This window comes from Lytechinus pictus, chromosome 12, assembly GCF_037042905.1.
Source record: "Lytechinus pictus isolate F3 Inbred chromosome 12, Lp3.0, whole genome shotgun sequence".
In the NCBI taxonomy this organism is placed as follows: Eukaryota; Metazoa; Echinodermata; class Echinoidea; order Temnopleuroida; family Toxopneustidae; genus Lytechinus; species Lytechinus pictus.
This window is the reverse complement of record NC_087256.1, coordinates 28,344,851-28,454,678: the sequence shown is the minus strand read 5'-3', so window position 1 is coordinate 28,454,678 and position 109,828 is coordinate 28,344,851. Positions and strand designations below refer to the sequence as shown.

The window sequence follows — 109,828 nt, the reverse complement described above, 5'->3', positions numbered from 1 at the left end:
TTCAACAGTGAGGGGCGGCACCAGGCTATTTTGAATCGATGGGGGGGGGGGGCAAAACCACTTTATTTATCTCCTTTTTTACCCTTCTTCACCTCTCTTTCCTTTCCTCTTTTCTGCCGGCTTTTCTGCCCCTTTTATTCCGATAGCAAGGACGGTCCCCCCGAAGGTTTACAGAATATTGTTGGCCAATCTATTATCTTCTCCTGTCAAAAGGGGTATACACCGTCTTGAGCATTTAACCTTGATCCTTGTATAGTTCAAGTGACAAGTGCCCTTGGCATTGGACACAAACATAGTTGACATAATTATGGTTAAGACAATGTTAGAAGGTCGGCCGCACACTTCGCCTCTTCGAAGAGGGTATGTAAGATCTAGGTATTTGCTGGCATTAAAGTGCGTCTCACAAAAAAGGGGAACGGTCCCGTTTTCAGAGACAGATTTCACAATTATTGAATTGTGTTTGCTCTAAATTCCACATTTATGGTAAAAGCGAATCTCATCTTTAAAATGAGGCCAATATCTTAGCGAATTGTTCGCGCATGACAGATTATAAACAATAAATATTGAGGCATGTCAGAAATGATTTGCGCAGAAACTCACGTGTGAACCTGAATCCACTCTCAGGGATCAGCGAGTGAAACTTGACAAAGAATACAAAAGAAATGCTTATGAGCCAATTGTAGAATAAGCACGGTCATCGTATTACGAACCAATCTTGTTCAACTTTTCTGCGCAACCTGATTTGGACATTATAATTTAAAACTCGTCTTGCGTGAAGTGTTCGTCTTATATTAGTCATTAAGTTATCAAAATATAGAGGAATAATAAAATTGAATTGTTAATTTACTGGGAGCTACAACTCCCAAGTTCTTATGAACTTTTCAGTTGTTTCTGTTTTTCTCTTATACATGTAATTTTCATTCTTGTACATATTGTACACTGTTTTTTATATTGGTGAGAAAATAAAATAACTTGAACTAGGGGTCCGTTGCAGAAAGAGTTGCGTTTAAACGCAAGTCAAAATATCAATCTCAAGTCCCAAATGCGCGCTGTAGATTGGTTGAAAATCAAGTTGCGCATGATTTTTGGAGTTGCGATTGATTGCAACTCTTTCTGCAACGGGCCCTAGATGATGTTAATGAAATATCATAATTCATTTTCCTTTGAAGAAAAAAGACAAGGAAATTCCGGTTTCCTGTATGGGACCCACTGTATATATTACACTTGTGTAGCACTTGATTATGATGTCATTGTCAATGGCTTTCCGATGACACCATGTTCTCCGAGACTCGTCAACTTGACATTCCTTAAACATCTTCAAGCACATACACACAAGGTTCGTAATGGCGTCACCGATGGACGCATGCAGGTGGAAAGGGGGAGGGGGTGTCTGCGCACCAAACACATCTCCATATCGTAAAAATGACCTTTTTTACATATAAGCTTGTACATAAACGACTAGTTGAATAAGACCATCTGACTTGACTACCCGATCTATCAAGCCTATGACTTCGTATCGATTTTGGAAAAATATTTTTTTTTAGAGAATCTTACACAGGTTTCTATTTTTTTTAATCACCGGAATCTCGTTATATAATCTGGTGCCCATTTTATATACCGGTGTGTTGGCTCAGTTGGTAGAGCGTCCGTCTCACAACCGGGAGGTCTGGGGTTCAAACCCCGGCCGCGTCAGACCAAAAGACGTTAAAAGATGGGAGTTGCTGCTACCCTGTTTGGCGTTCAACGATTAAAGGGATATAGCCTCGTCGATCTGGCGCTGCACAGCGGCTGCCGGGCCCACGATCAATTGGGCAAAGCAAATTTTCGGAGTAATTTCATATCATGTCTATTTCAAACAATAAAATATGGATTTTCATTTTCATATTTAAATGTTATTAAAGGTACTGAAATCCTTTCATCTGATTGTAAATTTATTAAAGAAATTGTGCATTTATTATTACAAATCCGGTATGAAATCAATGGGACCCTGCATTGTTATGTATTTCTTACATGAAATAATGTCCACTTTGACTTCCTCAAATATTAAAATGAGACCTAATCGATGTCCTGTGATCGTTGGGGTTTATACTTGTTAATCTCAACGAAATTCCTTGATGTTCTGTTACATATTATACAGGTTATTTTTTTAAATAAACGATATAAAGACTGATTAAAGTTGGAGTTGTGATAGGATGGGGACGTGCGTGGTTGTTGACATCCCATGTAACTAGTCTGTAACTTTCACTCATCGTTTTGAAAAAAAATATCATCATTGTTTTTTGCAACTTGAGTTGTAATGACTTTTTTAGAACATTTTTTCGTGGGTAAAGATTGGTCAACAGCGCTCTTCCTCAAACTCCACTTATCCTGGCGACTCTCAAGTCGATAGGAACACTCTAAAAATGAAAGGATGGAAAGGGTTAAATCAGTCTTTAAAAAGTAGTCTGCAGGCACAGACCCTTGTTTTTCGCAATTTGCATAGTGCATAATGCAGAGTCTGAAGTAGTGAGACTAGATTCACAATGTACCAATGTACTGTGACCGGCTCTTAATTGACAAAGACAGCGTCTAGTCGTAACTCGTAGACCTGTTTAATGGTTATAGTGTCAAATTATGAGTCTCTGTTTGCAGACTACTTTAAACGGGCTGAGAAGTGAGAGCATTTTGAATTCATAAGAGTGGAGAACGCTGCCACTCCTTGGCCTTTTTCCATTTAGAGTAAAAACATTGTAGTTGCACTGATGGCTTCTTGCCAAGAAAGTATGGTGAATTGAATTGGGAGGACAAGATCACCCAATCTAGGTCAAAGTCGTTCGAGTGTCGAATCGGACGTTTCGTCATGGAAACCACTGTCTGTTATCTGCTTCTAAAATTCACTTTTTGATTATAAATAAAACGGAAGTTCAGGAAGAACGAAATACCGAGGATGCCATGAAATATATCATCATCCAAAAAAAAGAGAAAAAAGAAGAAATCCTGAGAAAAGCGTGACGGACATAAATCTTTTAGCAAAAAATGATATTTTTTGCTAATTTTATGATTGAAACAAACTGTGTATAATATAGGCCTATATTTAGTCGGAATATCATGAGCTCGGGACACAGACGGAAATGTAAAGAAGGACATGAAGACCTTATAAAGAAATAATAAATAATACATCTATAAATATATTATAGGCCTATATGCTCCGAGAAATCATGGACTGAAAAAATGGCAAGATCGCTCTGAACAAAAGAGCATGAATACCAATTACATTTCGGCTGTCACACATGGGCAGTAGATAATTTTCAAACATAATCATTTGGGACATAGGTACTGAAGGACAGTGACAGAGAGAGAGAGAGAGAGAGAGAGGACTGGGGGGGGGGGGGTGGTGGAGTTACTGTCATAAGGGTGTAGGAAAGAGGCAGAAGTTGTATTACGCGTGAAGTAGTGTTCATTGCGTCATCATAACATCTTCTTCGCACATCTAGTGACGTAACGAACAGAAGGGCAACTTCACATGAACATGATGAAGCCGGTCCCAGATTCTCAATTTAATTTTCCCACAAATCAAGTACATGATACACAGACACCCTCACCCACACACACCCTCCCCCAGACACACCCGCGCACACACACACATGTATATATATATTACTCTACATGAAATTTTCAAATCACCATTTGCCTTTTCTCACTTTTTTGGAAAAAATTCTTTCGACTCATATCCTTGTTTCCCACAACATGTATCCTGAAAGAATTTTCCACGAAAGAAACGAAGATGAAGAAAAGGGAAAAACTCTTGTATACAAAGCTTGTTTTGAACGGAAGAAAATGGAAGTGTATTTCAAATTCATCCAAACATTTCCGACCTATATCCGGACAATGGTTGCAAAAGCTTTATGCAGTATCTTTTCTTAATACTCATGTGTGCGTGTAACACAAGCTTATAACAATCTATTTCTATTCTAGTTGGTTTAGAAAAGATAGCATTTTCTTAATTATAAAATAAGTAGAAAAGCATATTTTCCCTGAAATATTGACATCGTCTCCGATATGGATTTGAAAAAACAATAAATATAAATTATTTATTTTCATCAATCTTAAAACGGAAAATTGCGAAAATATGATACTAATCGCAATGTCGTACTCATATTACATTCTCGTGAATCTATAAAGCCTTGATTTGTAAATCCTCCAAAAGATGGATGGCATCGTTCCAAAATATTTACGTATATGGCATGAAATATAAACGTGTTTCAGCGGGTGTATGTTACATTATTTCTTTTAAATCCGGATTCCGACTAATAATAAAAACAACTGCGTTTTTAGAAATGATTTATATGAAATATCTATAAACAATTTTCAAACAAGGAATGGACTGACAATTTCAGGATACTCTTTGTATATTTCATTACAATTAGTGAGGTATGTTTTTACACACATGATTATGAACATAATAATTATGATTTCACGTAATAAAATAAGGAAAGGGAAAGTGGGGGCATGATATCATTAGTCCACCTATTGCATATTATTGATGGAGGCATTCATTAAACTGATTTAACAAATTGTCGACCTTAAATATGCAATAATTTTTGTCATTGTTTTGATGTTTTCTGCCTTTTGCCGCTTTACATTTTAATCCATTTATTTAGATATTATTGGTTTCAACCTGAGGTACCCCTTTAATATGATGACTCGATGGCAAATGACGTAAAGACACGAGACATGCCATTATATTGACCGAATTTTAACTGATTGATTATACAAAATTAATGAGAGTAATTTCACTTTGTCAAAATCAAGACGATTCTTTTTCCCATGCACTTTTTGTCATTCACGTTAGGTCGTGATTTATTACCTGGCAGACCACAACGACGTAATGATTTACCCCCTCTATACCGCTTTACTTGGTGAGTTTGTGATAGGTCCATGGTTTGAGCAACCCTCTTGGAACTCTCAAAAAAGGTTTTATCAACCTAAAAGTTGGTTAAAATATGGGTGAATTGCCGATTGGTTTGCATCGGCTTCGTCTTTTGTCCGTTGGTCTCAGCCCTCATGGTCTAATCCTCGTGGTTTTTTTAATTTTCAATTGGTCTGATGCCAATTCGTCCAATTACCAACTCCTCTACTATCATTAATTTTTGATCTACCATCAGTTTGTCCTATATCCACATGGTCTAATTGCCATTTCGTCCACTCACCATTTCGTCTAATAACCAGTTGTTGGTCCAATGGCCAGTTAGTCCATATACAATGTGGTCTAATTGGACTAAGAGTTAATTGGACAAAATTAATGAAAATAAACTGGGAATTAGACCAACAGGTTAAGACGAAATTGTCAAAGACGAATTGGTGATTAGATGAAGTAAAGATTGGACGAAATGATGGGGGCCGTTTCATAAAGCTGTTCGTAAGTTAAGAGCGACTTTAAGAATGACTGGTGATCCTATATCTTATCCTTAACCATCGCCCATGAATATATCATTTACCACAAGAAAGGATCACCAGTCGTTCTTAAAGTCGCTCTTAACTTACGAACAGCTTTATGAAACACCCACCTGGAGTTGTTAGACGACATATTGATGGACGGAATGGCATTAGACTAAATGAAGAACCATGTGAGTGGACGAGTTGACAATAGGCGAATTGGCAATTTACCATCCTCGATCGTCTAGTTAATCTATACACTTCTCGTCGACTATCCACCTGTCCCGACAATTAGATGAACCTCTTTAAACCAAATTTTCATTTGCAAAGTATAGTGATCAAACGGCAATCAAACCAAATTGTTAATAGTCTAAAATCAACACTAACACCACCAAAAGCACTTTCGTCAAAAACAGCATTAACATTACCATCAATAACACAAAGAACATCAACACTACTATCAACACCATCAACATCAATTAACGCTCCCAATAATAACACCAATGAACATAACACCAACATCAAATGAACACCAAAATCAACACCATCTTCAACAAAACACCAACATCAACACCATCATCAGCACAATCACCAATGTTGTCAGCATCACCATCAAAATACACAGATAACATCAACATTAACACCACTACCATTAAAACCAAATTCATCAACAATAACACCCAAGGTCATCAATATCGTTACTACAACTATCCATAACACCAAGATCATCAACACCACAACCAACAAAACCAATAAACACCACCACAAATATCATCACTATCAATTAACACTACCCTCATATCACCACCACCAATATTTTAGTGCCTTTGATTTTTGGGAGAGAAAAAAAAAGTTCACTATAGAATTAATTTCCCTTTTCTGTAATAGAAAAAAAAAGGTCGAAAATTTATAGGGTCAATATAAACATGATAAACAAATCAAACATGTCAAAATATTATCCTCTCATTATTTTCGTTTACGCCATAATGACGAAGGATCATTTATGTATCGCGATATTCCAATAACCTCCAGAATATCTTACGTAAATGTATATTTTTCTTCATTAACGTGAAATCTTGACGCCATAAGGCATGAGGTTGAAGGAAATGAAGAAAATATTCGATAACAAAACTGCGTCTAACATTAAAGACCTTATATGATTTAGCTACAAAACAATCTATAAAAGCCTGTTATTTTAAACAAAATATTATTCAACGCAGAAATAAATGGATGTCTTTGAGACGTGTAAGATTTGATGTCTAAATGTATTTTCCATATTTTCATGTAAGATTTGATTATTTTGAGAGCGGTGGATACGTGAAGATGGCGAAGTGTATGAGAATATTGAAGGCGCCATGACAGGAGGACATATAACTCTAAAGGCATTTTATGGAGAGAAAATACAAATAAGAAAGGGATTGAGAAAGAGCTAAAGAGAGAGGGTGGGGAAGGGAGGGGAGAGCTATCAGAGAAAATGTCGAGAGAGCGAGAGTGTAGATGGAGACCTTAATGTAAAGACAGAAAGAGACAAAGGCAGCATGCAGAAGCAGGAGAAAGATGTAGAAATGAAAGGAAGATAAACAGGAGAAAGATGTAGAAATGAAAGGAAGATAAATAGAAGATATAGGCCTATAGATGGAGAGAGATAGATAGAGAGAGGGCGAGATAAAAAGGAAAGAGATCAACATGCAGAGACGATACTCCACTGAAAATTTACAAAATAAAATGTGACATAAGGCTCATAATTCATACACCTCTTCTCCCCCAAATAAAGCAACTAGTTTCCGACCGAATTATTGTTCTGAAAACATTTTTGGGAAAGGGGGTATAGGGGGGGGGGGGGGGTCGCATAAATTTGTCACCAAATACTAGTAAGACCATGGACCTACTAGAGAGGTCCATGGTAAGACAAACTCGGGACAGCTTTGAATTTTGGATTGCTAACACCAGCAGCCATTTTTCTCCACACGCATCCCAGTCCCCGTTGCTTCCTAATCCATCTCTTGGTTCTCGAACTTATACACACTATTCAACAAATTTCTGCTCATCTCTATCGTTATCTCATAACATTTTGATCTTGGAGGTAGAAAGCATATACTCTCCAATCTTCCCAAATCTCTCTCATTTCTCAAACTTACCGGGAAACTTACCAACTATTCCACAAACTTCTTCTCACCTCTCTCCTCATCTCACTATTTTCTCTCCTTTACTGAACTCTTTATTTTCCCTTTCCATTCATTTTCAGCGGCCTTAAAATGCAACACCCACAAACATGACCATACTTTAATAGATGACAGAAAAACAATCTATATATTTTTTTCAAGTTTAATGAAAGTGATTAAATATTCATCACCAGTTTTCAATAAATAGTACAAAGTTGTCGGCAATATCATCAGCTAGTACAATAATCATTTCAGTATAAACAATCATGGCGGTTAATAGATGTGATTTTAATAGTGGGTTGACTTTGAAATATAGATATCGATGAGTGTTTATTTTTTAATATCTATCAGATGCGTTTTAAGTATAGTTCTGCCAAAAATTGATGTCAGGTAGGCCTATATTGAAAATGCTTTTTAGGAACACACATACAAAATATATTACACAAAGTTGCTTAAGTATCAACTCAACAATCCTTGAAAAATTAGCAGCACAATAATTATTAACGAAATGAAATCAAACCGTTGTGATCTAATGATTCATAGACATGATACGTGTCAGTGATTCATGGTTAATCATTGCACAAATTCTTTTCATTCCATGCATGACAAATTACAATTTTGCCCTCTGAATTTGATCAGAAAAATGCGGTTAGACTCAACCCCAAACTGAGAAAGGGTAACACTACTCTTTTTTTTTTCAGCCATGGACCAAGAACCTTCATATCGTTGGACAATCATATTTAAGGTCCATTCAAAGTTCAACTTCAATATACGTAAATCATAATGCAAACAGTGTTTGTGCGAACAGCAGATCTGGCAATGAATATACGCCTACATGGTAAACTACTTGCACTTCTTCTATCAAAGTGAAATAACATTCCAACAATATAGTGTCATCGATCGGGAAGTAAATTGTGCCCAAAATCGTTACGCATGAGAAGCTTCAATGACATTCAATCAGTCAAAAAGATTAGGACATGCACATACCGTATTCCTCGTTATGAGTCATGGAATTTAAAGTCTAAACTCTAAAGGCTTATCTGCATGCCATCAACGCCATATCTCTGTTTGACGTAGTACTGTTCCATTAGTGTGCAATCTAATTTCAAACATGATAGGAACATACAATTTTAGCATGATGTATTCATATAATTTATCTAAACTAAAACGATCACATTACGCTTGCTCAGCGATGATACGACTTCAGTCATCTCCGCTGTGCACAAGGTAATTTGAAAGGTTTAGAAAAAAAAATGCAAGATTCATTTTGTAATGCTGTGCTTCAGTTCCTCTGACGTCATCATCACACTAAAGAATAGATGGACGGGTGATCATAAATTGCTCGCAGGCACTTTGGCTTGGATCCCTTCCATCCATTCAGTAAATTAATAATGAATTTGATATTAGAAAAGGTCATAAATTAGAAGGGGAGTTATGGTGAAGTATTCCTTAAGGAAATCAGTCCATGACATTCACTCCGCCCCGGGTCATTTCTCATGAGACCGCGTGACGTCATACTTAACGTCGGCTTGCATTATGGCTGTAAGCATAATCAACTTACGAGAAGTGGTACAATTCGGTTAGCAAAATAGGGGCAATATACAACGAATTGACATCGTATAAAATAATTGAACGGTTGTATGAGTGTCGTGGTAAAATAAATGTTTATAAAATTACAGATCGATTGAGCTATTCACATTCAGCTCATATGAAACCCGCCTGATAAAATGTATGCCTGTTAATATTATTTGTCGATTAATGCATAAACATAATCATCAATCATCGATATAGATAGTACAATAATAAATTCAGAATAAACAATGAAATTAATTACTTGTGCCTGATGTGATAACGACGTAAAAAATGATGCGTGGAAAATGTAGTACAAAAGTTCAATTGTTCGTTCATAATGACCCTCTGGATATCACTCAGAAGGTGAATTCATGCTGGTGGTCGTCCTCCTGATGCTCGTTGTGGAGCGATGCTTCTCGGGCAGCTCGGATGCGACCAAGGTGTATCTCATCGACGACGGCAAGCACATCGGGCACGGCGTTGCGGCGGTGTTTGAGGGTAGGGCTCTGCAGAGGGGATGATGACGGGTGATCTCCAGCCTGGAAAGCCATCGCGGACAGTCCACTCGCCTCGCTGCTCGCTTCTCCTTGCATCGTGGGCGAACCCGTGGTTGAAAGGCATGTCGGCCGGGCCGTCGTCAGGCAGGCTGGGGCTTGCTCTTTGATCTGGTTGATGTCGTCAGCCGAGATGCCGGCATAGACGTTGGGCATGGCGTTACGCCGCTGGTTGAGGCGGCTGGCTTCCTGGCTGGCTGGTGCGGATGCAGCAGTTGGAGACATGACTGTGTACTGGCAAACTATGCTCATATCACGAATAATCAAAATGGGAAGAGTTTTTCTTCTTCACTTGCCGTTAAAATGTTCAGGACTATTGTCATGCACTGAAATAGCAGTGAATTCTTCTTCCTTGGACGATAGCTACTCAGAAAAAAATCAGATGTCTGAGATGATTTGCAAAGTTCTCACAATGATGATAAAATCATTTAAAAAAGTTCGGCACTCGGTGCAAAATTGTAAATCGATGATGAATTCTTCCAGTTCCAAAATCAAAGATTTCTCTCTAAATATTCAAGTAAGCTTGAGCTCGAGAGTTCCTGGTTTGAAATCAGCAAAGCAGAATGACACGACAAGCAACCGACCGGCCTATTTATGAGAAACCCGCGTCAAGTGTCGACTGCATCGCATGCAGTGCATTGTCTGTGAACCCATACAAAATGTGTTATCATGCATGGGAGTGAGTGAGTAATCGTGAATGAGCTAAAAATCCCTGGCGGTGACGTAGCTCGCCACAATCTCGACACGCCCACTGAGCATGCGTACTAGAAACAATCTGTTTGCTGTCTAGTGCAGATTGCAGACGACTCAGACAACAATAGGCAATGAAGGGAAATTTTCCCGGGAAATCTCCCCCTGTCCAAGTCAACGAAATAGCTCCCAGCCGAAAACAACGGTTAGATCCCGGGGTAGATGCAATGTGAACTTGAAAACGAAAGAATGTCGATTGGCAAATGACAAACAAGTTTAGCCCAATGTTCGACCAAAGAGAATGAAAAGATGAAGAAAAAGAAAACAATCATTGGGCCTACATCACAAAATAATGGGCAATTCCCTAAAATATGTACGCTATAGCAGGAGTTTACAGTTTAAGACCTTAACATACGTCCGACCCCATTATGTGCCGTAACAGACCTTCATGAAATTTTCTGTCTCTGATTTCTTGTTCTTTTGACAGTCTGTAATGTTCTCAAAGGACCATGAATTATTGGTCAATTTACGAAGTGAAGAAAGACTTGAGAAAAATGGGGGTCGGACGTACAAACGGTTGATCATTTTTATGGAATTGCCCAAATGAAAATCTAGACGTTCTTATAACCACAAAGTTCAATACGGTGTTTAGATACGATTGGGTGTGATTACATTATACACAGATGATATAGGTATGGATATGTTGCTCTGCTAAAGAGCATCGAGCACTTTGCACAAATCTACACTACTGAAAAACTTGAAGGTGATAATAAAAAAGTAAATAACAAAAACACAATCCTAACACTATAGGGCAAAAAGGACATGCAGAAGTCGGGCAAAATACAAAAAATACTGCTGCATACCCTTAACAGAAAAAGTTTTCTTTTTTTTTCTTTACATGGAATATCATAGGTTAAGAGCCTTGTGTGATGTTTATGTGTTGGAATATACATATTTCATAAACAATTTGTCCTCCGTGCGCAATATTTAGCGGGCAATGTCAATTTTCACTTTTTTTCACCCCCCGATAAAATCCCACACAAAGTTATTTCATATCAAATTACTTATTTTCGTTCTTAACGATGGGATATAACTACCAGTGGCTATGAAATAAATCCAACTCTCTTAACATTTTGAAGCCCTTTAAGGGCAAGAATTATTTTTTTATACGGTTTCTTTCATAAAAATTATATATATATATATATATATATATATATATATAATTTATAATATATATATAATATATGTCCATGAACAGACGTGTTTTCTCTTTTTTTTTTGTGACATCATGGGCACTTACAAAGAGTATGACTTTCCCTTTCATTTTTGAGAGCTACGCTCCTTTAAAAATCGACGATTTTATTTTTACGGCATTTACTAAACCATTTGTGATTATATTATATTATATATATACATATATATATACATGTATATATATATATACACTGTATATGTGTGTGTGTATATATGTGAGAAATTACATGTAGAAAATCTTGACACATCTTATTTAAATATGTTGTGAAAGAAATGGGGATTATATAGGAAGAGAGAGAGAGAGAGAGAGATAGAGGGGGGGGGGGGGGTGACTCGATTAAGAAAAAAAAATGTAATCAGTAACAATGCAATGTTCGCTTTGGCATGTTTGGGGAATGTAAAATGAAAACGCAAAAAAGGGAGAGAAAACACACACACATAAAAAAAAACCTCGCCCACAACAAGAATTTGATTTGGTACTAGATAGATAAAGGGAAGGAGACAGAAAAACGGAGGGAGAGAGAGAGAGAGAGAGAGAGAGAGAGGGGGGGGGGGTGATTCATCCAGCCAGGCACCTGAAATTGACTGACCTGATAGAATCCTTGTATGTTGTGCAATATACATTGAACGTCACTTTACTGTAAACACAAAGTGACGTCATATCTCAAAATGGGAACACACAGCACGATTAGGGATTTCCCCTTCAAAGAATTGACCTAAAGAACTGTACATTTCGTTATGGCATTCGTGTTAATTCTTTAATTTTGTATGACAATACGATTATTTGATTCAATCGTTTATATTGACAGCATTATCGATATTTTCCTTAACAAAAAATACTCTATGTACATCATTTCGCTCGGCAATGAATCTTATTTTGCGTTCATAAAGAAAATGAGCTTGAATCAATCTAAAACAAAACCCTGTAAATTCAATTAAATTATTCATTATTGACAGTATAATTCACCATGCACCAGCATTAACAAAACAGCCCCTAGGACAGTGTTATACACTCTTAAAAATGTTGGGCAACATACTGTCCACACAACAATTGGTTAAAACTTTATCCAATTCTGGTTCGTTTTAAACCAATAATGTGTGCTTTGGGTGAAAACTACACTGTATTGGTTGAAAAATACCCAGAGTTTGATATTTTTAAAACCAATTGTTGTGTGGACAGTATGATGCCCAACACTTTAAGAGTGTAGCTACAGTGGACGACAGTGGTCGGGCCCAACCGGCACAGAAGATTTCTGAACTCCACTCATCATGAAAAACACTGTTTCCGTCCACCACTTATTTCAAATGATAAGTGTTTCAATTCTTATTGCGTTCATTTCCATCTTTAATCTTGTTTTGTTTGTATAATTTAGATCAAACATTCTTATATTCGATATCAGTTTATTTTCAAAGATCTGCTAATGTCAGAACATTGATGTTCCTTCACTTTTGGCTTTAAGATCACTTACTCTGCATGAAAACAAACTTTGTAATGCCGTGAAATATAGCGACCACCACTAAAATGGGTCTAGCTAGAACACTGTCTTAGGATATTTATCATTTTGTAGGCGTTTGTATAATCAACCACAGTCGGTTCCATCGAGTCAGAACGGTAAATATATTGATCAATGCATGTATATATGTATATTCTAAAATAATGCTTATCACCACAAAAAAATTGCCCGCATCAAGAACCGCAGTCGCAATACGTTGAAATGGTTTAATACCACGAATGATCTTCTTTTGAGAAGCTTAATATCAGTTTACAGAAAAAAACAGACTACCAAGGCTACCAGTATCCCGCCATCGTCATGGGTACATCATCATGATCATCATTCACATAATGTATCGATGACAGTCTCTGTAAAAATATATGCCGGATTTACTCCTTATACAAAAACAAGGTATAGCGTAGTATTTATGTTTTTTTGTTTTTGTTTTGACGCCCTTTCTATAATCTTAAAGTATGCATGGTCACATCCGCAAGCTGATGATGGTGATTATTACTACTTTTATCATTATTATTATCATCATCATCGTCATTGTCATTATCATCATCATCATCATCATCATCACAAGTATACTGCGCTTTCGCATCTTAAGGAACTAAACGCTTACGATGGATCAAATCAAAGAATAATTCATCATGCAATTTTCCATTTCCGACTTCAATGTATCATGACTTGCATAATATATAGTAGAATGATTATCAATAATGGGGGGGGGGGGGGGTGGGCTTCCAAATAAGAAGAAAAGTTAAAAAGCTTGTCCAATGAGTTATGCAATGAACACTCTGCTTTCGTAGATGTTACTGCATATGCATAAATTATCGTGTTTAAGAATTATGAAACACCAGTTAGAGATTATCATGAAAACAACACCCGAACCAAACTGGAAAAAAGTTTAGATTTAAATTAGGTCTTTAAAACATAAATACAAGGCCTTATGAATGGCATGGATTCTATCGACTTCTCTGATTTATATCATGCATATCTTCAAATTGTATTTGTGGTCATGAATTATTGTGTCTACTGTATTTGTGTGATTGTCGTGATTGTCATCAACCACAACTGAATTATCTCGCCACAGCTTCCCACATACAAACCAATATTGTGAATTCTTTCTATAACAATGTATTGTATTTGCGATGAACAAACCCAGTTAAGATTCGGGGCTTCCCCTACAAGCCCCCTCTGAAATAAGCGAATTAATTCATGACATAATAAATCGTATTGCTCATACCAAAAGCGCGATGGTGCATGCATGATCATGCAAACTTGCGATGAACCCATTACCTGATTACCATATTTATTTTTTTACCTCCATGCTTACGACTTGTATAAATTCGTTTGGTCTTTCTTGTTGAGTTGAACTTCTCTTACAACCCCGCTTACAACCCATCCACCACCTCCTTCCCATCCCGGCAAAATTACTCATTATTCATATTCATATAGTATCAGTGAATTCGACACAATTGCCTAAAATTAGGAAACGCCTTATTTTGGTAGCAGAGGGTAGTGTACAAATTTGGTTACACGTATTCAAACTAGTGAGTGGCCTTTTGCACATGTTTTGGAAGACATTCAATAATAGGCCATTAGACCTTATAGTTGTTGGTTTAAAACAGCAACATATTAAATGCAGAAATTACAGTATATAGAAAAAAAAACTATATAGCAGCAGCTGGTAGCAGTAGCAACAACTGTAGCTATAGAGTATAGCAACAGTAGAAGCAACAGCATCATCATCGTAGTATTAGAAGAAGAAGTAGTAGTATAGCGGCATCAGGTAGCGTTAGAAGTAGGAATCGTGGCATATCTATCTCATCTACCCCATAAAAAATGCATGTTGATTAGAATCAATAGAGAAAGATCAGACGAGCATAAAGCTAGAAATTTCATCAAAATCGGATGTAAAATAAGAAAGTTATGACATATTAAAGCTCCGCTTATTTGAAACAGTTATATTTATGCAAATGTTAGAATTGATGATGTCCATCACTCAGTATTTTCTTTTGTATTTTATTGTTTGAATTATGCAATTTTCAATATTTTTTATTGATTTGACGATTAGGACCAATTAAAAAATGGTAATATGACATGTTCAGGGCATGCCAGGATCCGATGACCGGGGTAATTATCTGTATAGCGCTTTGGGACGAGGCCTCGTTCCGATGCATAAAAGCGAATTATTATTATTATAATCATTAAATAAAGCTCACTTTTTGAAATATACATACTTATTAAAGTACACCATAAGAAATTTGACGAGAGAAAAGGCCCATAATTCTTTTTTAAATTACTTTGTCACCAAATCGGTGGCGGGATATTATTAGATATAAAAAAAACCGGACCAAACGATGCCTAAGTCTCTAATCAACTTGAAGCAAATATGTTACATTTACTAACGACGCAGTACGTACGTTTGGAAATAATATATTTCAATGATTTTGTAACACCTCTTTCCCACTGTCGTACGATCCTTTACGAGCTCCAAGATTGGCCTGTCGTAACTGATCACGAAATTTTTCTAACCATTCAAAATATTTATACGATCAATACGATTGCCACGACAGATCTGATATACGATCACTACGATCGTGGCACAAACCGTGACAGTGGAAACCCATTCTGCCCTGAACACACGTCACAGACACCGTTCTCACTACGTTCCTAAAACTAGTTTACTGGAAACTAGTTTAACGCGTAGTGAGAACGGTCGAAGCGGTCTTGGAAGCGATCTTCCCAACCAGTTCGGAAAAACCAGCTCGCGATGTAGTTTTCACAGTCATGTTCTATACGCACATTAAAGGTGTAAACATGGTTCTGTTCTGCTTTGATTGCAACGCTCTTGATTGCTTGAACCCTAACTATTCTATTACATTATTTCGTCTACTGCCAACTCGTCTACTCACCACATGGTCTACTTTCATTTAGTCTAATACCATTCCGTCCATCGACATTTCGTCTAACAACCATTTGGTCCAGTCATCACTTCGTCTAATCACAAATTCGTCTTTGACCATTTCGTCTCATAACCAGTTGGTCTAATATCCATTTCATTTCCATTCATTTCGCACAATTCAACACTTAGTCCAAGACCAAATGGTATAAGGACAAAATGGCTATTAGACCAACTGGTTATTAGACGGAATGGCATTCGACTAAATGAGAGTAGACCAAGTGGTGAGTGGACGAACTGATGGTAGACCAAAATAGATAGTAGACGAGTTGGCAATTGGACGAATTGGCATTAGACGAATTGGAAATAAACCCCAGTGAAGACCTTGTCTAATTAACAACTCTCAAATCACGTCACACTTTTAACATGTTTAAGTCCTTGAAAGGATAAGTGAAAGCAGTATCATCGACGTACTGGAAACTGTTGCAAAAACAGCTCAAACGATAAAAAAAAACACATTTAACTCAGCGCTTACATTGGCCTGAATGTCAATGAAAAATATAGTTAACTAAATCAAAACCTTTTACAAAAATACATTTAAAAAACCCAAAAACTATTACCAAAAGAGGGCAAAGTCTTGAAATCCTGAAATTAAATATTCACGTTTTTTTTTTAACGAAGAATCAAAGTCTTAAAAAAAAACCCACCTATGACTATACACATGTAAGATTGGATGATGCTCCACTATACTTATTATGAACTTTTAACAAAGATTTAAAACAAAATTTTATAAATCATTAACAAATTGAATAAATCTTAAATACGTAACCAGATGAAGAAAAAGAGAAAGAAATTATGAAAGCGTCATCAGAAAACAAAATAAAACAAAATCATGGCTGACAACCTCTGAAAAACACATCTCTGTCATTTGTACATTTCTGTCGATACGGCAAGATTTCACTTTCCCCCGAAATACTTGAAAATCTTGGCTACAAGCGATCAATGCCTTTCTTTGAGAGATGGACACAATGAACTTTTCATTAAGGCTGTCGATGCCTTGCAGTTACCTTTTACAGACGTCATTAGACTCTTTTATGATAGATACGCTTTACATCACGTCAACAATTAAGGTAAATTATGAAGTAATATTTTGAGTTTCAATGTTTGGAAAAAAAAGGTTGTATGGGTCTTCCTTGATGAAAATTTTCAGAGCGTAAATAATTTGATTTTACATCTGCCATATTTTGTGCTTTCTCCTATTTTTTTTAATCGCTTGCACTGACGTTTTTTCTGACCGCATGATATAGTATATACCGTCTTCAAACGCGAGATAAAATTCGATGCCAACCATTTTGGAGCGTTGTGGCCCAGTGGATTAGTCTTCGGAATTTGAAACAGAGGGTCGTGGGTTCGAATCCCAGCCATGGCGTAATTTCCTTCGGCAAGAAATTTATCCACATTGTGCTGCACTCGACCCAGGTGAGGTGAATGGGTACCCGGTAGGATTTATTCCTTGAATGCTTTAGCGCCTATATATGGCCGCTCAGCTACAGCCGGGGTAATAATAATATACCAAGTATATTTCAGCGCCTTGAGCACATAATCAATGTGGATTTGGCGCTTTATAAATACTCTATATTATTATTATTATTATTTTGCGTATATTAGTTTGGGATATAAACGGGTCCCACAAAATAACATTACTGCCCGTTCATATTTGAAATTCATCGCGAACATTGTGATAATGAGGCTTGAGCATCGTCACTGATTCGCTACACAGGGCCTTTGGAACGATTTATTATTTTATTTACAGGGGGTGCTGATGTAAATCTGACATGCAAAAAAAAAAAAAAGGGGGGGGGGGTTCACTACAAAAAGGAAATGACATTGCACACCTACCAGAATTCCAGGGGGTGCTGCCTATGGAAAATATCATACTCAGCACCCCAAGAAAAATCTTGGGGGTGCTTCAGTGCCCCCAATTTCCAGGGCCATGCCGCCAAATGGACGTTTATTTATCGCAAGAACGAAAACAGGAAAATGGACGGACGGAACGGTGACCCGGAAACTCGGGGGCGGACCCAAATAAATTCAACTTTCGCTCGCAAACCATTCCACCCTCTTACATCAGCAGTACTTACTAATGCGTATAATGTATAGGTTTGTCTAGACCATGAAGAGGGTTTATATTGCTCCGTGATTGTAAAAAAATATGAAATACGGTAATAATTATTGATAATTGTTGCAACATCACTACGAGTATCCCAAGGCTTTCTCCCCAATCAATAATTGAAACAATAAAGAGGTGTGACCACGACTATACACAAAACAAAAGAACGGAAGGCGGGGACGGAACCTCCTGCCGATATAAGTATAACGATCTGCTGTTAATACGTCACGCCCATTGATAAAAACTTGAAATAAACAATTTCTAAGTGATGCAAAATTATGAATATTGCCTGAAAATCTGATGCAATAAAGATTTTTAAAAAATACAGTGGATGAAACAGGTGCACCGGAAGTTATATGGGGCTAAACTTTACTTTATTTTATTGATTTTTTTTTTTTTTTTTGGGGGGGGGCACGCATTTTACAATTTGTCATGGAATTGTTCCTGGGGGGAAGTGGAGACAAGGGATATATCCAAAGAGTCATGAAGCTATGGAACAAGGGAACAAAGAGATTGAGCTTGTCATATGTTTTTTTGCATTTCAGTAGTGAAATGGAACTATTTGGTGCATAATTTCGTTGAATTTTAATATATTTCTTAGTTTAAAAGTGTAAGCCTCGAGTCTTTCTTTCACTCTCAATACACCATAAATTTATTGTCACTGTTGAATTTTGACGACGCTTGTAATGTCACGACTGCTCCACAAGGCGGGACAAAAATTAAATACCAAAATTAAATTACAGGAATATTATCTCTACTGAAGTACGGGATAGCCATTAAAAGCCTTTGTAGGTTAACAACAGCAAGATCACATCTCGACAAATAAAATAGGGAAAACATGACAATAACATACATTTTGTGATGAGGTAGCCATAAAGTTAAACAAAAATGATAACCGGAAAACCCCGTCCATTACATTTGAATAAAGTCGGTGAAAGTATCGTAAAATCGGTAATGAATTCGTTTTCCATTTCGAGCCTCGAGGGGGAAGTTATATAAACTTGACAGACATTCAAGACCACAGGAAATATTTTCCAGACATTAAATAATTGTTGTTGTAGCTCTGTACTTTCATTTTCAACAATTGAACAATCATAACTATCATAATAATGCAGTCCTCTGTGTATGAATCGATTTTCTCGACAGCAGCATCGATCAAAACTAATAATGAAACATTCAAGTACGAATATCAAATTGTTACATGAATTAGTAAAAACATCATTGATTTTCGTAGTGTAGTGTCGTCACAATAGGGCTCATCCGACGAACATACTTTGCAAAATTCGAAAGTTCGATGGCTTTGATGAAACTTCCGCTAAAATTTAGGAAGCGTTATATACAAATACTGTTATCAAAAACTTGGTTGTTGAAAACTTAATCGTTTTTGTAGAGTAGTGCAAAACATTATTACTGATTCCTTTCATATTATCAATAATTGTTATTGATTATTCATTAATAAATATCTTTTGAGAAATAAAGCACATTACCTTTTCCACATATAAAAAATGTTTTATCTTTACAAGCTCACTGGCGTTATGCAACTGGATGTTTTATAATCGTCAATGACCCAATGACCATGATGACAGAATACATAAGTTACTAATTAGTTAGGCGTGTATGACTTCCGTTTGGACAATTGGTTATTATCAAGGATGTATTCGCCTAGGTCTCTACCAGAATCCGGTCGGATATCCGGAAGTATACAGATTAACCGCACATACTTCCCAATATATTCCCTTAAAGTGATTTCGTTTTGTTTTATTTAATTTTATCATACACATTTTTTTGTCATGTTTCCATTCACACAGAATTGTAATCCTTTTCTTCGAGTTCTGTATAGGTAATTAGATTTTGTATTTTGTATTATTGAAATAAGATAAGACATGATGCCATAAATATTATGTTTCATGTTACGTTATTCTGTACTTTGAATGGAAAATAAAAAACCCCAACAATTTAAACTAATTAAGAAATAACAAAGGATATGATTGACGAGACAGAGATCGGTCGAACCCACACTTTAATTTAAATTTACCCGAAATGATATGGTTCGATGAGACCGAAGGGTGAGCTGAGTCTATCAGGGTCTTTAATTTGGGCATTTCGTTTGACCCTGAATGGAAAAAAGTGTAGCCCCAATGTGCTTTCTGTTAAGTCAATCTTTGAAGATCCCAATCCCAAATAATTTGCTTACTAAAAAAGCACCAACTCCGAGTAACAACCATTTGGTACAATAATCAAACATAACTTTTCTCAAAATAACTATTTTGGAGCAATTTTCCTATTTTCACAAGTACTGACAAATTGGTGATTAATTTCACGGAATGGACATGACACAAGGTCTCATGTTCATAATGTCACGCAATAAGTACATTTTCTCAACAATTGCAAGAATAACATTTTGTAAGTTCATTTTGTAACTGAAGGTATGTGATAAACCCATGCAGCATGAACTCTTTTAAAAAGCATGATGCTTTTGAAAGAATGCAAAGCTATTATAAAGCAGGAATTTGCCATAATTATGCTAAACTTCAGGATATATTTACAAAAACAAAAAAGAGAAAAAGAAATCGTCCAACATAAAAAACACATTGAACTCTTTTGTTTCTTCAGAACCTTCTATTTGACCTTGGGGGGGGGGGGGGGGTGGTCTTCTATCTAGTATGTATAAAACGAATTTTCACTATATACATGATAGATCGCTGCAAAATAATGCAAAATAAAGGTCTCATGTTCATAATGTCACGCAATTAGTACATTTTCTCAACAATTGCAAGAATAACATTTTGTAAGTTTATTTTGTAACTGAAGGTATGCGATAAACCCAGCATGAACTCTTTTAAAAAGCATGGTGCTTTTGAAAGAATGCAAAGCTATTAAAGCAAGGATTTGCCATAATTATGCTGATCTTGAGGACACATTTCCAACTAAAAATAAGAAAAAAAGAAATCGTCCTACATAAACAAAAAACCATATCGAACTCTTCGGAACCTTCTATTTGACCGGGAGGGGGGGGGGGTGGTCTGGACAACATGCACATAAGAACTGCAAATCTGCAATTTTATATCCACTTCTATCTAGTATGTATAATAACGAATTTTCACTATATACATGATAGATCGCTGCAAAATAATGTAAAAAATGTGTTGGTTAGAAAATTATCTATCCAGATGTCATAATGTTCCACACAAATAAAATCAGTGTCGGGGTTTCCTCATTTCTTGGTAAATGGAATATGCACATATTGAAAGCAAATCAACTTGCTTGTATATGTTCCGGATTTATTGTCAAAATAGCCCTGTGTTTGAAATTGAATAATCTATACTATGAACATCTTGAATAATATGTTTGCTAATGTAGTATGTGAATTATTGAGTTTGGATTGCGTATTACAGGAAAACAAGACAATATTTTGGATAAGGAGAATCCAAAGTATGTGAATTATTGAGAGTTTGGATTGCGTATTACAGGAAAACAAGACAATATTTTGGATTCGGAGAATCTAGTATCGAATACTTGCAAAGGAGAATAATCGTGACAATAGTGCTATCCAATATCTCAAATTTTCGCAACAGTGCATAAATGCAAACAGTCGCTCTCAGTTTCCTGATTTGAATTCATTTTGGGGAAAGAAAATAGACTAAAGACTGTGCTATGAATGAATAAAGTCACAGAAAACGAGCTCTTTCCAGAAAAAATGTGTAATATGCAAGCAAATTCGGGCCAGAGAATGTCCTTCGTAAAATGAATTTAAACTAAGAGAAACTAAAAGCAAGGCAACACGGAAATTGAAATGCAAGAAGAAAAAAAGAAGAAGAAGCAGTTCCTCATATATATTGGTTTGAGTAATAATTTTGTTTAGGTTGTGTGACGATTATGATTCGAGAAATTGGCGATTGTGTATAATATTTCAATTTGGAGAATTCAATATCAAATATAATTCACAAAAGGAAATAATGGTATTACATGTACCTCAAGTTTTCGCAACAGTGAATACATACAGTCACTGACGATTTCCTGATTTGACTTCATGGACCATAACACATAGACAAAGAAATTTATAGCAATGAACCCTTTCCACAAAAAAGGTATTTATATTGATGCAGATAAAATAAAAACATGAATTTTATTACAGCACTACATCAAAATAAGAACTTTGGCCAAAAATTGCCTCTTTAGAAAAATAAATTATAATAAAATAAAATAATTATGAGGAATGAAAGAGCAAAGTAACAAAATAATGAAGAATGTAAAAAGCTGAAGACAAGCAATTCGTCATCACTTTTGATGCTTTTTCGACGCATGTTTTTCCTAAGTATCTGTCAGCCCCCATTTTTTTTGTGTCATGATAAAATTACCAATAGATATACAATACATCAAAATGACCACACTCAAAAGTGTCATCAGAGAATGTGTAGAATTACGTCTGAAAACCGTGAAACTTTCCCGAAAAGAAAATATTTTCCCGCTCTATTTCGCCCGGCCAGAACCCAAGCCCACCACGACTTCATTCCGAAATTGACGTGATGACGAATGAGCCTTAATTAGTGATTTGGGGGCATTCAATTTAGAGGATTACCAGAACCTAATCAAGCTTTGCGTAATCATTCTGCAATGGTTTCATGACGTCATATCGAGGCATCCTTATCCACTTCTGACCGGGGGGCCATTTCATGAGGAGATTTGTCAGTGAGTTTTCAATGACAATTGTTATAAGCTATACAGAATCCTCTCAACTGATTGGCTATACGAGTGAATTAATCACTAAATATCGCTGACAAGGCTCTTCATGAAACGCTCTCTGGTTTTGCACCACCAAGAGATCGCTGAATTAATGACAATCGGTTTCCTGTTATTGTTTCAATTGAGATGACTGTTGAAATGCCACGAATGTCAAGCCAACGTTGAGGGGAGGGGGGGATTCCCGACTAATTATATTCACTATTGAATAAAAAAAAATAGCCCAAAAACTGGAAAAATAATAAAAATGGAAAAAGTAGAGAATGGGAAATGAAATAAAATCAATTTCGACGTGCTTACTCACATTATTACAGTGCTTATAAACTAGTCTTCAAAGAGTGATTATTGCTATGCCAGGCAAATATCTCACAAGGTTTTTTAAAATGCAAAAACGCCTTTTGATTAAATAGATGGTATATTCACTGTTGGCTCTAAAAGCTAGAAATTTGAGAAAAAAAACTCACCATCGGCATTAATAACAATTTGTCACATGAATCTCAGATTTCTTTCCTTTATTTTTTGTGCATTTACTTGGTATTTTACTGTATTCTTTTCTACTTAAATGTTGAATCTATGCAATGTCAATTATGAGGTTTTTATATTATTTTCTTTCTTTTGACAGGAATTCGCACTTGTTAAGATGAAATATTGAAAGATTGATCATGAAACATTTCGTTGAATACTTTATTCGTTCCACTAGGTCATAATCCGCGACGCTCGAATGATTATCGAGATATGATCCCTCACACCGAATTGCTATAAACGGAACATTCCAATAAAAAAGGAGTTCCCCATCGTGTAGCTGTTTGTTCAGTTCGTGTGCTTTGGCTATCGGAAGGCTTAAAGTGCTCTCTGATTTTATCTTCCAATGTCGACTTCATAGCCTTTAATCATGGCAAGATATTTTACTATGCCAAATCGACTTTTAACAAGTACATGTCGTCATAGCGAGTTACGTTATCGTCACTGCCACGACGACAAAGAAATCAGTCGACTTGGCAACATCAAACATAATTTAAGTCGACTTCAACAACCATTCCACAGAAAGCAAGACCTCTGAAAGACTGCTGTAGGACCATGAAACTTGCTTGATCTTTAATGGGTCTTTCAACGAACTTTCAAAGATTTCCGAGGTCTTTCACGATTCCCGATGGATCTTTCATGGTCTTCGTGGTCTCCATGATCTCCAAAACTTTTTGAAACGGTTCAAAACAGTCTTTCAGCGGTCTACTGGAAAATGGTCTTTCGATGAACTTTCAAAGTTCTTATTAGTCTTTGCATGATCTTTCGACATGTTTGCGGAGATCACTGTAAGACTTATGAGAGATCATTGAAAGACCAGGCAAAGTCCATGGAAAGAATTCTGAAAGATCACTTGTTGCATAAAAGATCTCTGAAAGACCATTGAAAGATCTCTGTAGGACTAGTCTAAGACCAGTAGGACAAGAAATATCCATCAGTCTTTCAGAGTTCTTTGAGGGGTCTTTCTGAGCCATTCCACAGAGATGACGAATTTCAGTTATCTTGGAGACTGCTGTAAGACCTAGCAAATTTTTGGTCTTTCAAAGGCCTTCCAAAGGTCTCCCCTCTGTGTCGTTTCGACACAATAGTTAGTTTCCGCAACCATGACGCAGAACGCTTTCGGGAGCATAGTATTGCCAAATGCCCTTCATCATGTTTATGACAATAGTCTTTGTCGATGTTTGTGAATCGAAACACCCCTTTCGTCCTGGACTCTGGATAATCAACCATTTGCAATTTTTCGTCAGCTCCGAAACGAAGGACGAAACTGCATGCTGTTCCGATCCACCAATTATTGACCTCCCGGCTTTACATTGTGAATTCACTTGTATTTTCAATGCATAAGCCGTGTATTAAAATTCGTTCTGCGCCGCGGTGCGAAAACTCCTAATATCTCTACAGTATATATTAGTATAAAAATACAAAAAAGCAAAACGGATGGATAGCCCATTTTCAGTTTAGTCGACATGACTATACTGTTCTTCCATGGGGTCCATATACAATACAAAGTAAAAAGTAAACACATATGAAAGAAGTATAACATATACGGTAAATCAAACAAAATAACAAAAATTACATGATATATGTTGTTACTAATAAGAAAAGATCATAAAATTAAATAGTTTGGCAAGAATTTACACTAAATATTTTTAAAATGAAAGAATTGAATGAATTAGGCTGCTATCACGTTATTGAAAAAGGTTTTCACAAGGAGCAAGGAATAATAAAATGAATAATATGAATATACATTGTATAAAAATGAATATGTAATCATTGTGAACTGATTCTGGTTCACGCATACAATTTTAAGAGGGCAACAGTAAGAGCGTAAAAATATTGAATAGAATTCAGGATAAAAGTACAGATTGCATTGAGACAACATCGGAATAAATATATAAAAACATGTATATGCACTAATTTGATTCATATGACCAGTAAGAAATAAAAGACCGAAAAGGAGAATGCGCTTTGTGGAACTATTTAGTGGAATAAGCTTAAAGTCAGTTAGTAATTTAAAGTTTGTTCAAAGAACAATGGGGAAATGGGAAGAAAAAAAGGAAAAGGGGAAAAGAAAAAAAAAGAAAAATAAAATACAGTATTGACTTTATGACAAGGTAAGCAGGTCACCGAAGTGAGATGATAATTTGGTTTTGAAATTGTTTATGGTAGGAGACAATTTTAAGTCCAAAGGTAGGGCATTATATACCTTGGCACCTCTATATTTAAAGGATTTCTTAAGGAATTCTGTCCGTGGTTTAGGTAAAAGTAGTTTTTCGCCATAACGAGAAGAGTAATATTGAGGTGCGACCGTGGAGTTAGTTCGTGCATTACCTTGTACATAAAAACAATACAATGCTGATTTCTCATTTTGTTAAGAAATTGCCAGCCCAGAGAATTATGCAACTCAGCGACAGATATGTGTGACTCTGGTTTTACTCTTAATATGATACGAGCTGCTCTGTTCTGTACCTTCTGGAGTTGTTTGATATATTTATTACATGCTGAGCTGTATATTACATCGCCATAATCAAAATATGGGAGTATAAGAGACTTATAAATCGAGTTTACAACTGATTCATTCAACGAGCGTCTTAATCGTCCTAGAAAACCAACCATCTTACTTACTTTCTGGACTAGTTTTCGATATTTTTATTCCAGGTCAAAGTTTCATCACAGATCAGTCCTAAGTACTTAAATTCACGCACTTGGTTTATACGGGATTTGTTTAATGTTACATTCAAGACATTGCATTTAGCAAGCATATGTTTACTTCCGATTAGGATGCATTCTGTTTTATTACAATTGACACTCAGTTTATTATTATTCATCCACTTATGAACATTCTCCAGGTCGGAGTTAAGAGCTGACTCTACGTTTTGGATAGATGGGTGAGAAAAGTAAAGAACCGTGTCATCGGCGTACAATTGAACCTGACATGATTTCACACAGTCCATTAAATCATTTATGTACATGATGAAAAATAGTGGTCCTAGCAGTGAACCTTGCGGGACTCCGCAGGTAATGTTAGATTCTGCAGAAAGCTCAGAGTTGACAAGCGTCCTACAAATTCTGTCGGTCAAGTAACTTTCCATCCATAGCAATGGAGTACCCTTTAACCCGATATTAGTAAGCTTCGTTAGAAGAATCCCCCAGTCTACGGTGTCGAAAGCCTTTTTGAGATCGACAAACACCGCACCGGTATACTCTTTCTTATCAATTGCATGGTACCAGTCATCAGTTACTCTAAAAAGTCGACATGGGCAGATAAAATATCTCTTCAAGCAGATGGCACTTTCAAGCTTCCGTATATAATTGGCATCAGTTTTATGAGTGTAATGGTATGTGTGTGCTGTAGTTAACAACGTATCGGACTATCGGCCATGCATGAAAGATCAATGAGAGATTTCAAAAGGTTCATATAAATATCCAGCTTTTTGTTTGTTACACTACAAATAAGATTGATTGAAGCGCATTCACTGAAAAGTTCATGGTGGGAAAAGGGAACCACTGGTTGGAGGGAATCCCCCCTTAAAAAAAATGCATTTATAGCGTGTCTTTATCTTCCACTTTTCGACTACAATGTTTGCGTTTTAAAAGTCATTTAAAGGTGGCAAAGTGATTAATTATAGGTCACTTTTTAACCTTTTGTGAGTAAAACGGCTTTAAAAATCAAACAAAAGTGAGTCATAAGCATGCAGGGGATTTCGTGAGATTTTTGTTCCCTGTAGAGTGTGGGAGGCGATTCTCTACAAAGTTGACATTAGGTGTTGTGACAATATTGAGCTTTTGCACCGCGACGCAGAACAAATAAAAAAAAAACAGTAAATCTATTGAAAATGCCCGTCCAATCACAATGAACAGCTGGGAGGTCTTTGTCGAAAATTGGTGAACCGGAACAGCTGTTTTCTCCTAAGTTTCTGAGCAGACGAAAAATTGCAAATATGTCGTTAGCCCAGCGTCTAGGACGAAACTGCTGTTTTGATTCACTAATTTTCGACAAAGACTTCTTGGCTGCTCTTTGTCATGAATGGCTTGAAAGTGTTCTGTACCGCGGTGCGAAAAAAAAACTGCCTAATACCACCCCATTCGAAAGACCAAAACGCGAAGACATGTCTTTGTCGCACTATGAGACAAATTTTTACCGAATTATTCTTTGATAAAAACACGTAGAGACACAACTCTTTCAGAATAACGTTTCAGCTAATCCAAAACTCCGGATTTGGTCTCTCTTGTTAGTTCTTTTAAATTCCTATTGTTGTTTTACAAAAGTCATTGTTAGCCAATGAGAGTTCTGGTCGGCCGAATTCATGAATGTAAAGGTGCTCACTGAACATGAAATCTATAGGGGTGGGATGGTATAATACCTATTTGGTTTGACTGGCTAACCCATCTGGGACCTGGTACTATTTTATAGGTGGCCTCAAGTACTACTAGAGCTTCTGTGAATGATGTGCCGACCAGGCCTGTCCCTTAAATTGTTGGTGAACGGAGCATCAAGCAAAAGGCCGCCAGTCCTCGCCTGACGCAGCTGAGAATGCAAATAGGTGATTCAACTTAATGTACACAAATTATTTCATATATTTTTTTTGTTACTCAAGATTTATATTGATATGTCTGACAATAGTAAGCGCTGTGATACTTTTGTGTATAGCGCATATATAACAATTGTTATACTTATCATCCATTGACATCAAAACCGGAAAAGGGATCTGTGTCTGACCGATTTCTCCCACGCAGATGATCCAAATAACCATTTCATAATACTGGAGGTTTATGCAACACAATTTCAGTTCATACGGAAAACCCCCTCTTTATAAAGGATTTTATAAGAAAATTTGCATGTATAACGATCGATTCGTTTTGGCAATCGCCACTATTTAAGGTGATAAAACCCCTCGTTATGGTAATAAAGAAATTTAATGTCTGACGAAATTCTTAATCATCCCATAAAAGGCACACGGAATGCATGGTGATAAAGTTTCTTCCAGTAATTTGCACTATAAATTCTAGAAATAGATAAATAAGATATCTAGAAGAAGAACAATTCATCATATTTTCACGGCTATATTTTTAGAGTAAGAACAAAACGAAAAGCAGTGGAAGCCTTGTAATATTCACAGTAAATAATATACTACGAGGGGGGGGGGGGGCGGGGGTCCTTTATCATTATCAAGTAATCTCTTTCTGAGGTTTGGGATAAAATTAGATTTTTAACACCTACATCATAAACAAGAACATGGAGTGTTTTTAAGTGTCGTGGCAAGGGTATTTGGCATGAACAGACTATACACTTCTTATTAAAAATTATTTATGGTTTCACTGATACACGCACGAGGTCATTATATCTGTTTATGCTCTGTGAAAACTTTCATTGGCTGTAAACCAAGGCTTAGAAATCCTTGCATTACGGTTGTTTGTTTCACGCACAATTTTACATTGAAATAATATATTAAAAAGAACAAAGCAAACATCAATATATACATTCTTCAAGTATAGAATTCAATTCAACAGTTTATGAAGAATTTGTACAGCTCACTTTCTTAGGAGTAATTACTAAAGGTTGGATTTAAAACGAGTCTAAATTTCGGAAGGGCATTTTCAGGGGGACACTCTCTCTCTCTATTAATTTTCAGTATGTTTTTCGATCCAATAATTTCAATTTTTGAAGGTTAACTCGGCTTATGGTTACGGATCATAACGACACCTTTTGCCGCAAATTTTTGCCTGATAACTAATGATAAAACTTACATCGAAACTGTAAATTAAATTTTAAATTTCAATTTTTGAAGGTTTACTCGGCTTCTTATGGTTACAGATCATAACGACACCTTTTGCCGATAATTTTTGCCTGATAACTAAATTTTAAAACTTACATCGAAACTGTACATTAAATTTTTAAACATTGCATCCCTGCATTGACAGTAAGGTGTCATGACCTGGGCCTGTCTTAATCTTTATTATGTTCTGTATTGACTTTTTTCCTTTATTGCGATTTCAATAAAGTGTTATCAAATCAAATTCAGTCCTTGTGTAGAGCCATTTGATTTGCCATGCAGTTGCCACCTATTGTAGTATTCCATTGGAGTTGGACTGAATGGATCAATCTTCAAACCTGTGTAGTTTCACCTTGTGTCCCGCAAGGCAATGCCATCGGTCCAATCCTCTTTCTCACCTATGACTTGCCATATTATCACCCTCAAACTAAAGGGTAAATATTTTTCGGTGACGATTGTATGATATACGCCAACTCCGAGTCAGAGGAAGATGGCATAATTCTATGAACATAGTTCTTCTTTAAAGATAAATAAAACAAAATATTAAAAAACTTCCAAACCGTTTTAATTCCCGGAATACAAGGCCAATGTTTTACTTTACGCGCTATATAGTGAGAAAATGAAATGTAGTTACTATACACTATACACAATACTATACACTTATTCAGTTCCTAATACTCGCATTCCTATACATGCACATGCATTTTTTTTTTTCGGGGAGGCAGTCTGACCACGATGGATGACCCGATAGCTGACTCCTATGTATCATGTTTATGACCAATGAAGATTTAAACACCATTTTCAACAAAACAAAAAACTCTTACCTTGTTATGCACATCTTTGATCTGATGAAACCATGGACCTATGAAGAGATGGACGATTAACGCGAGCATTTCTTTGACCCAATGATAGTCACCGTCACCTGGTTATGCGCATCTTAATGAGAACATACAGGTGTTGTAACAATAGCAATTACCATGACTACCAAGGGTATCTGATCACTCAAAGACGGAACAGTTTCCCGGTCTTGACTTTTGTTGGCTGATCCCCTGTTTCAGTATGTGCCTTTCAGTCAATTTGCTTCATATATGGATCAGCAAACTTGAGAAGCAGACGATTTTTATGATATAAAATATGATATTATTCGATCCGCTAACTACCGCTCACACATAAGGACCTCAATAACATTGAAAGATACACGATCTACACATGTTATGTGCCACGTATATCTGGAATATTATGGAGAAACTTGGGAAAATTGAATTTTAAATGGTAAACATTCAATCACAATATTGCCTCTATATCAAAATATGCAGACATTTCCCCAAATAAAACACATGGAACTAAGATTAACAAAGGTAAACAAAAACTGCACATCGATTATCCATTATTTCATTGATTTTCTATCAACTGCGCATATAATTTGTGAAATATAAATGTCCAATAGCGAACTAATTCAGTCCCTTCTCACGGTGACGATCATAGGACCAAAGAAGACTAGTATGAAGAGAATGTTATTCAGATGACAATTACCGTCACCTGTTAGTGAATTCATTATCTAAGCGATGAATGTCCATCTCTTCATAGGTCCATGATGAAACCTACAAACTTGAGTTTTGCATCCTTCACAAAATATACACAATATGCAATACGTGACATCATTGTAGAAAATTTTTACCTAAATGGTAAAATCATTCCTCGATGAAATCCTGCAAAGGTTTAGTCAACTTCTATCATAACCTAAATTCAAATACTTCTTAATGGCAACCAAAATCAAACAAGAAAACCCTTATTCTCCCTAGCAACCAAACTTGGAGCTTATAAACAAGGATAATGATGCATTCATGTATACTGAAAGATGTTTTCAAACATGTACGTCATAGCTGGAATTCGGCGGCCCTGGTGATATTTGAAAAGCCAAGTATATGAGAAGAAGCAATGTGTGATGTTTCGCTTGACATCTGGGGCATGTACAACACTTTTTACGATTTATTGCATTAACTAAAATGAACAATTAATCATGAAAAGCAAGCGTACGATTAATCGCTAACTTTTGTGTTCCGGGACTCAGGTATTGTTAGGAGCTATCTTTGATTGTATTTTGTAACCTTTCTCGCGATGTGACGTATTCTGTGCATATTTCAGATAAGTAAAAAAAGAAGATCTCATCTTAGACATGTTAGAACTAATCTCAGAACTCATCTTAAAATTCAAATCCACTTTAAATAAACAAGAAAACCCTTATTCTCCCTAGCAACCAAACTTGGAGCTTATAAACAAGGATTATATAGATGTTTTCAAACATGTACGTCATAGCTGGAATTCGGCCCTGGAGATATTTGAAAAGCAAAGTATGAGAAGAAGCAAATATGTGCTCTTTCGCATGACATCTAGGGCACGTGCAACATTAAAAAAAAAAAGATTTATTGCATTGACTATACAATGTATAATAATTCATCGTAAAAAGCAAGCGTACGATTAATCGCTAACTTTTGTCTTACGTGACTCAGGTATTGTTAGGAGCTAAACTTTGATTGTAACCATTCACGTATAATGTGACGTATTCTGTCCAGATTTCAGATAAGCAAAAAAAAAAAAGAACTCATCTCAGAAATCATGTTAGAACTAATCTTAAAATTCAAATCCAATTAAAAAAAGAGAGAAAATCTTATTCTCCCTAGCAACAAAACTTAAAGCTTATAAACAAGGATAATGATGCATTCATGTACACTGATAGATGTTTTCAAACATGTACGTCATAGCTGGAATTCGGCGGCCCTGGTGATATTTGAAAAGCCAACTATGAGAAGAAGCAATGTGTGATGTTTCGCTTGACACCTGGGGCATGTACATTACTCTTTACGATTTATTGCATTAACTAAAATGAACAATTAATCATGAAAAGCAAGCGTACGATTAATCGCTAACTTTTGTGGTACGGGACTCAGGTATTGTTAGGAGCTAAACTTTGATTGTAACCATTCACGTATAATGTGACGTATTCTGTCCAGATTTCAGATAAGCAAAAAAAAAAAAGAACTCATCTCAGAAATCATGTTAGAACTAATCTTAAAATTCAAATCCAATTAAAAAAAGAGAGAAAATCTTATTCTCCCTAGCAACAAAACTTAAAGCTTATAAACAAGGATAATGATGCATTCATGTACACTGATAGATGTTTTCAAACATGTACGTCATAGCTGGAATTCGGCCCTGGTGATATTTGAAAAGCCAAGTATATGAGAAGAAGCAATGTGTGATGTTTCGCTTGACATCTGGGGCATGTACAACACTTTTTACGATTTATTGCATTAACTAAAATGAACAATTAATCATGAACAGCAAGCGTACGATTAATCGCTAACTTTTGTGTTACCGGACTCAGGTATTGTTAGGCTCTATCTTTGATTGTAATCATTCACGTAATGTGACGTATTTTCTGCAGATTTCAGATAAGTAAAAAAATAATAATAACTTATCATATAAATATACGCACCACTGAAAGGCTTTATTGAATTAGATGAGAAAAAATTACAAAAAATATTTTGGTGACTTTCATATCACTCCAAACCTGGTTCAAGCTCGTACAAGCATTTTTTTTTTTTTGGGGGGGGGTGATCTTGTCCAAAATTAGATTCTTGTCAACAAACACGGTCATCATCGAGATGAAATGAGATATTTGCCTCTTCGTTGTTTTTTTAACAAAAAGTACAGGAAAGGGGGTTAGCCCGGTTTTGTACAGCCTTACGTGACATCTATGAAATTGGTGGTCTTGGTAGTCTATTCTGATAAAAGAAGAAGCCACTGGAAAATCAGATCAAACGATTCACTCATTTACCAGCCACTCACTATTAAGAGGACCTTGGTGTTTTATATACAGCCAGCAATAATCAATCTACGACCTAGTTTGATAAATGTACTCTCTAAGAAGACGATTCAGACTGTTCCAGTGGCATTTATAGATGACATTAGTAAGAGCAACAACCGAGATGTTAGCGTTGTCATGGTGATACTCCATAGCAACCATGATGCATTCACTAGGCAACCTTGTGAAAGAAATCTGGTTCAAAAGATTCAAGAAATGGATCACGATTTCTGATGCTATATCTTCAGAATGAAAATGGGTAACAGATACGTAATGAGCAATTAATTTCCACAATTTATGACCTGCCTTCAATTCTAGTACTCTGATTAAGGAAAATATTGAAATGAATTGAGTGTATCTATTTTCCATTAAAAATTATGCGAAATCAAGAATATACAAACATTACAAATTATAGAAATGAGACATGATACAAATGACGTATCATACTTAACGAAATGCAAAATAGTTCGTTTTATATAAAATTATACATATTAGGAAAATTGGATGCCCATGGAAACAGTATGCTTGTAGGATTTGGCCACCCAGGAAATTATATGAATCAGTAAATGATAGAATTATAATACAGTTATATGTAATACTAAACGGATAAACTTCTATCAATGATAAGGATATATATTATACGATACTTAAAAGGGGTAGAGAGAGAGAGAGAGAGAGTGAAGAAAGAGAGAGAGAGAAGGGGAAAGAGAAATGGAGAGAGGGAAGGATAGATTGAGCAGGGAGGAGAGAGGGAAATAGAAAGGGAAGGAGAAAAATAAGTAGAGAGAAAGTATTAAAATGAGAGCAAAGAGTAAGGTAATTGGAGTGGAAGAGAGAGAGGGTGGGATGGGAAAGAGAGAGAAGAGGAGAGGAGGGAGAGTGAGAATAGAGAAAGAGATTGGAGGAGGGATTGTGGGAATAAAGGAAGGGGAGGAGAGAGAGAGAATGAGAAATGAAGAGAGGGTGAGAGATAGAGAGAGAGAAGATAAGGGGGTGAAGAAGGAGATAGGAGTGGGCATATAGAAGGCAGATGCAAACATGGGGGCCGTTTCATAAAGATGTTCATAAGTTAAGAGCGACTCCAAGAACGACTGGTGATCCTTTCTTACGCGCTAAATCATCGCCATTGAATACCATTTACCACAAGAAGGGATCACCAGTCGTTCTTAAAGTCGCTCTTAACTTACGAACAGCTTTATGAAACACCCACCTGCAATCTTAGTAAGATGTGAACTGAGCAACCTCAACGATCCTTGCCAAACACTATCGGGGACAATTTCATGAAACATAATACGGATTTTTCACTGACAACTGTTATTAGCTACTGAAATCTTTACATCTAATTGGCTCAGAATAAAATAGTCAGTGAAAATCACCATTTGCTTAATGTAAACCTCAAAGAGTGTCCCTTATGTCCATATGTAAAAGCGGAAATAATCAATATTGACAACAGTAATAACAGAAGAAGAAAGCTCCTCAAATGGTGGTGTCAGTGGTGATGATGATACTGATAAAAATAATAATAATGACATGAAGAAGAATAATTATAATAACGATATTAATGATCAATTAATAAGAATCAGAAATTAGAAGAAAAAGAAGAAGAGGGATACAGAGGAGAAAAAATAAAATAAAAAAGAAGTAAAATAAGGAGGAAAAGAAATGTAGGTAAGGAGAAGAGGAGGAAGAAGAAGACAAAACAAATCTTAATTAGATCACAATGAATCATCTCCATTTCCACGACTTCAATTTAAAAAATAAATTAAATTCAAGAAGTGTATAGTGCAATTTCCTAAAAAATAAAATTCATTCAACAAGTCGAAGCTCCTGTGCCTTCTTTGCCAACCATGTTTTCCAATAATTCATTCATTAAGGAACATAATAAAGGTGACGAGCCTCAAGCAAGTTAGGTAAGCATGGTTAGGTAGAAGTGGATGCCATTATATTAAACAGCTCGATAATGAAAGCCTTGATAGCTTATAGGCTCGGATGTGTCTGGCTCATAAATTTCCTTTTGTATGTTCTTAATGAAGAGAAGGAAAAAAATATCTCGAGGGAAGGCAAGAAAGGGGAATGTGCTTTGATGAAAAAAAATCTCCTGTTGGGAAGGTGGGGGACTGGGGAGGGGGATGTTCATTCAGCACCCTTCCCCCCAAAAATATGCAAATTCGGTATTATTATGATACTACTACTACTACTTATAATAATAATAACAACAGTATATTTACCCAGTGTAGCCACTTTAGTTTCGAAAAACTGTTCTCCCAGCGGGCCCTGCTATTGTTATTTTTTAGTATTAGTATTTTTGCAGCTGTACATAAAAGGGTTAGGTAACCCTTTAAAACGGCCGAGGAGTGACAGCATTTTCAACAAGGATGGAAAATGCTGCCTTTCCTTGGCCCTTTCCCGCCCTTTTCACCTCTTCTGTCTTTAGATTGTAGAAATTACAATACTAAGAAGCTAACTAAAGCTTTTGACAGGATTTTAACTGCCACCTTTTTTAGTTAAGCTGATCCCATTCCAGCTTATAATAGCTATGTTACTGAAAGTTTTTCTACCTAACCATCTAAAGAGTGCAATTTGAGAACAGAAGAAGAAAAAAAAAAAACCCAAGATACCTGGAGCTGGTAACACCTTTGACTATTTCCCATTGTTCAGCCATCTCCAAAACAACATATCTTTGGACTAAATTTAGAAATTTATATAGCTTTCCATGAAAACTGAAGACAGATCATCTTTAATAAGATTTTCATTGCTTCACAAACACAAATCCCTTCCTCGTAAAGGAATTCCTTCTGGCATCAACAATATCATCCTATCCTGTCAGGTTCATTTCTACTCTGTACACCGTGTTTCTTCGTAAAGGGGGTTATATATAGCTCCGGCAATCTGTGAAAAGCCAATATTCCTCAATCTATGTTTTAAGCTTGAGTGAAACCCGAAAAGGCAACTGCCTATTTATCAGCTGCTCTAGAGGCGGAGGACATCGTCGTTTCCCACTTACAAAAATAGAGACCGGGCAAAGTGTTGGGTCAATTAATGAGCTTGATTCGAGGAAGATGTCAACTGAAGCCTCAAGGGGTGGAAGGTTCTTCAGGCACCTAGCGGGGAATCCATGTGACCCATTAAACCAGCTCTAATCATGAAGCTATTAATAGCTTCATGCTCTAATGCTAGGAAGACTTGATGGGTGATAAGTTGGAGGGGGGGGGGGGTGTATTAGGCTGAAGGTGGGGAGGATTGTACTGGGTCCCATTTCATAAAGAGTAGTTATAATAACAAATGCACAATATATTTAACAAATTTACTCTCAGCCAATCAGATTGAAGGATTTTAGTAGCTTTTAACTGCTATTGCTAACTTGGTATCATAACAAGTTTTATGAAACAGCCTCCTGATACTACATATAGTCACACGGTGTGGTTAGCAACAAGCACTGATCAAATATATAACAGCATGTTGACTAGGCAGGCGTAAATTTGCCCAAGTGTGGGTCAAAACTTACAGTCGTTGACTGTGTAGACCCCGGTGTGGACTCCGAGAAATAGGCCTACACAGATATTCCCTGGAATTCCCCTAATTCCCAAGAAGTCATCGGTGACATATCAGATGATATGAAGTGGGCAACCTGATACTATTGGTTTCAGATCAATCATCCTTGCACCTACACTGTTAATGGGATTCCAACAAGGTTTACAGTTTGAAAAAAAAAACAGTAATGCAGTGTGAAGTCATTGTCACACTGTTGAATGTGAGCATTTTTAAAAGTGTTGACCACATTGCTACATAGTTCACTACGTGTATGTGAACACACGTTGAACATTCATACAAGAGATGTGTCCACTCCACAGTGTGGAAACGTCATCAAATTGTTAGATTTGAGCATTTTAACAGTGTGAACCACATCTTCACACAGTTCACTATTTGGACATACTGTGAAAACTCACACTGGAGAGGTGTCCACTCCACAGTGTGGCATTGTCATCAAAATGTTAGATTTGAGCATTTTAACAGTGTGAACCACATCTTCACATATTTCACTATATGAACACTCTGTGAACATTCACACTGGAGAGGTGTCCACTCCACAGTGTGGCATTGTCATCAAACTGTTAGATTTGAGCATTTTAACAGTGTGAACCACATCTTCACATAGTTCATGATGCCAACACACTGTGAACATTCACACTAGAGATGTGTCCACTCCACAGTGTGGAATCGTCATCAAATTGTTAGATTTGAGCATTATAACAGTGTAAACCACATCTTCACACAGTTCACGATGCAAATACACTGTGAACATTTACACTGGAGAGGTGTCCACCAGTGGCGTAGCTACGGGGGGCCTGGGGGGCACGTGCCCCCCCCCCGAGATTTGGTGTGCCCCCCCCCCCCCCAGGTGCCCCCTTAAAACAATTGGTAGAGCAAAAAAAAAAAAAAGGGAGAAAGAAGAAAAGAAAAAAAAGACAAGAAGGAGAAAGACAAGTAAAAAAGAAAAGGAAAATAAGAGGAAGAGGAGTGAATGAAATAATGTGAGGGGAAGACCCCTGAAAAAGCAAGGACCCCCAGTGCCCCCCAGGAAAAAATCCTAGCTACGCCACTGGTGTCCACTGCACAGTGTGGAATTGTCATCAAACTTTTAAATTTGAGCATTTTAACACATGTTCACACAGTTCATTATGTGAACACACTGTGATCACTCACACTGGAGAGGTGTCCACTCCACAGTGTGGCATTGTCATCAAACTGTTAGATTTGAGCATTTTAACAGTGTGAACCAAATCTTCACATATTTCACTATATGAACACTCTGTGAACATTCACACTAGAGATGTGTCCACTCCACAGTGTGGAATCATCATCAAACTGTTAGATTTGAGCATTTTACAGTGTGAACCACATCTTCACATAGTTCATGATGCAAACACACTGTGAACATTCATACTAGAGATGTGTCCACTCCACAGTGTGGAATCGTCATCAAATTGTTAGATTTGAGCATTTTAACAGTGTGAACCACATCTTCACACAGTTCACGATGCAAACACACTGTTAACATTTACACTGGAGAGGTGTCCACTGCACAGTGTGGAATTGTCATCAAACTTTTAAATTTGAGCATTTTAACACATGTTCACATAGTCCACTATGTGAACACACTATGAACACTCACATCGTAGAGGTGTCCAGTGTGGAATTGTCACCACACTGTTAAATTTGGGCATTCTAACACTGAAAATCCCAGTTTTTTAATAGTCCATTATGAGAACACTCTGAGCACTCACACTGTACAGGTGTCCACAGTGTGTATCATCACACTGTCTGTGAACACACTGTATGACAATGAGTTCATTTCAGGAGGGAAGGTTTACTGTTGGATCGTGAATAGTCAAAGACTAGGCACAGACCCTGATAGAAACTTTGATGAAACTAATGGGTCTTGGTACAAGACTAGCACAAATACAACTTGCTTGTTCAATTCCAAAATGAAAGAGACCTTCTATGTACAAGTCATTGCTTTTAGGCTGCATATTTCAAACCACTTTCCTCGGATGGCGGGTTTGCACAGAAAACTATGGAGGTATCCTTTTTGCAGTAAGTCCAGCTATTGATGTTTCATTTAGATATAACTCTGGCAGTGATTTAGTCGAGATCTGGACGTTTAGTAGTTATTTCTTTAGAAAGTCCTACACTCACTCACACAGTACGTCATCAGTCCTCTCTCTTTTCACCTTCTTCTAGCAGTGATTGAGGTAGAAACCCTTTGGTGTTGAAAGTTTGATACCTGAATCTTTCCCTCTTCTCTCAAAACTGAACTGAATCGATCTTAATGGAAAAGGACAAAGTAGATGAGTTGTTGATTTGATGATGGCTTGTGGTTTTTAAGAAAAAAAAGCCAGGTTTTCTTCTCAGTTCCTGAAACTCTGAACTCTGACGGTTGCAGACGGTTCCGTACCCACATTTGATTGATTCCTTTGATTATCATCGTCAAAAGACAGGGAGAGGCAGTGAGAGATTATAGGGTACCGACAGAGGAGTGAGAGTATGAGGAAGGGAGAGAGAGGAATATATACGATAGATTAGTTTGATTATCATAGTTAAAAAGACAAATGAGAAAGACAGCAAGGCTTATAGGGTATTGACATGGAGAGGAGAGAGAGAGAGAGATGGAAAGAGGGTGAGAGAGAGGCAGGATATAGCTCACTGGCGGATCCAGGGGGGGGGGGCACAGCCAGCCCATGCCCCCCCCCCTTTGAGAGGCACAATTAAACTTTGTAATGTGAAAAGTAACAAGTGGAACGCCTCTGGCAGTCTCGCCTGCATTACGCGATTTAATATAGCAGCAGTGCTAACTTTGAAAACTACTATTAAATAATCATTCACAAAAACACCATTCATATAATGACATAATACCACGTTCATTGACCATAAATGACATTTGAACGGTGGACTTAAGACTTGTCAACTACACCCATGTCCACATTTCATTCACTCTATCCATAAACTTTCAAAGTTATGATGGCAATTCAACAATTACCCCAACATGGCCTAAGTTTATTGACCTTAACTGACCTTTGACCTTGGTTTTGTGACCTGAAACTCACAGGGGATGTTCAGTGATACTTGATTACTCTTATATCCCAAGTTGTATGAACTAGATCCATAAACTTTCAGAGTTAGGATGGTAATTCAACAAATACCCCTAACACGGCCAAAGTTCATTGACCTTTAATGACCTTTGACCATGGTCATGTGACCTGAAACTCATACAGGATGCTCAGTGATACTTGATTACTCTTATGTCCAAGTTTTATGAACTAGATCCATAAACTTTCAGAGTTAGGATGGTAATTTAACAAATATCCCCAACACGGCCAAAGTTCATTGACCTTAAATGACCATTGACCATGGTCATGTGACCTGAAACTCGCACAGGATATTCAGTGGTACTTGATTAACCTAATGTCCAAGTTTCATGAACTAAATCCATAAATTTTCAAAGTTATGATGGTAATTCAACAAATACCCCCAACTTGGCCAAAGTTCATTGACCCTAAATGACCTTTGACCTTGGTCACGTGACCTGAAACTCAGGCAGGATGTTCACTAATACTTGATTAATCTTATGCCCAAGTTTCATGAACTAGGTCCATATACTTTCTAAGTTATGATGTAATTTCAAAAACTTAACCTTCGGTTAAGATTTTGAAAGTAATTCTCCCAACATGGTCTAAGTTCATTGACCCTAAATGACCTTTGACCTTGGTCATGTGACCTGAAACTCAGGTAGGATGTTCAGTAATACTTGATTAAGCTTATGTCCAAGTTTCATGAACTAGGTCCATATACTTTCTAAGTTATGATGTAATTTCAAAAACTTAACCTTAGGTTAAGATTTGATGTTGACGCCGCCGCCGCCGCCGCCGCCGTCGGAAAAGCGGCGCCTATAGTCTCGCTCTGCTATGCAGGCGAGACAAAAATGCTGTTAAAACAGAAGTGTGCCCCCCCCCCCCCTTTTTAGAGTGAAAATTTTCAAGGACGAAATGTCCTCATTTTTAGTTGAAAACCTTTTTTTCTTTTCTTTTTTGGTCAAATTTTTTCTCAGGGAAAATATGCCCCCCTGGAAAATCCTGGATCCGCCCCTGATAAAGCTTCATTTGATTATCGCAGTCAAAAGCACAGAAATGTGAGAGACAATGAGAGAATAAATGGTACTGACATTGAGAGAAGAGAGAAGGATAGACAAAGAGAGAGGGTGAGAGAGACAGGTAGAAGTGCACATGATAGATTAGTTAAATTACCATAGTCTAAAGACATAAATGGGAGAGGCAGTGAGAGATTGTAGGGTACCGACATAGAGGAGAGAGAGAGAGAGAATGGGAGAGAGGGAAACAGGGAGAGAAAAGATGCAGAGAGAGAGAGAGAGGGTGGGGGGGGGGGGGTTCAGAAAGAAAGATAGAAATGAATTTAAATTTGCTTGATTATCATCATTATTATGAAGACAGACTGAGAGGCAGTGAGAGATGAAAATCCAATGATTGTTTGTGTCCTCGATTTGAAAACAAAATCTTGGATACATCCCTGCATGCTGAAACCTTTAAATCTACTATTGATGTGAACATATTCACTCACAGAGCAAACTGGCTTAAACCCTCTAAAAAGATTTATGTGTGTTTTACTTTGTGCAAAAATTTGATCAAACTGAATGTTACATTCATCAATTTCTTTTTTTTTAACAATTTTCTCTCAATGGTTTATTTCATTATAGGCCTTAATTCAATTTCATTTTTATATAAATGTTAGTATTTTTTCAATAGTATTTTCCACAATAAATATGGGATATAAGAATTGACTCAAAATGATTAGTTTCAATTTTACCACCATAAAGACTTAAGTTCTACTAGATTTCTATCCGTCATTTTTCATTCTTGTAAGACACAATTGTCATAGCTTGGGAAGTTGGAAACTCAGTACAAGAAGTTCCACGGTCTAAAGAATTTACCTTTATATCTATAGCAACAATATTTTTAAGGCATCAAAAACATAGAATCAAGTCATACGAGTCATATTTGATTGGAAACGAGATTAATATCATTTTGAGATTGCTTTTAATGAAATCACAAATCTTTGAATAAGAATGTGGTCTTTTCTTTACTCCATTACTGCTAAACTCCTCAGCAAACGGTTCCTCAAAACATTCTATTCTTTCAGGAGATCACAAAAGATGCTAGAAAAATCTGAGTCACTGGACAATACAACTCCACAAATTCTGCAAATTCACAGTACAATTCTTTGAACACACAGGCTGGAAAACACTTGTGGATAAAAAGTGTGATTGATGCTTGTTTTTCGGTAGTTCAGGATTGTGATAGAGACCGTGATTTCCTTTTAAACAGCAACAGATTTCTCGGTAACTATCAGACAAAATCAATGTCCACCAGCCATCAACGATTTCAAAGAACTTGTTATCCTATGCTTACGATACCTGGCCTGGACATAGCCTACACTGTACTAGCCCCCCCCCCTCACTCTCCCCTCTCTCTCTCTCTCCCTCTACACACACACCCTCACACAGAGTTCCACTAGCCATCCTTACCTAACCTGTTTTATCTTTGTCCCTCTTCTTTTTCTCTCTCACACACTCACACACATGCACAGTCCCACTTGTCACCCATTATACCAACCCTTTCTTCTTCTTCTCTCTCTCTTCATCCAATTTTCCCTATCTCTCTGTCCATTCTACCCCACTGTTTTCATCCTTTCTCCATCCCTTACCCTTTCCTCATCATTTCTTTGTCCCTCTCTAAGAACTTTACTCCATTCTCTTCCAACTTCTTTTCTTCCATCTCAAACCTTCTCCTTCTTCCTCCCTCTCCTCCTCCCTCTTTTGTTCTGCCCCTCCCCTTTTTTCCTCCTCTCTCCACCAATCTCCGAATCCTCTCTTTCATCCTTAACCTCTTTTAATTTCACCTCTTTCCCCCTTATTCCTTATCTTTCCACCCCTCCTACCTCCTCCCTCCTTAATCTCTCTTCCTCTCTCAGTCTCTCTTGTGACCTCTGCATTTTTGTTTTACCTCCCCCTCTCTATCTCTCTCACCCCTCCCCATCCCCTTCTCCTGGAAGTCAATTGCCATAGCTTTGAATCCATCAACCCCACCAATCCTTGTCTATCTCCTACTAGCTAGATGGAAGGGCGACCCTCCCCAGAAACCAAGGATGAGGAAACCCTTGTGATTTCATCCACCGAATGATTGAACACAATGAGATGTAATATCAAGGCTTCTGGGTAATTGGCAATCGATAGATGAAAGTCTTTCCAGTAGAACATGCAGTCAGTGCCACACAGGAGCAAGTGACAACTTGAAATATTGACAAAATCTTCTTGCTAAGAAGATTATTCACTCTATTAAATAAAGCCTTGCAAGTAAGTTGTGTTGGAATTTAACACAAATCAACTACAAACTCAGATTCAATCAAAAGACTTGTTGATTTGGAATTGATTCAATGCCCCATATCCATCTTCAAGAATATCATATAAACTTTTCTTAATACTGAGAACATTATACTTCAAAAATTTAATAAAATCAATTGGTAACAATCCACACATTTAAAACTAAAATGATAGTAATCTTCATAAATACTTACTCTCTTAAGAGTTAAAAAAATAGCGATAACAAACTCAATAGAAAACTTCCATTCTTAAAACTTTGATAAAACCCAATCTTAAACAGTCCACCAACTTAAAACTGAAATTTTAACTATATCAAAGAAACCTTGCACACTTAAAGCTTTCATCACACCAATCCTAAGCAATTTTCAAACATAAAGCTAAGGTAATAATTATCTAAAAGAATGCTTGCACTTAATAAAAACCAACCGTAACAATCCACACACTTAAAACTATGTTGAAAGTTACCTTATAGGGTTTAGATTTAATCTAGTTATCAAAGAATGAGAATATACCTAGTTTTCAAAGAATTAGAAATTATCTAGTTTTAAAAAATATCAGAATATGCTGGATATTATGATTAAAGTGAACCATTAGATCCAATGAGCAGGTTTATTCTACCTAGAAGGAACAATGATTTGTCAATTTTTTCCAAATAAAGTAGTCACTTTTTGACCAAATAAGTATATCGACATTTCAAATCGAGTCAATTTAGTTGTAAATTTCAGTGATTTCTATCATTCTGTGTGTGAAAAAAATCCTAAATCTATATTTTCAGAAATTCCATACATACGTCCTTTTGGCATGATGCGCAAATGTCATCCTAAGCTACTTGAGCGGTCCCTGGCTATAGGTATGTTAGCCTAATACCAAGGCTGATTTTTCCCATGCTTTTTCAAACAGTGAAAATAGTTAGAATGAGCGATTAGGAAAGCTAGGGTGCGAAATTGACAAACAAGAAGGATGATAATATGTCTAGCCTTGGAGGCAGGCTAGCAGAGGCGAGAAATGGCCCTCACTGAGTCACGTGATCATAGGATAGATAGTGAAGGGTCAGTACAACAAAAGTGCACTAGGTATTGTTGATAAGTAGTGACCCACTTACCCATCCATATTCTTGTTATCGGTAAAACTAGCAAGAAATTCAGCCAGTCATGGGGGATATGATGTGATTGATAAATTGGTTGCAAGGGTGCGAATTCTGAATAATCTTGGTTTCCTTTTGAAATGCTTTTTCCCCCTGCTTTACCCAGGAATCTTTTCCTAGGGGGGCCAAGAATTCATAAAATATAAAAGATACAAATAAGTCGTAGGTCATTGCAAGAACACCCTTAGCAAAACATATTCGTGCACCGCATCGGTGCAGAAACTCCCTCATTCTCTCTGAATCAAAGTACCACAAAGTCCTGCAAGTTCTGCCACTCCGAATTGGAAAGTGTTATACATTTTGTTGGAGAATGCCCAGCGTTTAGCACACACAGGAAAACACTTCTAAACTTAATAAAAGAAGACGAGGAACTGCAGTATTTTTCTGAGCATTTCAATGATCAAGAACCTCAACAATTTACCGTTTCCGTCCTGTTTCTACCTGACGTCGAATTAACAGATTCCTTCAGAAACGACCTCAACCTACTTGTCTTAAATTTCCTGCATAAGATTCACCTCTCTCGGTCTACCTTACTCTCACGTCAAAATATGTAACGCTAATATTAATGCAGTATTAAACTGAGGATCTCCGATACAGCGGAGGAAGGATACAGAAGAAGAAGAGACGAATGCATATGTGCGCTGCTCAGAGCTTTCTTGCGAGCGCGTGATGTGCCAAAGTGTGGTGTATTCTTGCACCAACACAAAGTTTGATTGCTTTTCTCCCTTGCTTATCACAAGTTGTTGTTTGCACATAATAAGGCTGAAATTTTGTGATTATTTGCTATAGTCTCACTCTGCTATGCAGGTGAGACAAAAAACTACCCTTACATACCTGACACTAACCTCTAATTTTCCAGCTCTGTTTTTTCCACCCCACAAAGACATACAATATGGAAATTTCAATGAATATATGCTTCTACAGTGTGACAGCATATGAAGTGTACATATAGTTCTTTGGAACTTAGCAAGTCCAAAAATTCATGAAAATTCTTCATTCAAAATTGTTAACAAAATGGGAATAAATTCATACCTACAGATCTTTCATAACATCCTATGTCTTTACTTATTTAACCAAACCCTAGTTTCTTTAAAAAAAAATTGCAGTTAAAAATAGAATGATTGGCTATTTTATACTTGAATGATTAAAAACTGAAAAAGAACACAAATTGCAAAAGAACATTTCCAAGCAAGTATGGCTTCATTGATTAAGGTCAGCCACTTATTTTTCTGTTATGTGATCAACTGCCTAAGGACAAATATATTAGACAACCTACCACAACAGGATGTTGCCTGTGATTAAACAACAAACAATTTTATGAAATCTCTGAATGTAAGCACCATCGCACCCCTTGAAGTTTTTAAAGAAATTTAAAAACAGTAACCCCCCCAAAAAAAAAAAGAATAATACCACAACAAACATACAAAAACAACTGAATAACAAGATCATCGTTTAACTCTGATTTAGTCAAGAAGTTAGACTTATGACAGTGTTGAGAAACAGGCCCCCGGTATCCCCTCGTTCTTTTTGTAGTAGTGACAAGTGGTTCATATCAATTATCTTACTGCCTTTTTTTTTCTAATTACTATTTAAAATATATTTGCCTTGCCTTTTTTTCTTATTACCTTATACATTATGTACTTATTTCGAATCATTCCAATCTTGTAAATATGTAATTATGTTGATTTATTTCAATAAAACATACCAAAAAAAAAGGATCATCATTTCAAAAACTTAGTGTTTTTGTAAACATCAGTTTGATGGTGAAACATGGCCTTTGAGTGTAACTTTATATCGCGCCACAATAAATTGTCATGCATGTAACTATCGTTCCCGTTAGTGCTGCAGTATCCATTACACCAATAAAAAAATAATAAATAAATAAAAATGGGCAAAGAGCAATTTACTTCACAGGTGTAAAACATAATCCTTATATAAGAGAATTACCAGTTAGTAGAGGAAGATGATGATAAAGTAGTAGTAGCACTAGTAGTAGTAGTAGTAGTAGAAGTAATAGTAGTAGCAGTAGTAGAAGTAGTAGTAGTAGTAGTAGTACTACTACTAGTAGTAGTAGAAGTAGTAGTAGGAGACTGGGTAACTCGTTAAATAGTCACAAGTTCAATCTGCCGTAAAAGCCATAAATTGGCACAATTATTATCTTTCCCATTGCCATTTGGTCAAGACCCACTTTGTCTAATTTCCCATTTAGTCTCTCATCCCACATGGTCTAATCCTAATTCCATTATAACCAGTTTGTCTACTAACCATTGGTCCAACTGCCATTTAGCCTAGGTACAATTTCATTTAATTTTCAGTAAAGCAATACACCTCTTATCTAACATCCACTTGATCTACACCACTTAGACCCACACTTCTTTGAAATACTAAATACACAAAGTGGAAATTAGACCACCTCAAAATAAGACTAAATACCAGCTAGCTGACCAAGTGATTATTAGACCAACCAATAAAATTTAATAGTAGACCAAGTGGGTTTAGGCAAGATAGAGTGTGTTTTACAATCTGATAATTAGGCCATCTGCTGGTAGACCATGTGTATCTGGACCATTCAATGACCAATTTGTCTGCAAAGATCAGGTGATCCCTATGGTTTATTTTAAGCTTGTAAAAGGGGGACCAAACGGTTTATTTCCGATTTGTCTAATGCCAATTCGTCCAATGGCCAACTCGTCTACTATAATTTGGTCTACCATCAGTTCGTCCAATATCCACATGGTCTAATTGCCATTTTGTCCACTCACCATTTCGTCTAATAACCAGTTGGTCCAATAGCTATTTAGTCCAAATACCATTTGGTCTAATTGGACCAAGTGTTAATTGTGCAACATGAATGAAAGTTAAATGGATATTAGACCAACTGGTTATGAGACGAAATGGTCATAGACGAAATCATGGTAAGACGAAGTGATAATTGGACCAAATGGTTGTTAAACGAAATGTTGATGGACAGAATGGCATTAGACTTAATGAATGTAGACCATGTGGTGAGGGGGCGAGTTGGCAATGGACGATTTGGCAATCTACCCTGTTTGACCTATTAAAAAGTTTGCATTGATGACTGCAACAATGGCAGGAACTGTTCTTTAGATTTCGAATCCTAGGCAAAGTTACTACCCGTCTCACATGTTTTGAAGGACTAACTTCCACATCATTTTCCTGTCCACTTTCCTGTGTGTTTCCTACTTTCCAATATCATGTCCACCTGTGATAACAGCAATAATGGCAACCTAAACAAACCAAACCTTTCACGTTGTTTTACTAAAAGACGGTGAATGCTGGTATGGTAGTACTTGCCGATGTCTTCCAGAGGACTCGGCCCTTACCCTGTCTCACTATCATAGCAACGATTGTGCTAACAAAAACATAACAATATCACTTTACACTTAACATCATTTAAAAATACCATTACCCCCCCCCATTGTTATTCCAAAGGTGGGACCATGATTGTTCTACAACCAAAAATTTGACCAAATTTTGCAGTGTTTCAAGTACATTTTTTCCAGCCATTTCTCCCTCTTTAATAGAATATTGGTTAAAATACAATCAACATCTCATTTTTCAAATGCAACACTCTATTTCATGGTTCCAAATTTCACATTATAGTACCGCTAACCAGACTATTACTTGAAATAGGTTTTATTTATTTAAAAAAAAAAGTTTAAAATCTTTAGGATCCAAATCAAATCCAGAGTTCCGACTGTTCAGTGACCACAGTAGATCTGGATTTATCTCAAATAAAAAGTCTTTAAAGCAGGAATCCCACAATAACTGTACTCAATGTCTTCCACTACACAACATCTTTCCCCATTCCCTTAAACCTAAAAGGACTGGGCTATTTGCGATCTATTGAGGACTGGGGGGCGCCGTTCGCGACGAAATTTGGCATGCACATTCCTTATCACATAAACTACAAAATAGTATATAAAAAAATTCTGAAAATAATTATTTATTTATTATGAATAAAAAATATGCAAATTTATTCATGAAAAACATTTGCATATATCACTTCAAATTTTCTTCTTTTTTGCAGATCTCATCTTTTTAATCTAATTTAAAGGTTTTCACAAAGAAAAATTGCAAAGGCCAATTTTTACCTATGTATTTCTTTGTTTTTAGAATTTCTTATGTATTTCTTTGTTTTTCATTGTTTTTTTTCAATGGAAATTATTACAGACCATTTAACAACTAAATAAAACCCTGAATTAATTAAGCAGACCTATTATAATGAAAAATAATCACCCTTTTATGAATTTCATCTCCTGGTTTGGAAAATCGCTTCCAAGACTGCTTCGACCATTCTCACTACGCGTTAAACTAGTTTCCATTAAACTAGTTTCCAGTAATCTAGTTTTAGGAACATAGTGAGAACGGTGTCAAAGGTATCCATATCCGTTTAACGGATTTGGACAAGCTGCTTTCCTTCCTAATTCTGGGCTTAACCTCTTCCTCTTTCCTGCATTACCTTTTAACACAACCAAAATGAACACTCATACATTATCCTTCCTTAATTCAGAGAAGATGTGTTGTGGCTTCACCAAGAGCAGTTGCAGCTGAGTTGATAAGTCTCTGGACTTCGAACCACAAAGTCCGGGGCCCCGTTGCATAGAAGTTACCATTATGGTAACTCTGCCCTCCTAATGTTAACTTGCATGCAATCCTTGATTCTGATTGGCTGTTGATCATCATTACCATAGTAGTTACCATTGGGTGACAAAATTATAGTAACTTTTATGCAACAGAGCCCAGGTTTTGAATCCTACCACCGCTTAATTAGCAAGGCCTTTATCTACATTTGCCACTCTCCACCCATGTGCAGAACAATTGGTGCTCAGCTCAGCAGGAAGGAATTTCTTGAATGCCCATGCGCCCAATCAGGGTAGCTATGCTAAAGCTGGGTAATAGCATGCATCCAGCATTTTGGAACATTTTATTAAGAATTTCATTAACTACATTGCACAATTTTATTATCATTATGTCAGCTCAGTTGTGTTAATGACTGAACCCCACACCATCATCCCCCCCCCCCAAGTCCTTTTCTACCTCCATGGGCTAAGGTTGCTCCCAATGATACCTCTCAGCATACCATTATTACATCATAGGGTTATGAATGCACAAGAGAGAATATACATAAAAATTAAGTTGCACCTCTTCTCCCGCTGCACTTAGAAGTTACAAACTGATTTAAGATCCTTGGTTCTAGCTGCTCAAGGGATTGAACCACAAACCTCCGTATCAACATCCCCCATGTAGTTTGAATTACAGGAAAATGCCTCAACCCCCAGTTCTACGTAAATGTTATACCCACGATTTATCAATTATATGTGGTCTTTACCATAATACCGTAAATCTAATATGTGGATGAGTTTCTGCATGTTTCAACCGGCTCTCTCATCCCTGGACAGACGTCATCAACTTGACGAACCAACCCTAGTTTACACAGATGTGACGCATTTCTGCCATCCAGATATGCTGCATGACAATGGTGATATCAACAAATTAAACAACAGTACACATTTATCCGCTGACTGAGCAAACAAGGGTTAGATCTTCTGTTACAGTTTTGTTTATCTTTCAAGTTCACAACGTCTGACACACAATTCATATTTTGTTGAAAATGTAATAAATGAAATGAAATATATTTCATAGATTACCATCTAGATTGACATATCTATTAAAGCAACATGCTGAATTTTATTAGTTTGCATAAATTCGCGGCAGACGTGAAGACGGAGTGTAATTGGTTTTATGATGGCCTTATAGCTTTATTTCATAATTTCACCTTCAATATACGAGGTTTGATTGTGCATTTATCACATTAAAAAAAAAGTTTTATACTTGGATTTCATTTGCAACCCAAACTGCTGAGTATTTTCTTTACATTTTTACTTGTAAATAAAATATGTGTAAAAGTAAAAAAACAACTATAGTAAGATTATTTATATTTTTTTTAAATTGTGCAACAGCAGGATCTTTAATGTATTCAATTGCTGTTTAATTGAAACCAACTGGTGATCTGAAGAAAACTTAAATATCGATGCATTATTTAGTAGCTAATCGCAGTTATTGACATATTTGCAACAGTTTCTCAACTTCTCATTAAAATCATTCCTAGTTCATCTTATTTCATTATTGTCGCTATTCCACATTTTGTTATATACATTTAACTACTTTTCAAAATCAATGTTTATATCATATTTATCAATTAACTTTCACTTTAATTCAGTTTCAATTCAATTTCTGCTATTTCACAATTATCCGATTGCAATTATTAATGCTTCAATGATTATAGTTACCTTTGCAATTATCAATGAATTTACATTTTAATTATACTATCTTAACCATATTAGATATTTCTATTCATGTATTCCATTTTTAAGGTATTGATTCACTTTAATTTATATGTAAATGCATCATAATTCGGCTTGGCCGCCATGATGCATGATTTTTATCAATAAACCATCTATCTATCTATCTATCTTTTTAGCTAAGGTGAGAGTCGTCAAATAATGGTGGGGTAGATACATTCACAGCTTTCATTTGACAATGCATTTAACATACATGTAATTGTCGCCAACTATGGATAGCACTTAGTCAACAGGTTAACTTGTAAGTCACTGAATGAATCAGCAAAAAAAACACAGAAATTTTCTTTGATTGTATCTTATGATACATCCATTTTAAACAAAGACTGTACAAGACTGCAATAAGAGTGATCCAGTCCTTTTAGTCCACTGAATTTGAAGATAAATAAAAAGCTAAAGGAGAAAAAAAAAACCTTTAGAAAAAAATGCAAAATACACACAATACAGGAAGACTACGCATACTGTATGTGGCATTCTTCTGCTTTGACCACCAAGTACAACATGATTGAGTAGCTAGTGTAAACCACACAACCTCAATGGATAATACACAAGCTGATCTTTAGACTCGTCGAACGTCAACAACCTTCTGATGTCATTCGTGCCCAGGTCCGTGCTACATTAAAAAAGCAAATTTGTATTTCCTCTGTGGATAAAAAAATTGACTTTCATGTAGTTAAACTGAAATTTGAAAGACAAATTTTTCAAATACTTTATTGATGATCGTGATTGTAGGCATAATCCGAGATTCGATAAAAATTTCACGAATATACATGTACGTCCGACCCCCTATATGTGGGACCTTCATGAAATTGTCTGTCTCTGGCTTTTCTGGTTCTACTGACAGTCTGTAATGCTCTCAAATGATCATGACTTGGTGAGTTTATGAAGTGAAGTAAAACTTGAGAAAAGTGGGGGTCGGATGTACAAAACGGTTGATTATTTTATGGAATTGCCCTACTTTAAACATGATGATGATCGTGTGATGCATCATGTATGTAGGCATAATGCAAGATTCGATAAATTTCACGAATATATTTATTTATTTATTAATTAATTTATTTATATATTTATTGATTGATTTATTCATTTATTCTCCACTCATGGGCTGGATGGCCCTCTTCAGCCACAGGCTGTTCTCCTGAGGGGTTCAGAATATAAGCTTGGAGGCTCGTTGATGGGGCTGTTAATTGTGTCAGACCTGTATACCTGCTTGGCAAAATTCCCTAGTCATTCATATTTTACAAGCCATACAGATGGCTCGATATCTGTCATATGCAGGCCTAATGACAGAACACAGGCATCGATAGCTGCTGTCAAGTTTTGTTTTGATCAAGAATTCTTAAAATTACAAGAAGAAAAAGATAATAAGCAAGGAGGCTCTCTCTTGGGACTGTTAATTGCATCATATACCTGCTTTGAAAGTATATTTTACAAGCTTAATGGTTAGCCATAAAAAAAACCCATGGAATTTAGTTTTTTGTTGACTACTCAAATTAAAGCACAATTAAAGTAAACAGAAGTTATGTTAATTAACTCATTGTGGTCCCTTGTAATAAATGTAGGAGGTATCAAACTCCTGCCCAGGGCAGGTGGGATACCTGGATATAAATAATACAATTTGTGGCAGTCCATGACATTTCTGTTTTGATGCACCAACTACTGAGGTTTTCTACCTCCAGCAAAAACTAACAAACCAACCACGTGACCCGAAGTTATCCTGAATGCGTAACATAAAGTACCTGCCTGCATCTTTCTGACGTACTTCATTACCACGCCAGAAAAGAGATGATTAGTGAATGGCTAATCAGACATAACCCCTTGCCGCATGATATATCATTTACTTCAATAGAGCCTGTAACCCCGGTGATGTCGCCACGAAGTTCGAGCTGCTGCAGTAACAGAGCCCGGAAAGATTGTGGTTTTTGTCCACAGCTTAAAGACAAACTTCCCTTCAGGATGGAAAATTCAATTTTCAGTTAAAGATATTGGGAAAACTGAATCCCCGAAACTTCCAAGTTGCTGCCACGCTGTTGTCAGCAAAATTGACTCTTCTATCTTTTTGTATTACCTGTATATACTACAATTTTTTGATTGCCTGCTTATACATGTATAGCAGAAGCAAGATAGTAAACTCTGGTAAACACAAAAAAACTCTTGATAAAAAGGAAACATTTTGCAACCTTATATTCATTGTACATAAACAAGGTCTAATACTCTATTAATACTACTTGCCAGTTTTTGTAAATCTAAAATAAAAACATGGTAACGCTCTCTCTCTCCCTCTCTATAACCATTTCAAACCCACTCTTTGTCAAACATTGAATGTCCCTTTACCTTTTTATTTCCTCTTTAGCTGCATCTCATTCTCTCATTCTTTCTCTCTCTCTTTCTTTCTTGTTTTCCCTCTGATTTTCATCTCTCTTTCTCATTAACCACCCTTTATTTCTTCATTTCCTCATCCCTTTATCTTCTCCTCTCTTCCTTTCTTTCCCTCTCTACAGTCCCTCAACAACAAAGAAGAAAAGAGTGACCAACCATTTTCATAAGGCTATTGACCAGTTTACTGACTTACCTCTGAGATGAGTGATTAGAACCACTTGATAAAAAAAAACAGGAGCCCTGACAAACATCATAACAACAGCAACAATAGGATGGATGAACAGACAAAGTGAGAACATTAATGCCTCTCTCCCAACAGGCAAAGAGGAATAAAAGTGAAAGGATATGCAACCTTCATAAGGCTAACACCATTATCATCATCTTCTTCTTCATCTCCATCGCAGTAATCATCATCATCGTCATCATCATAATTCTCATCATAATTCTCATCACAATCACAATCATCATCATCATCACCATCATCATCACCACCATCATCATCATCATCATCATCATCACAGTCACAATCATCATCATACTCATCATTGTCTTCATCACAGTTACAGTCACAATCATCATCATCATCATCATCTATTTCAATCAGGATTTTCCCTCTTCTGAAGGGTTACTGACTCTCATTCAAAGATGACACTCCCTCCTTTCTGTATTGACCATCCTCCTCATTCAGACCAATCATCATACAGCTTTCCTTCTTCACCATATCTCTCCACTTCTAGATCCCAAGCTCTTTTCACAAGTTCAGTCTAATACATGTAGGTGGCTAACTCCACAATAAGTGATTACTACTTGATAGAACCAAAAACCTCTGAGAAACACACAAAGTTGACTCACCCGTCTGCCGTAAGACATCTAGGATCTTGGACAGCGCCCCCTTGTGAGATTTCCCATCAGGATGCGTTATGAGGACATCGACATCACCACAAGTCTGTTTTCCTCTCCGGTAGGACCCACAAACCACGGCTAGCATACCTGGAAACAAGGATTCAGCAGTCTCTCGTACCTATATAAACAAAACAAATTGATGCTTTGTTGTTTTCTTTCTGTCATTTGAATTGTTTTTTTTCTATGCATCATAAAAAAAATCCTGTCATTCTTTGGTTGTGCATTTAAATCTAATGTATTGTAATATTTATATGATTCCCCTCTTCCATATTGTATTCTACATATATTTTCATTGTGCAGCCTGGCTCTTTTGTTTACGGGAGAGACTACCCATGGTAAATATCAAATACAAAAATAAAGGTTGCATGAATCATTGTTTTCAATAGGTGGTTTCAGACCGCCTCGAAGTTCGTCAGTTCCAGGTATTCTCTGATCGGGAAATTTACCCCGATCAGAAAATACCAGGTATTTTGGTAATGTGAAAGCAAACTACGCGTAATTTCCCCGAAAGAAAATACCCGCTAAATAGTAGGTACTTGGCGAAATTACGAGAACTTTCGCGGGGATTTTTCCAAGGTCGCAGGTATTTTGGCAATGTGAAAGCAATTTACGGGAACTTTTAGCCCAGCGTGTCGTTGGGCGCCGTGGGTGGCTGCGGGGCTAGTGGTTTTAAATCTTGCGCCTTGCCTGCTTATTAGACCATACTGCGCATGCTCCTAACTTCAGGAATTTATCCCGAAGCGTATGTTTCGTGGCGGTGTAAATGCAGGAATAATTAATGGGTATTTTTTAGCCTAAAAATGTTCTCGTAATTTAACGGGGATTCTTGTGATCGAGGCTGTTTGAAACCACCTAATCTCAAAAGTTGATTGGAAGATATTGTTTTGTTTTATTATCAGTAATGAATGTAAAAAAGGAGCAGCCTAGACAGGCCAATGGCTTTATGTTACTCCCTCACATCCCATTCATTACTCTGTTTTTTCTTGTTATTTGTTTTTGTCTAAATTGTACAACTGTCATTGTTGTTTTTACTCTATTGCATTAACTATGTATTGCACCCTGTTTTTCTAAGAGATGTGAAATAAATGAATTTGAATTAGTACACATTAACTCCCTTCTTGTAAATTGTGGTTTTTCCATTTATCATAATAAGATATTACTAATTTAAAATAAGTCTATAAAATCCACTCAGGAATGCAATTTGAATCACACTGAATATGAATCACTTTTAAGAAAAATTATCAAATCTCACATTATGTCTAATTTGATTATTCTCGCTTTTTCCATTCAATAATTACATACATTTGAAGTATTTTGATTTTCCAACTTATGTAAGCAGCTAGTACGTTTGTCAATGTATATGACACTTTATTACTTTATGTTTTTCATTTATGATTGAAATATCATGAATTATGTTATGCTCTCATAGTTATGCCATTCAATACATTCTGTAAAGCATGGCCTGGTCCCACTGGCTGACGGATACAAAGCGTATTCATGAAGGACACAGCAGACGAGCAAAAGTTTGCGGGTGCATCCATCCGTTTTCATCCGCTTCAGAAAAATTGACAAAATTGGCAAAAAAATTGCGAAAACATAACGAAAATGAAAGGACATGGGGAGTATGTGGCGCAGATTTTAAACGGTTGTTCATCGGAAACCTTGTGGATGACAGCTCCAAAGGGGTTATCGGAGGTTTTGAATACTTTATTTACGAGATGCATACGCTTTATCCTTTGTATTTCTGTGCTAGTAACAATGTGTTAACATTACATGTACCCTATCTTTCCTCCCTCTTTCCGTTGTTCAGCTGCAGTGGATCCGAGTTCCAAGGAAGCCCACAGGATGCAGAGAGGATACAGCTGACGTTTAACATATAACGGACATGAAGCATTTGTTGCTCGTGTACGTTGCGGATTTACATCGTACTGGCGGAAAGTTCATCAGTTCTATAAGTTTTGTGCGGCTCAAAACTTTTTGCATGGATTAAATCACAGTGGACGGATGCTTGATGGATAGAGCGCATGTAAAACGTATGCAATGAGTGCACAACGGATGCATAGCGTTTTCCAACGGATGGCAAGATTTTTTTACGATTTACATCTGCTTTGCATCCGTGGGACCGGGCCTTTTGAAACATGAAAGTACTCTGGAAATCCATCATAAATCACTATTTATTAGAGCTTCAGTTTTGATTCAAAACTTCAGTTTTGTTTTAAAGTTTTAATTTTGATTTATTAAGGTCAGGCTTTTGTGAAGTGCAGCTGACACATCAATAACACTTCATTCATCTCAAGAGCAAGAGGAAGCACTTTAAAATATAATTTTCATTGAAAAAAAAAAGAACTGAAACAAGACAACCCTTTTAAATACAAATCAATTCGAAGAACTGATTATTGCATCATGGAAAAACATAAAGAGCACTTGTAACAAATAGCATCTGAAAAGAAAGTCTTTTTAAAAGAGGCAGTTTCATCTCAGCTACTGTGCACCATCAAACTGATGAAAACTGCTTCCACATTCTGTGTGACAACATGAACATAAATGGTACTTTGGTTTAAGAAAAGCATTATTATCTCAAGTTGATACTTGATAGTATAACATAAGCACCGAAGTCAGAGGGCATTACGTCAAACCCCCGTTTGAGAACGTACCGCAGTTCAGATTGCAAACTGCGGTATTTCACCCCATTTTGCATTTGAAAATCTAAAACATCATTTCCAAGCCCAGGGGGTCGTTTCATAAAGCTGTTCGTAAGTTAAGAACGACTTAAAGAGCGACTGGTGATTATAGCCAATGGTGTGTACCATTTACCGCAAGACAGGATCACCAGTCGCTCTTAACTTACGAACAGCTTTATGAAACACCCGCCTGATCAACCCCGCTTGGCCGGCCAGGTAATCCCACCTCCACATGCCAGATTATGAGCGTTGAGCCAAGGACGAAATGATAAACAACAGCTGTGCTATTACGTAAGACTTCTCTGCCTGTAGTAGGACCTTCTGAATGAAATTATTGTATTCGATATTTAATCACGTTTTCAAAGGCATATTGTATTCAGAAACTCAATGTTAGTCCATTTTTAATTTCGAACGAAGAAAATCGACCTCGAAATAAGGAAAGTAAGCGAATAGAAATGACGGCTTGCTTACCGGGTCCGCACTCAGCGCTGCGCATGCATCGGGGCATGCATCCCATCGTGTGTGGCCCCCTGCTGTGACTGTATATGCCGGGCTGTTGTGTTATCTTCGGACCGAGGTCAAGAAACAGGTGTTTTGATACTTACATTGCATGCTTGGGGCAGTAGGGTTTGTCGTACTTGGTGAAGAGAATTTATTGCAAGGGAAACTGGGGTATAGTGTTCTCAAATGGAGGTTTTTCGTCATGGGGGGATCCAGCTTTCGCCAATATACATGTATGATGGACATAAATCAAACTTATCTTATATATCTTTTCACAAAAATTAAACTATAGGTTATAAATCATAATAAAGGTTTATCATTATTATTTTTTAAATAATTATAAATCTTGTCATGATAATCTAGATATTTCAACAATTACATTTTTCTTAAAAACTATGGAATACACTGTCGATTCACAAACCCATGTGATGTGACACTACCATCATTTCCCGATTCCCTTCCTGATTTACTTTAAAACGGAAATGACAAAGATTTATCAAATAGGTTCTTCAATCAAAGAAAGTAGGATGTGGCCTACTAAAAAACATTGTACTTTCATTGGGTTCATTATAGTGACTGCATGTAATTAAAATGAATTAAGGGCATTCATTTCTTCATCAAATATATCTTAATAACAACTAATAATAATAATAATAATATGCAACATTTATATAGTGTTATAAAGGTAAAATACAGTAGTTGCAGCCTGCAACTACTGTATTTTACCTGTATAACACTATAACTTGCAGCAAACAATTATTTCATGAGGAAGTCATTTAATTTAAGGTTAAGTGTCACAATATTCTCATACATCTAGATCTGGTACATTAATGTAAACTTATCTTTGTAAAATCATGAAATCTTAGCTCAAAATCAATAATTCTGATGATCAATAACACAGAAAAGCATATGTGGGACAGTGTATTAATATTGCTTCGAAAAATACCTGACATTTGATGGAATTCCGTGCTTATTTTGCCTATTTTTCAGCAATTATGCATTTTCTTCCACAGCTATTTGGCACATATTTTTTATTTATACATACAAACACTTTGGTGGTAATTTTATTGGATTCTGTTCTAACTCATTTTTAGATTGTTACCATAACTGGTATTTATCTTTAATACAATGTTTCTAAGCGCTGCATATTATTATTTAATTATTACATAAATATGAAGCATATCATAGTCATACAGTGTGTAGATGATGTTTATACATGCCGAGAATCATGCTAACCGACTTTGCATAAATTATTCTAGATGATGTTTAAATGATTGTGATTCCCCCTTGCCTGTATCATTAATATCGTAGCCAACATCGCCATCAATGTCATGACTAACAACACAACTACTACAATTCAAAATCATCAACCCCATCATCATCATTAGCAGCAGCAGCACCACCACCATCACCACCAAAACCACCACTACTGTAACCACCATAATCATCAATTATCATCAGCAGCAGAAGCAGTATCATCATCATCTTCAACACCAATACCATCATCATCATCCTCATCATCTTCTTCATAATCATGATCATCATAATCATGATTATGAAGAAGATGATGATGATCATAATCACCATCTTTATTACCCTCACCATCACAACTATCATCATCTTATTCTTCTTCATTACCACCAACACCACCACCAAAACCTCCACCATTATGAATAATCTTCAACAGCAATAAAAAAGGAGCAGCAGCAACATCACTATCCTCCACACCAATACCAATATCATCATCTTCATCATCATCATCATCATCATCATTACCATTCACTTACAATTTCTTAATTGTCCTCACCTAACCCCACCGAATCGTTCCATACTTACAGTCCTTTCAATTTCTCCTGCTTCCTCTCTTGGCATTCTTTCCAAGAATTCATGATAGTGTTTCAGACCAATCTGCTGCTGTTTGCTCAGCTTGGCCTTTTCTCTCAAATCCTCAAGCGTCCGGAATCCCTGATACAAATAAAAGATTAAGCAAAAACAAAACAATATTTATTAATCACTCTTCAATTATAGTATTTAATCTAATTTTTAATATATATCAAATCAACAATGGACACAACGTATCAATAATACAAACAAACGGAAAAACATTTATTCTCTGTCATTAAAAATCGCTAACTTTTTAATTTTTCCATATTCTCATGGCTACATCTTGCTGATGTACATACATACATTAGTGTAGAAACTTAGAGAAAAAAAAAATAAACAAGCATGTAAACCTAATACAGAAAGCATGAATGACATTGACACTATTTGATATTGGTAATATTTGATAATGGGCAATTCCATAAAATGATCAACCTTTTTGTACATCCGACCCCCATTTTTCTAAAGTCTTACTTCACTTACTAAACTGGCCAAGACATGGTCATTTGACAGCATTACAGACTGTCAAAAGAACCAAAAATCAGAGACAGAAAATTTCATGAAGGTCCCAAATATACTAGTAGGGGGTTGGATGTACATATTTTATGGAATTGCCCTAATGGTAATATTGAATTGGGACTGAAAATGAAATACATAAATTTCTTTAAAAGCTCGCTGACATCAATCCATCAAAAAGATCCCTCCTTGGAATAAGTTTTTAAATATACTGTAAAAGAAGGAAAACAACAAATATATTGGTATTCTAATGAACTTTGTCTGTATACTCTGTTCTGATGGAACATCTGGAAATGGAAACTTATTCAGAATCTATTTTTGTCTGTTTTTTTTATTTAAAATAACCATGAAATCTGAAGAAATATTTGTATCAAAGGAAAATGGATGCCTAATTCGGTGGAGCAAGTTTTGTTCTGGACAAATTCTAATTCAATTTTTTTTTAAAGAGTTTACTGCCCATAAAATTAATAGAACTGTGAGAGTAAAATATGTGCAAGATGTATCCCGAGGTGTTTGCTAGATTGGTTAAACAGAATACATATTATTGGTGTCTACTTATATTGTACTAACTTGGACCATGGACCTACTGGGTATTAATGGAAAGAGAACACCAGAGGGCACTCTACCAAAAATACAGAAGGAAAAAATTGATTCCATTTTGATGGCTTTCCCCCTAATTCGTTCTTCATCTGGTAAATCAGAATGCTCTCTTATTTGATTCGAATAAACTGCAAAAAATGGAAATCCAGTGAAGGCACGATTCTAGTATTATGGGCATAATTCATGACCTATAGCTCTCGATTGCTTTTGACCGATAACTAACCCCTTACGATTGACTTACGAATCTGCAATTCTCGATTAATCCAGTCACTGTATGAAAAAAAATCAGGGATAAACCTCAAACGTAACAGAAATAATTTCAGCAGTTTCTGTTTTCCAGCTCCCATATTCTATTGAGATCTGAATAGATCCAGGCTTTCTCTTGTTTTACCTGCTGGACCCAATCCCTAGCGACCCTTGGTCCAGCTCCCCATACATTATTCCATAGATCTATGACCTTTTGTTTTTTCTGTTGGCCCCATTCCCTTGTGCCCATTGTTCCAGCTCCCCATACATTATTCCATAGATCTATGACCTCTTGTTTTTTCTGTTGGCCCCATTCCCTTGCCCATTGTTCCAGCTCCCCATACATTATTTAATAGATCTATGGGCTCTTGCTTTACCTGTTGGACCCATTCCCTGGCTACTGTTGGTCCAGCTCCCCAAACATTATTCCATAGATCTATGACCTCTTGCTTTACCTGTTGTACCCATTTTCTGGCTACTGTTGGTCCAGCTCCCCATACATTATTGAATAGATGTATGGGCTCTTGCTTTACCTGTTGTACCCATTTTCTGGCTACTGTTGGTCCAGCTCCCCATACATTATTGAATAGATCTAGGCCTCTTGCTTTACCTGTTGTACCCATTCCCTGGCTACTGTTGGTCCAGCTCCCCATACATTATGGAATAGATCTATGCCTCTTGCTTTACCTGTTGTACCCATTCTCTGGCTACTGTTGGTCAGCTCCCCATACATTATGGAATAGATCTATGCCTCTTGCTTTACCTGTTGGACCCATTCTCTGGCTACTGTTGGTCAGCTCCCCATACATTATGGAATAGATCTATGCCTCTTGCTTTACCAGTTGGACCCATTCTCTGGCTACTGTTGGTCAGCTCCCCATACATTATGGAATAGATCTAGGCCTCTTGCTTTACCTGTTGGACCCATTCTCTGGCTACTGTTGGTCAGCTCCCCATACATTATGGAATAGATCTATGCCTCTTGCTTTACCAGTTGGACCCATTCTCTGGCTACTGTTGGTCAGCTCCCCATACATTATGGAATAGATCTAGGCCTCTTGCTTTACCTGTTGTACCCATTCTCTGGCTACTGTTGGTCAGCTCCCCATACATTATGGAATAGATCTAGGCCTCTTGCTTTACCTGTTGTACCCATTCTCTGGCTACTGTTGGTCCAGCTCCCCATACATTATGGAATAGATGTATGGGCTCTTGCTTTACCTGTTGGACCCATTCTCTGGCTACTGTTGGTCAGCTCCCCATACATTAAGGAATAGATCTAGGCCTCTTGCTTTACCTGTTGTACCCATTCTCTGGCTACTGTTGGTCCAGCTCCCCATACATTATTGAACAGATCTATGGCCTCCATATCCTCGCCTTTGCAGACATGGTCTATCTTCCGAAGGTGCCCACTTTCTATGATCTCCAGGATCTTGTCCGCCATCTTGGTTCCGATACCCGGAATAGCACTGGCTTCCTGGAAAGAAACATAATTTTCTTTTGTTATATATTGAAATTTTACCTCGAGCTGAAAAGATTCCTACTAATAGCTTCCAGACACTATCACCAATAGCTATCAATCACTAGTGGTGATCAGTAACATCATCCAGACTTGTAATATATCACCTCTGGTGATTGAAGCACCAACACAATTGGCAATCATGTGGAATTTCAAACACTCACTGGTTAGTTTGGTATGGGTACTGTTGTGTTTATTAATCAATTTTACTTGTTCACGCCTTGATAGGGTGTGTTTCATAAAGCTTCATAAAAGCATCGTCAGGTCAGGTGTGCTCAAAGGGTCTCTTCAGGACTTACGATACTGGTATTGGTATCCTGGTAAACCAGAACTACCTGTCCAGGTGGGTGTGTTTCATAACGCTGTTCATAAGATAAAAGCGACTTTGAGAACGGCCGGTGAACCTTTCTTACGAGCTAAATAATCACCAATGAACATTTAATGGTGAATATCACGTAACACAAGGATCACTAATCATTATTTAAGTCACTCTTAACTTACAAACAGCTTTATGAAACGGCCCCCAGGTAGTAATAGTATCTGTCTCTAGTTGGCATCAGGAAGGCCATTCTGCTTTAAAATCTTAACATCCTTTATTATTATGACTGCTGGTAAGCCTGGGCACCCGGACAGCCCAAGGGCTGGATTGGGTGTCATCAGCCTACATAAAAACAGGAAGGTGCAAGTCCGTATTCTGGATCAAGCAGGCCAACCCTATGATGGGAGGCTGATTAGCAGCTTGGGATAAGGACCATTGTTACATTTTACCTTTGATTTCTTGCTGCTTGCTGATAATATTGTACTCTTTCATAAATAATACCAAAAACCTGAAATCATTGTTCTAATAAAGTCAGCTATCCAAAATCAGCAAATAGCATTGTCTTAATCCTTGGAGACTGAACCGAGTGATGTGCATTAAAATATTTGTTATACCAAAATCAGCCAATCTCCAACGGGTTAAGGATTTTTTTACTCAGCTAACATGACCATCCTTCAATACCAGTGGGCATCTCTTCATCAAAGCTTTCATCATCGTAATAACAATTCAGTAACCAAAATTCCTTGTAAAACTTCCCAAACATGTATTCAACAATCTTATTTGTCCTACTGCTAATGCCAAAATAATTTTGCTTATTGAAGAAATGGCAATGAGCACTAAAAACTCACTTCCCATGTCGTGACATCTTTGCCATAATTCTTGAGAGCTGATATAGCCTTCTTGTACCCTAGCGCTCTCCATCTGTCTTTTGTGTTCTCATACGCCTTCATTAAAACCTGTGAGAAAAAAACGTACATTGTAATTAATAAAATAAATTTTCACTGTTTAAACACTCTTGAGACCAAACAAGCCCTTTAAAATGTAAGGAGTGACCACTGACCACTCTGACATTTTGACCCTATATCTAAATCTGATCATCCTCACTTTTGCATACATGAAACAAGTTTGGAGTTAAACCCTCGATCAGTTTTTCAGTTATTGTGAGGATGAGGTATTTTCACATACAATGACCAATGTGACCTTGGACCTTTAACCTTATGACCTCAAAATCTAATGAAATCATGGTCCCTCCAACATGAACAAAGTTAGAATTGATTGGTCCTTCAGTTATTGCCAGAACAAGATACAGAAAATTACGAACTGACCTCTGAACTTGATACCCTCAAACTAATCAGATCATCTTCACTCATATATCATATTTTACCAAAGTATAATGCTGATCCATCTCACTGTCCTTTAGTTATCATGAAAACGAAAAGAGTACAAAAGGACAGGCAACCCAAAAGTATTATTTGCCTCCCTCACCTATGGTGGGTGAAGGCATAATCAAAATATCAAATATTTAGTCCACTTGATATTCTTTAATACGAAAGAGGCATTCTAACTGTATGAGCAGGCAAAAACATATATATATTTTAGTATTTAGTTTGGTTCACCCTTTTAAAACAATTTGAATAGTTAAATAATGTACTTATTTTGAAGTTTGTATGTATAGCAGCAGGAAACTACTTAAGACTGACATACTTTACCTCCAACTTTTCAGTAATATGCTCATTATGGGTTGCCTTGTAAGCTGTTGATGGTCTTGAACAAACCCAGTTTCCCCTCTGAAAATGGATTCAAAAGGAAAACGCATAAACTTGTGAGCAAAAATAAGTTTGAAGTAGTAGTTATAGTCGTGAGAGAAGTAGTACTATACTTTTACTGTTAGAAGACTTAGTATCTAGTAGAAAAAGGTTGAATGATAGCTGTAGTGACAGAGATGAGGGAAGGAGGAGCAGGAGGGGGAGGGGTGGACGAGGAGAAGGCAGAGAAGGGAGGGGGAGGAGGAGGAGGAGAAAGAGGAGGAAGAGGAGTAATTGTTTGGTTATCATTAATGATTGATAGCAAAATCAATGCCAAAAAAGTTCAAATACGATGTCGATCTCGAATACCTATGAGAAATAAAACAAGATACAAAACCCCGAGTCCCTTATAACACAAAACCATAGGTGCATAGCATAGCCTACCTGTAAAAAAGATTCTGTTTGAGTATCATCAAGTCAGCATTTAACTCCACACTATGGTCTATATTAATTGGTCTGTTTATATAGCATGAATAGTACTTACTCTGTACTACTTGGTATAAGATAGACACTTACTGGTAGTTTGGATGGTGAGGTGTTAGGTGTAGAAGCGTTAGAGGATGAGTCTGCATCAGAAGGCAACACCCTCCTCTCCTCTTCCTCCCCACTCTCCCTTCCACCAACTTCATCATCGCTGGGTACATAGTTACTATCATCACTATCATAACCTTTCGCTACAGGCCTCTTGGAGGGACTTGAGATGATGTTGGTTGATCCAGTACCAGGAATTCCCTTTGATGTCCCTGCCATTTCAGAACCTTGCAGCAGCTCTACCTTGCCATCAGAACTTCCAGCATCATCACTCTTAATCGGTGTCTCTTCTCTTGATGTGAACAACTTGAATTTTTCTGACCTCACAGGAGCTAGGATGAACTCCTCAAGATCAATCAATATTGCTTCTGATAGGCAAGAACTCAGCCACTGGGCTTTGACGATCTTCAGTCGATCCGGTACCCGAGACTCTTCGAACTTCATGATCCGACAAAACCTTGGGAATGTCATCTCCTCATCGACAATGACATGGGTTGTCTGGTCATTGACCGCAGGCTTCACGGCAGCTCCATGCTTCAGCAATTGCTTCTTGAAGATATCTGTCCTTGCCTTCCCAAGTCCTGCTTGGAGGATGAAGACTTTCAGACCAAAGAACATTCCAGATGAACTACCAACAGAATCATTCTGTTTTTGTCTTTTATCGTTTGAGGAGTAGGCGTCACCCTCAGAGTTACGCTTCTTTGTAGCCATGCTACCTGGGGAAAAAACAACAGAATATAATGAATGAGTTCATCAGGAATAGTGGACATACTTCAACTGTAATGCTGGTAGCTTATCAGGTGCAGCATTTCTTATACATTTTGAATTTTTATAGAGATTTTAAACTTTTGAAGTACAGTATGTTTTAATGACTTTTTTTTTTACATCATTCCCCCCCCCCCCCCCAGATATGAGCCCACTATACAGCTAGAGTGTTAAACCATAAAGCAGACCTACAGATTCCAGTATATGACCCATCTTCTGTGGTATTTCTGAACTGGAAAATATGATGAAGTTTACATGGGTATTCATGGAGAAAAGCAAAAATAAAATGAGATATCTTACACCTATAGATTATATAGCATTACATTTTCACAGGCAATTTGTTCAACACAATGTCCCCTTCTGCTGACCAAACTGTTTGTGAAGGTACATCCACTGTAAGATTTCTCTTATAATTCTGGCACAGAATGGCCTCTATCAATGACCGACATGCTCTAACCCACTGTAGGACTGTTATTTTGACATTTGGTTTCCTTTAATAGTTTAGTTATTTATAGTTCAAGCTTTGGTATTTAGTTCAGCTTTGTTTAAATTCTTCATGCTTCTGTTGTCATCCATTTACATTTGACTTTCAACCTGCTTCTCCTGTCATTCCTTTCCTATTCAGATGTGTTCATTCATCACATTCCCACATCTGATTCTTTTGTTCAACATTCTTATTATGTAATCATCCCGACATCTTATTCATCTCCATCCTCCATCTCTTATTGGTTATTTTTATGAATTAGACTTTTCCACTTACAGTTGGCTTCTCCATTCTCTTTATTTTCAGTGGTTGAATTTGTGTAATTTAAATATATATATATATACTAATTTTGTAATGTCATGAGTTTTACTGAGGCAAGGAAGCCCAGGAAATATAGCAGTGCACGACAAGACTTCATCGAGTTAAGTTCATTATTTTGTTCCTGTGTCTTCATATAATAGTTAAGTTCTATCTTCTCTTCTCTGTTTGCTGTTCCATTTTATGTGTGATTGAGCTTGTGTTATTCCCATCTTCAGTTAAACAATTTCCCCTTAAGACTTGTATTATTTTCAACCCTACACCACCATAAGGGCACAATGTCTCACATCAACCTATCTGACTAGAAGTTAACTTGGCTCTCCAAACTCAAGAAAGCTTCTGGCACAAAATGCCCACTTTGCCAACAATATACTGTTGGACGTGGCACTTGTCCGACAACTATCCAGTTCCGCAGGGACCTTATGTTAAATTGACAAAGTGAGCAAACTTCTATGAGATGCTTTTCAATCCTCACCCCAAACTATCCCACTGAACACCTTATTTCCCCACAAACCACTCCATCAAACTTAAAGTGTTTTTTTCAAATCACGATGAAAATATTGCAAAATAGATATCTTCACTGTACTGAATGTCATAGTAAGCCATGAATTGTTTTTTTAATAATAATCAAGTGAATTCTGAATGAAATTCAGCCAAATACTCCCAATATGCTCTGTGGTATAATTTTGGCACAACGCACAGTCGCACACACAACTGAAACATGCTAAGGACAAGATATTTATACCTATATTGTGAGGTTTGAAAATATAATGTAAGTTTATAAAAAAATGAATCTTAAAGTGAAGTAGGGGAACGACAAAAGCTCAAACATGCACATCAAATGGAACAGCAAATGGAGATGAAGATGAACTAACTCAGGAGACACAACATAATAGGTCTAACTGAACTGATGAAGTCTGGTAGTGCATTGATTTATTAGAAGGGCTGCTTTGCCTCACTAAAATCATATTACAATATTCAAATTAAGCAGGGCTCGACATTAGCAGTGGCCAGGGGCAACCTAAATTGTGAGTCGGGCAACCAAATTTATTTGAAAACCCACATTTGGTGGCCCAGTCAGGCTACCAAAGTTTTGATAAATTGTAATGTTTTCTATTGTTTTGAGGCCACCAAATTTGCAATGCGGGCCACCAAAATTATGAAATTGATCAATGATTTTGGTGGACAAATTGGGCCACCAAGTAAAAAAAGTTAGTGTGGAGCCTTGAATTAAGTAAGATCAACCAATCAAGATAACAAGAATGGAAGAACCAACTAAAAGTGTAGGAGTCCAATATGTAAAAAAATGAACCAATAAGAGATAATATATATATATAGCCTATCTAGTAGATGGAGAAGAATAACATGTTGGGATGATTACATATTTGTTGAGCAAAATAATAAGATGTGGGAATGTACACATCTGAATAGGAAAGGAATTACAGGAGAAGCAGGTTGAAAGTCACATGGAAATAGATGACAACATCAAAAGAATCAAGAATATAAACAAAGCTAAACTAAATAAAATACCAAAGCTGAAACTGTAAATAACTAGATCTAAAGACTAAACTATTAAAAGAAACCCAATGCAATAATTGTAAAAATAACAGTCAGACTGCAATATCATATTCATAACCTTGTTCATTGGATGAATGACCCGAGGTAGACTCTAGGCCTGCTTATTATTGTTGTACTTGTACTACCGGTACTTAGCAAGAAATGATATTGCTCTTAATTTTAACCATCATGACTGTGGAACATCCATTTTGTTCCATCTTATTTCATTATTTGATTTGGCCCAACGTACAGTTACTGACACAAATGACAGTCCAGTATGAATTTAATATCTATTCAAATAACAACAACAAATTCAAGACAGTCAATGTCAATGACAGTAAAATAGTAACAAAATATAAAGTACTAACACTAACAGTCAAATTTAATAAAGTTAATTAAGGCAGGACTGCCTAGATCATGAACATTAAACTAGTTGAGCATGTTGAGACTTGAGAGCTCGAGAGTGAGACTCTAGTTCCTATAGGCCAATGATTATAGGGTCAAAATGAGTACAATCAATAAAAATGCAAATTCTAGAGTGAGAAAGAACCAAAATGATCAATGTGAATTATCGAGTCTCATTCATTAACAATAAGTTAATAACTGAGATGTTGGCAGCCCTGCAGTAGCAGTAGCACTGCATGCAAACTGGCCCTGCCTTTTTACTTTGAACTTGAGAAAAACTCTTTTCTGTATTTTCAAAAAAACAATCACTCTAGTCATATTATAACTAATTTCTTAACATACTTAAGTTCTAACAGATACTTTCATTTTAAACAATACTTCACCTGAATTTTGCTTCTTTTGGAGTGATTTCTCTAAAGCTGAGCGGAGCTAAACTAGAAGCACCATATTACGAGGTCGGTTAATTGAGGATCACTTGATTACGATGGTCAGATTTCAGGCGAAAGGTATTTCTTGATGCACATAATGATATGACTTTTCAATTAAACTAAAGAATATAGAAATCTTCAGGTAGAGTCTGACAATTACAATTGATATTTTTTTGTCTTTTTGTGATTTCATTACAATAAAATATGCGCTATGAGTAATATTTATAAAATTTAGCCTGTTCTAAACAAATAATATTTTACAAGTGACTGAAAAGAGAGAAGACGAAAAAAGAAAACACTCGTCACGCCACGCCCACTTTTTGTATGAATCTACGGAATTGCTCAAATTAAAGGCAAGAATATTATTCAAAAGAGCCGTGAATTCTCAATATTTGAATGGAAATTTGTATTGATTCAGTTGAATCAGCTATTGCTGCCGAGAATGGAGGTAAAGTACAAACATTTTACTAAAATTTACACCTAAGTCAACTTGTTCTTTGCTTTTCTTGACCCCTCGCTTGATTTCCCTCCGCCCTCCTGCAGGCTCTTCACCACATGCACGAAGAGATCGGAAAGAGCGGGCCGCGCGGCATGGACTCATCGGCTTGCATCGTGGAGTGAACATGGTGAATGGAGCAGATCTGCATATGGTAGCAAGACACTTTTATTAAGTTGAGACCAAAAGCTTCGGTCTCTGTTTGGTTACATCCGCTGATCTCCGTAGCGTTGGGTCCACTTACGAGGAGAAATGAAAAAAAAAAATGTATAAAAAAATCCTCCTCGAAACAGACGGCTGCCAGGGCCAGGCCAGGCATATTTAAATTAAAATTAAGATAATTTATTATGTAATTTAGGGAACGTTTGGCAAACTTTGCTTGTTGCAAATTTTACTTATTTTTTTTAGTAAAATTGAGGGAAGTTGGGTTAAAATTACTGGGTGATTTGATATTGGGGAAGAGTTCCATATGCACCCCCACTAGTAAAATGGAAAATAAAAATATGGAGAAGGTTCAAAATAATATAATTTAGCCCAGCAAGGCTAAATTATATTAGGCTAATGTTATAGATAGTCTATATGAATGATGGGTGAGTGAGAAAATGATGAGCAAGGTGAGTTTGAGTCCCAAAGATAGGCTACAGGTAAGAAACACTAAAATTGAGAAATCTGAATTCTGAAGTGAACAAACCGGAAGTCTCAACAATCTTTTGTTATTTTGGGTGGGGGGGGGGTACATATGGAACTCTCCTTTCCTGAAATTGACCTCTAGTCTAAAGTAACAATCTATCTACTGATTGCAGTTGATCAACAAAAGGAAGAAGGAGAAAAAAAATGATCAACAACAATATCTGAGATTGACTTGATTTAGATCTACCAGTAATTGGCAATTATGTAACATCGATTGGCCACTTTTGCATGGTGGTATAGAGAATAGGGGTACCGTAGCATAAATTTTGTTTCATTAAGATACTAAATATTTGACATCACAGCACCTATTAGTTTTGGGGTTCATTGGCTTATTTTTTTATTGAAAGTGGATCAAATTTGAACTTTTAGATTTGAAGGATAGGGGAGATCGGGGTTAGTTGGAACGCGGGGTAAGTTGAAACATTGTAATTTTCTTTAACGCCTGTAAAATAAATTTATGCAATACTGCCCTCAATTTATTGCTATCAACTGTTGTACTATTAATAGCAATAAATTGAGGGCAGTATTGCATAAATTTATTTTACAGGCGTTAAAGAAAATTACAATGTTTCAACTTAAAGGGGAATCCAACCCAAATAAAAACCTGTTTTTGTGAGGAAAAGAAAAATCAGACAAGATGATAGGTGAAAGTTTGAACAATGTTTTACAAACAACAAGAAAGTTATGGATTTTTAAAAGTTGTAAATATTGGTGATCACTATATCCATGGAGACTTCAAATTGGCCGCATGTGTGATGTCATAGTGATGTAAGGCAAGGACTACTCTTCCATGTACTCCAATACATATTCTGGCTAAAGTGTCATTTTTCCCAAAAGTTTTATTTCAAATTATATTTTTCTTTCATGAGGACATAAAACAATATACTACCTGGGTTATATTTAGATTACTGCCCCAGGGGAATGGGTACTTAGGAGAAAACCACAAATCCCTGATAATAAAGTACATGGCCTGTGGGAAAGTTGTCCTTGCCCCTTGTCATAATTTACTTACCCAGTTGCCAATTTGAAATCTACATAGTATTAGTGATCTCAATTTTAAAGCAGCTATAACTTTCTTATTGCTTGTCCGATTTCTTTCAAACTTTCACCATTCTGTTTAATTTATTTTTCTTCTTCCCAACACAACATTTTATGGCCAAGGCTGGATTCCCCTTTAACTCGCGTTCCAACTAACCCTGATCTCCCCCTACCTAATTAACCTAATTAGAATAATTAAGGCCTATTTGTGTGGACTATTCATGGTGGAAGTTTGATGAATTTTAAGAAAATATGATATTGAATTTATGTAAAGTGTTCAGTATCACGATTCATACACTCAAGTCCAAGTTAAGGCTTTTTATGATGAGAAAATAGTGAAAGGGTTCGCGTCAACAACCACACAATACAGACATGTGGGTTGAGGTTTCGTGAATTCTTTTATTGACCATGCAACCAAAACAGCCTCGGTCAGAACACTACATCCCCATTTGCTTCAACATATCCTCGGCCTACTATATGTTTACATGATTGATAAAGTGGGAAGAAAGAGGATTCCTTTGATTTTTGAAAGGGTTCGTGCCAACGACCACACAATACAGACTCGAGGGCTGAGGTTTCGTGAATTCTTTATTGACCAACTTACACATGCACCCTCGGTCAGAACACTACATCCCCATTTGCTTCAACATCCTCAGCCTACTGTATATTTAACATGAAGGGAAGTCCCTGCAGAAGTCTTCTTCATCTAAATATCAAACTTTCTTCTGCTGGTGCAAGTACCCTCATCAAACAACAAGCAGTAGGAATGTCCCTGCTAGTGCCAGTGTCATCATGAGTCACTGGACTCTCTAGCTAATGTAGTACGGGGTTCTGAGTGCATCAACTTAACATTATAACCAATCAGAAGGAGAGAGGTGGAAGGAGAGGGAGAGTGAAGAAAGCTGTATGAAGGATGGTGGAGTGATTTAATACAAAAGAACCTTGTGTGAGGAGTGTACAGCAGTTAATGTGTAAGAGAGAGCTGTGCAAATGAAGGAGTGGAAGTTAGGATGAAAAGGGTGAATATAAATGAGGGATGTTCTATTAGAAAAAAGGGATGATTCCTGAATAAGAGTGGAAAGAAATAAAAGTACAAAATCAATCCCTACAAACTAGACTTTCCTTCACAAATAAAATGTCCTCATTTTATAATTCAAAATATCTTATACAACGTCGAAAATTCACTAAACATCAGAACTATTGAAAATGTACCATCATTTTGTAATAATTGGAAAATGACTATCAAGCAACAAGTATATCCTTTTCACTAAAAAAAAATGATATTGCTATAATTAAAAACAATGAAATTCAACAAATGGAGTATTTTCATTTGTATACATATAAACGTACCTACAGTGAATGACTTGTACCAATCATACTATCCATACACCTGGATGGAACTATTCATTCATCTATTATTTTTCAAATGGTCATCTCTACAATTTTTTTTTTCAAACACATGATTCAACTTTAAGGTCTATTAACTGTTGCAGCTGAAGAAACAAAAATCTATAAAATGGATCTATTAAAAAAATACTTTTTATTTTTTCCTTTGTTTGTTTTTTTGTTTCATAAAAAAAAACTCTTTTTCTTTTTCGAACACCATTTCTGCGTTTCTTCCCTTTCCTTTTTTTTGTATAAAATAAAATTTCATCAGTGTAAATAACCTTTCTTTGAACATGATCATTTTTGTACCAAACAAATATAAAATGAAATCAATACACATGGATAATCTGAAAATTTTGAATTTTCCAAAGTTACATAAATGATTTCAGATGATTTTATCATTTATCCTAGACGCTATTATGAAGTGCAGAAATTACTTTGGTTCTACCAGCATTAAACCATTGATAATGAATTTCAATAATTACCAAAACTTTTGAAAAGTCATTTCCTATGAGTTATCCTTGTACTCAATAAGTAAACTGATTAAGTTTTCACTTTTTGAAATCGAACTACCATTGATCCTGCTATACGCAATCACTAAAATGAGATAAATCATTATCATCACTATCCAAACATATTTTATACATGAAATCTGTGATTGTACTGATATATTTGAAATAACACAAAACTATTTCATTTTAAAAATGACATTTTTTTTTCATTTTTTGTTTTGGAAAGCACATCGATTTGATTTTAAAAAAGTAGTACCTTTTGTGCAGGACTAAAATCAACTCAATAATATCTTTAGGTTTTAGATACTCTGCACCACTTATCACATTTAAATATATTCAAATGCCTTTTTTTTTTCATTATGAAAGGAAGTCTTTTTCTCTTGGTTCATTTTTGGAAAACCTACCAAAATATTCTTTTTCCTATATATATGTAGATAAATTTACAATTATCATAGATTATTTCAACTGAGAATATAAACATAGAGTGATGTCTGTCTTGGATTACTAAACATCAGTATTGGCCGCACAGAAGCGCTGTTAGCCGCTGTTAGCGTAACATTTCACTAACACTGCGCTAACAAAGGGCCCCTGTTACAACCGGTAATCTCGCCACGATGGCTATAATGCATTATTTACATCTGAGATCAACGCTTGACATCACAATCTTTATAGTATTATCCATTAACAAATCAGTTCTTAACAACATGGGTAGAATTACCGCGAAGAAGGCAGAGAAAGCTGTTGTTAGAGGATTAGAGTTAGGCAAAATCTATAATTTGTGCGTAGTCTTGGTAGTGATCTAGATTTAACTTAGATTTAGTTATGATTATTTGGACATCCTACAAGTTTAAAATCTTGTCTGGGAAAGGGTAAAGAATGTTATTCATATCATATAGGCCTACAAAATTGAATTATTATTACATTTTAAACATGAAATGGCAGCAGGTAGTATTACTAATTTAATTTTAAAAAATATCGAATAAGCTTAAAAAGATCAAAACAATTGCCTATCATGATATTACGATGGAGATTCTGTATAAAAAAAATGCAATCCCACTTTTCATCAGTTTCTTTTGTTTGCAAATGCTCTTCACAGACTTCACTCATCATGCTCATGGTATAGTATTTGCCAATGATGGTTATCATTAGGAGTGGGCTATACATGGGTCAAAAATACTTTTTTTGTAATTTCAATATGACAACAGTTTTTTTTTATTCCTTGTAATGTATCTCAACATGAAATGACAATATTTTTTGTCTCGGGTCCAAGAAAAAAGTGTGCCGGGCCAAAATCCAAAATGGCCGCCAAAACCCCCCAAAATCACAGTTTTGGCCACAACTTTTTTATTTGGTGGTCAATTTCTCTGGTTTTGGTGTCTATTCATATGTTTTGGGGGGCAGGCAATTTGTTTTTCCTATAATTAGTACTTTTAAACCATTATTTGTAGAGTTAAAAGGTAATTATACTTAAATTTTCCCATACTTGTAGCCTTTTTTCAGCCAAAAAGTAGGTTTTATCATCCTGGGGTTCTGGGATATTAGATGGTACGAGGTCAACAATAGCAAGCAGCTTCATATAGCTATATTGCCTCCACTTTGGGTTTCACGGATATTTGTGAAATATATCTTATTAAATAAAAAAAAATGTCAATTATCCATTGGGGCTATACAGTATACATATATGTACAATGTACTGTACATACATACTGCACTGCATAAATGCATTGGCCACCATGACAGATAACAAGGCTTGTATAAACTATATAGTGTCATAGAAATGAGCTCTCAGGTTTAGAATTAGATGCCTCAGAAATTGAAGATATGTTTTGTCTCAGAAATTGAGGACATGTTTTGTCAAATATGCTAATTCAGGGCGGGGCGGAGAGGTAATTTACACTGAAGCTATTCTGGGCCCCGTTGCATAAAAATTTACCATTATGTTAACTTAACTTAATGGTAACTTGCATGCAATCCTTTATTCTGATTGGCTGTTGATCAGCGTTACCATGATACTAGTAGTTACCTGACCCCATAAACATAGGCCAGTTAGACACCAGAACCAGGTTAAAAAAAGCCTCCAAATGAAGAAGATATGGCTAAAAATGTGATGTAAGTATATATACATGTATGTGATATTTAAATGTAAGTGTAATTTACGTTGCTGGTTTCACCATGTACATCAGCTGACAAGGAATCAAATTCACAATCTAATTCTAAACCTTTGAAGCTCATTTCTATGACACTATAGTTCATATACAGGCCTTGTCATATGCCATGGTGGTCAATGCATGGATATATGCAGTGTAGTATGTACAGTGCATTGTACACCGTATAGCCCCTATGGATAAATGACATTTTCTTTTATTTTACAAGATATATTTCACAAATATCCGTAAAACCCAAAGTGGAGGAATAAAAGCAATATAGCTACATGAAGCTGCTTGCTATTGTTGACCTCGTACCATCTAATATCCCAGAACCCCAGGATGATAAAACCCACTTTTTGGCAAAAAAAAGGCTACAAAAATGGGAAACTTTAGGTATAATTTTCTTTTAACTCTACAAATAATGGTTTAAAAGTACTTATTATAGGAAAAACAAATTGCCTGCCCCCCAAAACATATGAATAGACACCAAAACCAGAGAAATTGACAACCAAATAAAAAAGTTGTGGCCAAAACTGTGATTTTGGGGGGTTTTGGCGGCCATTTGGATTTTGGCCCGGCACACTTTTTTCTCGGACCCGAGACAAAAAATATTGTCATTTCATGTTGAAATAAGGTAAAAGGAACACAAAAAAACTGTTACCACAGTAAAACCAAAAATCACCCATTTATAGCCCACTCCTATTATCATGCGATAAATTTCATCAGCTATTTTTCTTCTTTCTAATGTAGGGTCTATTCATAATAAATGTCTTCACACATCTTAATACATGATATATCTTGGAAGAAAAATCTTTGAAAAGGATCGTATATCTTGGCACTAATCAACATCCCCTGCTATATACCTATTCCTAAAGGGGTACTCCAGGCTGAAGAAAATAATACGGTTCGAACTGTAAAGTGAGACAAACAAAACACTGACGAATTGATAAAAATTGGAAATGAGAAGAAAAAAATTAGGCCCTATTTTGGTGAAATTTATATTAATGTCTCCAGGAATATGCAATGAGGGTCTGTTGTATCATACAAAATTAGGCTTATTTAAATTTTGTCCACACAGAATATTGCTTCAAAGATCATCATTTTGTTACTCGGGCGACAAACATACATTTGAGACACTCAGTTCATTTCAAATTTTCAATAAAATCAGAAAAAGGGGAAAGAGCTAGAGGATATGGCATTATCGTTCCATTTATTGCATATTCATGGCCACATGCTGCTCAGTAATATCAGTTGCAAAAAGTGTTTAATTTTTAATATTCAAGAATTTTGTTATTTTTTTTCAGATTTTGATGAATTTTCAGCAATTTGCTCATCTAATTTTACTCAATTTATTTATATATTGTTGGGCCCAGAATACCCCTTTAATTCGGTCGAGGTATCATAAATTATTTGGTATAAGAAAGGGAGACAAGTTTTAAAGAGAGAAATTATTCACTAACATCATCACTATTGGTGCCCTTGGCACTGTTAGTGATTTGTATTAACATTAGCGCCACTGTTAGCTTCTGCTAAGCCTTTTATTGTTAGATTATTAGGAATTCGACTAAGCTTCTGTGAGTTAATCGATACCGGTAGGCCTACTTTTAGTGGTCAGTTAGTAAAAGCAATGCGTCTAGCGGTGGTCGCCCGTGAAAGGTGTGACTGGCCCTAATGTTAGCGTTCTGGTACACTAACAACGCTTCTGTGCGCTCGCTACAGAACTATTGAAAAAGTACCATCATTTTGTAATAATTGGAGTTTTGCATATAAGTATGAATAACAGTATATGAAAAAAATATCGTTATTTTTTTTTGTCAAAGAATACTGGTTTCAATAGCATTTCTATCTATCCTTTTTATATTCTATCATGTTAAAAAAAAAAGTTTGACTTGCAATTTTTTTGACACCAGTCATTTTGATGGCGTGGGTTTGAATCCCACCGCTGCCACCAGTGTAGTACGGGGTTCTGACAATTTCACATTCCTAGTACTCTTAACACAGAGGCAGCCCAGCAGACATGTTATCAGGTTGAGAACTTGGCCAACTCCCAGTTTTAATGACTCAAAGCCTTGCTGCATTCGTGGTAACATTCCATGCAAATTAGTTAAGGCACATCAATATTCATATAAATGTAAATTAATATAACAAAGTATAACTGAATATTCAAATATACAACAAAAGATATACATTGACTATTCAAACTATATGCAAATTATTATCTAAGCTTGAGTGCATCAACTTAACATTATAACCAATCAGAAGTGCAGTGGTGCACATCAAAGTACAAAAGAATCCCTAAAGGGGTACAAGAATTGGCATTAGTGCTACCCCTGAAAAGGCTGGAAAGAATTAGCCAATGAGCAGAGAGGGAAATAGTAAAGGCAAAGTTGGCAGAAGTAGAGAGCAGTAGAAAGAGTTCTAACGAGAAAGTTGGCAGAAGTAAAGTGAAACATATATGTCTATATTATACATATTTAAATACTACACGTACTGAAATTAAATAATAACTAGATTTTGAGAAAAATTGTACAAGAAAAAAACAATTTAGAAGAATAGCAAATTTAAAGTTACACTATGAATGTTTTATATTCTCAATTTATCTTAATCATCTTGTTTATTCATGGACTTGACCTTTGACATTCAGCATTTTTATTATTTACAGGGGCATCTAGAGTTGAGCTTTGTTCAAATTTGTTTGAAGGGGGAACCACTCCAAGCATTGGTGAGTATATCATTTAAGAAAAATTTTCACAAACGCTCATGGTAATAAATCAATTCACCACAAAAACTCATTGAAACATTAAACATCAAGTACAGGAAAAAGGTTCATCTATTCATGGGGATTCATGACTTCAAAGTCACATAAAAATCGCATTTACTAATCAATTTCTGCAAAAAGGAGAAAAACTTGTTTGTTTTCTGAATGGGGACTAGCTATTCCTACTATTGGTATTCATTCCTGTCACAAACTGCAAAATTTGAAATTTACATGATAGGTTTCGATGAGTACATGATGGCAATTTCAAACTCTCAACATTATCCCCCTGTGGTCTTACCTTTAAACAATGTCAAGTGATAAGCAGAATATTATTACTTGAAAAGCCCAAGTTTCTTGATTATTCCTATCGTCATGTCATCCATTCACGGGGATCTCAAAGTCCTATAGAAAAAACCCCACTTATATATACCAAAATTAATTCTTGCTTACAGGTATATGGCCTCCAAAGTATAAAAGCTCAGTAGTTTCAATTTGATGGAAATGCTGATAAATTGCCACTTGGTCTACACACACTTGGTCTACTTTCCATTTGGTCTCATCCCACATGGTATAATCTAGCTTGTCAGTTGTCAACAACCAATTTGTCTACTAGTCTTTCAGTGTCTATAATTACTTTGTAAGTTTGTCTAATTTGCAGTCTTGTCTTTACTGAACACCACTTATTCTATATAATTAGAATTAGTTGAATTGTTTATGAACCAAATTTTCATTTAGTGAAATATTATACTAGACAAAGTGGATATTAGAACATCTAGGCACTAGACTAAATGAGAGTTAGACCAATTGAATATTAGACCAAGTGATGGTTGGACCAAACAGTAATTAGACCAGGGCTCCATAACACAAAGGTTTGCGATAAATTGCAGATATGAAAGAACCACACCGATTGGTTCCTGGTCAGTATTTTAAACCAAATGCGTGTGTAACATTGATCTTTATTGGCCAGTCCATTTAGCGATTGATCGCTAATCTTTGTGTTATGGAGCTCAATTGATAGTAGACCAAGTGGGTTAGACTATATAGATTGGTACAAACCAAAATGACTGAGTTTTATTTTCTGTACCAATCCAACTTCATGATTATAACAACAATAAGACCTTCAAATCTGAATGAATTAAACTTAAATACCTATCTTTTCAAGCAACTATGTGAATAATGTCTGGCTTATTGGGGAGCTGGTGCATTTGAATGTATTTTACAGATAAATAGCTCTCTACAAATGTTGTTCATCATTTAAGTAATTTTAAACCTGGAACGTCTAAGGTGCTTTTCCTTCTCTGCCTCTTCTCATACCCCATATCAACTGCTTCTTACCCCCAGGAATGCTCCAAGTGATCAAGAAGGAATGCCCTGATCTTCCTGTCTTCGTTCTGATACGTCCCAGAGGAGGGGACTTTGTCTATAGCATGTTGGAGATAGAAGTGATGAAGCAGGACATTAAACTGATGAAAGAGCATGGGGCGGATGGCTTCGTGCTTGGAGTTCTCACAAGGTACCAGGGATTTCAAAGTTGGTGTTGTCCATTTGGTGTTAGTTTGGACCGACATTTACATCAATGAAGCGCATGTCCGTTATGAGCGTTTTATCTTTTTGTTTAGCTTCGATCATTGTGTGTTATTTTCCTGTATTAAATATACTTGATTTATCCCTCATACATGTGTGCCGTACATATATAATTAATTGCATTCAATCATTTCAATATTTGATAAGTTCAGAGTTGATTCAAGAATATTTTTTACTTGATTATAACAGAATATGAATTGAAAATCCCCCAAAAGGAATATTCAAATGAAGTCCATAATCAAATAACATACAGGAATTATGTAGTGCATTTAAAACTCCCCCTTCCCCTAAATCAAGAAATAAATGAGTTTTCAAATTCATTATGTAGTGAATTTTGTTTATACTGTATGAAGTGTTGTGACTATCCTATTCAAAATATATTAAAGGGATTTATTTCATGTTTTCTTAATTTGATACCCTATGGCTTGGGAAAGAAATGGATGAAAATTTATCTACAAGAATCAAAGTTATAAGCCTGATGTCTATAATTTTTTTTTTACTGATGAAAGTTTGTATAGAATCAACCAAATGGATTTCAAATATAGGAAATTTTTATTGTTTAATAATAACAATAATGATAACAGTATATTTACCCAGGGTAGCCACTTCAGTTCCAAAACCTGTTCTCCCAGCGGGCCCTGCTATTTTATTACTCCGGCTAAGCTAGGCTACCTATTCAGTTGCACACAGTTTTTTGAGGAATTACTTCCTGCCGGTACCCATTTACCTCACCTGGGTTGAGTGCAGCACACTGTGAATGATTTCTTTGCTGAATAGAGCATATACTATTTCTCAATAAAGCAACTATCAGGCTTTAAAATGGCCAATAACCAAAATTATGAAATCTTATTATCTGCTGCAAGTTACTCTTTTGTATGCATTAACACTAACATTTAAGAAATGTGTGGTTTTGGTTGTCTTTATTCTCTATTGATTGATTACCGGTACTTTTTTTGTTTTGTTTAGTGATGGAAACGTTGACAAGGACAAGTGCAGAGAGTTGATGGGTACGTTATCTCTAATTTTGTGGAGAATGATTGAATTATTATCAAATTTTGTGGATAATGTTTGAATTATTATCAAATTTTGTGGACAATGTTTGAATTATTATCAAATTTTGAAGAGAATGATTGAATTATTATCAAATTTTGTGGATAATGATTGAATTATTATCAAATTTTGTGGAGAATGATTGAATTATTATCAAATTTTGTGGAGAATGATTGAATTATAATCAAATTTTGTGGAGAATGATTGAATTATTATCAAATTTTGTGGAGAATGATTGAATTATTGTCAAATTTTGTGGAAAATGATTGAATTATCTTCAAATTTTGTGGAGAATGTTTGAATTATTATCAAATTTTGTGGAGAATGATTGAATTGTTATCAAATTTTGTGGAGAATGATTGAATCATTATCAAATTTTGTGGAGAATGATTGAATTATTATCAAATTTTGTGGAGAATGTTTGAATTATTATCAAATTTTGTGGAGAATGATTGAATTATTATCAAATTTTATGGAGAATGATTGAATTATTATCAAATTTTGTGGAGAGTGTTTGAATTATTATCAAATTTTGTGGAGAATGTTTGAATTATAATCAAACTTTGTGGAGAATGTTTGAATTATTATCAAATTTTGTGGATAATGATTGAATTATTACCAAATTTTGTGGAGAATGTTTGAATTATTATCAGATTTTGTGGATAATGTTTGAATTATTATCAAATTTTGTGGAGAATGTTTGAATTATTATCAAATTTTGTGGAGAATGTTTGAATTATTATCAATTTTATGGATAATGTTTGAATTATTATCAAATTTTGTGGATAGTGTTTGAATTATTATCAAATTTTGTGGAGAATGTTTGAATTATTATCAAATTTTGTGGACAATGATTGAATTATTATCAAATTTTGTGGAGAATGTTTGAATTATTATCAAATTTTGTGGAGAGTGTTTGAATTATTATAAAATTTTGTGGAGAATGATTGAATTATTATCAAATTTTGTGGAGAATGTTTGAATTATTATCAAATTTTGTGGAGAATGATTGAATTATTATCAAATTTTGTCAAGAATGATTGAATTATTATTGTGGAGAGTGTTTGAATTATTATCAAATTTTGTGGAGAGTGTTTGAATTATTATCAAATTTTGTGGAGAGTGTTTGAATTATTATCAAATTTTGTGGAGAATGATTGAATTATTATCAAATTTTGTGGAGAATGTTTGAATTATCAAATTTTGTGGAGAATGTTTGAATTATTATCAAATTTTGTAGAGAATGTTTGAATTATTTTCAAATTTTGTAGAGTGTTTGAATTATTATCAAATTTTGTGGATAGTGTTTGAATTATTATCAAATTTTGTGGAGAATGTTTGAATTATTATCAAATTTTGTGGAGAATGATTGAATTATTATCAAATTTTGTGGAGAATGTTTGAATTATTATCAAATTTTGTGGAGAATGATTGAATTATTATCAAATTTTGTCGAGAATGATTGAATTATTATCACATTTTGTGGAGAATGATTGAATTATTATCAAATTTTATGGATAATGTTTATATTATTATCAAATTTTGTGGATGTTTGAATTATTATCAAATTTTGTGGATAGTGTTTGAATTATTATCAAATTTTGTGGAGAATGTTTGAATTATTATCAAATTTTGTGGAGAATGATTGAATTATTATCAAATTTTGTGGAGAATGTTTGAATTATTATCAAATTTTGTGGAGAATGATTGAATTATTATCAAATTTTGTCGAGAATGATTGAATTATTATCACATTTTGTGGAGAATGATTGAATTATTATCAAATTTTATGGATAATGTTTGAATTATTATCAAATTTTGTGGAGAATGTTTGAATTATCAAACTTTGTGGAGAATGTTTGAATTATTATCAAATTTTGTAGAGAATGTTTGAATTATTTTCAAATTTTGTAGAGTGTTTGAATTATTATCTAATTTTGTGGAGAATGTTTGAATTATTATCAAATTTTATGGATAATGTTTGAATTATCAAATTTTGTGGAGAATTTTGAATTATTATCAAATTTTGTGGATGTTTGAATTATTATCAAATTTTGTGGAGAATGTTTGAATAATTATCAAATATTGTGGAGAATGTTTGAATTATCAAATTTTGTGGAGAATTTTGAATTATTATCAAATTTTGTAGAGAATGTTTGAATTATTATCAAATTTTGTAGAGTGTTTGAATTATTATCAAATTTTGTGGATAGTGTTTGAATTATTATCAAATTTTGTGGAGAATGTTTGAATTATTTTCAAATTTTGTAGAGTGTTTGAATTATTATCTAATTTTGTGGAGAATGTTTTAATTATTATCAAATTTTATGGATAATGTTTGAATTATCAAATTTTGTGGAGAATTTTGAATTATTATCAAATTTTGTGGATGTTTGAATTATTATCAAATTTTGTGGAGAATGTTTGAATAATTATCAAATATTGTGGAGAATGTTTGAATTATCAAATTTTGTGGAGAATTTTGAATTATTATCAAATTTTGTAGAGAATGTTTGAATTATTTTCAAATTTTGTAGAGTGTTTGAATTATTATCAAATTTTGTGGAGAGTGTTTGAATTATCAGATTTTGTGGAGAATGTTTGAATTATTATCAATTTTATGGATAATGTTTGAATTATTATCAAATTTTGTGGATAGTGTTTGAATTATTATCAAATTTTGTGGAGAATGTTTGAATTATTATCAAATTTTGTGGAGAATGTTTGAATTATCAAATTTTGTGGAGAATGTTTGAATTATTATCAGATTTTGTAGAGAATGTTTGAATTATTTTCAAATTTTGTAGAGTGTTTGAATTATTATCAAATTTTGTGGAGAGTGTTTGAATTATTATCAAATTTTGTGGATGATGTTTGAATTGTTATCATATTTTGTGGAGAATGTTTGTATCATTATCAAATTTGATATATAACAACACACTATGTAGGATTGTAATAATAATAATAGCGGTATATTTACCCAGGGTAGCCACTTCAGTTGCGAAAACTGTTCTCCCAGAGGGCCCTGCTATTATTACCCCGGCATTAGCTGGGCTGCCTAGGCGCTCAAGCATTCAAGGAATTAAAGGGATGGTCCTTGTTGGAAATATTTATATCTCAATAAATAGAGTGAAATTCACTGAGCAAAATGCTGAAAATTTGATCAAAATCGGATAACAAATAATAACAAAGTTATTGAATATTAAAGATTTGCATTATTCCAGTGAAACAGTTCTAGGCATGTCTTTATGAATATTAATAGGTGGGCTGATAATGTCATATCCCCACTTGTTCTTTTGTATTTTATTATATGAAATTAGGTTTATTCAAAAATTTTCTACCAAGAACTAAAACAATTGGATTGACAACTGATTAAGTGCATTAGTTATTTATTGCCGCAGCTTTTTTCATCATAGTGGAGACATCATTTACACATGTATGAAAAAATGAAACATGATTTAATGTAATAAGATAAGAAAAAGGAAAGTGGGGATGTGACATCATCAGCCCACCTAATGAATACTCATGACGGTGTGCATATAACTCTTTTCACAAAATATTGACAAACTTTAAAATTCAATAACTTCGTTATTTGTTTTCCGATTTTGATGAAATTTTCAGCATTTTGCTCTGTGAATTTTACTCTATTTATTTAGATATAAATATTTTCAGCCTGGACCATCCCTTTAATCCTGCCGGGGACCCATTCACCTCAACTGGGTCGAGTGCAGCACAGTGTGGATAAATTTCTTGCTGGAGGAAATCATGCCATGGCTAGGATTTGAACCCACGACCCTCTGTTTGATTATGCACCTCATGATTAAAAAAAAGTAACATGCGCATGTCAGTAAAATGTATGAGTAGGAAATCTTTGATCCTGCAAAAGTCATAGTTAAACAAACTAAAGTTAGAAAGTGTAATATACATTTTATTTTACAAAAACACCATGATTGTTAAAACTCCTACTCTTGTTGTTATCATAATCAAATAGTTATGTTAGAATTTTGTTAGAATCTCTCAAAACATGTTCAGGATAGAAGTGTTTTGTTTACTATTAAATTGCATTGCATGATTTATATTTTCTGTCTTAGATTTTTGCATGTTACCATTTAGAGGAGTATTCATTTGCTTATTTAGAGTGAATTTCTATCTATGTTTTGTTTTCTGCTGAAACAATTGACTTTTTGTGGTTGTTTATTTTTCATTTAGATCTGTGCAGACCACTCCCAATGACATTTCACAGAGGTAATTCTATTGTTTACTTGGCTGCTTTTAATACGAAAATTAATTTTCTAATTTTCTATTTAAGGGATGATGCGGGCTGAAAATATTTAAAAATAAATGAATAGAGTTAAATTCACAGTGCAAAATGGTGCAAATGGAGCAAAATCTGATAACATATATGGAAATTATTGAATTTTAAAGTTTTGCAATATGTTATGAAAACAGTTAAATGCATGTCGTAATGAATATTCATTTGATGGGCTGATGATGTCACGTTCCCTCTTTCCTTTTTCTTATTTTATTACATGAAATCATAATTGTTTCATTTTTTCATACATGTGTGAATGATGTGTCTCCCTTATAATGAAATAGGTTGCAGCAATGAATATCTAATCTAATAGTTGTTACTCCAATATTTTTGGTTCTTGAAGGAAAAATCTAATGAACCTAATTTCATAATAAAATACAGAAGAACAAGTTGGAATATGACATCATCAGTTTGCTCATTGAATATTTCATGAAGACATGCCTAGAACTGTTTCACTGGAGAAATGCAAAAAAAATATCTTTAAATTGCCATAGCTTTGTTATTCCTTGTCCGATTTCGATCAAATTTTCAGTGTTTTGTTTGTCTGATTTTTCCTAATCTGATCAAATTATATTATTTTCAGCCTGGAGTACCCCTTTAACAACAAGTTTGATGGGGATAGGGGATAAATGAATTACTATTGTGTGATTGATTTGCCCTCATTTTGTAAAATTTAATGTTACCAGGTAGCAACCTCAAAAGAAGTCTTTATTAGCCCCTGCCCCCACCTTCATCAGCACGTTTGCACACATTCAAGTTTCAAAATATATTAGATTTCTTCTATATCTAAAAGCGATAGGTTGTAACAAATTTGTTGAGATGAAGTTTCAATCCCTATAAATGTTATGAATCGTGTTGAAGGCATTCTTTTCACTGAAATGCACTTTTGTATAGGACCCTGTGTTTAGAATTGTTTGTTTGAAAAATGCTCTATGAACATAAGTGAGCTTCCCTTTCTTCTCTCTCTCTATGATTTTTATTCTCTCTCTCTACCATCTCTCTCTCTCCTCTCTCTCTCTCACAAACACACCTGCTCACACTTTATTCTCTGTCAACCTTCTTCTCTGTATCCTTCCCCCCACACATGCTCTTTCTACCACTCTCTTAGATTCCTCACATTCCATTTTCCTGATCTCCAATTCTCCTTTATTCCTTCTCTTCGCACCTCTCCCATCCTCTTCTACCTTAAATACCCATCATGTTTTATAATTTCCCTGTTTCCCTTTTCATTTATTTTCTTTGTTCAGCTTTTGACATGTGTGTGGATGCTTATGGTGCTTTAGAGGACATCATCTCCCTTGGTTTTGACCGCTTGCTGACCAGCGGTCAAGAGTCAACGGTCTTAGAAGGGCTACCCATGATTGCTGACCTAGTGACTAGGGCAAGAGGGAGAATAGCCATCATGCCTGGTCAGTTAATTTCTTACACTGTAAAAATGCTGTTTAAAATTTTAAACACGTTGTTTAAGCCCATCACTCTATCAACTACTGTTTACATTTTTTTTTTAATTGTCTCAAAAGTTTAAACAATTACAAAAAAAGTTTAAACCACTTTATGTGTTTACAGTGACAGGCTTAAACATTGTGCTATTTTTTTCTGTGTAATGTGGTATAGTGATTAGAGCATTGGAATCATGATTGTGAGTTCAATCCCTGCTTGGCCATTATCTCCACTTTAATCGAACAATTTTTCATGCTATAGAGTACCAAAGTGATGACGTCACAAAAAAACTTTATTTTGCATTTCAGCGTTTTTGATACCATAATTTGGTAGAGCATGATAAAATAACACCACAACCCAAATGAATGAACAAATGAATTTATGTATTATACAATGGAATGATAAAATTTTTACAAGTTTACAGCCAATCAGTTATGAATACATAGGAAAGCAAGGATAATAGCTAGGAACCAGAAAATAGCATGAATGCTAGTCAAGTCTGGTCCCTTGTAGTTTAGGCAGATGAAAACTTATGTTTCCTAACTTGTTAGTTAAGAATGAACAATCATGAGTCTACTAAATGTACTCTGTAAATGCCTACATAACAATTTAACAAAAACTAACAGTATTTACGTATGAAAGATATATAAATGATAACAAAATCCCACATAGATGATAACAAAAATTCAGTTTTCAACAGATGTTCAACAACAGCTTTACAAAACCTTGACCTTGATGGTTTCTTTCTGATTTTGATTGGTATAGTAGCTCATTCCAATAAGTTATGCCTACATAAGATAAAAACTTCTTTCCCCATGCTCTTCTTAACCTTTGGTACATATATAAAGACTCTCATCTTCCTTGTAGTGGAAATGCAAACATTTGTTAAAGGGCATGCAAAACCAGCAGCCTTAAGGACTCCACTTTGAGTCCTCAACTACACCTATCTGGCCAGGCTCACTACCCATAATGCAACATTCAGTGTAGTCTTGTAATGTAGGCCCATTTGAATGATAACACACTAATTCACCACTCCTTGCAATCTTATTGCAATCATTATGTTACCAAGTAGCAAAATAAGTACATTTCCTCTTTAGAAATATTTTAGTGTCCCTTTACATTTACAATATTGGCTAATTGATTCTCTGTATTAGTAATTGTTATCTTGGAAGGTATATGCTATAAGACTAGCTATTTATCACACACAGTCAATGAGAGACCACATATAGTGTTGGTCAACTTTAAAGATGATGTTAAATACTGAACCTTTGTACAACTAAATTTTTGCAAAATCCTAGTCTTTATACAACAAAGACTCAAATACTGTAGGTATCAAGTAATAGCATTAACATGATTATCCAAATTCATAAAAGAGGTTCAAATTAAGAGGAGGATTTTGCTATGAACTGCAGATTTTATTTATAATTAGACTTAATTCGGAGGGTAAACTGAAAAAGATTAAGTGTTATAAATTAACACTTGTTGCCATGGTTAGCCTACAATGTATTTAAATCAGTTTACAACCATCACCTATGGTCTACAACCATAGGTGCATGTGTTTATGTGATTATGCCTTTTACAGGACCAAGATGAAAAATAGTGTCCTGGGCTCCGTAACACAAAGATTAGCAATTGATCCAATCAATCGCAACTATTGAAAGCCAGCAAAGTCAACATATAAAATGCATGTTTGTTAAAAAAAATCTAGATATAATGTCTATCCATAAATTCATTGATTTCTTGACAATGTGGTGTGTTCTCCTTTGTTTACAAAGGACATTTTGCAAATTTTCTGTAGAAAAAATTATGATACTGATGGATTTCCATAGAGTTACATGTATGTTTGATTGGCTCAATCGTAACTCTTTATAAGACAAGCCCCAGATCTTGTTATCCTGTCTATTTTGAATATAAAGAAATAGATAAAATAAAAATAAAATAAATAAACAAATTTTGCACCAATTGTGTAACCTATGCTTTATAATTGGATAAATCAAATCTCAATATATGTGTTGAATACTTGATTTCAATTAAACATGAAATCTACATACTGCATGGTTTAATCCCAACCCCTCCCCCTCAGCCCCCCCCCCCTGGCCCTTGGTTTAAACCTACCTATTAAATTTTGACCAATGCTTTGTTTTTGCAGGCGGTGGTATAACAGAGCGCAACCTCCAGAGAATCTTGGACGGTAGTGGGGTGAAGGAATTTCACTGCTCCGCCCGAACATCCCGCCAATCGCAGTCAACCTACAGGAACACAGCCGTCTCCATGGGAGCAGCACTCAGACCTCCAGAATTCACGTTGAAGTGTGCTGATAGTGATCTTATACGGAGACTCCGTGGTATACAAACTGAAAGATGATAGACTGTCAACCTTTTCATGCAATAATCGATCGATCTCAGGGGAGAAACAAATCTGTTTTCTTGTTATTGGACCTATTAATCAGGTTTAGCTTCAAGTATCAAATTCAGATACTTAAGGCCACTGCACACCTGATTTTGGAATAAAACGTAGTAGAATATGATGCTAATATTGAGACACGGAATATCTTACCGTGTAATGTTCGCAATCATCATACGAATACCTATGTTCAAATCTGTGACTATGCTATCATCCTTATTAAAATGAAAGTTTAATTTCATATCTAGTCGTAATGACGTCATAGCAATCATACGATTGGCTACGATTTGAGACTAGTTTGGGCTTTACTCCAAAATAAAGGCTACCAATTATCCAAAATTATTATTAGCATTCTTTCAATTAATTTGAACCTCAAATAAAAACATACTTTTCATTCACTTTTTCAGAAAATGAGCAAAATGCTATTTGTTCCAAAATCGAATCATGGACCAGTTGTAAGGTGTGTGGTGGCCTCTAGTGGTATACAGTCAAAAGCAGGCCGGGGTTCGTTGAAGTGAAAACATTGTAGGATCTCTGTACTGTGCCAGTATACAACACACAGCTAGTGAAGCATCAACAGGGGTGCGTAGAAGTCACCCTAGTGGAGGTTGATGGGGTAGAGACCTGCTCCCCCCCTCCCCCATTTCCACTGAGATGATGCTTGTTTAGAGGGTCTTATTCACAAAAAAATTGTGTGAAAATACATAAAAAGTGCATATTTTGCCAGTTAAAAAATACTATGTATTAGCATCTATTGCTGTGTTCCTGTCATGTATCAGCACATTGAGATGTTGAATGTCCAAAAAAAAAATCCGTTTTATTCTTTGCTTTTTTTTTTTGCCAAATCTTGATTGGATCACTGAGATCGGAACAGAATTCACCAAGAATACCGTTTTGGAATTGGATAGGCTGCATTAGTCTGCAATTTCATTCAATATAATTACCATATGATAGTTTCATCTTTGCACTCACTTCTTTGGCGGCATTTCTCGGCTACTAAATTTCATCATAAGATGACTTTTATCTTTCAAACTTCTTTTCGACATGAATATAACATGGCTTTTGTTTTCTCTAGGAAAAATTCACATTTGAAAAGGAAGAATTGTGAGATTCACAACATAACATCCTTACAGCCCATGAGGCTTCGCCCCAGTAAAAATGTTCAAACATCGACTTTTGACTTTTCAAAAAATACATATTAGCAATAAAGGGATTTTGATAACCTGTAGAAAAAGAAGATTTAAAAATGACATTCAAAATGATCACTTTTTCAACAACATTTGATACATCATTGAAATACTTTTTTTAAAGATAACTGAGTTCAGCCTTAGTGAATTATGAATTATCGTCACATGGATAGATTCCGAAGAGAACTTTTGCATAATAATTTCAATGTTCAGTCTGTGTAAATGATGAAAAGTTGTATCAAAGAAGAGCTTGTCTTGACAAAAGTAGTTTACTAGTATGTAGATGACCTGTTAACAGCGAAAAGAAAAACTGGTCGCGAGCGAGGTCGATCAAGAAGAAAAAGTATTGTGAATATTAACAACTAACATGTATAAATTAATCATGAGAAAAACTGGTAGTGAATATCCAGTTTTACTTTGTATCAAAACTATGCTGTGCTTCATGCTTCAATAGAAATGCATAAATATTGTTTCAAAGCTTCATTGATATTCACTTCTATAACAAACTATTTCTCCTTGATACAGAAGAATCCACAATAAACACTTACCGGTATGTATCTCACTAATTTGTAAAAATTTTATCACTTATCTGTATAACCTTCAGCTGGGTATGTGACTGCGATTTTTGTGATCGGACGACGATATTCACCTGATACAGTTCTCACTTTGACACTTCCCTTGAACCTCGTTTGCATCTGCAAGCATAACAATGTCATTAACTGGAACGTTTCGACGATCCGCATTCCTTTTTTTCTGAGGCACCAACAGAGGTAGGACATATTGTGTCCAATGCTTCCAAAAGGAGTCTACGATTTGTTGGACATATTCTACCCAATGTTGAGGATTCTGCGAATCTCTAAAGGGGCCTTGAGGTACATCACGCGATGCTCTACCCAGTAGCATGTCGTTTTGGCAAATGAAACTTCCATCATCAGGATCGTTGGGAATCCTACCAATGGGCCTCTGATTGATGAGGTTGGTTATCTAACAAACACGTATATAGAAGAAATGGTGTCAAAAACTGTCCTTCCATGGCTTTCTTCAAGGCGTATCTACAACTTTTCATGTGCGATTCCGCACATCCGTTCTGGTGAGGCACCGAAGGAGTGGTGATTTCCAATCAGTTCTCTTATTTGCACAGAATTCAGCCAGGTTCGGTGCATCCCAACCTCTGATTACCTCACGCAGCTCTCTGTCGGCACCTATAAACTGTGTACTGTTGTCACTCAATAGATAGGCAGGTTGGTCTCTAATTGCGAAGAACCGTCTAATCACCAGAAGAAAGGCCATAATGGAGCAGTCCGTAGCCATCTCCAGATGTACTGCTCTTGTCGCACCAGAAAATTACGCTGTACTATTTGGCAGTTGTATTACAGATAATCTTCACTCTGTATGGACGAAACTAATCAACAGATGTATTGTTGAATGGGGGAGTCTGAGGGGCTATTCTATTCTGAGGTATTTCTGACATTAGCTGTTTCTCAACTCCTTGTTCCAGCTCTCTACCCTTCGTGCATCTGACCCTGATGGTTTTTGGCAATGTTGTGTCCCTGCAAAATCCAGAAGGGTTTTCTTACTCTTCCCACTGAGTAGTGGCTGCTACCCCGCCTTGACCTTCCTAATGCATCTCACTAGTTATGAGCCACAATACTCTCTCTTCACCTGGCAAAAATACTGGATGCCTCGTATCATATGATAGTAGAGATCTGTCTGTTCTGCCACCAACTTGAATGATTCCCTTTTCATCAGTGTATGGACTCAAGGTCTTGAATTCCCCCTTGACAAGGCGTGCTTTCAGGGTGGTTTGAGCTCCTCTGATTCTCTCTTTGTATCTCCTCTGGTGTCAAACATTGGCTGCCATCATCACTCTTGTCAGCATTTTGTGCATTCTTTAACTTGTGCACAAATCTCAGTACATAGGCAGCTACTCTGACAAGGCATCTCCAACTAGAGAAGTTTTCACAGTTGATAAATTCCTGGTTTGTTGTCATGAAAACCAGAAAGACCTTTTAATTTTCCACTTCAAGTACAGCTTTTTCATCACCAGTTGGCCATTCAATTTCTGGGGTGTAGAAAAAGTCTGGTCCTTTCAGCCATCTGTTTTCCAAATTTGCTGTGGGCAGCCTTCTAGACACATCAGCTGGGTTGCATCTCCTTGGAACATAATACCATTAAGCTGGGTAGGACTGACTTTGTACTTCTGCAACTCTCACTATATCGCTTTCTTTGAATCTGTCTTGAAAACCACCTGTTCAATCTCTAGTCGCAACTCTCTCTCCATGGTGGAGTAAAGTCTTGTTGCCAATACAGCTGCTTGAAGTTCAAGGCGTGGCATAGTTAACTTCTTCAACGGTGCTACCCTCGACTTGGCAACCACAAACCTCACTTCATATATTCCCTCTTTAAGCTGCAATCTGAGATAGATACATGACCGGAAAGCATCCTGAGAAGCATCTGCAAATACACACAGCATGGGATTGCTAACAGCTCTTGCTGGTATGAGGCTTCAGTCAATTCTTTCCTCACTCTTACTCTTTTGTTTCCTTAAGGAAGGCTATCCACCACGTCTGATCTTCTTCTGGTAGTTTTTCGTCCCATTCATAGCCTTTTTCCCAGAGCCTCTGTATTCCCTATCTTGGCACGAACCAGAAATGGCAACACAAGTCCTAGCAGGTCAAAGACTCATGCTTTCTGGCTCAATATCTGTCTCTTGTTGAGGCTTACATCTTTGTCTTTCTCATCTAGATCCACCTTTACTATATTGGAGTACATGTCAGAACTATTCTCCCATACTGCACCCAGTACCTTTTCCCTGATATAGCTTCAAGGAATCTCATCTCTTTATCCTCCTGGGTGTTTCCTGTTAATGGTTGATCGGACAACCGTCCTTTTACTTTAATTCCTCCTTCAGCTAGAACCTGGTCAATCTCTTTTGTGAGTCTCTCAGCTTCCTGTCCATCAGCAACTGACTCACCTATATCGTCTATGTAGATACAGGTTTTTAGTACTTGGGCTGCTTCTGGGTGTCTTCACTCTGCTTTCTCAGCCGTCTTCCTCAGCGCAATCTGAGCCATGGCTGGTGCAGGTTTATCCCTAAAGGTCAGAGCAGTCTTGATTTAGGTATCTAGTGGCCGGTTAGTTTGCATGTTCCGCCACAAGAATCTACATGTATGAACATGCTGGTCTGACTGTGGCACTAGAACTGATACATTTTAGATAAATCACCACACACAGCTACTTTCCTTTCTCTGAATCAAAGTAGAACTCCTAGGAGACTGTTAAGGAGATCTGGCCCTATCAGTGTATGGCCTTGAAAAGAAGCAGATGAATTAAACACTATGCGTACTGGAGTACTCTTCTTCTCCAGCCGCAGTACTGTGTGATCACGAGATATGTAATGCATTCTCGAGTTAATATACCAAAGGACTACTTGACTGGCTGTCTAGAATGTATGGGTAGCCTCTTCAAGTTGTGGTTCTTATTGTTACCACCTTCAGTGGTGCTACTCTAGCCTTTCCAATGACAAGGAAGCAAGAACTTGTCCTTCTAGATTGGTCACTTTCAGTTATTAAAGTACACTGCTTCTTCTCAGCTGTAGCCTCCACACATGCTCCTCTCTCGGCTTCTGCATTAAAGATCTGTTCCTCGGCCTTCACCCAAGAAGTTTCGTCTTCAGAATCCACATCCTTCTCCTATGCCTCAATCTGCTCTTCTTTACTTTATATCCAATCCTCCTCAGCATTCATCCTCTTGGTATTTCATCAGCCTCCACCTTCTCCTTCCAAACCACTTGCTTCACTTCACTTGTAACCTGCTTCTCCTCAGCCACAACTTGCTCCTTAGTCACATCCCCCCCCCCAATAACCACCTGCTTGTCTTCAGCCACAATTTTCTCGTTAATCACAACCTGCTTCCCCCTGCCCAAACTTGCTCCTCTTTGTCCACCACCTGCTTCTCCTTTGCCCAGATTGGCCTCATCAGCCACCATTACCACGTCTCCTCTCTGTTGTGTGACTACCTGATCTGTTTCGGCCACACCAACTTTTTATTGGAGATACTTAATGAACTCGTTGATCAGATTCTCCTGAATATCATACAAGAATGGTTCAATACTCCTCAAAAGCGGTCACCATCTGCTCCTCAGCCACAACTATTACTCCTCAGCACATCTTGCTCCTTGATCCTCCGCTACAATTTGCTCCACCTCAGCTGCCACCTCGTGTTCCTTGGCTCCATCTTGCTTCTCCTTGCCACAACTTGCTCCCCAGCCATTATCCTGTTTCACCTCAGTCTCAACTTGCTCCTCCTTAGCCACAACTTTCTGCTTCACCTAGCTCGGTCTGCCAATCTTGCCTGTTCCTCAGCCACCATCACCTGTCTCCCCCCCTCTTTTGCTGCGGGTTGACTACCTGATCTGTTTCCGACACACCGGCTTTTTCTTGGGGATACTGAATGAACCATTCAACCTGATTCTCCTAAATATCCTACAAGAATGAGTTCTCCTCAAAAGCAATCATGCCCTCCAACTTTTGCTAAAAGTTGGAGACAACTAGGTTCAATGAATATAAAGCAGAGTGATAAAAAAAGAAACAAGATATGATGTGCAGCCATTATAATCAACATCATTATCATTAACATAGTAACTCTCCCTCATACGAAGGGTTGGGCCTACTTACCCTTGCACCAGGATGACATTCTCTCAACTACTTTTGTCATAAGCACCCTCCTCATTCATACTTTTTCACCATATCTTTCCATGGAATGTTCAATAATCCCTTTTCTCTTATGCCATAAAGATGAGCATTCCACTTTTAAATTATACATGGAACAATATTTTTGGAATATGAGCTTTATTGGTTTCATGTGGCGTTTCCTCCTCAATTTCATTACAAATATTGTTTTGTAAAATGATTTTTCATTTTGTTGCTTCTCATCAGAATGTAACTTGTGTCCGAACTTTAATGGTCCATGTAAATGTTTCAAGTAATATGAATAAGCTTGTTCATAAAATGCTTTTTTTCATTCAAATTATCCATATACATTCTAAAAAAAGGATTCATCAAAATAATAAATCTGTTGGTTAATAGTCTTATGTGTAATAAAAAAAAAGTCAAAATCAACCAAAATTTTGGTAGATTCTGTCTAATGATTTTCTTAATTTTGTTTTTGGGGACTGGACACATACACATTCAATGGATATTTTGATTGGTCCTTTTTAAAGGTCGACCCCAGAAAAATGTTGATTTAAATCAATGGATAAATATCACACAAACATGACACTGAAAATGTCATCAAAATGGGATGTAAAATAAGAAGGTTATTTCATTTTTACAGATTTGACAATGATGATCAACTTCACAAATCCACAAATGTTTAAACAATGGTATATCACATGTTCAGAAAGGAATAAACTTTTTTTCACATGACAATGAGGAAAAATTACAATATTTCATGTAATAAAATACAAAAGAAATAGTGAGTGGATGATGTCATCAGCCCCCTCATTTGTGTACTGACCAGGATGTGCATATAACTTTTGTGAAATTAAGCAAAACTTTAAATGTCATAACTTTCTTATTTTTACATCCGATTTTGATGAAATTTTCAGTGTTATGCTTTTAAGATTTTTCTCCTGTTATTCAATTTAAACTTTTTGCTGACCGGTTGGACTTGTCCTTTTAGAGTGTGAGGGTTCAAATTCAGTAATTTAATGATAATATTACAGGGGGTTCATCCTACACTAAGCTCTGCTTTTTTTACTAGGCAGTTCCTTATAACTCTCTTATTTTGTTTTGATTAGCCCATGTTTGTATGTGCAATCCTGTGTAATATTGATCTATATATATATATATCTTGCTTGTAATGTTAATGTTGTATAAACTGTATCATCACTGTAAATTTTTACAAAATAGAAGTGGAAAATTAATTGAATAAATTGAATCGAATTGTATTCGAGTGTCAAGAAACCAAGACATCATTCGCCATCATAAGTGTTTGTATTTTTGAAAGGCAATTCCACAGCAACAGACAGAAGATTTAAGAAAAAACAACTCAACACTGAAAATATGATTTTCTCTTTGAAAAGAATGTGCTGTTTAATAGAAATTCTGATTCATTCTATTTAGTAAGATATCTTTTCAAATTTGAATATACTGTACCTATAGATTTGCATATAGTGCATGAAGCATGCATACATGTATACTCATTTCCAGTACAAAGTGCCTTTTCCAGAATGATATAATGAGAATGATTCCCAGTGATGGAAATAAATGAAAAATTTTGAATAAAAAATTAAACTGAAAAAAAAAATTGTTTTTAAAATCTATCAAAATCTATCACCCTCTCCAGAACAGCATGTACGCTTTTTGGGAGAGTACTTCTTCAAGGTTCAAGATTATATTTTGCATGATGACATATGCCTGAGATTACCTAGAATAATGATAATCACATTGAAAAAAAACAAAATGTACTGAAAAAAAAAAAAAAACAGAAAATGGATTTGGTACCAGTCAGCTAGGATGAGCTTCCCTAAACTGAAACCTTTAGTTGTTCTGCTGAACTATGTCTTGCTTCACACAAAACAAATAAAAAAGACCCAAATATGTATATACATGAATACAGTTGAGGCCAGAAGTTTACATACCCAGGATATTCGAAGAAAAGTTGACACTTGACAAATATCATAAAATTTACTGTATCTTATAAAATATGTGTGCTATCATGACGAATTTGATATCAAACAAATGAGTATGTCATGCCCCTTCATCATATTGCTTTGTCATCAGGAGCAGAAAATATTTAGGTGTAATTTTTTCAACAAAAAAAATTTCATTTGTGCTAGTTACTTCTCAACACAAACATTTCAGACAACACTTGTGGTGACACCATATCATGATAGAAAATATATCATAGATTTAACATTTACATATTTCTATGATGTGATGTTTGAAAATATGATAACAAACAATAATAGAATAGGCCTACATTTGGCACAAATATTACTTTTTTTCTTCAAAGATTTTCTTCGAAGAAAATTACACCTGAAATAAACTTCCCAGCGGTGCGGCATCTCTATCATGTGTAGATCTTAACGCCCTTTCATTTGATATATATAAAGTATATATATATATATATATATATATAGGTGTGTATTTCTGCTTATAAATCAGGAGCAAGTAGTTATAGTCAGTGATGGAATATGATCACAAAATTTTAAGGCGGCCAGATGTATGGCATATGCCGTGGGCCAAAATTTCTAAAAAGCTGAAAGCGATCGAGTGAGCAACTCATAATTTTTTGGGGTCATATCATATTCTATCGTTTTGCACTTTCCTTTTTTTTTACTTTTCTTTTTTTTTTCTTTTTTTTTTGAGGGAGGGGTCCTTGGCAGGGGCCAAGGAAGCGGGGGGGGGGGGGCTTCAGCCCCTCACTTTTTTCCAAAACCATGTACAAAAACAGAAAAGTGACCATTATGATTGTGATTTTATGCACGTCTGCCCCCCCCCCTACTTTGAAAACCGTTCGCGGCCCCTGTGTAGACCCGGGCCCCAGCCCTTGGCCCCCACCTAGCTGTAAGCCAGTAATATGGTCTTATTTCCACTGTTTTTTTTTTCTTGGAAATCAACCTTTTTTATTTCAGAATAAAACAAAGACTGGTAGGCTTTTGTGTGGCTTGATTAAATAGGGGAAGTAGGAGTTTCCCTGATTAAATCACGCCCCTGGTACGTCCGTCTTGGGATTTCGCATCACGTGCAACCAAGGCGATCGGTCAGGTGATCACGATCACTTACTCTGTAACGCCAATATTAATACGATACATACATATACGGGCTTCGGGCACTTCGGTGTATGTGTCACTTGAACAGAAAGTACGAAGTTATTACGCTGTTCGAAGTTTTCATTTACCACTCCAGCAGCAAAATGGATAAATTGTAAGTTAACACACTTCTGTATTATGGTATTTTGACCCTATTTTCAGAGAATTCTTCTGAATCACATCACGGCTCCGTTTTCCTTACTCGGGAGCGCTGCGCCTAGGCAATGCCTCCGCTAGCCGCTAGCGAACTCGGCCCGCACCCCGGGCATACCGGGTAGATCGCGTCACCGCGCCGATGCCGTGTCTCGACAAACAGAGTATCTAACGTTAGGCCAGCGAGAGGCTCATCAGAAGTTCAAGCCTTCTGTTTTGTCACAACAGCGGCCTTCAAGTTCCGGTCTTGTTTTTGCGGCGGAATATTTGCAAGAGTTGGATATGGGGGGCATGCATGGCCTTAGACCAAAAGCTTCGGTCTGTGTCAGTGTGTGATGTTGGTTGTTCAGCTCAACTTCGTTGGCTTCACTGCACTCACCAAATACAGTCTTACAGAGACCGAAGTTCTAGCGAGATCTGACCAGGGGACTCAATGGCCATATGTTTATGTACTAAGTTCGGATAAAGTGGGGAAGTGAAGACAATCACTGAAGTTGCGTGACAGCCGAGGTAAGACACTGTTTTTGTTCCTTTTGTTTAATTTGATTTTTCCCCGTTTTGGGGCAATTAATGCCAAGAGGGAATATTAATTTGCATTTCGGTCGCGTTCATTTTCAAAAGTTTGATTCATTAAAGACAAAAATTGAAGAGCCCCGAAGAGGGGATTTTGCATTGTAAGCCCCCACTCACACTAATACGAGGTTAGTATATACATTATACATGTATATACTAACCTCGTACACCGGACCGTGTTTGACCGTAGATTTCGAAGTAGTCGGCAAACATTGCTTCATTGCTGAAGTAGTATTTGCCGAAACTCCTCGCTATGCACTGGGGCTCTTTCCGGTAAGTAGCAATACATAACAAAATTATACGTACCGGTACGATTTTTAACAAATTTCATTACAAAAAGAGCAAATTTCGCTTACCTCGGCCTAGCAAGTGACTTCGTTTGTCTCTTCTACGGAAATACAAAGAAGCCCGTTGGTGGCGCTAATAAATTTCACAACCTTGATTCAGCTTTTCGGTAATTTTATAACTGTGTCTAAATTCTGTGATTGCGCAATTCTTATGATTAATTTACTAATTATGGGCACCAATAAATAAAATACCTTCAAAAACATAATTCAAGATTACTATTGGCGATGATAACATTTTTGTTGCAATTAATTTAAAACGATGACTAGTAAAAATTTTTTTTTTTTAAATACACATGCCTGGAACGAAACCAGCAGTACAAGCAGTATTAACGAACGTCACAGTATACCAAAGTCTATACAATGAAAAGATTGGACACTTCACAGACTTTGCGTAATGCCTTGCATCGATTTGCGTGTAAAATAGTGTAGGTTCCTAATCTTTCCCTTGTGTCTTTGATATGAATATAAATCGCGCGCCCTCTTTAGGCGAAAATTGATATCTACGCTGACCAATTTTTATCTCTGTGAAATCTTCACTAAAGATCAAGAAAATATACATATTTTTAAAAAGAGACTTCAAGGAGAAGTCACGGAAGGATCTAAATGATTCGGTAAGTGTCATAGCAGAATGTGAAATACTAGATTATGGGTGATATTTTATGTGGGCAAAAGCCCACTATCTTTTTGACTTGTCGTGTGTGTCGCCTGCATATGACTGATATTCCTTCGCACGCGAGATGATATGAACCCATGGGTGGTAAGCCCCCTAATGGTGGCTGCACAATAGAGAGCCGTCTGTGTAAGAGGAAAATTTTTTAAAAATTTAAAAATTACAAAAATTTCCTCGAAACAGACAGCTGCTAGCTTCCATTCACGAGTGGATACCATGCGCGACCATGGGGTCTCGAAAAGCACCCTAAACACGTAATTTCCATATTCTGAAAATGCGCCCCTTAACAAGTATTGGCGTGTGAAACCCTACCTTTAACAAGTATTGGTAAAAAAACGATACTCTTGGCAAATGTTCCCTGAAATGAACCCCTAAACAAGTACACGAATCTTTTATTGTTACGGGTCCTTCGGTCAACGGCTTTACCTTATTTGGTTTAGTATGACCCCACCTTCTACACCTCGCGCAAATTGGACTCTAAACACGAAGTGTTGGGGCAAAAAGGACATCCTTTATAAAACATTTTAATTTTGTTTTATCATCCCCGCGAATTCGACCCTAAACACGTAATTTTCCTAGCGAAATAGATACCCTTTTTTCATTATTTTTGTGTTGTTGACACCCTTATCACGTTACGTACGTAACGTGCCCTATCGTGAAAAAGACATCCTTTTTACGTGTTTTTTTGGTCGCGCATGATATCCACTCGTCAATGGAAGTGACCCCCCGGACTAGTATGGCCTCAGAAAGACAGAATGCAGCTTGAATTTTGGGAAAGAATTCCATCTGCACCACCCACCAAAAATAAATAACAGATTGTTGAGTTTCCGGTTCATTCACTTAAGATTTTTCTATCATTTTTTACTGTTACTTACCTTAGTTGGGACTTGAACTCACCTGGTTTATCTGCAATCAAGACCTCTTCCCGCTACGCTTGCGAGAAGCGCTTATACCGGAAGGGGTATTTTAACGATTATCAGCCGATAGTTTGACTAGTCTAGACTCACAGACCCTTTACTGATTAAATAAACCGATATTTATGGATAATTACACGCACTAGATCCTGCTTGAAATTTGACAGAATAAACTATAAAGCCATATTTTGGTATGTATTTCCACTCCCCCATCATATATGTTTAGGTCTAGATATAATTATTCTGAACCTTATCCATGTTTTTATTTTCAATTTTAGTGATGGTGCATATGGAACTCTTACCGAATTTTAAAATAGGCCTATCTTATTCTTAAATTAAATTTAAGATTCTAACCATCCCATTCTAATAATTCACAGTGCAGTGCCGGCCACCAGTCTAAATATCAAACAGATCGATGTAAGCATGGTAAGTTAAATCCGTTTGTTATTTAACGTTAGACTGAATTCACATGAAATGATGTGGCCATCGTAATCATCATGTTAGAAGGTGAGGGAATAACCGCATGGACGGTGTAGCCTAATGTGGACGGTGGCACTGGCAGACTGTTGACTGTTAGTGAGTCAAGTCAAGATTGAGAACATAAAGTGACATTGAGACAGCTGAAATCTCTCTGTTTGAACTTTGGAGGAGTTTTTACACATTAAAAAAAACTCTTCTCCTCGTACTTGTATGATCTATGGAGGAGCCTGTATTGTAGCCAGACATTGATTGATCAGTGGAACGACCAATGTGCAATGCCAACAGAGACTGAAGTTTTTTTGGTCCATGTGAAATGAGCTAACTGTTAGATCGATCTAGGGCTATTTGTAAGCATTTGACAAAAAAACATTGCTTGGATTCATGAAAGAAATTATAAATGATTGAAGTCCATGTAAATCTAAACCTTTTTTGAGATGAAGTTTTTCGAAGTAGTTTTAGTATGGTTAATTTTATTTCTTATTCTGCTTAAGTGATCACTCCCATGTGGGGCAATAAGGCACCCTCCAGGCAAAACCTTGAATGAAAAAGAAGACTAGAGATCGCATCAGACATGTGAACTATTTATCAATGATACAGTATGCAACTTTTTTCTTTCTTTCAGAATACCATGAAGTGAATGTGACTGGGACTAATATCAATGATTGATATGTGACTTTTTCTTTCTTTCAGAATACCATGAAGTGAATGTGACTGAGACTATTATCAATGATACATGTGACTTTTTTCGTTCTTTCACAATACCATGAAGTGAATGTGACCGAGACTATTATCAATGATACATGTGACTTTTTCTTTCTTTCAGATTACCATGAAGTGAATGTGACTGAGACTATTATCAATGATATGCAACTTTTTTCTTTCTTTCAGAATGTTACCTTGTGAAGTGAATGTGACTGGGACTATTCAACCAGATGCTGATATAGATGGCTGCATCTTGGTAACTGAGAGTATTGATGTCATACCTAATGCCCTACAGGAGATGAAGGATGCCATTGCCAAGCAGAAGACGGTAGGTCATGATACCTTTAATATCCAATGGGGTATCATATTGCACAAGAATTATAAAATCTCTTGAGTTAAAGCACATTGTTTATGCAATGCACCTGTAGTAAAGCCACTAACATTGCATTGGTGTGAGCAGATAGACAACCTTAAGCTATTTCCTGGCTCAGTGATTTGATTTGTGCTATCTTTGTTCGTAAATTTATGAGTTATTTGTTTCACAAAGATTTGTATGTAATTTCTTACTGGCGTAATAGTTCAGTCGGTAGAACAGGGGTTTTGGACTTCGGTGACCCGGATTAGATTCCCACTTGGTGCGCTAGTGCCTTTTGGTAAGGCGTTATCCTCATTGCCAGGTCCCTCGGAGAGGACCATAGGATGTCAGTCCTCTGGTTGCTCACTGAACATCCTGTGCGAATTTCAGGTCACATGATCAGGGGTCATATAAGGTCAACAAACTTTGGCCAAGTTGGGTTTTTTTTTTTAATTACCGTTATAACTTTGTAAATTTATGGATCTTATTCATGAAACCTGGACATAAGAGTAATCAAGTATCACTGAACATCCTGTGCGAGTTTCAGGTCACATGACCAAGGTCAAAGGTCATTTGAGGTCAATAGATTTTGGCCATGTTTGGGGTATTTGTTGAATTACCATCATAACTCTGTAAGTGTATTGGTCTAGTTCATAAAACTTGACAATAAGAGTAATCAAGTATCACTGAACATCCTGTGCAAGTTTCAAGTCACATGACCAAAGTCAAAGGTCATTTAAGGTCATTGAACTTTAGCCATTTTGGAGATAGATTGCTGTCATAACTTTCAAAGTTTATTATATTTCATAAAATGTGGATATAGGGGTAATCAAGTATCACTGACAAGTCTAAAGTCGCATGATTAATTGATCAAGGTCAAATGTCATTTATTGTCAATGAATGTAGTATTGCATCATTATATGAATGGTGTTTTTTGTGAATAATTATTTTGTATTAGTTTTCAAAACTGTCAGCACTGCTGCTATATTGAAATGCTTGATGCAGGTGAGACTGCCAGAGGCGCTTCACTTGTTGTATTTTTGAGGTTACCTAATAGCTTTCCATTTCTGTTTGTGTGTCTCTTTTAGTTCGATGCTGCGGTAGGGAAGGAGGTGACATTCATAGCTGTACCCACTGCATCACCAGGAGACAGTAAAGTGGTCTTCTCACCAGGATACAGTAAAGTGGTCTTCTCACCCACTGGTCCTACCAATAGGGATTATGATGATCATAGGAACTTTGCCGATGCCGCAGGAGCAGGAATTAAAAGGTTTGACCAACTTTGAAGAAATAAAACAATGTTTGATTCTTGATCTTACTTTTTGAAGAAAAAAAGAGGATAAGGGATCTTTCTTTTTATCTCCCCCCCCCAAAAAAAAAAAAAAAAAAAATATATCATACTATTCTTTTGATGATAGTGTCCATGATGGATTTTCAAAATAGATGATCTGCTGGGCACTGCATGATGCTGTTGAAGTAGTCTTTATTTCCAGTCTTTTTAAGTGTGGTACAATATTACAATCTTTACACATTCAATATTCAATGATTGGAAACATGAAAATTTGTCAAAATTTTGTCTTTATAGAATTTTTATGATTGCAGCTGCCAAATGTCTTCAGCAGGGATGAAAAACTAATAATTTTAGCTTGGCCTTAGATTTTTTTTCATGGATGTGAAATAATCTCTCTTGTATGTTAAAAGTTTGATATTCATAATGCAGGATTCAAATTCATATTTTACATTCTCACTTGTCAATTACCGTACAAACAATTTGCTCTGCTTTTAATGCATGTTTGATGATAGTTTAATTTAACGACTTTTGGGGGATGCATGGGGCTGATTTTGACATAATGTTAAGTTTAGGCCTGAAGAATATTTGAAGACTTTTGGTTATATGATGTTTTGCTTTTGTGTTGTAATGATCTAAATCTTAATCTTGTTCTTGGCAGAGCGATAGTTGCTGGGATGAGAAAGCCTCTACTGATTGTATGTCCAAGCCCAGACTATCCTAACGCTATGCTGGCAGCAGCACTGGGGGCGCTTCATGCTGCATATGTGGTGAGTTAACATCTCTCTAGCTATCTGCCTTATCATGTGGTGGCGGCGGTGGTGGTAGGGGCGTACAGGTGTATATACATGTAGGATTTACCTGGGGGGGGGAGATGCCCACATTAAAGGGGAAGTTCACCCTGACAAAAAGTTTGTTGCTAAAATAGCAGAAAAAATAATAAAAAATATTGCCGAAGGTTTGAGAAAAATTCATAGAAGAATTAAAAAGTTATTAGAATTTTGATTATTTGATTTGTGACGTCATATGCGAGTAGCATTCCTACATAGCGTATGGTAAAAAAATTAATGAAATCTCATTTTCTCCGAAAAATGAAAATTGTTTTTACTGTAGTTTTCGTATATCAATATACAAATCATTTCACACTTGATCATGAATAGAAACAAAATTAAGTCTTCAGGAACCATACAAAATTTGAAATTCATGCATTTTATATTACATAACATATGGGGCAGCTGCTCGTTTATGAAGTCACAAATCCAAAACTTTGAATTCTAATAACTTTCTTAATCTTTAACGGATTTTCCTCAAACCTTCGACAATATTTTTTATTATTTTTTCTGCTATTTTTACAACAAAATTTTCTTCAGGGTGAACTTCCCCTTTAAAAAAAGAGCATTAATCACAGATAGCCTTGTTTACTAATCCAATGAAAGCTTAACAATTATTCAATTCAATTTCAATTCAATTCATTTTATTTCCACAATTCAATAAAAATTACATCAAAATTGCACAAAGTGATTCAAAGAACAATGAATAATACAATACATAGACTTACTTGGTACAAAAACAAAAGGATAAACAAAGTACGGAACATTAACAGAATATTAAAAAGTGGAGGAACAAACAAAGGCCGGGGGCCTATCAAGGGCTTGTCCCCAACATATAAAGATAACATATGACTGATCATAAACAAACAAGCAAATACAAAAAAAAAACATAAAGCAATAAAGTTATTCAAAAATTAAAAATAGAAATAAAATCAGGGAGTATAAGAATTAATTAGATTATTTATATACATCTTCTTAAACCTAGACAATGTAGGGCAACTCTTCATATCAGGATCTAAACAGTTCCATAGCTTTGGACCAATGAAAATGATTGTGGACCGAGAAAACTCATATTTTAATTTAGGGACACGGATATGATTTGACTGCCTGGTTGTGTAAGGAACAGTTAAATTATTCTCATGAAAACAGTCATTTAAAAATTTAGGTAGTATATTGTGTAAATAAGAAAACATAAAGATTGTAACTTGTAATTTATGAATATCCTGAATTTTCAGTTGTCTGAATTTGAAAAATAAAGGACTGGTATGTGAAAAGGAATTTAATGAAAGTTAAGAAAGTATGGGAGGGGGGAATTTGTTAGACATTCCAGGAAATTTATTTCATTTCAAAGTGAAAAGTATTTGAAATATGATGATAATAATAATAATATTAGTATTGATACTAGGCATTTGTATTCACCATTTATCTAGATAGACTTGTATAATCAATTTGAGGTGCACCATTTATTATTACTCTGGCTTTAGCCTGCACTGCCATTTCCAGTCCTCAGTGCATTAAAGAAAATATGTGCTGTACCATATTGTAGCAAATAAGTACAGTTCATTTTCTTTTTTTGGGGTGGGGGGGGGGGGGGTGGGGACTCTGGCTCCTTCCTTATTGGTGTCCCATGCCTATGTCCATGTACCATGTTATTTTTTGTTCTAGCCTTTTGAGATTCGTGAAGATGTTCCATCGAGGAGAAACAAGCTGTCTTCTTTGACCATCTACTCCGATGGTGCGTCGAGTGACCTCGCCAGATATATCCATGGAATCGAAAGTGGAAGGTAATTATTTCTTCTTTAACCCTTAGAGGTATACATCTTTCTTGAGATTCAGATTGATCCGCCTTTCTTCCTCAAATTGGCAACATTAATATCTATTAATATTCATACTTTGAAAATATTGATATGAATATAGCAGTTTAGTGAAGAATTACCAATATGCATGTTTAAACAGTAATTTTGTTTTTAATTGCATTGCCAATTTTGACTGTGTAAAAATTAGCACAAACAGCTTTTTTCTATGAACGGCACCGCATAATGCAAAAGAAAATGGTACCAAAATGTTCAGTACATTTTTCCTTTTCTTATCATATTCCATGTACGATATTATCATTCATTTTATAAACTACAAAATTGTCCATTCCAGGCCATTAATTTTTCCTAGCCCTTTTTGTTCATTCTCTAATCTTCAAATTGGCGGCATTCATTATTTCTTCCATTTCTGCGGTTTTCTTTCATACATCATCTGAAATAAAGATTAATATATAATAATAGTGATAATAACTCTTATTTACCCAGGGTAGCCACTCTCAGCTGTAAGCTGTTCTTCCTGCAGGCCCTGCATAACATAATATATTATTACCCTTCTCCAGTCTAAGGCCCAATTAGACTTTGGTATGGCTCGGCCGGGGATCGAACCCATGACCTCCCCATCTATGAGGCAGGCGCTCTACCACTGAGCCACCATGTCCAGTTGATTGATCATATGTTTCTCTATGGCATTGTCAGTGGATTTGAGGAATTGTTTTCTCTTCTCCTCTCCATCTCTCCTCTCCACCCCTCTCTTCCCCCTCCCCTCCATCCCTCACCCCCACCCATCTCCCCCTATCATCCATCTCTACTCCGCCTTTCATCCCTCTCTTCTCCCCCTCCATCCCTCTCTTCTCCCCCTCCATCCCTCTCTTCTCCCCCTCCATCCCTCTCTTCTCCCCCTCCATCCCTCTCTTCTCCCCCTCCATCCCTCTCTTCTCCCCCTCCATCCCTCTCTTCTCCCCCTCCATCCCTCTCTTCTCCCCCCCCCTCCATCCCTCTCTTCTCCCCCTCCATCCCTCTCTTCTCCCCCCTCCATCCCTCTCTTCTCCCCCCTCCATCCCTCTCTTCTCCCCCTCCATCCCTCTCTTCTCCCTCCCTCCATCCCTTTCTCCCCCACCCCCCTCCATCCCTCTCTTCCCCTCTCCCTCCATCCCTCTCTTCTCCCCCCTCCATCCCTCTCTTCTCCCCCCTCCATCCCTCTCTTCCCCCTCCCCTCCATCCCCCTCCATCCCTCTCCCCCATCCATCTCTACTCCCCCTTCCATCCCCCTTCTCCCTCCCTCCATCCCTCTCTCCCCCACCCCTTCATCCCTCTCCCCCCCCCTCCATCCCTCTCCTTTTTTTCCCCCACTCACCCCTCTATCATTCTCTTCTTGTCATCAGGCTTGTTGCTAGGGATATTGGAGGATCAGATCCTGAGAGGATGGCGGCCCCTAAGGTTGCTGCATACATGGAAAAGCTCTTTGCTGGATCACCATTTATCAAGGTAAATATCTCAATATCACACCACAAATTATCATGCAGTTGCATCAAACAATCTTTACATGAACAAAATATTCAAAATCAATGTTGAGTGTCAGTAAATCATTGTAAATGTATCTATCTGATCTGATACATAAAACTTATGCTATTAAATCATGAAATCTAGGCTGAAAAAATTACCACGCTGAGCATTACTAACACAGAAAAGCATATGTGGGACAATGTATTTCTATTGCTTTGAACAAAATCATACACCTGGCTGGCATACCATGCTTATTTTTTGTCAATTTCTGGGCAATTACATATTTCTGCCATAATAACTATGCAATTTTTTATAGTTATTTATACCTACAAAACTAATGATAAATTTATTGAATTTCTGTATGGACCAATTTTTAGATCTCTACAACAGCTGGAATTCATGTTTAAGGCACTTGATTCAACACACTATGTATACATATGTATCAAGTATTATGAGTAATAATCTTTTTTAATCCAAGAATCCTAAATGTATTTGATTTAATCAATACATGCAATGCTTTCAGTACATTGATCCCCTAGGATGGTGTCTTGAAATCAGAAAGATTTTTTTAAACAATCCATTAAAGTCGAATAACATGTTTTAGTGGAGTTTTAAAAGGTTTCAAGGTTCATAATTGCACATGATAAAAAAGAGTCTATTTACAAACAGGGCTTCTGAAGTGATGATTATTCCTTGAAATGGTATTAAAAATCATGATAAGAGTCAATTAATGGTTCAGAATGAGATCAATAGTCTCACAATCTGTTTTTTATCATTTTTTCACAATTTGATGACTATGATTTATTACCAGTCTCCTGAAGAGGTGTAATGTTATGATATTATTTGTGTAATCTATAAAATGTTATTAAAGAGGTCAATGATCAATTTCTTAAATGTTGCTAATTTATTGACACTAAAGCTATCTTTTCTTATGTTTGCTCAAGTTTAAGGTTAAAGAAAGTACGTTGCAACACACAATTATTTAATGAGAAAGTCTTTAAAATGAAGGTTAATTGTCATCATATTATCATAGATCTAGGTCTGGTACATTGAAATAATTTAACTTTGTAAAATCATGAAATCTAAATTGAAAACTGATAATTCTGATTATCACCAACACAAAAAGGTGTATTTGGGACTGTGTATTACTTGGGAAAAATACCAGACATTTTATTGAGTTCTGTGCTTATTTTGCTAATTTCTCAGCAATTACCCATTTTCCAGAGCCATTTCAGGTGCAGATCCAGGGGGGGGGGGCTGAAGATGCACTAGCCCCCCGTAGGATTTAAAAAAAAGACAAATTGACCTTAAATATAGGCGAAAACTTTTTTTTTTGGGGGGGGGGGCTTGTTAGTTTTTTTGAGCTCCCCTTTTTAAACAAAAAATTCTGTAGTACCTTGTAAAATATCAACTCTGGGTCCGCTCCTGCATTTGGCCCATACATACAATCAATTTGGTGGCCATTTTATTGGATTCTTTTTTAACACATTTTGAGATCGTTATCACATTTATCTTTCGTTATATTGGTATATAGCTTGGCATTCTGGTTTCATGAGTAATTTTACTATCATGATTTTTGATATCTCTTCTCTGAACTGGTACATAAAATCATCATCAAACAAATTTATAACTGATACAGACTGATGTAAGGACTACATGTACCTCCCTCTCACAATTGAAAGCCAAAATACAGTGTAAGTACAAAATCAAGAACAAACAAATGCTGTTCTTGTTTTAGGCTAGTGAGTTGCAAGAACAGTGCTACTTGAAAGTTCTGATTAGACTAGGTGCATAAGAGGAGCAAAATTAATTCATCACGATGATACACAAATGAGAGGCAATTTAAAAGAAATAGGCTGAACCTACTATGTTAAGTCCTTAGACAATTTGAATACATCAAAAAATACATTGGGGGGGGGGGTGTTTCACAAAGATATAAGTATGATTTAGAGTCACACTTAAAGGAGAATGAAACCCTTGAAACCAGCTGAATCCATATCAAAGAGAAAAATCAAAGAAACATATTGTTGACAGTTTGAGGAAGATTGAATGAATAATAAGAAAGTTATGAGCATTTGAATATTGAGATCACTAATGCCATGTAGATCCTCCCATTGGCAATGCGACCAAGATCTGTGATGTCACACACGTACAACTCCCTCATTGCTTTAGTACTTATTTCACTTATTTTCTCACTTTTATAGAATCTATCACAAGGTGAGGTATTCTCTTTATGAGAGGACAAGTACAGAGGTTTCACAACATTATATCATTGATGAATCGTTTGTCATATGATTAGAATGAGCAAAAAGAGATGTTTTGGGGTATATTTTCAGTGTCCAAAAGGGGAGAGTTGTTCATCTGTGATATCATAGATCTTGCTTGCGTTGCCAATTGGAGGATCTCCATAGCATTAGTGATCTCGACATTCAAATGCTCATAACTCTTCTATTGCTAGTCCTATTTTACTCAAACTTTTGTTGATCTTATTCTTTGATTTTTCTGCTTTCACAAAAGCTAACTTGCTCCAAGAGTTTCATTCTCCTTTAAATGCCAACACGGTCATGATATGCAACACGCAATCATATTGATCAATGCCCTGGTTCTGCTAATCGTAATCGTGCACTGAACACACTTCAGGTTTGTGCGTTCAGTTCCATATATAAAATCGTTCAAAGTTTCATCCTCCAGCAGACCATAGATTAATTGTTAAAATTGTTAAAGGAGAATGAAACCCTTGAAACCAGCTGAATCCATATCAAAGAGAAAAATCAAAGAAACATATTGTTGAAAGTTTGAGGAAGATTGAATGAATAATAAGAAAGTTATGAGCATTTGAATATTGAGATCACTAATGCCATGTAGATCCTCCTATTGGCAATGCGACCAAGATCTGTGATGTCACACACGTACAACTCCCTCATTACTTTAGTACTTATTTCAC

General features: G+C 36.1%; 3 protein-coding genes across 4 annotated transcripts; 2 read left to right on the top strand and 1 right to left on the bottom strand.

The window, feature by feature from the left end:
- Window positions 1-52,999: 52,999 nt before the first annotated feature.
- LOC129272691 (DNA polymerase lambda-like) lies at window positions 53,000-68,498 on the bottom strand. Of its 2 annotated transcripts, none has more exons than XM_064107487.1 (7): window positions 68,392-68,498; window positions 64,465-65,191; window positions 63,853-63,930; window positions 62,992-63,099; window positions 61,603-61,782; window positions 58,899-59,027; window positions 53,000-53,998 (listed from the first exon to the last, which is right to left on the bottom strand). In XM_064107487.1, the coding sequence occupies exons 2-7, from the start codon at window positions 65,188-65,190 to the stop codon at window positions 53,759-53,761; spliced, it is 1,461 nt and encodes a 486-aa protein (XP_063963557.1). In that variant the 5' UTR covers window position 65,191; window positions 68,392-68,498; the 3' UTR covers window positions 53,000-53,758. The 2 variants fall into 2 exon arrangements, with proteins under 2 accessions (XP_063963557.1, XP_063963556.1); XM_064107486.1 differs by having other exon boundaries at window positions 64,465-65,195; window positions 68,392-68,491.
- Window positions 68,499-68,740: 242 nt separating this feature from the next.
- Window positions 68,741-95,407, top strand: LOC129273101 (copper homeostasis protein cutC homolog). The gene is made up of 7 exons (XM_064107620.1): window positions 68,741-68,884; window positions 77,368-77,427; window positions 78,805-78,976; window positions 80,014-80,054; window positions 84,307-84,342; window positions 85,657-85,818; window positions 87,999-95,407. Exons 1-7 carry the CDS (start codon window positions 68,833-68,835, stop codon window positions 88,211-88,213), a joined length of 738 nt encoding a protein of 245 aa, XP_063963690.1. The 5' UTR covers window positions 68,741-68,832; the 3' UTR covers window positions 88,214-95,407.
- A 1,837-nt stretch (window positions 95,408-97,244) lies between these two features.
- LOC129272690 (putative aminopeptidase W07G4.4) lies at window positions 97,245-109,431 on the top strand. Its single transcript, XM_064107531.1, has 6 exons — window positions 97,245-97,370; window positions 101,281-101,422; window positions 102,538-102,719; window positions 103,399-103,507; window positions 105,233-105,351; window positions 106,764-109,431. Exons 1-6 carry the CDS (start codon window positions 97,288-97,290, stop codon window positions 106,951-106,953), a joined length of 825 nt encoding a protein of 274 aa, XP_063963601.1. The 5' UTR covers window positions 97,245-97,287; the 3' UTR covers window positions 106,954-109,431.
- Window positions 109,432-109,828: the final 397 nt, after the last annotated feature.

Excerpts from the sequence above, each read along its gene's own strand:
- LOC129272691 (XM_064107487.1), bottom strand. The coding sequence starts at position 65,190 with ATGGCTACAAAGAAGCGTAACTCTGAGGGTGACGCCTACTCCTCAAAC. Across the intron at positions 61,783-62,991 it reads AAGATGTCACGACATGGGAA|GAAGCCAGTGCTATTCCGGG; the intron begins GTGAGTTTTTAG and ends GTTTCTTTCCAG. Across the intron at positions 53,999-58,898 it reads CAGGAGAAATTGAAAGGACT|GTACGAGAGACTGCTGAATC; the intron begins GTAAGTATGGAA and ends TTGTTTATATAG.
- LOC129273101 (XM_064107620.1), top strand. The coding sequence starts at position 68,833 with ATGGAAATTTGTATTGATTCAGTTGAATCAGCTATTGCTGCCGAGAAT. Across the intron at positions 77,428-78,804 it reads GGGAACCACTCCAAGCATTG|GAATGCTCCAAGTGATCAAG; the intron begins GTGAGTATATCA and ends TCTTACCCCCAG. Across the intron at positions 78,977-80,013 it reads GTGCTTGGAGTTCTCACAAG|TGATGGAAACGTTGACAAGG; the intron begins GTACCAGGGATT and ends TGTTTTGTTTAG.
- LOC129272690 (XM_064107531.1), top strand. The coding sequence starts at position 97,288 with ATGTGTCACTTGAACAGAAAGTACGAAGTTATTACGCTGTTCGAAGTT. Across the intron at positions 101,423-102,537 it reads CCATTGCCAAGCAGAAGACG|TTCGATGCTGCGGTAGGGAA; the intron begins GTAGGTCATGAT and ends TGTCTCTTTTAG. Across the intron at positions 103,508-105,232 it reads CGCTTCATGCTGCATATGTG|CCTTTTGAGATTCGTGAAGA; the intron begins GTGAGTTAACAT and ends TTTTTGTTCTAG.